Raw genomic sequence first — 142998 nt, 5'->3', positions numbered from 1 at the left:
CCGGGCGAGGTGACTGACAGAACCCGTGTCATCCTTCTCTTGCCCATCATTCTCGGGACTAGAATTACTTAGGTATCAGACAGTGTATGATAGCTGTAGCACACACACTCACAATGTACTTATGATACATTGGAGAACCAGCCCTGCATCTGAGTGAATCCCAGCTGTGCCGTGCTTGGCCCTGTGACCTTGGCTTATCAGTGCCTGTGAACTCAGCCTGTCCAGCTACAGGATGGGGAGCTAATTAGTACCTACTCCTCCTAGAGCCACTGGGGGAGCTAGAGGTAGGAATTACCTGGAAAGCCCTTAGAACGGGGCCTAGTGCATGGTGAGTGCTCAGTAACGAGTACTGTCATCAGTCCAGCGTCAGCGATTGTCGTTGTTACTACCGTTACATCTGGGAGCGTTGCTGTGGGCCGTAGGTGAGACAGTGCTTGGCCCAGAGCAAGTGCTTATTAAGGGGTAGGTACTACTCTCTTTCTGTTACTGTATTTTACTGAATTCTTTTGTCTTCATTTGGTCCTCACTCTAGATCTGAGGGAAAGCTGGAATTCTTTTTCTCACTCGAAAAATGTTGAAACAGATGCAGAGAAACCCAAAATGTCTTGTTCCAGGTTTCCTAAAGAGTAAGGGTCACAGTCACATCTAAAATTCACAGTACTCAGGCTCAGAATCCTTCGTCCCTCCTCCCAACCGCCATGCATTCCTACTTTGGGATAAAGCATTGACGGCTCCTTCGAGGGGCCCTCCTGTTAGGCGGGAAAGAACGTTTTAAACCATATGAGCTACCAACTGCCTATTTGCAAAACGTTTTTCTGTCTGCCGTCTCAGTCTGATTCACTTTTTAGTCCTCTGAAGCCCATTTACTTTAAGACCCATTTCAAAGATGAGAAAACAGGTTCACAGAGGTTGAGCTTCCTGCCTGCAGTCATGTGGCAGGTCGGACTGGGGCCAGGTCTTCTGGTTTCTAGTTCCCTTGTGTGGATTTGAAGGGAGCTCCTTTAAGCCCAGAGGAGGCTTGGGACTTCCCTGGTGGTCCGGAGGTTAAGACTCCACGCTTCCGCTGCAGGGGGCGCGGGTTCGATCCCTGGTCGGGGAACTAAGATCCCACATGCCGCGCAGCATGGCCACAAAAACAAAAGGCTTGCGTGTTCCAAGAAGCTCCTCCCTCCATGGAGCATAGTGCTTCCTTCCCCGTCTTTGCCTCCCTGGCCACCCTGGCCGCTCCGATTGCCCGTGAGGTCACTGCCTCTGATTCTAGCTCTGTCCGCTCTTGTAACTGATGACTCCTGGTGAGCCAGCCATGACCTAGAGCCCAGACTCGCCTCACTTCTCAGGGCACGGACCCCTTTGGACATCCCCAGCCTCGTTTCCTGGTGTCTGACCCCCGACCATCCCTGGGTCCAGCTTCCGTGCTCTCGTCCCGGAGCCCCCAGCTTGCTGTCACCTGTCCACCGTGTGGCTGAGCTCAGACTCGTGCCCATCACGTCCCACTGCCTGTAGATCAAGGCCGGATACCCAGAGATGAAAGAGGAGGGTGCGCAGAGGACAGCTGTCACTTAGAGACAGAATGAGGTCAAGCTGGGCTGCAGAGCCAGTGTGGCGTGGCGCCGGGCAGGTGGCTCCGGGGCTGTGTCTCTTGGTGGGTGCCAGGGGATCTAGATTCTTGCAGGGACAGACCAGATCTGATGATACCAGCATGAAACTCCTTCCAGCTCCAAGCACCTGCTTATTTTTCTCGTTCCTCCAGCTTGTCTCGGAGAGGACTTTCTCAAAGACAGATCCACTGAGCCTGCTTGGCGTTGCCCTGGGGTGTATAGCTGGAGACGCAGCAAATGATCCGTGAAGGGATGGGATCTGTATCGACAGACACATGTTTATCCAGATCAATTAGGGAAAATACGTTTTGCAACACTGCCCAGATAAGGCTTTGCAGCGAATAAGGAGTTTGAGCTGTGCAGCGCGAATGACAGCAACGTGAAATGAGACGAGAAGATAGTTTGCCAGGTTGCCTCCTGAGGAGAGCGCTGTATGGTCAGGAAGACAGGCGTGGTGACCCCTTGGACCAGAGGGCAGGATGCTCTCTAAACTGCTCTGCATGATGAAGGAGGGAGGGGTTTGCAGCTGGGGAGGGAGCGACTGGTTTACAAAGCTGGCCACCAGGTGGAGGAAGGGCAGGAGAGAGGGAGAGAAATAGCGTTGCTGAGGTGAGAGGGGCCTAAGGAACGTAGACTGCCAGGTGGGGAACTTCCCAAGGGAAGCTCAGGGTGTGCTGGCTGACGTGGGCCTTCCCTGTGAACACACACGCTGCCGTTAGAAATTATTAAGAAATCTCCTAATGCTTGGTGGGCAGCATCTCTTCTCTTTGCTCCCCTCGCCCCGGGAGGCCAGCCTGCATGGGCTCCTTGCCCTCTGGCTTCCTTTGGGTTTGGCCAACAGGGAGGTTTGGGTTCGGCCAGTGGGGCGTCCCCATTTACATCTGGTCAGGGCATCAGGGGGAAGGAGGAGAGCGATAAGGGGGGATATTTGTTTTCCTACATCCTCATCACCTTGGGTGGGCTGTTGCTAATGACAGAGAAGCACATGGTCCCTGGGGGTGTCTTTGCACCCTGCCCACACCGTTGTAAAATTTCCCTCAATTAAACATTCCCTAAATGATCCTAATTTGAGCATGCTGGCTGTTTCCTGCCGGGACTCTGGCCAACCCACATGGGGTGAGTGCATTTCTGTTGGAGGTTTGTAAAGGGATGGCTTCTGCATCCCAGGCAAGAGGCTGAAGCAGGAGTTCACTCAGATGAAGGAAGAGCTGACTTGGGTTACAGCAAACACATTCAGAAGCCCTCCGGGGATCTGCTGGCATCCTGGCTGCCCCTTGCGGCCATGGTCACTTGGAAATGTGAGTCACAGAACATCAGAGTGGCTCCGGGAGGTCACCCAGGCTGGGACCCCTTGGGCCATTATGGAGTGGTCCTCCTTTGACGGAGGCTGGGAACAGCCAGGATCTTAAGACACAGAGGGTGGGGAATTGAGATTAGCTGGGTGTGGTCGTTTCACTGATGTGGAAACTGAGGCTCTAAGTGGTTCAAGGTTACATGTCAAGTAGAAGACAGCATTGAAGGAGCTGGAGTGAAAACGGGGCCTGGCCCAAGATCAGAGGAGATGTCAGACGTAAATTCAGAATGGGGCCGCTGGGAGTTCCCCGGGTTTGATCCCTGGTCAGGAAACGAAGATCCCACAAGGTATGGCCAAAAGAACAAAACAAAAAAAAACCAAAATAAAAAACCCACCCAGAATGGAGCCCCCAGGTAAGGGAGGGGCAGAGCCAGGGCGTTTACAGGGCTTGCAGGGCAGGGCAGCTCAGAGGGCTCTGCGGTGCTGAGACTGAAAAGATGTTCCTCCCTTTTTCTGATTATAAAAGCAATTCAGATTCATTACAGGCCGTTTGAAAACCACAGCATAAAACAGAAACCATCCAGGATCTTACCACCTAGGCATACCGTAGTTACTATTTTGGTTTATTTCCTTAGAGGCTTTTTTCTTCCACAAAGTAGTTGTTCTGTTCTTATAACTTTGCATTCTTCTTCTTTCTCCTGGTGTTATGAGCAAACATTATAGATAAACATGATTTTTTAAGCTTTCAAAAATTTTAAATATCATATAAATTGACAAAATTTGTTTATGTAACTTTTCCTGTGACAGGAGGCATCTAATTTTTTTCTTTTCTAATTTTTATTTTTCTGTTATTGTAGATACATATATATATGATATCTATATATGCACATATATTATATATTGTTCAATATATAATATATGTTGAATATAAAATATATATTGAATATATAATATATATTGAATATGTAGTATATATTGTTCAGTACACATATATATGCGCATGGCCTTTGATGCCGTCATTCCACTTTTAAATTCTGAATGAAGGAAATAATCAGATAAACACAAAGTTTGTGTGCAGCACTGTATGTCGTTTTTGAAGTCCCCTGTTGTATGCTGATATCATGCCTTGCAGAGGAGCTGTACTAGCCCCATTTCAACTGCCTGTCAGCCAGGAGGGTGCAGGTCTCCAGGTAGCTTTGCCTGTGGGGAATTTGGTACAACCTCTCCTCAGGGCCTGGCCCCGCCCCCAGGCCCCAGCCCCGCCTCCCCCAGGTCCCACCTCCATAGGTCTTGAAGGGGAGCCAAATGCCTGTCGTGAGGTGCGGTGGGTGAGAGCTGCTCTGCTTCCAAGAGTAATACGTATCCGTTTTCTACTTTCCAGATGTTTCTTCTCTCTGGGGCCAATTCCATGGCTCCCTGGAAAGTGATATGATGACCTTGGGCTTGAGCCCAAAGAACACAGGAGATTTTTGGCAGGTTGAGAGTGGGTTGGTGCCAATCCACTTAGAACAAAAAACACTGTATGTTGTGCTCATGTGGCAGAACGTGTCTGCACCTGCCTCCCATGGGCTCGGGCATACCAGGAGACTGAGGGGGCAGCCAATCCCCATGGAGGAGAAGCAGCGGGATGTGTTGTAGAAAGAATTCATGGGTGGGAGTTTTATGAGAGAGCAGGCACGCACTGGCAGTGGAATCAGGACACCTGGGCTGTAGAGACCATTGGTGCAAAATCAGTGGTCACGTCAAAAGCAGGTATTTGAGACTTTCTGAGTCTCGGTTTCCTCACCTGTGTGGGTTAGTGCTGGAAGGGTTTCTAGGGCCTTTTCCATCGAGTGCACATGTACTCACGCACGCATGTGTGCAAGCACACACGCGTCCAAAATATATGTTCTAAAAAAAAAAGAAAACAAAATATATGTTCTATTGTATAATCCACTTGCTGGATAGTAGCTAGATCCCAGCTCACTCACCTGTAATTTTCAGCTTCCTCCTGCTGCCCTGGTGCTGTAGATGCACTTGGTGGATTCTTAGTAGCCGCTATGGAAACCTAGGGCCACCTTTCCCCTGAACAAAGCCCTCTTCCTGTGAGTGCCCACCGTGGCCCCATCGTTTCTCTTGGCTGGGTAGAGTTCATTTTAATGAACTCTAGAGTTTATTTAATTTTAATCAAATGAGTTTATTTTACTATTTTAACAGTAACTCAAAATACAAGTGAGAAAGTTGATTCTCAGAGCTTGTGTTTGAATTTATCCAGGGTTTATGCAATTACACTCCATTACTTTTCCCTCTGAGCACCGGCAACTTGGAGTTGCTGGATGTGGCCATCTTACAGATGTGGAAACTGAGGCTGAGAGAGGGGACGTGTCTAGCCCAAGAATGCCCACCCAGTGAGTGGTGGAGCCAGGACTAACGTGTAAATCTCTAGGTTCCAGGCTGGCGCTTTACTTATCTTACCTGTGAATGTTTTCTGGGAGTCCTTACAACTCAGAAGCAGATGGGAGTAGTGGGGAGGGGGCTACGTGTGGTTCAGAGCCTCATCCACTAGGGGCTTTTGAAGCAATTCCAAATCGGGCTAAAAACCAATGATGTTCACCAAGCAGCCTGCCCTATTCATTCTCTTATTCTCTCATTCATTTATCCATCCAGCAAACGTGAGATGAGTGCTTATTTTCTCTTTGGCCCCGTGCTTAACAAGTGAGCTACCTCGTGTCTTTCTGATACATTCCCTGCCCTTGCCTTTCTTCCTTTCTTAAATTACCCAGAATCTTTGTATCACTTTCTATCAAGGAGCTGCAATAGGTGCAGGGGGTTTATACCATCTAGTGGTGAAACAGCTTTGGAAGGTTTTAGGCAGGGGAGTCTCTGGGGCAGATTTGAGTGTTATATAGGTCAGGCTGGTGCCGAACAGTGGATGGCTTGGTTCCTGTGGGGATAGGGGTGGGAGATAGGAGGCAGGTAGATTGGTTAGATAGTTTTGATGACCAGAAAAGAAATGCTAAAGGCCTAAGCTAGGTCAGTGATTGATTGCATTAAAGGCAGGAATTTGTCACGGTTAAGAGCTTGGTCTCTGATGGCAAACCTGGGTTCAAATCCTGACTCCACCACTTACTTGGTGTGTAAACATGGGCGAGTCCCTTAACCTCTCCAAGTCTGTTTCATTATCTCTAAGATAGGCTGGATGTGATCATCTCTGCTTGTGGAGTGCTGGGAGGATTTACTGAGATAAGTGCCTGGCTCTTAGGAAGCATTCAGTAGATGCCATCCATTGCTGACGGTGATGCTAGTGAAGAGGTGATGGTGATAATGATGGTGATAACAGGAATGGGGATGGCAAGTGGGGTTTGAAAGAAAAGTCAGGGACGACTCCTGGAGTTGTAGGCCTGGCGACCGAGAAAATAAAACCCAAATAGAATATATTCAGATGGTTCTATGCTTTTGTAGAATTTGAAAAGTTGGCTGTGGGATATCTTAACCCCAGTCAGTGAAGATGCCTTCCCTGTCCTCTCTGATCTCTGCGCACTGTCCCTTGTGTTGGATGGAGGTGGGGCAGCTGCTGGAGGGGCCCGTGCAAACTTCATGAGCTCCATGTTAATTCTGTCTGTTTCTTCACACTTTGCAGAACACCTGAATTATATTTGCTGAACATTTCTTTGCCTTGTCTTACGGTTGTGCATGGGACGCCAGCATCATTTCCATACATGGAAAGCGGCTGCAGAATTAGACATGATGAAAATCAAAGTTGTTCTATCTTAGCTAGATCTTGTTGTCTGCAAGGACCCCAAACCTGAGGTTTGCTCTCTGTTTGTTAAAAGGGAAATTAGCTATTCTTAGAATTAAAGACTTACTGGCAGCAAAGTGAGACTTTTCCTTGCAGTAACCAGCATGATTTGGAGAGAACTGACGACGAGAATGGTAAACCTCCTGCTGTGTGAGCCAGTGTCATTTCATGCTGGGTCTGTGGACCACCCAGAGCCATCCCTGAGCTGCCAGTGGAATTCACCCTACACCAGGGACAGTCCTGTCCTGAAGTCAGGCTGTCCTATCACCACACCACACGGCTGCATGATTCAGGACCTCTGGAAATTGACATTGACAGGTGGATGCAGGTAAAAATAAGCTCAGGATTAATCAGTGTGGCCTGCCGGCCTGGCTTCCTCAAGCAGGCAGAGGGAGGCATCATCACACAAGCCTTCTATTTAGAGAAGGCATCTGAGCAACTGGGTTTGGATGGGCCAGGCTCTGTGGAGGGGTTGCTGGAATCTCCAAATCAGGCTTGCTGGTGACGTCGCTGGAGCCAGGGTACAATAGCTCTGCTCCGAGACCACCACGGAGCGATTAAAGGGACGGGAGACCCGCCACATCTTCTAGGAGCTTCCCCAGAGGTACTCCCTTCCTATGAAGGAGGCTGAAACCAGCACCTTGGTCTCCTGGAAAAGAGAAGTGAGGATGAACGATGCTTTGGCCGTGTCTTTAATTAGCGCTTTTCTCAATTCCGCTCAATCGGAATGTGCTCACATGCCTTCCAGAAAGACTAATAAGCGCTAACATAATCACGGACCCCAAAATTGACCTTTGCATCCTTTACAGATTCTCTTTCTAGGCTGTGACGTTAGCGGTGATGCTCAAAATATTGGCAACATCTCCTTTCTAAATCTTTAATTAGAATAAATTCCAAACATATCCAAGAGTAGAGAGAATGGTAAGTATAATGAGGCCCTTGCACCCGACACCTGATCTCAGCAATTATTAACGCAGGGCCAGTCTCGTTTCATCTCTTAGCACCTCCCTCCTTCTGTTAATCCCACTGGGTTATTTGGAAGGAAATCCTAGAATTGTGTTATTTCATCCACAGATACTTCTGAATGTACAATATTAGACGGAACCATATGCAATCGCTAATCGGCAAACATATTTCTGTATAGTTGGTTTGCTTGAGTGAGGATTTGAACGTGGTCCTTCATGTTGCTGCTTCTCCTCCCACCACGTGTCGTGTCTCCATCCTTTTTCTCATGCCCCCCAGGTTTATAGTCATTCCAAGATGGGAATTTGGGAAGGAGGTAGATTTGTCTTTGGAACCCCCAAGCTCTTCTGGGGGTTATCTGCTCTGCGGGCTTCCCACCCACCTCCTTTACCTGCTTAGGACCTTTGATTCCCAGCAAATTCTGATCCCCTGAAAAAGAAGAGGATCCAGGGATGAGAGAGCCAGTGGATTGCTTGGTAGAAGGGCCTTCTTGGTACTTCTGGGCCTAGTGGGGCTGACAGTTCTGTTTAAGAATTGACTGAGGCCTCGGCACTGCTCTGTGACCCTCGCCAAGTCACTTAACCTCTCTGGGCTTTAGTTGCCTCCAATGCGGCAAGAGAGAATATCTGTTCACTGGTTATTCCTTTCTTTTCCTACTGTTAGACTCGAATCACTGTAGCAGAATGCCTAGCACGTAGGGAGTGCTCACTCATCCGCTGGGTGAGTGGGTCAGATGCCCAAGACGTGCCAGTCCTGCCCCACTTCAGGATGTTTCTCGTCCTACTCCTGGCTGTGGGGCATCTCCCATATCTGACTTTGCTTGGCTGATTGAGGAGAAAACAACTGCATACAACAGTGGAGGGAGAAGAGGTAGGCAGGGATGTTGGAGGCCACGTCCCCAGTGTCCTTGACTGGACGTCCCCTTCCTGGGTGACAGCCTGTATCCCAGCACTCAGCTCTATTTCGGTTACTGTTTGGCATGGGTCGCCTTACAGGGTCCTGGGCTCTCGGGGACAAAAGGCCAAAATCTGCTACAAGAATGGTAATTTGAGGACCCTTGGCGCCCTGCCCCTGGGGCTTCGGTGTTCTTGGGACAAGTCAGTGCTGATATCATGGACTTAATTACTTTCTAGAGCACGTAGGGCCCTTGTCTCTGGTCTCCAGCCGGTGTGAGGCCCCAGGGAGCCTAATTTAGGAAAAGGAATCAGTGGGATGGCAGCTGTTGAAAGTGCTTGGCTCCTGCCTTTAGCCAGGGAATTTAAGGGAAAGGCCTTTGGAGACATGCCGCTCAAGAGAGAGGTCTTCCCTCCTGAGGTCTCCCAGGAAAGGCTCAACTCGGAGATGAAAGGTCCCACAGAGGTCATCTTGGCTGGCCAGTACCCTTCCCAACACCCCTAAGGAGGTGGTCATCCTTCTTGTACTTGATTACTTCCAATGACGGGGAACTCATTCTCTCTGGAGACAACTTGAAGTGCTAGACAGCACCAACCTGACTTCTGACAGGCCAGTTTGCCTTGATGCCACTTCCGTTGCCCTGATTTCACGCTGTGGAGCCACAGGGAACCCACTAAAGTCCCTCTTCATTGTGACAGCCCTTCAGATATTGGAAAGCTGCTCTCCTGTCCCCTCTGAGCTGCTTCTCCAGGCTAAACATAGCTCTTGCTGCCATCGCTCGTATGACATGACTTCAGTCCACCCCACTGTCCTCATCATTTTCCTGTGGATGGGTACCAGCTCTTTGCTGTCCTTTTGAAAGCGTGAGGCCCTGGAGGCGCTGCTCGGAGCAGAGAGAAGCCGGGCACTTCCTTTATTCCGACTCTCGCGTAGCTACAGTCACAGCCCTGCTTGGCAGACACCCCGGCTCTGGACACACAGCGCAACCCCCATGCCTTTCTCACACACGCTGCTGCTGTCAAGTGCTCCGCCCCCTCTGGGATTTGGGCAGCTGTATTTCGGGGCCCAAGTACAGGGCTCCCAAGCATCTGTCCCATTAAAGTTTCGCCTTGTTGGATTCATTCTCTTCAGGCTGTCTGGATATTTTTGGGTCCTAATTCTCTTGAGGTTGGCAGCCCCTCTCAGCTCTGTGCTGTCCACACCGTGGATGAGCACGCGGCTGTGCTCGCCCCGTGGCTGAGAAACACGATCTGTGGGGCTGGGCACGTGCGTCCCTGTCAGGCTCTGGTGAAGCCATCATTCAGCGCCCTTTTGCTGGGTGCTCGTTCAGCACCTTACAGGCCGGACATCACGTAGCTCCCGTTTCTTCACTCACCCACGGGTGCTTGGGGAAGCCGGGCTGTGAACCAGGTAGTCTGTGTGTATGCATAACCCCCACCAAAGTGACTTGTCGTTGTGTTAAAGCAGGGAGGGGGTCGTCCTCTGCACGGTTAGCTGTTTCCCGGTAGCCCTCGCCATCTGTCTGGAGGACCAGGTCTTCAGGTGCCCCTGGAACCCAGAGGGAGGCAAGCCCGACACAGCCGCCGCCTGTGTGGGTCCTGGGGCCTGAGGTCACCAGGAAGGGCTGGGTCGGGGGTGACAGATGCAGGGAAAAGGGAGCCTCCTGCCTACAGGTCTGTTCACGTGTGGAACCTTTTCCAGGGGTTGGACTCAGTGGTTTTATAACTAGAGTGACTGTAGGTCTCACATTTCTCGGGTTTATTTTTTCTTGCTCCTTCCCTCCTTTTCCGCTTTCCCTGACTTCCTTTCCTTTTTCTCCTTTCTTTCAGTGCCCCCATCCCCAGCGCCCCCAGCACAGTTTGTCTCTGTACTCGCCATCACCCAATATGCCTCTGTCCTCCAGGTTGCAGGCCATTGGGTGAGGCACATGTCAGTCACCAGCATCCATGACCCGGTGCGAGGCGGGCCCAAGGTGTCGCAGGATGCTACGGGAACGCGGGGTTCCTGGGTAATCCCAGTGTCTGAAGTTCTGTCCCGTGGTCTTCGTAAACCGTTGAACTCTCCCTGGAAGCATCACACTTTGGTGTCCAAATGACACCTTCCTAGATTGACTGCACACTTGAAGGAGAATAAAATTCATCTGTTAGACTCTGAGCTTGTTTTTTGGTTTGGAAAATGTGTCCCTGTAATAGGTGACCTTAAAGTCAGCCCAGGTCATTTTGGGATTCAGAATGCTTTTGAATTTGGGAACAAAGCCTGATAAACTAGGTCGCTGTGATAAATTGGAACCAGGACCTCCTAGGTTGCTAGGAGCCTGGGAGAGCCAGGAACTCTTAGGACCTTCTGGAAAGAATACAGATTCTCACATCAGTCTTGGGTTTGTATCGTGGCTCTTCCTTTCACTGTCTGTGTGACCTTGAGCCTCTTAACCTCTCTGAGCCTCAGTTTTCCACATCTGTAAAATGGGGGTAGTACTTTGCAGTATTAACTGTGAGGATTAATTGAGTTAGTGCAGTTTCTGGTATATAGCAGACATTGTATTTATAACTTCACTCTTATGCCTCTAATAACACTGTGAGCTCTTTCAGAAAATCTGACTCTTCTAAAAAGAAAACAAAATGTTGGAGAACATGAATAATATAGATCCCATAGGGTGCTTGAATTACGGTTTCAAAGTGATTTGTGTTTTTTATGCAGGTAACTGTAAATTGGCCTTTCTTTGCTCTTAGGTTTTGTTAGAGTCTTTTCAGAGGGGAAAGTACAACTGCCTCTCAAAAGAAAAATGCAGACCTTGCCTTTGTTTGGGACAGCTGGACACCACGGAGCAGAGGTCTGGGAGTTTGTCCTGATGACAGCGACAGGTGGGCCAGGGCTTGCCCTGACCTATGCTATGAGATTGGGGGAAATCAGGGCGCCCCCGGGGTGCTGAGCTAGAAGAGCTTTTGCATGACTAGGACAAGAGGACAGATCAGTGCCACGGAGTGCCACACAGGAGGGACTTGGGGTTTTGCCATTGACTTCTCCTGGGCTCCTGTCTAGGGTTTGGGGTGGAGGAGTATCAAAGTGGGGACATCCTCGTGCTCCTCTGACCTTCACCTCCCTCCCCCATTTTCAAGGCCAAGATCTGAGTTCCATGTTCTCCATCCCAGCCACCATCCCCACTTATCTCCTCCCAGGACTCAGCGCAGCCTGGCTGCCACTTAGCCGGAGGTCAAACGGACCCTTGTCTGAGGGTCATTACTCTCCTGGAGTCACCTCCTTCCTTCCCATTGCTCCTGGGTCCCGGCGTGCACCATTTTATTAGCATTTCCCAACTCCGAATTCCATGACACGGTCAGCCCATGCCATTCCTCACTGGGCCAAGGCAGCAGATTTCATCCTATTTATAGGATGAGGCACTTCAGACCTGGCAGCCACAATGGACTTTGTTTTCTTTCCTCTTTTTTCTTTATTCTCTGAGGTTTTAAAAGTAACTATTCTCACAAGTGATATGCAAATATATTCTCACCAGAAAAGATTTTAAAAATAGAGAGATGCAGAAAGAAAACAGAGTAAAATATTCAGGTTACACTTCCTTCTATTCTGACTGTGCACAGTCTGTAAGTTTCCTTCCAGTCTTTCTTCTAGGCATTTATATATGTATCTGTGTAAGTACCAGCAAATACATGTGTGTATATGTAGTCAAGAGTTTCGCCTTGCCCCTGGGGAGGTCTGACCTTTACCCTCGGCTCCTGGGAGGCGATCTTTGTTTGCCTGGGTCAGCCAGACAGTAACAGTGTGATTTCGGGTGGGGCTGGCCATTCCAGAAAGACCAACAAGGTGATTTAGGGTGGGTAGGTCAGTCTACCAGTTGACCTGAAGATTAGACCAACCACGGGGCAGTCAATCAATTAATCAATCAGATCTAATGGCGCCGCAGTGAGCGTCCTCAACTCTGAGGCTTGGGTGAGCTTCCCTTGCTGGTGACCTCTGCATGTCGTCCCATGTCAACGTCGGGCGAATAAACTGTCCATGACCCTGTGCAAAGGGGGCAGTGGAAGCTCCACGTTTGGCATTTCTCATGGGCTCTGCCTTACGCACTTCCTCTCCCGGCTGATTTCAGTCTGTATCTTCTCCTTGTAGGAAACCGTACCTGTGAGTCTAAGAGCTTTCATGAGTCCTGTGGGTTCTAGCAAAGTGTTGAACCTGAGGGTTTCGGGAACCACTCCGAGTTTGCAGCTGGTGTCAGAAGTGAAGGTGGTCTTGGGGACAGTGCCCTCTAACTCTATATTTGACTTACACTCATCGCGGTGTGTGAATTTACATGTATGTGTGTGTGTTGAAAAGTGCATGATTGGGAATTCTCTTCGTAGTTCTGGGACTTGAATCCTTTCATCTTTCATATGCTAGGAGACCTTCTTTAAGGCTCCTGTGTCTTACTTAATGTGTAAAATGGGGTTAATAGCAGCACAGGCATCCGTAGGGCTGCTCTGATGAGCAGATGAATATTTGTAAAGCTCTTAGGACAGTGACTGCCATGGAGTTAGAGCTACATAAGTGACGATGATGGTGATCATGATGATTTCCACATCAGATCATTGAAATCTAGCTTATTGCTTTTATCAACTGATGAAAGGATATCACTTCTGTTAGTTCCCTCTGGGCTTCCCACAAAGAGAGTAGTAGGTTGGGGGCTGGGCCGCTTTATGGGAAAGTAGTCTTTTTGCATGACAAGGTCGGGTGAATTAGCCAGCGGGTCTCGAGCAAGTATTGATCAAACACCGATCATCTATTGAGCAAACATTAATTTGCCCACTCTGTGTGCAGAGGCCCTGCCCTGATAACTGTGAGGTCATAAGGATAGTGTATTAGGGGAAGAACGAGGAGAAGAGAATGACCCTCCACGGGAACTTTGACTAAGCGTCACACACTGTCAATCCCTGATTTCATTTTATCCTCACGGCACCCTAGGAGGAAAATGTTATGACCCCCATTATCCAGTGAGAGTTTCAGATTAAGAAATGGACCCATGTTGACACAGCCAGAATATGGCAGGGATAGATCTGAAGCCCAGGTATGTCTTGTGTCAAAGCCTGTTCACTTTGAGCTGTGTTTCACTGCTAGATAAGCCATGGACCTGGCCCTGAAAGAGCTCATTGTTTCTTTGGAGGAGGGGTGGGAGAGGGGGGAGACATGAGACAGTTAAAGAATGCCCAAACTTGGGGAAGCAAGGTCCCACTTCTGAAGTTGCCTCGTCACTCAGCATGTCATTGGACTGCTTAGAACACCTCTGACCTAGGCAAGCATTATGATTCCCGTTTACAGATGAGAAGACTGAGGCCCAAAGGGCTAAGCACCTTGCAGCTGAAACATTTCATAAGAACTTGCAGTTGAGTCTGCCTGCTGTGTCATGTGGGGGTAATAATATTGTGAATGACCATCTCTGTGACCGGGAAGGTCATGCTCCTTCAGGCAGGGGGCTCTTGTTCAGCCCCAGGACCTCTCCCGCTGTCCCTGGAAGGCGGTCTGCATCTTCTTTGACTCCCAGCTCCTTTCTCCTCTGGTCTAGCTGCTCAAGCCCTCAGGACCCTGAAAGTAGATTCCTCTGGGCTCTTGGTAATGGAGCATTCCAAAATTGAACCCAAATGAAAAATAAAAGCCTTAATTAGGTTCCTTTGCAGCTTTATCTGACGACAAATAAATGGCTGCCTCTGGAGGGTTTCCTTCGTTTTTTCCAGGCATGATTCATTGTCAGATATACACATCCTCAAGATACAGTAGAAAACTAATGAGAATTTAATCTCTGCTGACCAGAGTAGGAAAAACCCAAGTTGAAAGCAAGGATGGCCACAGGGCAGCCAGTGAGTGAGTTAGAATGCTTCTCTACATGACCTGAGTGTGGGCTTCGAAACAGGGGCTGAGCTCTGAACTGCTAAAATAAGGTCCTGAGTGACATTGGCGTTTAGTTTTCTATGTGAACTTCAGTTCGTGAGGCACCCCATAGACTCTCCCCGCCCTGTGGAGGGGGCCTCCGAGGGCAGGCGGGGTACAAGCGCCACGGCCTTTGCAAGGATACCAACCGTTCCTCCCTCTGGCACAGCTGCTGCCGGCAGAAAGGTGTCCTGATCTCTCCTGGATTTTTCCTCTTTGGAATCACAGGTAGACCTGGGACAGATGTTGTGATCACCCTCTCAGGCTCTTGTCCTGAGAACCACAGGATTGCTGGGATTTGGGGAATTATTCAGGAAACTTCCGCTCTGAGCAAAACAATTAATTTGCCCATTCATCCAGCTTCTTTAAATTGGGTACCTGCTACGTCCCCATCCAAGGTGCCAGCAACTGGGAGCACAATCAGGAACACAACAGATGCAGACCTCCCAGGCAGCTTGCGTTCTCTTTCATCATGACAAAGGATTGCACAGCCACAGTCTCAGCAAGGACGCTGAGGATGCAGGGATCGGTTACTCCCAGCTTCCAGATGAGGAAACAGGCTGGGGAGAAAGCAGAGTGACTTGCTGACAATCACAAACCAGTGTCGGAACCAGGTCCTCCAAGTCACAGCTTTTTCTAAACCCTGAACTTCTCAGCCAATAAACTGTGCAGACTTCGGGGAAGTTTATTTAATGTTTCAAAACCTGAGTTTTCCCTCCGATAAGGGGGATGATAGAATATGTTCTGCAGAGTTGCTGAGATGGGTTTAATGAGGTAGCTGGATATTAATAGATAGACGTCTATCTGTAGAAAGAGAGAAAATAGACAATGATATGCTTAAACCCCTTGACATACTGCTGAGACCGTAAGAATAACCACCAATGGGCTTCCCTGGTGGTGCAGTGGTTGAGAGTCCGCCTGCAGATGCAGGGGACGCGGGATCATGCCCCGGTCCGGGAGGATCCCACATGCCGCGGAGCGGCTGGGCCCGTGAGCCATGGCCGCTGAGCCTGCGCGTCCGGAGCCTGTGCTCCGCAACGAGAGAGGCCACAACAGTGAGAGGCCCGCGTACCGCAAAAAAAAAAAAAAAGAAGAACCACCATTACAGTAATAATACTAGCTAATAGTTATTAAGTGCTTCCTATGTTTCGGTCAAGTTCCACTAGTATCTCCGTTTTACAGCTGAGAAAAACTAAGTGTAAGGAAGTGGGATCACTTGCCTAAAGTTACACGGTTTATAAGGTGATAGAGCAAGGATTTAAGGTTTATAATACAGGTATATTATATATGTATCTCCATCACCTCCTTCCCCTCTTATTTGTCCAGTGGAAAGAAAAGGCAGGGCTTCCCTGTTGGCGCAGTGGTTGAGAGTCCGCCTGCCGATGCAGGGGACACGGGTTCGCGCCCCGGTCCGGGAAGATCGCACATGCCGCGGAGCGGCTGGGCCCGTGAGCCATGGCCGCTGAGCCTGCACGTCCGGAGCCTGTGCTCCACAAGGGGAGCAACGGGAGAGGCCACAACAGTGAGAGGCCCGCGTACCGTAAAAAAAAAAAGAAAAGAAAAGAAAAGGCAGTTATTTTGGAACCACCAGAGGAAAGGATACAAACTTTCCTCAAATAATTTTTAATACCCATAGACTTTCCAGGGCTCGTGTAGGCTCCCGAAGGAAGACTGAGGCCTGTTTTCTTATCTGTTCCATGGGGACTATTGTAATTCTCTCAAGGTGGTTTTGAATATGAAGTGAGAATAGCTGGATTGTATGGTAATTCTATGCTTAGCTGTTTGAGAAACTGGCAAACTCTTTTTCTGCAGTGGCTGTGCTATTATACATTCCTGCCAGCAAAGCACAAGTTTTCTAATTTCTCTGCATCCTTGCCAACACTTGTTATTTTCCTTTTTTTTTTTTTAAGATATGTTTCTTTTAAAATTCTTTGTTCCATCAGAGATGTTAAAATCAACAAGGACTTCCACTTCTGGGATGGCAGAGTAGGCTCCTAACAGGCTGATCCTCCCTCAGAGAACAACTATAAACTGAATAAAATACGTAACCATGGGCTTACCCGGTGGCGCAGTGGTTAAGAATCTGCCTGCCAATGCAGGGGACACAGGTTCGAACCCTGGTCCGGGAAGATCCCACATGCCACGGAGCAACTAAGCCCGTGTGCCACAACTACTGAACCTGTGCTCTAGAGCCCTCAAGCCACAACTCCTGAGGCCCACGTGCCTAGAGCCTGTGCTCCGCAACAAGAGAAGCCACCGCAGTGAGAGGCCCACGCACTGCAACGAGGAGTGGACCCCACTCGCCGCAGCTAGAGAAGGCCCGTGTGCAGCAACAAAGACCCAACGCAGCCAAAAATAAAATAAATAAAATAAATTTATTAAAAAGAAAAAGAAGAAAGGTCAGCCAGAGGAAAGCTGACTGTTTAAAAACAAAACAAAACATAACCAGGACCTCAAGCCTCTGGAAAGTGCACAAAGTAAGTAGATTTTGGAGAAAACTTGAAAGAAGGGACCCAACATTGAGTAGTTTCCAGTTTTTATGGCTTTAGCTTGAAGGTACGGTGCAGTCATGGTGAAATAAACAGTAGCTAAAACTCCAGTAGAAATCCTGCCATATCTCTGGGCTGGGAATCAGAGCTTGGTTCTGTGGGGCTACTGTGGCCACTGGAGAGTGACGGAGTCCTGGGCAGGAGAGAGCTGGAGGGGAGAACCCCTAAATTCTCCATATTCTCCAAAATGTCTCTGGCTGAACCTGAACATACATGTGCAGGGCAGATGTAGGCAGCTTCCAGCTAAGGCTAAACAAGATCACCTGTGTTTTTATGTATTGGCAGTAAACAATTAGAAAATGAAATTTTTAGAAATTACAGTATCACCAACAATTTAGGAATAAATTTAACCAAAGATAGCCAAGACTTTTGTAATGGAAGACATCTGCAATAAGAGAATGAAGGAAGACCTGAATAGATGGAGTGGTATACCATATTCATGGATTGGGGTACTCAGTGTTGTTGAGATAATTTTTCCCAAATTGAGCAACATAGTCCCAATCAAAATCGCAGCAGGTACTTTTGTAGGAATTGATGAGCTGATGCTAAAGTTTATATGGAAATGCCAATGACCTAGCATCAACCAAAACAATTTTGGAAAAGAACAAAGTTGGGAAACTTCCTTTTCCTTGTCTGAAGACTTACTATATCAGGACAATCAAGACAGTGGTGTAGTATTGGTAAAGGGTAGACACATAGATCCGTGGAACAGAAGAGAGTCCAAAATAGACCTACATACATATGATAACTGATTTTCAACAAAGGTGCCTAAGCATTTGGGTTGGGAAAGAATGGTCTTTGCGTTCTGTTGGCCAAGGCAGGTCCCAAGGCTAATCCAGGTTCAAGGAATAGGGAAACAGACTATATCTCTTGGTGGGAGGGCAGCACATTTGCACTGCAAGGAGTGTGGAGACAGGCAGACACAAAGGACTGGAATCCTTCATGATGAAGGATGGATGAAGATCCACCTTTAAGATTCATTGGGAGCACTCAGGAGATAACTCTGCCCATGCAAGTTTCAGGTCAAAGGCCACCTCCTCTGAGAAGCCTTCCCAGATGGCTCTACCTCAAGGTGACCCACAATTACCATTTATCACACTGCCCTGTTCAGCTCTTTCATATCTCTTTTATAATCTTGTTCGTTTGTTTCTTTGTTCATTGTCTGTCTTCCACATTAGGATACGATTACAGTTTAAGATGGCTTTGAAGAAAGCCAGAAGAATTGAGGCTGGAAAAGTAGCCAGAGGCTGGGCCACAGCGGGTTAGGATGCCCCAGTAAGGAGTTTAGATATGAAGTTGTAGAGATACAGAGAATCAGAAGTTCACAGCAAGGGCATGACCTGATACAATTGATATTTTCTAGAAGATTCTTGTGACAAGGGCAATGGTGTAAGATTCTTCTTTGGGGGATGTGTCAAGGGAGGATTAGAGGGGGTGAAAACAGGGGCATCTGAGGCTGTGACAGTCTGAGTGAGGGTGGACAAAGGGTCAGTGGGAATGGGGAGGCGCGTCTCTGAGCTCTGATAAGACCAGACCTTCTGATTTTTCAACAGAATGTGGACATTTAAATGTTTTCTGTGGAATCTCACAATGTTTCATTGTTGGCAGCTAAAAAATGCTTAAACTCTGTTGGTGGGGAGTGGGGCTGGGCTATGGCCTGAGTCCCATTGGACAGCCTCTCTGCCAAGCATAATATAGTCATGATTTCACAGGCGTAATTGTAGTTTAACTTGAACACCCGGAATCCAGGTCATTGCTCCGAATGGCTTGTGTGTGCAGCCCAAGATACGGCACCCAGGAGAGCAGGTCAGGAGGTGGGCGGGCGAGGAGCCGGAGGGGGCTGGGGGCCCTCAGGGGGGTGGAGGCCCAGCTCTTGGCCCTGACTGGGGGAACCTTGGACTCTAATACACGATGAATAGTCAAGGTACAGCTCTGCCACTTCTTCGCTTCAGTGTCTTTCTCTGCAAAATGGGAATAGTAGTCTGTCCTCAGAGCTGGTTGGTGGAGAAAACAAGGACATGTAATTACATATGTGGTGATGCCCACGTGCCACACGCAGCTCTGTACCCCCTGCCTAAACAGGTTCACTTAACAGTCACAGCGGCTCTCTGAGGGCATTATTACCCATCCCTTTTCCCTATGAGGACGCACAGAGAAGTTAAGTAACTTGTCCGAGTCCTCACAGCTAGAACGTGGCAGAACAGGATTCAACCCAGGCTTCGAGATCCGTGCTCCCACCCACCGTGCTATCCTCCCAGATGGGAATGTTCCTGGCACTTAGTCCGCCCTTATTATTCATTTATTCAACTGGTATTTCTCATGTGCCCGCTGTGGGGCGGGCAGTGCGCTAGGCTCTGGAGGTAGAGCGGTGGGCTGGGTGGGCATGGCTTCTGCCCTCGTGTGATCTTGTGGCATGTTTGTTGAGTGCCAGGCTCTGTGTTTGGGGGTAGGAGACTGCATGAAAATGTAGGTTTCATTACTAGTTATGTAGGATGAGGCCAACAGATCAGGAGAGGATGGCCATTGAAAAGAGAGTTGGGGGACTTCCCTGGTGGTCCAGTGATAAAGAATCCGCCTTCCAATGCAGGGGACGCGGGTTCAATCCCTGGTTGGGGAGCTAAGATCCCGCACCCCGTGGGGCGACTAAGCCTGCACGCCACAACTACTGAGCTTGCACACCTCAACTGTAGAGCCTGCGCGCCGCAAACTACAGAGCCCACGCACCGTGGAAACCCACGCGCCACAACTAGAGAGAAGCCTGCGCGCTGCAATGAAAGATCCCACATGCCTCAACGAAGATCCCATGTGCCACAACTAAGACCCGATGCAGCTAAAAATAAATAAATAAATAAATAAGCAAACAAATGATAAATCTTGAAAAAAAAAGAAAAAGAAAATAGAGTTTGTTACTCATTCCCAAGAGGAGGGGGCACACCACGCCATGGGGGGCTAGGCAGGGGAGCGCCACATTCATCAGGCGAAAGGAGCGAGGAGAAGGCGTGGGCAGGGTCCTTTACTGTGGTTTTCATGGGAAGGCACGGGAGGCAGGGTGAGTAAGCTCTGCTGCCGAGGGCTGGGTAGTTTGGATAATTTGGTAGGGCTCTGGGCTACAGGAGGGTTTTGTGAATAGCCAGCATCCTGAATTGGACAAACAGGGTTTTCCTTTAGTTAGTGTAGAGGACTTTTTCCATCCCAGGGAGGGATATGGTGCAGAATGACCAGGGACGGGACTTCCCTGGTGGTCCAGTGGGTAAGACTGTGCTCCCGGGGCCTGGATTCGATTCCTGGTCAGGGAACTAGACTCTGCATGTATGCTGCAACTAAGAATTCACATGCCGCAACTAAGAGTTCACATGCCGCAACTAAGAGTTCACATGCCGCAACTAAGAGTCTGCATGCCGCCACTAAGAAGTCTGCATGTTGCAACTAAAAGATCCCACATGCTGCAACGAAGATCCTGTGTGCCACAACTAAGACACGGAGCAGCCAAAATAAGAAGAAAAAAAAAAAAAAGAATGACTGGGGACGGCCTCTCTGAAGAGCTGGCATCTGAGTCGATGCCCAATGGCAAGATGTGTGTGACGATCTGGGGAAGAAGGAGCATCCCCTTACACAGCAAGTGCAAAGGTCCTGAGGCTGTTACCTCTCAGTGCCATGGAGAGGCCTGTGTGGCTGGAGCGTAGTGAGTAAGGGAGGGAGTGGTGGGAGATGAGATTGGGGAGGTTGGCGGGCACCAGATCATCCAGGCCGTGACACGGGGACTGGACTTGATTCTACGGGAGACACCACAGGGCTGTGAGTAGGGAGGGACTTAGGCGTGTCAATCACCACCTGTGGAGAATGGGTCATGGGGGGACAAGGGTACAGACCAGTTGGGAGGCGACAAGTGCCAGGTGCTACGCCGGACGATGAGGGTGCCCCAGGACAGGTCCTCCGGACTGAGTGGAGAACAGAGCACCAGGGAGCAGACCCGTACAAACCGGGGACAGAGACATCCCCCCACCCCGTGCTGGCTTGGTGAGCTTGCCTTTCTCACTGGGCCATGGGGTTCCCAAAGTGCTCAACTTTCTCTTCAACATTGCTCCCCTGCCGGGAAACCAGCAATGCTTCTTATAAAGTGGCCCCTTGCAGAGCCTTCTTGAGGGCTGGCAAAGCTGGGCTCTTCCCGGAGTGCCAGGGAAGAGCCCATGATGGAACGTCCTGGGCCCCGAGCTTCCCGCTCCACTGCCCTTGGAGTGAACTGTGAACAGAGTCCAGGAACCTGGGCCGGTGCCTTGATCTGGGCGGCTCAGCCGGGGTCGTGAGCCGTTTTTCTTGCCTCCTGTTAACACGTCCTCATTGGAGTACGAGGCTCAGAAGTGTTTGCCGGGCCAGCCAATATTTTAATGTGGATTCTGTGAGAATGGAGGTCATATTTGCCTCTCGGTTCATTGAACTGCAGTCAAAGTGGCTAACACAGGGTTTCTGTGAGCCCCTGGGGACCGGGCCAATGTGGATGAAACTAATTGGGGTGGTGGGATTTTGTTTACTTTTAAATTGAGAGCAGAGGACCAAATTGAACTGCAGGCAGAATATATGGGCAGAATTACAATAAAACAAGAAAAATGTGAGTGTGTTTAGGATCAATTCCTCCTTTGCTTGCCAACCTCAATTAAATTCTCTGAACTTTGGTCAAAAAATTACAAGGAAGACAACAAAAATAGTGGCAAACACATCCTTAATAATTGCTACTTGCTTCGCCGGTTATTAGCACTGCTTTTACAGAGGAGGTGAAAAATCTCAGGACCAGGAACCAGGAAAACGGGCGTCCAGTCCCAGCTCTGCTACGTCCCAGTCGTGTGGTCCTGAGCGAGTCACAGTTGACTTGGGGCTTCAGTTTCCTCATGTATAAAATCCCTACCACCCAAGTTATCACCTCTCCTGCTTTGCCAGCTCTCCACCAAGTGACCCTCGGCTTGTTCCATAACCTGTCTGAGCCAGAGTTTTATCATTTGCAAAAAGGAGATGAGTCACCCCTACTGCGGTGTAGGTAGAACATGTGTGAGGGTCGCCAGAAACAGTGTTTCTAGGCTGCATTACGGTACAGTAATGCCTGCCTACTTGAACTGTCCTTACATTTTCCCCGGTGTAGTCTTCCTCAGCTCCACACTGGATATCTGGCAATGTTCAGTGACACAATCAAGGAAATAAACACCGTTGTTTCGAGCTTGCTTTTGCAAGAGCCACAGGGTGTGTCGGTTTGGGGGAAAACCGGGACTGCGCTAGTAGCCCTTGCTAACTATGTGAGGCCAGGAGCTGTGATCGTGTTTCACGTTTAGGACCCGTCGTCTCCTGATCGAGTGTGAGGTCGGTCAGACAGAAGGGGCGACCCCCAGGGTAGCTCCAGGTCCTTTTCGAGGCTAGCTCGCCTCCTGACGTCAGCATCGTGGGTGGGATGGGGCCCCAGTCCTCTACCTGCAAGACCCTGAAACTGGCCTGGGAACCGGCTACTCCAGGGCCAAAATGCTTCTCCACCTGGTTGGCTGGTTAAGAAAATGGAACACGTGGGAAGTTCCCTCCATTCCCCTCGCGTCCATCACCACGTGGGCTGTCTGGACAGAGCTTGGGTGGTAGTTTTCGCTTGCAGCGTGTGACGAAAGGCTGAGCTTGACAGGACTTGAAGGGGAGTCATGAACCTGACCTTTACAACCTGGGCCCAAGTTGCCAGCCTCGTTTCAGGCCATTGGGCGTTTCGGAGTCCTCGCCCCCAGTGACACCCCTTTCCGCCCCTCTGATTTGAACCATGTGGTCAAATAAATGGTCTGTTCTGCCTTCTCTTCCCTCCCAACGTCCTTCCTTAAGGAACTTCCAGAAGGAGATGGGTCTGGCTTCTGTTCCTGTCTCTCAAGGATGAGCCTTAGGGCACGATCTGGTCTAGAGCCCCCCCCCCCCCCCCCCGGTTCCTGGGAGCCCTGGGGTCTGAGGGGAGGCCTCAGCCGTTGCCGTCAGTTTGATGCATAAGTGGATTGGGTGGGTCTCTGGCTGCCTGCCTGTAGCTCGTGCTACAGCCCTGCTTTAATTGATTTCATATACGAGGAAGCTATATAAATATCATTGACATGAAGAGTTCGAAAAATGTTTGCACGTGCCTGAGTTAGCCCATTAGGGGCTGCTGAAAGAATGTTCATCTCAAACCGGATCGGGAGAAAGCCAGTATTTCTTCTGAGAATGTCAGATAAGCAGACTGTGCGTGAATAGGGCTCTTTACGATTCACACACATCCTTCCTCTCCTGTCTCCCATTTGGTCCACAGCAGTGCTGAGGCGTGGGCGTGAGGGACGCTCAGCCCCACTTTGCAGGTGATACTGAGGTGAGAGAGCTCCCGTGACTTGCCGGGGCGCAGGAGAGCCCAGGGCTGAGCCCAGGCTTTCTGCTTTCTGGGCTGGTTCCCTGTTGTCCCCTATCTAAGAACCCCCAAGAAAGAGGGCCCTGGCTAGAAAAGGTCTAGGTTAAGGATGCTTGTGGGAATGCACCACCCCCAAATGAGCTGAAGGCCATGAAGAAGCAGCAGATGCAGGAAAAGCTGTGAAAACAGGGCGCAGAAGGACGTTTGGATTCACAAAGGAAACTTCTATTTGTAAAGGTAGCTCCCTGTCTCATCGTTTGAAGAGGAGGACTCTTAACAGCTGTGATTAATGGAGAACGCTTGGCCTTAAACCTGCCTAACAAACCCTCCTCAACAGCTCTAGTTCATTGGACTTGTCCTGGTTACCTTCCTGTAACTGCCCTGCCTCCATCCCCCAAAGCCCAAACCCCTTTGTTTTTGTTTTGCGGTACGCGCCCCTGTGGCCTCTCCCGCTGCGGAGCACAGTCTCCGGACGCGCAGGCTCAGCGGCCATGGCTCACGGACCCAGCCGCTCCGCGGCATGTGGGATCCTCCCGGACCGGGGCACGAACCCGCGTCCCCTGCATCGGCAGGCGGACTCCCAACCACTGCGCCACCAGGGAAGCCCCAAACCCCTCTGTTTTGTCTAAGATGCTCCATAAGCCTCATTCATCTGGCTGCCTTCTTGAGCCACAGTTTTCTTTGTGAACTCCTGGGCACAGGTATGAAATTAAAAGATTTTGTCCTCCTATTAATCTTTCTTTCATCAGTTTGATTGGTGGGCCCCAGCCAGTGAACCTAAGATGGGTAGAGGGGAAACGAATTCTTCCCTGCCCTACCCTAGTCTGCCAGCAGGGCCCAGATACCAGGCCAGCAGAGAGATGGGTGTAGAGTGGTGTCCTCGTCATCAGGAACCTCAGAAAGTTCCTCTCTGTATGTAGCAGCTGGGATTCACTCCTCCAATGGGTCATTTGGGGCTGGGGTAATAGTGTGAGTTCTGTTTCCTCTTCCTAAACCTTTTCCTGCAACACTGCAGCTAGAGTGTTTGCAGAAGGGAAGGAGAACCCAGATGTCTGGCCTCCAGATGTTATCTAATGCAAGTTCGTGTGCCTGACACACGTCGAGACCAAACCAACTGAAATGTCGGAGTTTGGAGCAGAGAAAGGTTTATTGCAGGGCCACGCAAGGGGTGGGGGGTGGCTCGTGCCCAGAAAAGCCCAAATCCCTGAAGGGTTTCAGCAAAGCGCTTTTAAAGGCAAGGTAAGGGAGGGGCGTGGTTGTTTGTTGCAGACTTCTTGGTGTTGGAATCCTTTGTTCTTGCAGCTGTCTACCTAGGTCGTAGGTCAGGTCGTGACGTTCCTGTAAATTTCCAATAAGACAAATGTTATCCTCTGCTCTGCAACTTTTTACCTTTATATGAATGGAAAAGTGTTATAACCTTAAAGGTCAGAGCCTTGAGCATGGGTTATCCTATATATTTCAGGCCATTTATATATATATATATATATATATATATATATATATATATAAAGGTTTTTCTATATATTTTATATATTTATATATATATTTTTCTATATATTTCAACATTCTTAACTGAAGCAAAAGCAATAGAGCACAAAGGTTAAAGTAAAAGAAACAGATGTAATAGGGAGTCAAATTTGTTCTTCCCTATTACAAAGTTACCAGGGAGGGGGGATGGCAACCTGTCTTCTACCCCGCCGACAGGAAGCCCAGCGCTGCACGCATTTCTAATAGGGTCCCTGGAATAATCATTCAGGTCACTGCACGGTTGCCCGCAGATGACTTAGCCTTTTGAATAAAAGCCATGTAATTTTAAAGAATTAGAGAAAATATCTGTAGTTCTTCATTATAAATGGAACAGATAAGGTTCACCTTTGCTCTCTTTCTAAAGACTATTCCTTTCCTCTTGGAAAGTTTCCTAGCATGGAGGATGTCACATGGTGTCATAAAACCTTTGGAAGTGGGTTTGCCTTTGGGATAGAAAGAAGTTTCCTAGAGTGAGCAGTGCCCCGACACCAGCGTGAGCTTCATCCCCAAGTCACTCTCCGTATGAAGCCGATGGCCGAGTTTTAGGGCCATGTGTGCATTCTCCTGCAGGATTCTCTCGCCAGACGTTAGAAGGCAGTCACAATTTGGGCAAAATCTGGAAGATCTCACCCTCACTGGCAGATGGACAGTGTCTCAACCACCGAACCGAAACAGACACGTTTACCTATCAGAAGGCACTTGACGCTCTGAATATGGAAGAAGCAATAAGAGTTAGAAGAAAAGCCGGCCTCCAAGGCCGTGGCGGGCTGCCAGGTATTTTCTGACTTCACACCAGTTCAGCGGACGCGTCTCTGGAGCCACGTAAACTGCTGTTCGTCCTTCCAACATGAGGTGTTTTCGCTTTAGGATGTGGGTGTTTCACCTAGAACATTTGGCATTTTCTTCCAGGCCCTTATTTTAACAATCTTTTGATTCTAAAAAATGCTTTCTTAAAAAAATTGTGAATATATAGATGCAATCATGGCCCATTCCCTCAGGCCCACACGCTCATTTGGAGCTTGTGATAATTCAGCCTGTACTGAACTGATTCCTTTTAGAGAAGTTACACCGGTCATATATGGTGGGAAAACCACTTTGGCGGAAGTGGGGCGTTGTGGTGGGTGGTGGCGGGGAGACGTGCAACTTCTGAAAGTCGACGACAATTTTCAGTCTCTGGTTCCACGTGAATCCCGTCCGGTTACCAAAGCCAGCCATGCGGTTTCTCCTAGATGGAAAAGCGCTGGTTGCCCTGACCTAGAACTCCGGCTTGCCACACTCTGTCGTGCTGTGACAGAAGCCAAAGAACACCATGTCTTAGAGCAGCGCCCTTGGAGGAAGATTTCCTTACGCGAGTTGTTTCCGGTTGATGTGATGTCACCTCATCTGTGGATTTCAGCTCACTGCACGTACCATTCACTCAAGTGACAACTTTGTAGGGGGCTGGAGGGCGAAACTCAACCACGGTGAACGTGCATCGTCCCTCCGAGATGAGTCCCCATTCTAGGAATGCCGTGTTTTCATTTCATGTGTACCTTGGAACCAAGGAAACAAGATAGTTAACCTCTGCAGATTCACAGAGGACAGCACTTTACATTCACAACTGTGTGTGTGTGTATGTGGAGCAGGATGCTGAAATGTCTCTCTCCGCGGGCAGGTTGGTCATATTTGGGCACTCGCCAGGTCTCAGAGATGAGAAATAAGAAAAGGAAGTTTGCTGATGAACTTAAAATAAAAATACAAAATTAAAAACAACAGCAGAGAAAGCAAACCACTGTTTCCAAGAGTAGAGGAGATTCCAATTAAGCCATCTTCTTCCAAGGTCCGCTGTTGGGTAATAGAAGCCACAGCGATGATGAAAGCCAGTACTTACTGAGCACTTACTGTGTGCCAGGGGCTGTTCTAGGTCTTTTAACATGCATATGCCCACTTAATCCTCAGAACAGCCCTGTAAAGGAAATGATGTTACTATCCCCATTTTATAAAGGAGAAACTTGGGAACAAAGCGAAATGACTTATCTAAGTGACACAGTGGAGTTGGGTTTAGACTTGAGGTACCTAGCTCCCAAGCCCGTGCCGTCAGTGGCTGTGCTGGCACTACCAGACGTGTAGGATCTATTTGGTGAGCAAGGGAGGTCTGTTACTGGTCGCTCTCCTCTGATAGATGTTGATGCCATGAGTGCAGAAACCATGTCTCCTTTGTTCACTATTGTACTTCCCAGGCCTAGCACAGTGCCTGGGGCATAGGAGGCCCCGGGTAAAAGCATGGTGCATGAGTGAATCAAAGAATGAACCAGTGAATGAGTTTTGCCTGTTGTTCGGAAGACAAACGTGGAGTCTGACATAAGTACAGTCTGGTCAAGGGCCACATCAGGTACACAGTTGGTTGAGACTCTGAACATCTGGAGGAATCAGGAAGGGCTTCCTGGAAGAGGGAGCATTCCTGCTGAGCCTTGAAGTGGAGGCGGCTGAAGGGTGGCTTTTTGGGTAGGAACAAGCACTGAAAGCTCAGTGTTTACAAGCTCTGGCTTAAGATGTCACAGACACCTCCCCTGCAGAGGGGACCACACAGGCCACATATTGAACAAACACCTTCCTCCTTGGCCGGGGGCTCTGGCTGGAGCATATTCTTCTGTCCAGCTTTGGCACAGATGGTCTCTTTGCATTGGCCAAAGATGCCCGCCCACCCGCTGGCTCCTGCTTCCTCTCCCCTTATCAGCTGAAGATGAACTCCACAGAGCTCTCCTGTCAGACGATGCACAAACCATTCCCTTGTAGGGCAAAGGCTTGCAATTCCTTGCAACAATCTTGCATAATTTATATATTTGATTAAAACCCAGAACCCGTGCCAGCAGCCTGCATAATCTGGCATATTGGGATCATTAGCTGCTTGTGTCACTCTTCTATTTTAAAACTTGCCATATTTGAACTCCTGGAAGTACATCCTTCACATTTATTAAACTTTTCCCATAAAGACCGTTTAGTAAGTCTCCATCATCTTTCATGTCATTAAAAAAAAAGGTCCCAATAAAATCCTTTAGGGAATACCATTTTATGCAGACCTTTAAAAACATGTCTTTTCTTGCCAGTAATTTAAAAGAAATCAAGACAAATGAGAGTTTTAGTAGCATGATAATTAGTTCAAGATGAGTGTTGTGACTTGGCTTCTACCCTTGCTGTTTGCTGTGCTCCCCCGGGAGCCTGCATTCCCCAATCCCGGGATGGTCTTATCCTTAGATTCCTTGGCTTGGCTCTCTTCCAACTTCTCGAACTGCTCCTTCTCTGTGCTTTGCTCCTGTAGTTTTATCCATCCTGCCTCTCTTTGCCCAGAAGGATTTCCTTTGCCACCTGCAGTTCTAACAGGGACTCTCTTTTCTACAAGGGGCCTGATTTACGTGATTTGGGGGTGGCTGTCTTTTCTTTTTTTAATTAATTAATTTTTGGCTGCACTGGGTCTTCATTGCTGCGCGCGGGCTTTTCTCTAGTTGCGGTGCGCGGGCTTTTCCTTGCGGTGGCTTCTCTTGTTGAGGAGCACGGGCTCTAGGTGCGTGGGCTTCAATAGTTGTGGCACATGGGCTCAGTAGTTGTGGCTCACGGGCTCTAGAGTGCAGGCTCAGTAGTTGGGGTGCACGGGCTTAGCATGTGGGATCTTCCCGGACCAGGGCTCGAACCTGTGTCCCCTGCAATGGCAAGTGGATTCTTAACCACTGCACCACCAGGGAAGCCCCAAGGCGTGACAGTCTTTTCAAATCCCTTCTCCTCCCCTCAGGGGTTGGCTGGTTGGCACGTGATCAAGGCACTGCCAATCAGGGTACCCCGGCTGTCTGGGCACAATCATTGGTCGAGGGATAGGCACGTGACCCATGTTGGGCCAATCAAAGTCGTTCCCAGAAAGCCCCAGAAAGAGACACTCCCCTTTCATTGGGCTCACTGGCTCCAAGGGTGAATGTGACCTTTATTGGGTTCTGGGGGCTGCCATCTGCTACCGTCTGGGCTGGTCTGCCTGAGGACGAAGCTGACATGGAGGAAAACGGAGGCGAGAGATGGAGAAAGGAAGCAGATTCTCAACGAGAACGTAGATTCTAGAATGTGGATTCCCTCCAGGTTTTTCTTTTCATTGTTGTTGTTTAAACTGGTTTGCATTGGACTTCCTTCCCTTGCAACAAGAGAGGCCTGGATAATATTTCTTCTGTCTGCAAGTCCAAATCCTTTCTACTGTTTAAGAACCAAAGTTGTGGGACTTCCCTGGTGGTCCAGTGGTTGAGACTTCACCTTCCAATGCAGGGGGTGTGGGTTCGGGGAGCTAAGAACCCACATGCCTCGTGGCCAAAAAACCAAAACATAAAACAGAAGCAACATTGTAACAAATTCAATAACGACTTTAAAAATGGTTCACAAAAAAAAAATCTTAAAAAAAAAAAAAGCACCAAAGTTGTCCCAAACTCAGACCAGAGAAACACGATATGCTGATGCGTGCGGATTCTATTATCATAGGACCGGGGGAATCAGTCCAGGAGATCATTTTGCTTCAAACAAGTAGCATCTGAATGAACACAGATCATGGTTGAGAAGGAGCAAACATACTTCTTCCTTCAACATCGTCATCTCCAGGCTCAGCTCGTCAAAGGCATGGGTGGTCTGCACACATGCCGTGGCACCCTCTCCGCTTCCATGGAACTGTCTCGTATTTGAAGCCAAACTTTTGGAGCCAAAGTCTGATAACCCAGTGAGTCAAGCCCTCATGTCACTATCGCCTGTGTCCTCCCCAGACAGATTTGTTGAAACATCCAGATGAAGCAGAGGGTGTAATGGCTTCAGAAATGTTTAATTCACTCGAGCTAAAATGTGAAACATCTTGGGTATTAGTCCCATCGTTTCTGGCTACGATGAATAAAACCTCACTAAAGAGAAACTATATGGTGAAGAAACGTATTACACAAATAATACATGTATAACGCAGCATAAAGAAGAAGGAAATTGTCTCAAGTAACAAGAAAGCCAGAACTAAGTTCACTGGCTTGATGATATAACCAAGGATCTAGACACTGTTTGAGTCCCAGCTCCATCACTCTCAGCTTATTAGCTTGGTTCACTTGTGTCTTCAAGGTTCTAAGATGTTCCAGCCTGACAGCACCCAGCTTAAGAAGACGAGACTCCTTGAGAAATGGCTGAATCCAAAACTGGGGCAGGAGAAGTATAAGATGAACTGAGAGTTCCTTGTGGTGTCACAATGTAAAATTATGTTCAAAGGATGGTGGGGACCTGTTAAAAGGACATAGCAGCCAGCTTGTAAGAGCTTTTCATTGGCCTAATTTGGGACAGTTTGAACATCAAAATAAATAATGATAATAGATTATAAACAATTTAATAAAATAGAAGTCCATCACTCCAAGCTGATACGAAATATGAATAAATACATAAATAGGGAGAAAACAGAGCTTTTCCTTATAGTAGAATGCTAAGTAATAAACATGGAAGGAATGATTGAATTAGAAAAAACATCAACATTTGGCAACTGTCATAGTAATAATTCAGTCAAGAAACCTCAGTGGATTCTGACAACCTATGGGTGGAATTTTGATGAGGAACCAGGAGGTTAGCATAGTCTCAAAGCACCCTCCCACAAACTGCTCGTTAAACACCAAGGGAAAAGGAGTCACTTGACAATGGAAAAGTTCAGTATCATCAAGTGCTGAAAATTAATAGCAACACTAATGGAACAAATAAAAATCTTGTATTATCCGATAGCATCACTTGCATGGCCTTCCTGCTAAAAAAGCATAACCTGCATCTGATTATGAGGATGTCAGACACAGCCAATCTGAGGGACGTTCCACTCACTATGTGGCTTTTAATCTTTTAAGATGTTGAGATCATAACTGTCAAGGAAGGAACTAGAAACACTTCCCAATTGAAGAAAACTAAAGAGACAAGTTAACTAAACGCAGCGCATAATCCTGGAGTGGATCTTTTTTTTTTTTTTATAAAAGACCTTATTGGGACAACTGGTGAAATTATTATAAAAGACCTTATTGGGACAACTGGTGAAATTATTATAAAAGACCTTATTGGGACAACTGGTGACGGGGATCTGAGGATCAGACTGGTAGAATGTTAGTCCCTGATTTTGATGGTGGTTTCATGGTTAGGTAGGAGAATGTCCTTGTTTGTAGGAATCACACACTGAAATATTGATGGGGTGATGGGGCATAGTGTCAGCAACACCCTCAAATGGTTCAAGAAGACAAGTTCTTTGTTGTGGCTTTTTTTCTAAGTTTGAAATAATATCAAAAGAAAAAGAAAGTAGGGCTGTTCCCTCCAGAGCAGCTCTTTTCATCAAGGAAGAGAATATTTCTAAGTAGCTCCCCAAAGGGGAAGCCCCGTTGGCCAGCCTTGAGTCACACGCTGTTTCCCCAGCTGCAGAAGAAGCTGGGAAAGTGAGTTTGTATCGCGGGAAGTGGGCTCTCCCCACAAAGAAGGAAATGGGGCGGAGGACGGCCGCACATAGGCACCCAACGGCGTCTGCCTCATTCTGAAGTTTTCATCGTTGATTTAGGCCCTTTTGGAATCCAGTGCCCTGAGCAACAGTGAATCCTCGAAGGGCCCCCGGCTGTTTATTCTTTGATTTTGTTTCTAGGCATTATTCTAAGGATTGGAGGCTAAAGATGAGAGTATTTTCTCAAGAAGTGCATGGGGGAGCCTTTCTCAAGCTAATACTTATAGCACAGTAGAATCAGTGCAGTTATCGCCGTAAGCCTGGGGTATTCTGAGAGCACAGATGAAGGGCAAGGGCCCCTATGATACCCTTGTAGGGAGGGTGAGGCTGGAGAAGGGGAGTGATGAGAATGGCAGCTGTGCTTCCTGCTGACATGGGGGATAAACCATGCGAGAATTAACGCCGTTACACTGTAGAGCGTATGTCTTTCCAGTTTTGGTGCGGCGTCCCGCTCGGTTATGGCAGCCCCACGGAAGAGGCAGTAATAGGGCACCGTGTGGGGAACTCCAGGCAAAGGGAACAGCCGGGGCGGCGGGCAGAGGTGGGGAAGGCTGGGTCCCAGAGAGGAGCCTGCGTGCTATGCATTTGCTTCTGGAAAGGGAGCAGTAAGCAAGGTGGGTTGGGGCCGGGAACATTAAGAAACTTGATTGCAAACCTAAGAAGCTTTGACTTTCTCCCATGTGCGAACAGGGAGCCCCTGTTCTGTAGAGGAGAGTGCACGGCGAGGATGTGTTTCTGAAGGGTCCACCTGAGTAGTGTGTGGACAGGGTGAGTTCGTGGCAGGGAGACTCACCAGGAGATCGTTGTCAGTCTGGGCCGAAAATGTTCAAGGTGAAATACAACGTTGGGGATGGAAGGAAGAGGTGATGGGAGAGAGGACTGCACTGAGTGACCATCAGAGGGGAAGGGGGGTGTCAGAGAGGATTCAGTGTTCCAAGTGCAAGGTTGGTGTCATTAGTAGACACCAGGAAGGCAGGAGCACGTTCTGGGTGGCATCCACTGGGGTCTGTGGGGGACATTACTCCTGTCCACAGTGGTGTGGACAGAGGCACCAGGACAAAATCGATCAGGCATCACGCTGGGATTTCAACAGAGGAGAGATCATGTATCCCGTAATCTCTCTGTCCCGCCATCACCAACCCCTGCTGAAAACTCTCGGAAGGCTCCCCGTTGCTCGTAGGACAGAAGCAGGTCTTTTCTGTTGCCCACAAAGCTGGTGACCCTCTTGTACCTCAGCATCCGTCCTCCGTCTGTGGACCTGCCACACCCATCTTCTTTCAGTCCCATTCATGGTCACCACTGTATCTCCAACAGCAATAAGTAGATATTGAATAAACTGGTGCTGCTTCAGCCAGAGGGTCTTTGCACATGCCATCCATGCATCCATCTTTAACCATCTTCCTTTCCCTCTTCGGCTACTCGGCGTCTACTGCCCTTTAGATCTCAGTTCAAGTGTCACTTTCCCAGGAGCACCTTTCCTGACATCCCTGATTAGGTCCAATCTCTTTCATTTGCTTTATAGAGACCCGATTCCCCACCCCCACCCCACCTTCATACCATCCATAGAAGCAGTAATTTTACATCAACTTGTGGGAATATTTGCCCGAGGCCCCTCTCCTGCACAGACTGTAAAGTCCAGGGGCGCTGTTCTTTCTGTGAGCACTGTACCCCCTGTACTCAGCATGCGAATTGGAATTCTGTAGAGCTCAGTGAATACTTGTGAATGAGCGCATGAGGGAATGAACAGGTGCCTATTCCATTGGCGCTTCAGGGAGGGCTGCTGAGAAGCAGGTTATGTTTCAGAAGCTCCTTCTAGGACAGGTAGAATTTCTGTAGAAGGAATGGGTCTTCAAGGACCCAGCACAGACCAGGGCAGTGGTGGCAGGGGAGAGGGTCTTGATCAAAAGGAGTTTCTGAATGTTTACGTGAAATAGGGAAGTCGAAATCTAGAGAAAGAAAGGGTTTTAAGACCAGAAGGACAGCTAAGCCAAGTGTTGGAAGGACTCACATGTCAGGACGAGGACTTGGTTGTTAAGTTGAGGGGCAACAGGGATCCTGGAAGGATGGGTCCGAAAGCTCCTCTTGGAGAAGGTGGACATGGCAGAGAAACACGGGGGCTGGAGAGATGAGCTGGAAGCAGAAAAACACCTGCGAAGGGTAGGGCAATAGCTTTCGTCCAGCTTGCAAACCACATGAATGGAGGTATTGTAGACGAGGTAATGCGAGCAGAATGTGGGTGGTGAAATGAAAGAAACTGGGCAATAGATGGGCAGTTTAATAAAGAGAGGCCAGGACTTCCCTGGCGGTCCAGCGGTTAAGACTCCGCACTCCCAATGCAGAGGGCGCGGGTTTGATCCCTGGTCGGGGAACTCATGGCGTGACTGAAAAAAAAAAAAAAAAAGGAAAGAGAGGCCGTGGTGATGAGACTGTGAGCTCCTAAGCCTCAGGTCTTTTTCACCTTTATATCCACAGTAGAAAAAGAAAGGTCTTTTTTTTCTGAAATTGTGGGGAGGAAACGAATTTGGAGACTGTAAGTGCACAGAGAGGCCATAAAAGAGAGACAGCCTCACCCGAAGAGCTATTCTGTTCGGCTTATTCAGTGTTCCGTTGGCAACGTTTAAAAAAGGGAGCGATTTCTCTTAAAAGCCATATTTCTTCAGGTTGGCCTGCACTGGCCACCGTGTCCCATGTGGCGCCCATTGGTTGAGCTTAGGTGGCCCTGTTTGGTTGCTTTGAGTCCCCTGCCTGGTCTTCCACCCAGAGGGGCTCACTCGTCACCTGCCGGGACTTGGAGAACACCTGAGTTGCTGCTCCCCGGTTTTCAAGAGGCTGCTCTTAGGTGTCCCATGAAACACGACACGCTCGTTTCCATCAGTGCTCTGGGGGTACCCGGAACTGGGGGGATGGGAGTTCTGCCCCGAGACCCTTCAGTTCCCAAAGGAGTCTGATGAGACACAATTGATGAAGAGGCACACCTGCATTTCCAGTGCCTTCCGCTAGCACCGGCACTCAGGATCTTGGCGCAAAACAGATGCCGTGAAATGACTGCCAGGTGTAAATAATGAGATCGGGGCATGTGCGAACTTCGTAAAACTTTTATTGATATATTTATCATGCCAACATTTTTTTATTTAAGATTCAAATTCCATTTGAAAGGGAGGCAACAAACGAGATCCCAGGCTGCTCCTGGAGGAGCCCCCAGCTTCACGAGAAAGCACGCACGTCCTCCAGCTGTGTGATTTGATCACTCAGAGTTGCATTCTGGGAAACTCCTCCTAGAGAGCGCGGGCAGGATGTGTTTCGTTGGTAGCTGGGAAACAACAACAGCAGCAAAAACAAAATAACTGCGTCCTAAGACTTCTCAGAACATCTCCGGCTTTGAAACTATTGACCCTCAAGGATCCCTCCCCACCCGATCTAGAATATGTGTGTGTATGTGTATATATCCACTGAAGAAAGATCACTGTTTTTGTTGCTTGTTGGCTGTCTCGCCAGACCCTTAGGATGGCCTTGGCACACGTGGCTGTGCTTCTCGGTGGGATCCTGTGGATTCCAGCCGTGGGTGCACAGCCCTTCAGGAGCGTTTGGACTTGCTGCACGCTGGGCACAGAAGCTGAGCCCTGGAGATGATGTACGCCCGGCCGCCCAGCTGCTGCTCGCAGCCCTCGCAGACAAAGTGCTCTCGGTGCCAGGCCAGGTCTTCCACGCACTGGTAGTCCTCTGAGAATATTATCTGGGGAGGGGAGCAGAAGAATCGTTCAGCTCAGGTTTTGTCCCTAGTAGACAGGGCGTGGGAGACAAGCCGTAAGATGGTGGTCCCTCGTCCCCCATGCTTGTTTTGACCTTTCAATGCCTCAGTGGAGAAATCTGACATAAATCTAAGACAGTAAGTACAGTATTTGGCGAAGGTCACGGTTGCATCTTAGCTTCCAGGATCCAAAAAAAAAAAAAAAAAAATCCTCCGCTATTGACAGGTTTTACGTATCTGACATCTGTGATGCTGTCTGGGCCAAATCCAAAGCCCAGTTGCTTGGGCTTGGAATAAAGGAACATCTGTACAATCTGGTGAGGAACCAGAGAGCAGAACAGCATACTGGTTAAATGTGCTTTCTGATTTTGGGGTCAAACAGGGACCAGATACGTGTTTTCACTTAAATACCAGCTGCATGACTTTGGGCAAATTACTCAACCTCCCTGTGCCTCAGTTTCCACATCTGTAGGATGGGGATATACATACTACCCATCCCATGGGGTTTTATGAGGGCCGCGTGTGTTGCTACAGATGGAGTACTCGGAATGGCAACAGAGACAAAGTCAATGCTTTCTGCTTATCGCTGACCTCTCTGAGCTGCACTTTTCTCAAATGTCAGATGGAGATAATGATCCTCTGTCCCTGAAAGACTGTTGTGAGATGTCACGGCACATCACATACAACGTCTGTAGCACATTAGGATGAGGTGTTGTTACCGCGAGTATACTGTTGATCTTACAGAAATGAGGTGGGTGGGACCAGGCCTGCTGACAGCCCTTTTCCTTCTGTAACATCCTTGCCCACACAGGTATGAGGTAGGACGATTACAGGGTCTTAACTTCACACGGAGACCAACACGTGAAAAGTGGGAGGAGGCAGATATTGGCTTAAAGTGAGGAAGACACTTCTAACCCTCGTATGTGCCACAGATGAAGGTAGTGAGTTTCTCATCACCAAAGGCATGCAGGCGGTAGTTATTATTGTCATAGCCATTACTGTCACTATTCATTCACCTTAGAGTTTCCCTAGTCTAAACCCATGTTGGAGAGCTGAACCCCTTTCACAGCATCTCCTAACTGTCCGATTGTGTTATGTTAATGCTACACGATTTTATTGTATCATCTTGTATTACATTCCCTAAGACTCACAGCGGCTTCCACTTCTTAGTTACCCGGGCCCCATGCCAAGCATTTTCAGGCACGATCTCATTTATCCTCACAGCAATTCCATGGGATGGGCACTGTTACCCTCCCATGTGGTAAGTTATAAAATGGAAGCACAGGGGTTAGGGACACACACGCCTCACAGATGCAGAGCCCAGTTTGAATGTGGGTCATCTGCCTCCTGGCGGCAGCCCATCATGTTCTTCTGAGCCCTTACTTAGTGCCAAGCCTTGTGCCAAGGATGAGACTTGACAGGTCCTCTGTGTCTGACCCATCCCAACAGGCCCGGGGGTGGGAACTAATTTCTGCCCCACTCTGCAGATGGGAAAACAGAGGCCGAGAGTGTGAAGGGGGATCTGAGCCTCAGTTTTCCTATCTGTGGATCACATCATCACGAAGCTACACTCCCCTGGGCCTCTGGGTCCCCTCCTGCAGTCTGGGGGTGCCCATCCCACTGGTCCTCACCTCGTCGCAGCCGGAGCACCGGGGCCGCAGGCTCTCGCAGTAATGACGGCCACACCAGGGCGCCCCGTCCTTCCAGAAGTAGATGAGGTCCACCAGCGGCTCGGAGCACTTGGTGCACACGAAGCAGGCAGGATGCCACTGCTTGCTGTAGCCTGCCCTGTCCGAGTAGACCACAGGGCTGTCGGCGGGGGCCACCCCCTTGCAGAGCTCACAGACCTGGAAGGGTGGGGGAGGAGCCCCAGGACACAAGGTAGTCAGGAGTGCATCGTGACCTGGGTTCGAGTTTCAACTCCAGTCTCTTTACTTCCTGGGTGACCTTGAGCAGTTACTGTACCTCTCTGTTCCTCAGTTTTCTCATCTGCAAAGTGGGATAATAATAATACTGCCTACCTAGTAGGTAGTTGTGAGGACTCCGTAAAGTATCGGTTTGGCCATAAAGTTCATTTGGCTTTTTCTGTAAGATCTTATGGGCAAACCTGAATGAACTTTTTGGCCAACCCAGTATTTGTTTAACACAGTCATTCTCATACTTTTTGTTCTCAAGACCCTTTAGACTCTTAAAAATTTTTGAGAAGCCCAAAGAGTTTTTGTTCATGTGGGTAATAGCTATTGATATTTACCATACAAGAAATGAGAACTGAGGAAAAAAATTAAATAACTATTAATTCATTAAAAAATAGTAAACCAACAGCATGTTAACATAAATATTTGTAATGAAAAATAACTAGATTTTCCAAAACAGAAAAATTGAGTCAGAGTGTGGCATTGGTTACATTTTTGCAAATCTCTCATGACTGGCTCCGTAGAGGATTTCTCGATTCTTATAACTGTTTTAGCTTTTTATCTTTTGCATCATGTGGTTTTCTCTGAAATAGATGAAAAAAAATCTGACCTTACACTGATTAGAAATTGAAAAAGGGAGGCAGGCATTTTAAATAGCCTTTCTAGATAACTGTGGAGTATTTTTCTTTGCTATTGCATCAAAATTAGACAAGTGTTAGTTTCTCAAAGGTTAGTTAGTGTAGCGTATCAACCAACCTTTCATCCCGGTTACATTAAAACCCACCGGTCCACCTGGCACTTTGAATGGCTCTTTTCCCTATGGAGGATTAATTTTTAATAAACTTAAAATTTTAGAACAGTTTTCGACGTACAGAAAAATTGTCGTCATAGTACAGGGAATTCTCGTATACCCCGCACCTGCTTTCCTCTGTTCTTAGCACCTTACGTTAATATGGTGTACTTGTCACAATCAGTTAACCGGTATTGATACGTTGTTATTAACCGAAGTCCAAACTTTATCCAGATGTGCTTAGATTCTACCTACTGTCCTTTTCCTCTTGTAGGATTGGATCCAGGATCCCACATTACAGGTAGCGATCATGTCTCCTTAGGCTCCTCTGGGCTGGGACAGTTTCTCAGACTTGCCTTGTTTTTCATAACCTTGGAGGAGTACCAGTCAGATATTTGGTAGACTGTCCCTCAGTTGGGATTTGCCTGATGTTATTATCATGACTGCACTGGGAGGAAGACCACAGAGCTAAACGGCCGTTCTCATCACGTCCTATCCAGACGACATCCTCCATCTGTAAAATCCAGTCATTTTGGAGTTCTCCCCTCCTCAGAACTCTGATGACGAGGATGATGCTGGCTGGCATCTCCCTGGGGCAGTTGTGTGTCCAGCTCAGGTGTTTTCCCTCCCGACTGACACCCTTACGGAAACCCGAGAGAGTTACTTGCCCTTCTAGACTTATCTCCCTTTTAAGGAGACCTATATTTCCCCCAGACATGGCCAAAGCCAGGTTCACAGAGATTCAGTGACTGCTGAGTAGCAATAGCTGACGAAAGGCAAAGCTGGGATTTGAACACAGGCCAAGCCTGACCCCAAAGCCAAGGTTCTTTCTGCTCCACCGTGCGGCCGTTACATCAGAGTCAGCAAACTACCTGCCTCTGCCTGTTCTTGTAGGAACCATCAGCGTCGAATGGGTTTTACATCTGAACTCTAATTTAGTGAAATGTTTTCTCCCAAAAAAGAATTCCATTCTTCTCACAGTAGACCAGGGTTTTGGACTGAATGGTGCCCCTCCCCCAGTTAACATGTTGAAGCCCTGACCCCCAATGTGACTGTATTTGGAGATGGGGCCTTTAAGGAGTTAACTGAGGTTAAATGAGGTCATTAGGGTGGGGCCCTAATCAAATAGGACTGGCGTCCTTATAAGAAGAGAGACCAGAGATGGATGGCTGTCTCTTTCTCTTTCTGGGTGTACACACAGGGGAGGCCATGTGAGGGTACAGTGAGAAGGTGACCCTCTGCAAGCTAGAAAGAGGGGTCTCACCAGAACCCAACCCTGCCAGCACCTTGATCTTGGACTTCTAGTCTCCAGAACTGGGAAAAAAAATACATTTCTGTTGTTTAAGCCACCTGGCCTGCAATGTTCTTATTGGCAGCCTGAGCTAGCTAATACGGCCTGTGTTGCAGAAACCTGTCTTAATTATACTACTGTATTTTGAATTTCAAAAAAAATTTGTGGATATTTATTTTCTCTCTTGTTACATAAAGTACCTACGTGATATCATCAACTCCAGCTCTTGGTCCACAACACCTGAGAGATAGATCAGCTGGCCCTCTACAGAAAATATTTACCGATCCCTGGCTTGAGATGAACACTCTGTCTTACTAAGCACAAATTATATATCAGCCCAAATAGAGATATTTATTGTTTTGCTGTGTAAAGATGAAGAGGCCTATATTCAGAGCCTAAACACTTAGAATTCTTTACATACTTTAACTGCATACTTAATATACTCTTGTGTACGAAGAGGAAATAAAAATTAAAATGGTGGCAATTGGGGAAAGAAAACCAAATGACAGAATACGTCCACGTACTGAGTGTGGTCCCTAAGCACGGTCGTGGCTGAGCTCGTGTTCAGGTGAGGAGTGTGTTTGGTTAACTGCTCCTGGCCGCCTGATGATGACGTGCCTTAGAACGTGCTGGATTTTTGGTTTCGGTTATGCCCACAAGAATGACGGGTGTGAGTCCTTCACCAAAGTGAACCCTGTCCTTCTGTATGTGACTGAGCCCCAGCTCACCTGGAACTCATCAGAGGGTCTGAACCAAAAATAGGTGATGGGGAATTCCCTGGTGGTCCAGTGGTTAGGACTCCACGCTTCCACACCAGGGGGCACGGGTTCGATCCCTGGTGGGGGAACCAAGATACCGCAAGCCTCACAGTGTGGCAAAAAATTAAAAACAAACAAACAAAACAAACCAAAAATAGGTGATGGATCCGCGTTCACTGACTGTCACATCTCTAGAAGTGTAAACTGTCTGGTGAGGGCTGTTTGAGAAGCAAGTGAATTTTCTGTCTGTTTGTCTTTCTAAATTTCACAGAATGAAATTTCCGGCCCCTTTCCTCCCACACAGAAGGGGCTTACTGTCCATCCACCACACCTGGTCGAGTATCACCAGGATACATCAGCGGGGCGCCTGACTCCAAGTTTCCAGATGTGCCTAACACAGAAGTGGGGAAAGGGAGGGATACAAATGCACCTGGATGTGTCTGGTGGGTACCAGCAGGCGCCCGCGACCCACAGAAGGAAATAGAGGGATGTGAGGTCAGGAAGCAGTTTGGGGGTGATCACGGGTGACTCTGAACTGTGGGTTGGGACTTCGCTTTGGAGATAGTGGGAAGCCATTGCTGGTTCTGGAGTGCTGGGGTGTGGTTTGCACTGTGAGGGGATAACTCTGGGAGCACTGTCTGAATGGGCTTTGTCAGGAGCCTCTCAGAGGAATGTCTCTTCCCTCCTTGTCCCCCAGCATCCCTGGCTGTGCACCCTGTTACCACCAGTAGCCAGTCCTTTTTTAAGCAAACAGTGTCATTGACATTTTATGGAAACATGCTGTCAGAGTAATGAGTCCTGTCAACATGCATCAGGAAGCAATTTCTTCTTCTGGCCTCTGAGCTATTTTCCATGCCCCCTTCCCTGTGGTCTCAAAGGACAAGAGATCTGACAGTGTCTCGGCTCTGTCAGCTGGTGGCCCCTCAGCCACTAGGGGCAGCCTCACAACCAAGAGTCCGACTGCCCAGCCTGCCTGGGGTCCTGTGATCCTGGTCCTGCCCTTCTGTGCACAAACTTATTCTCCTACCATCCTTGGAAGGGAGGTTTACAGTTTCTAAATTGCAGTGGGTGGTTGAGAGGGGGGCTCGCTGTGTGACCTTGGGCAAGTTACCCAACCTCTCTGCACCTTAGTTTTTTCACCTGCCAAATAATACTCGGAACATCACAGGTCTGTTGCATGGATTAAATGAGATAATAGAATTAATGAACTTGACAAGGGTTCAGTAATAATTAGCGAAAATCTCCTGTTATCCCTACGAAGCCCTCCTTATAGAAAGTTGAGGAGCTAAATCCATTTCCTAAGATGACAAAGACGTCGAAGGCAGCATCTGCTTCTGGTTTGGAGGCCTGGGTTCCTTTCAGTAGCACCATGAGCACGTAGCTTGGCAAGAGGTCATTCCTCCCACCCATGAGCTCTGTGTTTTTCCATCTCTGTTCTTTCCCTCTGTGCAAGGCCAGAGAATCACATCATGTGAGTTTCATCTTCTGTCACTACCCCAGACTCAGCTACAATCAGTGCCCGCCTTGGTGGGCCTGCTTTTCTCCCTCTCCCATCCCACCCCCTCCAAGACAGCGTTCTCAGCCTCGAGTCTGCCCCAGCATCCCTAGAGGGCCGCTCAGAGTGCTGCATCTCCCCACCCCGAGTGTCTGATTAGTAGGTCTGGGAGGGGGCAGGGGCATTTTCAGACTCCCAGGGGATGCTGGTATGGTCAGGGGACCGCACTTCGAGACCCACTGTCATAGAGCGTTTGAACATGACCTTATATAAGAACTCAGCAAAAATGACATGACCAATTAGGTTCCATGACAGCAAAAGCCAATTTGAATTCCTGGTATGCTTAAATTCTAGACCATTTTGAAGAAAGCCCAATGTGGTCATTCCCAGGTGACTTCCCCTCTAGAGAAGCCACTTTTGGTCGAGTAGAAGTCCTTTGGAACTAGGCTAAAAGGCACAGAGAAGACCATTGATCATTAGCATGTCAGTGGGTTCTCATTCAGACTCCCAACTGTCTAAAACTAGAGCCTTCTCATGGGAATCTGTCCAGCCTTTGCCTCGTGACCTAGTTTGCAGACTGTGGTCCCTCTGGGGGAAGGAGCTGTAGCACAGACCTGTCGTAGGTAGAACACATGTGACGTTTCTCCTGGTGCCACTGAAGTTCTGTCTTGCCCCGTTCAAATGGTGAGAGATTCTTCATCACAAGCGTCTAAATGAAAGAGTTCGTATATTCTGTACTTCGGGATTTTGTAAACACTTGCACTGAGAAAGCTGAGGAGCATTCTAGATTCAGCTGCCTGCAAAGCTCAGACCCTGCAGGGCTGGGGTTCCCTCCGCCGTGAGGTGTGGAAATGATGCCGGCAACTTCTTGGACCCTCCTCCAACCAATACCCGTATTCCCTTTCTTTGCATATGGTCCCGCCGTAGTGACTCGCTTCTGTAGAACAGAATGTGGTGGAAGGGATGCTGTAGATCCCTGAGGTAGGTCACAAAGGCAACACAGCTTCCACTGGCTCTTTCTTGGGAGTCCTGAGACCCGCATCCTAGGGCAGCCACACGGAGAAAACACAGAGATAGAGGGAGAGGCCGGGGCCCCCGCTGGTCCAGCCCTAGCCGTATCTGTCTTCCAAGCATCAAGCCCAGATGTCAGGGACAGAGACAAGCTCTCCCGCTGAGCCCTGCGCAGGTTGCTGATCTGCGAGAAAACAGACGATTTGGAACAGGTGTTCTAAGCCGCAGCATCTCAGGGTGGTTTGCTGTGCGGCCCCAGGTAACAGCAGCACACGTGGGCACGCAGAGTTATTCAGGCTTCTGAAATGGAAGTAACCAAGACACAGAGTGTTTCAGGAAGCAGCAGATTCAGGACAGTGGCCCCGGGTTCCACGGCCAAAGAGCTGTCTCCAGGGATGAGCCGAGCTGGCCTTCAGGGGCAGATCTGCAGATGCTGAGAGCCCGTTAAACCAGCCGTAATCCGTCTGCCGCGGCTGCCAGCAGTTCTGTTCCAATCATGCGGTTCTTTTCTGGAAGGCCCTTATCCAAAGGCCTCCCCAGTCTAAACCCAGATTGCCTTGTGAAAAGCGCACCATTACAATACAGTAAATATTGACTCAGGGGCCTTGAATTCAGGCACTGGGTTCTTTCCAACACAAATACTCAACAATTTATTTATAAACAGCATCTCTCCATTTCCTCTTATGGCGATTATTCACCATCTTTGCTTTGCAGCCTCGTCTATCGGCAGTTTTTTGGGTTTTTTTTCCCTCTTTTCTGGCCCAGTGTCACGGCTGGCATCTTTAGCCTCTTGCGTTCTCTTGCCCCACACGGGCACCTTCCCGAGCTTCCTTATGGTGCAGAATAGGTGGGTGGCCGCAGGCGCTGCGGTTAGGGTCCCGGCCTTTGCACGAGGTCCCGCCGTAGCTTCATCTGGGGGGATCTGCGAGCCTCAGTTTCCGCATCTGTGACACACGGTGGGCCCTGATCTTGGGGATTGCTTTGCACGTGGGGTCAGTGCTGTGGGCCCACCAGTGCTTTGTCTCCCGCATCTTCTAGGGGCAGGTCCTTGAGGAGGGGCTCTCTCCCAAGCACGGCAGAATGCAGGCATTTCTAACCGCGTCTCCCTCACTGGTTATCTGGTGAAGGGGGAGGATGGGGCCAGGAAGGCTTCCCAAATGCGACACTTGGACGAGAGAAGGTCAGCCTGGGGTGTTCCCGAATCCGGCTTTGACAAGTGTATCCCTACAGCGGGATGCTGATGAGTAGGGACAAGGCTTACGTGCGGTCATCTCTGTTGCAGGGGCCTCGCAAGGTGTCTGGGCCACACGGGGGCTCTGGAAGCGGGAGCTGCCGTCCTTTGGAGTCTGTGCGGGGTTTGAGGTGCGGCAGGCCTGAGTTCCAGTTCTGGCTTCACGGCTCACCAGCTAGACAGCTAGAGAGGGGGATGATATATCTTGCCGGGTAGTTCTTGGGATTGAATGAAACCACCGTGTGAAGCCTCTGGCGTGCTGCGTGGCACAGTGTAGGTCGTCAACGAATGGCAGATGACACTATCCTCAGAATCATCAGCGTCCCCAAGTAACCTCCAGTAGCAAAATAAAAGGGAACAAAGCCCAGGTCATTCATAAATGGTGAAAACCATTTATTATTGTTCTTCTAGTTCCAGGGTCAGCAAAGTACATCCCTGGGGCCAGATCCAGCCTGCTGCCTGGTTTTGCAAATAAAGTTTTATTGGGACACAGCCCTGGTCATCTGTTGAGGTATTGTCTTTGGCTGCGTCAGTGCCACAAGGACAGAGGCCAGTGGGTATGACTGAGACCTCGTGGCTCGTAAAGGCTGAAATATTCACGATCTGCCCTTTATAGGAAAAGTTCGCCAACCCCTGTTTTAGTCAATGGACTATTACGTAGCCCACTTTGCGGGGGCGGAAAAAGATAGTTGTGAAGCCTTATGAGGCAACACGGCAAAGTGTTTACAGTATGGAAAGCAGGATAAAAGGAATTTTCTGTGGCAAATCAAATCTCCTTTAATGTCATTAAAATATCTCCCCTGTGAACAAGGTGGTAGGCAGATGCTGAGAAGCCTGGTAACCATGGCAATTTGCGGGGGTGGGGGCTTCCTTTGATCCTCTGTCCTCCAGCTCAGGCATGGCTTGCAGGCCTGGGGGCGCACAGTGGTTTCAAATTCGCAGAGAGGGGCTGGCAGGAAAGCCAGCCTGCCGGCCCACAAGCCAAACATCTGCTCGGACCAAGCTTTGGAAGTCCCTCGCCCACAAGTATGTCCCTTGTCGGGGCTGGAGTCGGGCTGAGCCGCCAGCGGCTGTTAAGTTTCCATCTGAGAGGCCCACCTCGTGGGAGGGAGGGGACCCACACCTCCGGTCCCTCCTTTGTGCATTCTTGTGGGGAAAGGGGGCAGGGGCGTTACACTGTAACTTGGGACCAAATTAACACATCTTTAGGACTTCCAGCAATGTCTTCACTTCTTTCAGTCTGTTCTCCTCTTAATCACTTTCTCTGGGGCCGCAGCTTGGCCCATGAGGCAGGAGCTGGGGTCTCCCGGCAAGGATGAAAACTACGAAAGGGCGGAGATGACATTAAATGCTATGTCCTGGCTTTCTTTCGTCTTTCTTCGGTTACAAGTTTGGGGTGTAGGGAAGGGCGGAAATTCCTGGGCAGGATGACCATGCCCAGGAAATTGGTATATTTAATTTCGGAGAAAACATCCAGTAAACTTTCTAAACGCAGGGAAATGGTCTGGTAGAGCTGTTCACCGTCCGAGCATTGAGGTCCAGTGTCCGTAGGATCCATCCAGGTGGGAGAGGTCGGGAGTGGGGGCCTGGAAAGCAGATATGGGGCCCCACCGTGCTGCTGTGGAATGGTCTGGGCTGCCGGGGTGGGCAGCTCCACGGCCGCGGAACACTTCGAAGCCCCCAAGACCCCCGAGAACCCATGGTGGCTGGGACTGGGGCGGGGCAGGCACGTCCTTCCCTTGTTCTTGGCTCGCAGACGAGAGGCCCTCAAGTTCTTCACCAGGCTGGGCTGGGAGTAACTCTGCACACTGCCATCCACCCCGACAAACATAAATGCACGTGCCCTTGCTTTGTCCCCACCCTGCTGGGACCCCGCAGGGCTGGTGACGCAGAAGGACCTGGGCTGGAACCTCGCCGGCAAACCTGTTAACCTCTCTGTGCCTCAGGCTCCACGTCTGTGAAATGGGCGTAAGGACCCCAAGCCGTCTTGCCGGTCGTTCGGAGGATTCAAAGAGATGAACGAGCCTGCTGTGAAGTAACAATTCCCCACCACCCTCGCCGCTCCACGCACACACAGAGGGGCAGATCAGGGAAAGAGGCTAAATAGTGGGGTGTCTTTACTTGGCCTCACTGATTTAAAGGGGCTGCTTTGGGAGTGACAGCGCTTGGTTAGTATCTGGGATTTTTGTGCCGTGGCGTTTCCTCATGAAGTGGGATGACTCTCAGGGCATTTGCCATGCCACCGCCTCTCCTGAGCTCAGGGTCAGGATGACACTTGCAGGGACCTGCCCTGAGGCCGGCATGGGCGGCCGCAGCTTTGGGGTTCGTTCCCAGACGTGCCACGGCTGTTTTCAGGTCGCCCGTCCTGACACAGGGCCCGTGGGAAGGCCTGGCGGAGGGCCTTACTCAGATCCGAGTAAGTGAAGAGTCCCGGCCATGAGGACGGGTCGGCTCAGAGGGCGCTGCTCCCATCACCCAGCTGGCCCACCGCCCTCCGGCTTCACCCAGCGCTCAGCCCGTGGGTGGGGATTCCACACAGGCGACTTGGAGAAGCCTTTTGGCGATAATGCTCCTCTGGTCTGGACAGGCTGGTGGAGGGGCCTGGGGTTGGGGGAAGGACTTGGCAGCCAGGGTCTCCGAGGAAGGGCACGACTGCAACAGGCCGCCCAGCAGCAGGACAGAGCCGAGCGAGCTCCTGGGAGAACCGCCGTGGGGTGTAGGCTGCCGGCAGCTCAGAGAAAGCAGGGCGCGTGGCCTCCGGCTGCCAAGTGTAGAGTGTAGTGCGCTCTGGGATGGGGCATTCGGGGCGGGTATAGATCAGGGGGCTACGTTCTGTGCCTGTGTTTCCACCACTCCCTGTGGAGAGTTCAAGGAATTCAAGAGTGCTGTGCAGTGTTCTCAAAGCCGGACACCCTAAGCCCGGGGGCCACATAAATCTAGAAAATGCCCCCGTTAGCATCTCTCGGACCCTCCTGTATACCAGATCGGCAGTATCATTTTGACTGAGCTTAAATGTAAGGTCATTTTTAACCCTCTTTAGCGGCGGTTCTCAAAGTGTGGCCCCCAGCGTTGGCATCAACCTGGAGACTCATTAGGAATTCAGATTCTCCGCCTGCACCAACAAGTCTGGGGTGGGACCCAGGCCTCTGGATTTTAGCCAGCTTCCAGGTGACTTTAGTTTGAGAACCACGGCCGTGGCCTCCTAAAGGCTCTGAGGAGTCCAGCCCTAAAGAAACCCATTTCGTTTTGTTTAGTCTGATGTCCCCTTTACATGGCCACATGGCCCGTTTATAGCTTCATGGCCATGAGCTTTCGAGGAATAAGCTTTGGGAAACAGGAAAGAGGGGTTTGGGGGCTGAGTTGGTTCGAATCCTATAGCCTCCCTTGGGCGGCTGGGAGCTTTACATCAGATACCCTCCTGCTTAGCTCTGTCCTCGGTCCAGAGAACGCCCGCTAAATGGTAGCCGCTAACAACAGTAATAACGTCGCCGTTAGGATGATAAAGTGTGACACGTTACCATCGTAGCTCCAGTGCAATACATTTCCCATGGCCTTCTTTTTGCCGCCTTTTCTTTCATAAATCACTGTTGGATTTGGGGTGTCAGTCCTATGCTTCCTCCCTGTCCCTGGGTTCTCAAGTTGAATGCCCTGACTGCTTCTAGCAAAGTCTGTGGCCCTCGTCAGGGGAGCAAAAGTCAGGCTTCGTGCCTGATGCCTGTCTGTGGTAACTGTCCTACCTGCCCTTTTATGAGAACAGGAGGAGCCCAGCACACAGGACAGCCAGCACCCATGTCCCCTTGATATGCCGCCCCCTGGGGTAGAGCAGAGCGGTTCAGGCAGCGAGCCCACAGCCAGGCCCCAATGGCAGGGCTGCTGGGGACAAGCCATCTATGGCTGGCAGGTTACTTAGCTACCTTAACAGAATTTGCTCCCCGGCTTCAAGGAGATAAACAGGGAGTTAAATACAGATAACAAGCAGGGTTTTATAACTCAGCATCACGCAGTAGAAAGAGTGTGATGATCCAGCTTCTGCCCTTTAGAAACGACGGGGCCTCTGGCAAGCCACCATTCTTCTCTGAATCTCTGACTGCTCACCTGTAAAATGGGGCTGGTGAAATCCACCTACCAGGTAACAGTTCGAATTAATCCAAGACCTGGAAGTACTGAGCACAGCACGTGGCACGTAGCAGGTGCTTCAGGCATGTGAACTTGAAATCTCATCGTCCTTTCAGGCAAAATGGCCACCCTAGTGGTCCCCATCTTTCGAGGATCAATTTAGTTCGAACATGGGACTTCCCTGGTGGTCCAGTGGCTGAGAATCCGTCTTGCACTGCAGGGGACGCCGGTTTGATCCCTGGTTGGGGAACTAAGATCCCACATGCTGTGGGGTAACTAAGCCTGCGTGCCGCAACTACAGAGCCCACGCGCCACAACTAAAGAGAAGCCTGCACGCCACCACGAAGGATCCTGCGTGCTGCAACTGAGACCGGACGCAGACAAAAACGAAAACAAAATTTAGTTTGAACATTCATTCATTCATTCCCTTGTTCAGTCATTCATGGATCGCGTATTTATCAAGCACCTATTCTCTATATTATATAGATGACTGCTGCTGCGGATACAGAGATGGACAAGACAGGACTCAGCATTTAGAGAGGGTGATGGACGTGAGTCTACTAATGACATAATTTGTTATCTAATTAAGATTGGGGTTAGGGTCAGGAAGGAAAAGTCTGTCTTCCCAGCCAGCCCGACCCACCAATATCGGCTTCCTTCGCATTCCCTATTTACTGCCTGGTCTTGTTTAAATGCTTCCAAAGTGTCACAGCCATTTCCTAAAGTTGACTGTTGCCAAGGCCCTGGGATCTCAGGCCGCCTCTGCCCCACTTCCACACTGTCCAAACCCGTGGGCTGAGTCCAGGATAAAGTACGTTCTCAGACCAGCATTTCTCTCTTGGGAATGGCAACTGGGAAACGTCACAGACTTAAAGACGTTGCGTTCCAGCTTGGAATTACACAGTACTAATGTGTTAAAGATCGATGGCTGCTGGAGGGTGGATAGAAGGCAGAGCTGGGGACAAGGCTAGTTTATGAAACGTGGTAACTGGATCTAATGTTTTCAGAAGGTCCTGGCATGTGAATTCTTCCTGAGAAATGGTCTTTTCAAGACCATCACCAATTTGCGCTAGTGAAAATCCATTTCATTCTTTTGTCTTTTTGTCTCCTTGTTCTTTGTGTTGGATGGCAATCCCAAATGAACGGGCCCAGGGGGCGGGGGTGGGAGATGCAGGAGGCAGGTTTTGGATAACAAGTGTGAGTCCCTACAGAGAAGAAAGACCCGCCCCTTCCGGATGTACTGACGGCATCGTTCCGGCTGGCATTTCCCGGGGGTGTCTGGCTCACGCGGGTGACGGCTAGCCTGTTCCCGGCAAGGCAGGTGGTTTGCCTGAGGACCCTATATATTGGGACTTTTATCTCCAAATGTCACGTAGAAGCATGAAGCCTCTTGGCTGACAGGGGTTGGGGGCCCATGAACGTTAGCAAACAGCCCCACGTGGCCCGAATCTCAAGCCCGCCAGCTCTCCCTACGGCCCTTGCAGTAAAGTCCTAAATCTATGGCATCCCAATACGGGGACAGTGTCCTCTGCCTCTTTGATTTCCCGGGGCTCGGAGGACAGTACAGGCCAGTCAATGCTTGAGTGATGGATGGACGGAGGGCATGACCCTTCCGGAAGCGTGCCCCTGCTGACCTCGCCAGCCTTGGGCCCCCCTGCACCCTGGTACCACACTTCCAGCCACCTGGGACTTCATTCAGTCCTCTGACTGTGCTGTGCTGTCTGAGACTTTCACCTTTTTTTGCACTTGATCACCTCTTTAAGGCAACACAGGTCTTCCCCGAAGAGCCCGAAGGCCTGGGGCACTCTTAATTATTCTTCCAAGGCCAGCATGGGCCTCACCTCCTCCCCCAAGCCTACCCTCACCCCCAAGCCAGGACAGATGCCCTTTCTCCACACTGCGACGGTTTGCTTGCCTGTGACCTCTCCTGGATCGTGACCACGAATGAAGGCAGGAATGAGGGAACAGAGCCTGGGGTTGGGGCCCTGACCCTGCAGCCCTGGCCTGGGCGGTTTCAGCCAGACCCGATGGATGGATGGATGGATGGATGGATGGATGGATGGGAGAGACTTACGTGTTCCTTGGACGGGTCGCTGATGCTGCCGTTGGTAGTTGGGGCGGCTGTCTCTGCGCCCTCGGGCTTCTCCTGCTGCTTCCCCTCCTCCTTGGGCAAGCCGCCCTGCCCGGGGAGGGCCACTTCGCCCACACCCAGGGCCTCGCTCTTATACTGCTTCACAAACTCCTCCATCACTTTCAGCTCGTTCTCCAAAAGTCCGCGGCAGCGAGAGGGGTCCTGGTCGTAGATAGGGAGCTGACGCAAGAGCTGGCGCCGGCGGTAGTAGGCGCCCTCGGTGCCCGTCACTGGCTGCTTCTCCTTGGGGATGAGCTCCATGTACTGCAGGCCCTGGGGAAGAGGAGACCCAGCACCATGATTCCCAAGCACTGGGCAGAGATCTGAGCCCTGGCGAGACCTGGGCTTCTGCAGATCTCTGCAGAACCCAAGGATTATCCTCAAGGAAGAAGCGGGGTGAATTTGGGGAACACTGGAAAGAGACCTAAATAAGCTTCCGCTCTCCCCTGAGTCACACTCACAGATTCACAGTCTCGATGAGAATCGGGTAATTTCAGTAGACGTTCCTTTTAGATTTGCTGGCTTTGCAACAAGGATTTTTGTTTCCTTCAAAACTGAATATTTTTACCTCATTTACCTCGTGGCCATGCTTCTCATTTAAAAAAAAAAGTCGATCTAGTTTAAAATCGCTTTTCTTGGCAAAGTATAATTAAATCACTATAGGCAGAAGGTATTTCATAGTTTATTAATTTAAAAATATGCAAAGGCACCTTCTAATAGTAGATCGACAAGGTCTCAGGTCAGTCCCATTTCCACACCAACAGGGCTGGCACAGATGCTAGACCACCTGAATATTCATATGTCCGTGGATGACTGTCCAATGGCCTTCTGTTGGCTGGCTTGCTTGCTTTTGTGAGATGAGCAGAAATCTTACACTTGGGTGGGTCCCAGGGACGGGGAGATTAGGGGAAGGTGAAGGTCGAGGCCACACAGCATGAGAAAGTGTGAAGGGCCAGTTGTTGGTCCTGGACTACTGTTCTCCACCACTGTGCCCGACCTAACCCTGACCCATACCTGCCTCACCCACCAGACGGCCTCATTCCCACGCCCCCGTGGCTGCTGCCGTATTTACCCTCTTAGAATCTGCCTGCCCCATATCTCGTCTTTGAGGCTGGCCTCACCCTGGAGTTGTGTTAACCAACATGGAAAATGCGATTCGTAATGGACAGTCCCAGCTGCGGCCTGTCTGTACGGAACAGGGTATGAGAACCTGGGGGAGGGGGTGCTACTCCAGAGCCTGGTTTGCTGAGTTTCATAATAAATGAATTCCGGGTAAGAGCCTTTTGAGAACAGGGAGAGGCAGGTGTGGGAATGCAGTTGAGGGGGGCTGTGAGCACCCCACCCTCGGCGGCTCAGCCCTGCATCCCGGGGGGCCCGGCTGAGACCTCCCGGCCCTGCGGGCTCACGCATACCCTCTTCGTCCCTGTTCCTCTGCACAGCCCCTCATACTCTCAGGGCACCTTCTAGACGCAGGAAATGGCCTGGGTGGTGCACGGAATCCTGGGGTGCCAGGAAATGTGGGTTTCTAGCTCCGGCCCTGCTGCTGCTCTCCGTGTAAGATCAAGAAAGCACCCAGCCTCTCTGGGCCTCCGTTTCCTCATCTGCAAAGTTCAGGGTAGAAAGCATGCTCGTTAGGGTCTGGGCCATTGTGAGGAGTCAGTGGCCACCTCACTCGATCTGCCTCACAAGTAAGAGGAGAGCAGTGTCACTCAGCCGAGTCCGCAGCCCCGAAAAGGGGCCAGAGTAGGCTGGCTGGCCAGAGTCCCAGGCCCTTCACCCAACACTCAGAAGAACCAGAAGCCCCGGGGGGGCCCCCCAGCTGACGACACGTCTGGCAGGGGCTGATCCCTGCTGTGTCTCGGGAAGCCCGTGGCTTTTCTCTTGATCAGCGTGAAACTGCAGGTGGCCTCCGACGAGAACAGGCCAGACGGGTAGATCTGAAGACCCTTGTCTCAAACTTTGCGGTGCATAGGACTCGCTTGGCGCCCTTGTGGGAGAGCTTCCCAGGCCCGCTCTGTTTTAGGAGCCTGCAGGGGCCTGGAAGTGAGTGCTTGTATAGGTCCTCCTGGGGGAGTCTGAAGTAGGACATCCGAGGGCAGTGGGTGGGGGAAGGGATGGGACCAAAAGAGGACGGGAAGCAGCAGCCCAACAGCCAGCAGGCTGGGGTGGGGCACAGGGCCCTGAGGAGATGGATGAGGGTACGGTAGGGCACAAGACCCTGGGGAGATGCAGCAGGGGCGGGGCAGGGGAAATACCCCCGCCAGCCCTTCCTATTTCTTGCCTGGGGCCTGCCCGGCTCCTAGAATCTCAGGAAGGATTTTGCAGCAGTGGAAACAAGAGCTTTGCTCATGCTGCCAGAATGGGCGTCCAGACCTGGCCAGTATCTCACTGACTCCGAGTGCTGAAGCAGCCCCAGTTGCACGGAGGATTCGGCTGATGGGAGAGCAGCCTCTTCTAGGAAGCCTGCTTTCTTCCCCCATTGGAGTGGTATGAGGAACGGTAGGGACAGCTAACACCTACGTGCTGCTCGCTGCGTTCCAGACCTTCTTCTAAGTGTCTGACCTATGTTAACCCATTTAATTCTCACAACACCCCTAGGAGAAAGGTACTAATATTATCCCTTGGGAAACTGAGGCACAGAGAAGTTAAGTAACCTCCCGAAGGTCACACAGCTAGTATGCGGTAGAGACAGCTTTGAACTCAGCAGCTTGGGTCTCAACTTCTTCTATACTGACTGTCTACAAGTTGGATGATTTGCAAAGATAAAAGAAATGTCCCCCAATCTCTGGGGGAGTTTCCTTTTGTCACCATTTCAGGGTGAGGGGGCTGTGGAAGCATTGCCTGGTGCCAGGAGGCTGTAGTCCCTGGATCTGTGTGTGGCTCTGGTCTTCTAGGGCCTGCACCCCTCCCTGCCCGACTTTGTAAGTCAGCCCTGCGGTCGAGGTTGCGCCTGCACTCACAGTGTCCTCAAAGCCCCAGCCGGGTACCAGCTCTCTGCCTTTGCTCTGGCAAGGCCCCAGCATCTGGCTACCACGGGCATGTGTTTCGTGATGGCTGGCCTTGCCTGGCTGGCCTGAGGCCCCTCCCACACTCCCGAGCCACACGCTGATGGCAGACATTGCTAATCAACCCTGATGAGGGTCTCAGAACCCACCTCAAGGCAGCCCTCAGGCAATCACTATCAGTTGGCATGGACTCGGGAAGGGGAAGACGGGGAGGGAGGCCAGGTCAGAGTGAGCTGCCGGTGGTGCTCAGAGCCTGCAAGAGAAGCTCTCAGGTGTTTCTCCACGAAGCCGACTACGGTCATGTTCCCAAAACCTTTAGCAAGATGCCTTTTCTAGGATCAGTTGGAAAGATTGGTTTAGGTTTTAAGTTTTTCGTGAGAAACTCTCTGAACCATTTGGTGCTCTGCTGTCTGGCACAGCCATACTGGGTGAAGAGGTTCCTGGAACCAGGCTTTTTCAGGACAGAAATCAAAAGATCAGAGAGAAAAGTGGAGGAGAAGGATGCTCTTTTCCCAGGGTTGGGCAGTGGGACACACACAGACTCTGGAATCAGAAAACCCAGTCCTGATTCTGTGCTTTCTGATTCTTCTCCAGCTGTCAGACAAAGAGAGCAAATGGGCTTCACGTTACACGTTAATCCTGGTCAATCATGGCAGCCTGGAGTGCTGTGTTGAGTAGGATTCTGAGGCCCAATGAGGGCTCAGTGGGAGACAGTGCGCTGACTGCCACAGGTAAGGGAGCAGAGGATGGGGTATGAGTGAATGCCAGCCCTGCACGCGCTCCTCAACAGCTTCTGTTTGCTCTCCTGTAAAATGGGGGCAGTAATGCACCCAGCGCACAGGGAGTGGTGAGGTGTTGATATCCTTCATATACAAATACTCCATGGATGCTGGTTCCCTTCATCTTCTCCGTCTTGCCTCCCCACAAATTCCCGGCTAGCTTTCAAAGACCCATTCACCTCCCTGAGCCTCGGTTTCTTCTTCTGTAGATGAGGGTAATAACAGTACAGCCCTAACAGTGTTGGAAAATCAGAGGCGATTGTGCATGTGTGGCTCTTAGCGTAGTGCCTGGCTCATAGTAAGTACTCAATACATACTAGCAATTAGGTTTCTTGTGGCTTTAGTCTTTGAAGACTTTAGTCTTTGAAGCATTTCTCTGGCTTTTATTCTGGTTGGGAAGGGTGACAGAGAGCAAGATTCAGTTCCATTTCCAAAATGTAATCAGTCCTGATCACTTGGTAATTAAAAAAAAAGTCGGAAGGGTGAGTGGGAAGAAAGTCGTCCAATCTCAGAAATGTGATTTGCTCGGGCAGGCCAGACGCAGGGCAGACAGAGCGGCCTTTATCCCATGTGGTTTTATGAGCCGGCATTAATCACGGCCCGACGATGCCTTCCTCTGATTAGTCTGGGGCTGAAGCGTTTGGGGTTTTCACCAGTCAGTTCCTGACGCCCACAGCTGGCTCTTTTATGAGCTGCTTGCTTTAGTTTCCGCTCACATCTTGGAGACCCACTGATGGCTCACCCAGGCCCGGGTGCTGGAGGGCAGACCCGCGTTCGGAACCACCCGGCACTGCCGCTATTCCGTGCCGCCCCCCGTGGCCCCCGACCTGCCCCTGCCTACCCACTGGAGCTGTCGAAGTCCAGCTCAGCATTCTGTGTTTCCTCACACGTAAACTAACCCTCACTTCACAGGGTGGCTGAGCTCATGCAGGCTGACCTGTTCTTTTAAAATATGCTTCTCAAAAAGCAAAGCTTTAAAAAAAAACCCAAGAAAACTTTGCCTCTCTTTGCTTTATCTAGAAGGGATGTTTTTCCCCCTCTTAAGCTCCAGCTTAGCACTGTGCTGCTCGAACCGTCTATGGTGAAGGATCAAGACTTGTTTGGTGTTTTTTCCACGGATTGCAGGATGATTTGTGGGCTCAGTGCACGTGATGAGAATGTAGCTCAGGCCACATGAGATTTCCACGTGAGGCTGACCACGCGGGAGCTCTGCTCAGCCGTCACGCACTTGGATGTCAAGTGCCACAACATTTTCCCAACATTTATTCTCAATTTCTGTGCTTCCGATCGGGGGCCAGTCACAAGGATTTTGTGGAGCAGTGCCAGTCCCCAGACCACACGTGGAATGTCCTTGGCTGGGAGGCGATGTGGCACAAATACGCCTCAAGCCTGCTGCATGCCCTGTGCAGTGGAAGGCGAGGAGTGAGACGGTACACAGGACAGGCATGCGCGTGCTCTCGCGGGCCTGGCTTCACTCCAGTGTAGGGGAGAGGTGATGACGAAGCACAGACACGCATGAGACAATGACGGCTCGAAATAAGAGCTTCTAAAGAAACCATGGAGAACTGGGAGAGAGAAGAAATGTAGCAGAGGGATGGGTGACATCTTCCACAGGTTGGGTAGTGAGGGACGGCCTGTCTGAGATAGGACTGGCAGAAGGAGCCAGCCATGAAGAGAACCGGGAAAGGATGTTTCAAGGAGAGGGAACAGCATGCGCAAAGTCCCCGAGGAGGGCAAGAGCTTAGGGAGCCCAGGCCTGCCGTAGAGTGGTCCAGGGCAGGAAGGTGGAAGGTCATTGCCATGCAAGGTACTCAGTGAGGGGGTGTAGCCCGCAGGGACAGGGACACACGGGTCTCAAAAGGCTCTCCTTTTCTCCCGGGAGAGATGGAATTCAGCGTCAGGCTTGCATCTCTAACACAGTAGGGTTTTGTAATCTCACTAACCTGTAGAAATCATCTGGGTCCTTGCTACTCCAGGTGTGCTCTGGGAGCCAGCAGCGTCGGCATGACCTGGGAGCTTGGCGGGACTGCAGATTCTCAGAACGGCCCTGAGCTTACTCGATGTGTTTCTGCAAGCTCTCCAGATGGCTTTTACGCTTGTGGAAATTTGAGGGGCGCTGGTCCACTGCTCTGGGTCTTGAAGGGGGCCCACGTGGGGTATCACCTGGGGCTTCGTTTAAATACTCGTGACTGATAATTCTGATCCTGCAATCTGCAGCTTCCGATTTAATGGTCTGGGGTGAGGCCTGTGCATGGGGACTTTTCTTGGGTCCTTTTAGTGGGCAGCCACGGGGTGACCTTGTGCAAGTCACCTGCTCTCTCTGGGCCTTGTCCTTCTCTGGGTGCCTCTTCCCTAGGGTTGTGTAAAGCCAATTTACTTCTCTCTTTTAAGCCCAGGAGTTAGGGAGAAGAGAGAAGTGTTCCTGTGCTCTCCCCGAGACTTGCAAAGGGCACATCCCAGGCCACTTTGAGGGAAAATGAAGAATTTACGGATGAACATGAGCACTCTGAGAGTTCTCAACAATAAACCATCCTCTGTTCAGAAGTGGGGAACCTAAAGGGAACCATGAGCAACCCTGTACTAGAGCTGAAAGGGCCCCTTAGAATTCACGTGAACACCTCTACCCATTTCATGGATGAGGAAAACTGAGGCCCAGACAGTTTTCACTTCAAGATCACAGAGCGAGGCAGGAGCAGGTTCGAAACCAAAGCTATGTTCCTACCATTTTTGCAAACTTGCCCACTTCTTACCTCGTCTTTGACATCCAGGAACCTGTGGCACGGCTCCTATTTACAAGGGCAGGGAAACAACCACTTGGTTGCAGGAAGCTCTCTTACCAGTTTCTGGGTGACTCCAGGGGGAGCCCACTCATAGGTGATGGTGTCAAAGGTGGGATCTTTCCCGGTGGCAATGGGGTTGGTCATGATCATTCGGTTCCTCTTGTAAATCCGGATGCCGTCCCCGCCTTTCACTCGGGCCGTGAGGGTGGAATACTTGGAGTCCATCAGCAAGCGGCCAATTTTCCGATCGTCTTCCAGGTCCGAGCTCAGGCAGTGGTCCTCCTGACTGCATTTGCATGACTTGCACATTTTCCTGGGGGGTGGGATGGGGACAAGTGAGATCAACCTCCAGAAAAGAGAGGCAGAATCTCCCGCTGGCAGCGCCTACGCTTTGGAAAGCAAGCTCAAAGTTTAACTTTAGTAACTTGAAAAGGTTAGCAGCAGACAAATGGTAACCGGAGCCCAAAAGGCCTTTGACGTCAGAAACTCACGTCTTCCTATCTATCTGTGGGGAATGTGGGTGTGACTTTCGTGGGTAAAAAGAGCAGCACGTTTTTCCTCTTGGTCACTGGGGTGGCAAAGGCTGGTTCATCACTGGAGATGTTCTACAGCAGGAGTCTTTACAGTCTGTGGGCTAAACTCGGCCCACAACTTGCTTCTGTAAATAAAGTTTTATTGGAACACAGCTATGCCCATCATTTACATATTGTCTTTGGGCGGCAACAGCAGATAAGTAATTGCAGCAGAGATCACGTGGCCCACCAAGACTAAAATATCTACTCTCTGGCCCTTTATTAAAAAAAAGTCTACCAATCCCTGCTCTAAAGAATTATTGAAATTGTCTCCCAAGATTCATGAGCCTCAGAGCTTCAGCAACTTGTAAACTCTTTAGCACTCATCCTGAAGTTAAAATACAGCTGGAAATTTTCTTCAGGAAACGGGTGGACAGGACCTGGGGGGAAGGGAATGAGTTTAGGAAACCCCTCGGGCTGGAGAGATGGATGTCCCTTGCCAAGCCTTTGTCCTGGGGCTGGGAAAAGAAAAAGCGTCCTGGGGAAGCTTCACAGTGACTTGAGGCCTGACACTTCCCTCCGACAATTAAAAACAGAAGCAGTTGGCTGCTTTGTGTCCTGCTGTTAAGGTTTAGATACCCAGGGGGTTCCCAGTGTGAGAGGAAAACCGCTCCCCTCCCTTCCTGGCCGTGTCCCCTCAGGCGTGCTGTGTCTCAGATGCTGGAACACACGCGATTTAGAGCTTGTCAGGTCAAGTGAGCTACATCAAGACCTACCGCGGGATGGGGCAGGCCTAAGCCAGAGACGTGTCAGGGCAGTTGCATGGGTGCTTCACAGCCAGGCCTGCCTGGAGGAACCCTTCTTTTCTCTTCTAAGCTCAGGAGACTGATGCATTTAATCATTTAGCACAAATTTTGACTGTGGGGCTACCAGACGCATGCCTTGATGGTCTGCATCAGTGGTTCCCAGCCAAGGTCAGATCTGTCCCCAGGGGGCATTTGACAATGTCTGGAGACACTTTTTTTAAAAAAACTTTTTATTGGAGCATAGTTGATTTACAATGTTGTGTTAGTTTCTGCTGTAGAGCAAAGTGAATCAGTTATACATACACATATTCCACTCTTTTTTTTTTTTAGATTCTTTTCCCATATAGGCCATTACAGAGTATTGAGTAGAGTTCCCTGTGCTCTACAGCAGGTTCTTATTAGTGATCTATTTTATATATAGTAGTGTGTATATGTCAACCCCAGCCACCCGATTCATCCCTCCACCCCCCATACCCTGGTAACCATAAGATTGTTTTCTACATCCATGACTCTACTTCTGTTTTGTAAGTAAGTTCATTTGTACCCTTTTTTTAGATTCCACATATAAGCAATGTCATATAATATTTGTCTTTCTGGGTCTGACTTACTTCACTCAGTGTGACAATCTCGAGGTCCATCCATGTTGCTGCAAATGGCATTATTTTGTTCTTTTTTAAGGCTGGGCGTGGAGACACTTTCGATAGTCCCAATGGGGTGCTATGACGTCTATAGTGTAGGGGCCAGGATGCTGGTAAACATCCTGCGATGCACAGGACAGCTCCCTCCACAGCAAAGAATTATCCAGTCCCAAATGTCAGTAGTGCTGATGTTGAGAAATCCTAGTCTAATGTGAAAAGAAGGAGACCCTATCACAACCTTCAAGGAGACTGCAGTTGGGGTGGGAGAGGGAGGGAAAATCAGCTGGAAACCATAACATAAGGTAGAATCAGGTTGGGCCACGTGGGAGTCGCAGATGCTCTGGGGGGGGGGGGGCGGTTCTGCTGCCTGGACCCGTTCCCCCAGGAGGTCAGGATGTGGCCCAGGGAAAGGGCTCAGCGGTGATGGAGGTCAGCAGGCTACAGAAGGTTAAACACATTTCTTCATTGCAAGGCTGCTTCTTGTTTTTTTTGTGGTACGCGGGCCTCTCACTGTTGTGGCCTCTCCCGTTGCGGAGCACAGGCTCCGGACGCGCAGGCTCAGCGGCCATGGCTCATGGGCCCAGCCGCTCCGCGACATGTGGGATCTTCCCGGACCGGGGCACGAACCCGTGTCCCCTGCATCGGCAGGCGGACTTTCAACCACTGCGCCACCAGGGAAGCCCTGCTTCTTGTTTTTAACGCACGGGTGTGCAGTGTGACATGAAGGGGAAGAGAAGGCAGCATTTCCAGCGTTATTTGAGGAGAAGCTTCCAGTCCAAGTTCACATTCAGTGGGCTGCCATTTGAGACATGTTAAAATCGCAGATCTCAATGATAATTCCAGAGAAATTATCTCTCAAGATGAATAGGACCCTAAAGACGGTACAGGGCAAACGCAAGAAGGCTTTTCTTTTCGTGCTCGTGAGAACGGGTGGCTTGTTTTATGGAACTGGGGCATTTTATTCATGACCCAATAATATGCTTTATGAGCCAGTCATGGAGGAAACTGATTCTTTAAGAAGACAGGTGAGGGCACTTTTGGTTGATGGGGCCGGGTGAGGGAGGCAGCAGCAGAGCAGGAAGCGGAGAGAGGAAGGCGAGGAAGGAAGTGAAGGAAAGCCCAGTGTCCCACCGGGTCCTCTGACGTCCCCAAACCTTCCATACGTGGAAGTGGGGGAGGAAGCTGCCCTCTGCTCTGTTGGTTCATGTAGACACTCAGGATGCTGTGCGAGGCGTCGGGAACGCAGAACGCTTTGAAATGCAAAATGCTGACAAATAGATGTTCTTTGAGATTGTGTCCACATTATTTTTCCTTTCTTCACGCTCTTCATGTCACCAGACACGTTTCTGAGACTTTACAGATGAGGCGGACACCCCCTTGGTCCCACCCCGCTCTTTCCAGGCACCCAGATTGCAGGGGACACAGACACATCTGGAAAGATCCTCAATGGTGTCACCATGGCCATTTCTGCAACCTGTCATAGTCAACCCGGAATTATGGAAATGGCATGGCCTTGGGCTCTAATCCCAGCCTGAACACTAGCCCACCACAGACCCCTGGCAAGTTTCTTATCTGTAAAATGAGAGGGTTGGTCTATATCAGGGGTTGGCAAACTACAGCCCACTGGCAGAATCCAGTCCATCACCTCTTTTTATATGGCCTATGAACTCTTTTGGGACACATGAAAATGATGAGAAATTTGAATTTCAGTGTCCCTAAATAAAGATTTATGACAACACAGTCACATTCATTCATTTACCTACTGTCTATGGATGATTTCCTGCTACAAGGGCCAAGCTGAATAGGTGTGACAGAGGCCATGTGGCTTGTGAAGCCAAAAACAATTACTATCTGGCTCTTCATTTATTTTTATTTTCTGCGGTACGCGGGCCTCTCACTGTTGCGGCCTCTCCCGTTGCGGAGCACGGGCTCCGGACGCGCAGGCTCAGCGGCCATGGCTCACGGGCCCAGCCGCTCCGCGGCATGTGGGATCTTCCCAGGCCGGGGCACGAACCCGTGTCCCCTGCATCGGCAGGCGGACTCTCAGCCACTGCGCCACCAGGGTAGGCCTATCTGGCTCTTTAAAGAAAGTTTGCTGACCCCTGATCTAGTTGATGAATTTTCAAGCTTTGCTGCACACCCAAATCACCTGGGGAGCTGTGTTACCTTGGGGATGCCCCGCTCGGCCCCCGCCAGTTAGATACACGCGTCTGGAGTGCGATCTGGGCCCGGGCACTCGTGACCCTGTTCCAGAGGGGATTCTCACGCACCCCAAAGCGCGAGAGGCATGAGTATGTCCCTTTCAGGAACTTAGGCACCTCAGGCTGACTTTCTATAGGTTGTCCCTCCAAGAGCACAGGAAGCCCAGCTATTGTATTACTCCACAGCCACCTATGAAGATCCTGACCCTGGGGAGAGGAGCAGAATTAACATCAAAGGGGTGCCGCGATGAGGAGATTGGGGGAATCTATCCAGAGAGACCCCCAAAGGGTGTAAAATTTTGTAATTTGCAGAGCCAGTGGTCTCCCTTCCATTTTTCATAGTATGTCCCCTGCTTCCCTCAGATCAGGGCTTTTCCCTCTGCTCACTGAAATTGGTGTGCCTTTAAAACATAAAGCTATTAGAATGATGACGACGATGATGATGGTAAGTCTCTGCATGCGAGGGAGAAGCCTTGCCCTGGGCTCTCTGGAAAGCTTGGCCTTCTGGAGGCCCGCTTCCCTCCGCCGTGTACGGTAGCTCAGCATCCTGTGAGGTTGGCCCCTGCGGGCAGGGACTCCGGCACGGCCATTTGGAAAGCGGGATGCTGAAGGCTGCTGGGGGGACCTCCCCTTCCGTTTCCATGACATGTTTGTTCTGAAAGTCTGCTTTTGTCTTCACTCTGTACCCTCCTCTCTAAGTAATTCTACTTATTCTGTGCTGCGAATATGAAGACCATTCTAATTCTACCAACCATGTGGATCCGTAATTGGATTCCAGACAGTTTGCCTGAAACTATGGAATTGTAAAGCTGGAAGGGGATCCTTGGGCCCACCAGCTCCAAGCTTCCCATTTTTCAGATGGGCAGTCTGAGGCTTAGAGAAGGGAAGTGTCTTATTCAAGCAGAGTCAGCACATGAATTCTGTCCTGTGATTATTAGTTAGGAAACTTTCCCATGAAACCAGACTGGCTGCCACTCTGACCCTTTAAATATCTTTCAAACTATTGAGAACATGAGAACTGAAGCATAAAAACAGTTTGACACGGTTTCCCTGCTAAGGCTCTGCGACCTCACTGCTCCACGAAGCCTCAAATTTAGGTCCCTATTAAGGTTGTTCCAAGGTGACACTGGATGGGCAGGACCTAAAAGCTGCAGTCTGTGTTTCTCAAGGACAAGTTCGCTTGACGTTCAAAGAACTTGTAGGATGATGAGGAAGTGGGATGAAAACAATGCTGAGAGGCTTCTGCTCCTAGCCGAGAGGAACAGTGTCCAGAACTGCCCTCCTGCCATAAACAACTAGGAAACCAGACAAAATATATCAAACACCCATTTGCAGATGCCAGATAGCAGCGCGGGACTGTGGTCCTTGAGAGAATGGAAACATTACTGCACTGACGCCACGTGTGCATTTAGGGAACATTATCCCTCGGCTCCAAGAACTCTTGAGGGAGGCATCCTTGCTTGTCTTCAGAGAGCTGATGAGGGGCCAGCCTTGTTCTCTGACACCCTGGTGGCAGATTCAGGACCAACGGGGTGAAGTGATAGGGAGGCAGCCTCTTTTCAAGGCCAGAAAGAGCTCAAGTGGCCAAAATAGATGCGTGGGGAGCTCTTCGTCCTGGAAGGACATCCTAGCTGTGGGAGGAATTTGTGCAGGGGACGGGTGTTGGGATTGGATGACCTTGACGGTCCCTGGCGTCCAGAAGACCATATGAGCTCCTCCGAAGTGGGGACTGCCTGGGAATAGCGTCAAGGAACAATCTTGTGCTTGGACCGCAGTACTGCATGCAGAATGGTTGACAGTGTGGGATGGGGCTTCCTACAGACCCGAGTCCGAATTCTGCCCTCTGGTAGCCGTTCCCCCATTACCCACCCTCAGTTTCCTCATCTGTAAAGTGGACATACTAGTACCTCCTGCTTAGGGTTATTTTAGCATTTAAGTAGAAAAGACTTAGCGCAGCTCAGTAAGCATTTTTGGTAACTGCTATCTCACAGCGGAAATCAACTTCTCTGAGACAAACATCTCCCCAATTTTGTTCTTCCACTGAGTGCCCAAGGCAACCCTCTGGCAGTGGAGACAAAAGCTCCTTTTTAGCTCTCGTGCCCTACAGGGCTTAGCCTCTCTCTCCCAGGGCTGCAGGGACGGTCCCCCAGGCTGTGCCCTGCACACCTCCAGGGCATACGGTCCACACAGATGCTGATGTGAATAGTGCCCGGGGACTGTGCAGAGCGGCAGCCCTACCTCTTGTTTTCAGAGTCCTCAATGAAAAAAAAAAGAACAGCGCCGTGAGTCCAAGTCCAGCTGGATCTCACAGCCCTCCTGCCTTGGATGTGAATACCAGGTCCTGGTTTTTAAGTACTGTGGACACAGTGATTTTTATTTCTGTCCCAGGGGCACTCTTTGGTCAGAACCCCAGGGGGATGATGGTGCAGGAGGGGGAGATGAAGCCCATACCCCAAACCCCAGGACAGACAGGTCTACCCAGCGTGGACCAGGCACCAGCTAACGACTGTCCACCGCTTCCCAGAGCATCCTCACCGGGCTGAGCTTGGCAGCCTCCACCTGGAAATGGTTTATAAAGCCCTGAACTCCTCCTTCATCTTGGCCCCTCAAGGGCTTTTCTGTCATTTCTGAATTAAGCCAAGCAAGAAGGCATTCACCCCGGAGCCAGTCCACCAGCAACACATGCATCCTAAGCAGTCCCATCAGAGAATGACCAGGGTTCCCAGAAAGGACAGCCAAGAAATGAAGGCAGGCAGAGCCTCTCCTGACAAGCTCCATTACCTCCATGAATGTGGCTCGAAGCCCGAACACGTCCCCTTGCATCTCAGACAAGGCACACCTCTTGCTGACTGCTGCTGGCCCAGGGACATCTGGAAAAGGAGACAGAAAAGAGGGTGTTTTCCTTCCAAACGTCTTGGACCAGGGATGCTTGACCTCTAAAGACTTGGCATGCCAGCAAAGCGATTGTGTGGGGTTCAAAGGTCTCGAGATGAATAAGCCATCACTTTACTGTTTACCAGGAATGGAGGAGACCAGTCGGGAAAGTGGCCATGGGTTAGGCAAGTGTGGAAGGGTGGAACTTTCCCAGCAGAAATGCCCTGGGGCTCATCGCGCCTTCCCCAACCCTCACCCGCTCCCCTGATCCACTTGTCACTGGAATGGAATCTTCCAGTGAGTGCCTCCTGTCTCTCATTTATTTGTGACTTATTGATAGGGTGTGATTATACCAAAGCTACAGGCACAAACAAAGGTTCATGCGGCCAAACGTTTACAGCTCAAAGCATAGCTTAAATATTTTGCTAAATCACGGGAAATCAGGAGCATTTGGAACCCGGTCGTCTTTTGGGAGAGCGCAACGCACGAGACAGGTTTTAGTGTTCATTACCAGCCCCAGGTGACCAAAGTGCACGGCTGCTGCTTGCTGATGTATTTAGACCCGGCTGGCTCTCAGATGGGGTCTTCGAACCAGCAGCATCACCAGAAGCCTGCAGGAAACGCCCCACCCAGGAGGGTCTCAGCCCTTTCGAATTCGAACCTGCACTTGAACACAATTCCCAGGAGATTCATAGGACATGAAACTTGGAGAAGCGGTGGGTTAGTATGTGGATCTGCCAGCTGAGAAACTGACCTGACTCTCCACTGGGGGGTGGGTGCTGACTTGGGATGGGAACCACATGTACTAGGATTTTATCAGAAGCAGTGTTCCATCAACTTGTGGGATAAAGGGATAAGCTTCTCATTCAACAAACTATTGATTCATTTAACCATTTATTTAGTATCTGCTATGTGCCAGGCACAGGGATACATGGTAAGACTCGCGGTGCCCTAGAGGAATACACAGTCTAGGGGGAGATGGAGAAACACATACTTATCCCCTTTCCTGGGAAGGGATTAGTTTGAGGCAAGGACAGCTGCCTCTTGTGTAGTAGAAAGACATGGACTTTGGAGCCTGAGAGACCTGGATTCCACACCCAGCTTCGTGACTTAACAGCCGTGTGGCCTTGGACAAACTGAGCCTCAGTTTCTTTACCTGTCAAATGGGTACAGAGATAACGCATGCAATGTGCCCAGCCACCTTAGCCACTACAAATGGTAGCTGCTATTATCTTGCACACAGACTTTAGGAGCACAGAGGAAGGTGTTAACCCGAATGGGAATTCCAGAGAGGCTTCTCAGAGGCGGTGACTCAGGATTGGGGCTGTGCATGGTGAGCGGGCAGAAAAGGAGGAGAAGGAGGTCCTAGCAGAAGGAGGAGGTACGCAAGGGCAGAAGGGTACAAAAGGGCTGGGTGGGTAGGGTGTCACGATCTGAGCATGCTCTGTGGGGCATGACACCTCTACTCTCTCTGCTTGTAAGTGGGGAGAAGACAAGTCGTGAGGCCGTCCTCATTGCTAGTGTCAGAATTCAAACAAGGACATAGGAAGAAACAGTTATCCTTCACAGTATTTCTCTTCTCCCGCCCAAGTCTTCCCGCGATAATACCCAGCTCCACACCTCCTGCGTGGTGACTGCTGTTTATACCACGTCCTCAGACACTTCACTGTTCTGTCTAATACACCTTCACAGCCTTGGGAGTAAGAGCCATGTGGCACGTATTTGAAGGGATGCATGTTTCTATTTGTGCCTATTCAGTGCTAGAGTCATGTTAAAATGGAAAACCAAGACGATGCTCACCACCGTCTCGTTGTCTGAGCTGGGGAACTTTCATTCGTGGGTGGAACTTTGCTCCCTAAAGCTGTTGGCGTAGAAAACCTTGCCTGTTGTTCCTGACGCGTTGGATTCTACTAGCTGAAATACAACGATCCCGTAACACTTCATGTTTAAATGATTTGAAGTTTTGCGGGGAGGTGTATGATGTATGAATCAGGCTTCATCACTGGATGGTTTTTGGTTTACCCGGAGGCAGCAAAGCCCGAAACAGAAGAGCTACGCGGGAGAATTTCCTAAGTGGCAAATCACCCCGCCCACTGGAGCACTGTTCTAACGACTGTCGGATTTAACAGCCAGCCTACAAGGGGATTAGTCCTGATGCTTGGCCGGGAGAGCTGAACTGCTGGCTCAGGGTTTGGTTTAGATGCAAGGCGGCCCAGTACAGCCGAGCTCGGGCCCGTGGGTCGGGGGGCTGGCTCTATGGTGTCAACTCTGACATTTATTAGCTGTGCAGCTAGAGGCGAGTCGTTTCCCTGCCCAGCCCAAGGTGGTCCTCTGGGAAATGAGAAAACTGGCCTGGATCGGGGTGGCCCATATCCTGTTGCGTGGAATCCTCGTTCTGTGCGCTCTTACAAAGTGGCTTATGGCGGAGGTGGGAAGGATTATATGATCAAATAAAAATGGTGGACGCTGGATGGACCGGGGCGTCCAGCGCCTTTCAAGAGCTAGCTTATGACAGAGGCAAGAGAGATAGGAGAAGGCAGCTGTTTCAAGTCAAGAGGTCCGGGCTTCGGGGTCAGAGGTGTGCATTTTCGTCCCAGTTCTGTCCCTTTCTTCTGTTGGACTTGGGCCAGTGAGTGATTCGTGGAGTCTGTTTCTTCATCTGTGTCATGGGGCCAGTAAGAACCACCCTGCCCCCTGGAGTCACTGAGAGGGTTCAATGGGCTGCCGCACGGAAAGGGCTTAGCATGCACTTATTATGCACCGAGTGTTTGCTGTTGTCAGTCTACCTCATATAAACATACTCTGAATCAGATGTTCTCAAAAAAAATTTTTTTCCCAGCTTCAGAGTTCTAGGCGACTTCAGAGGAACTACTTTCCTAACTGCACACCCCATATACTTTCTTATTGTCTACTTTGTTTCATGATTATAAATGTTGCCTCTCTCACTGGATGCGGGAAGCAGGGTCGGGCTGAGTCTCTATCCTGCTAGTGGGACAGTTTCCATGACAGCAGAAGTCCATGGGTGAGAAAACTAAATGGCCTTGCGAGGAAGAAACGGAAGAAACCGATTTGGGCCCTCAGGCCACACTTGCTGCGGGTCTCCTGGCTGACAGTTTAACACAATAAACAGACATCTGTCCCCTACGTGCCATTCACCAAGGAGGCAGACAGACCCAGCTCTTCCTGACACAGAAAATGACCATCCTGTTTATCGACGAAGGGAAGACGTCAACCGGAACAGGTGTTTCCAATGAGATATTCCGGTTTGTAAACAGTGGGTCTCTCTGATGTGGATGCCGTCTCAGATGAACGATGGCAAAGTGGCTCACAGCAGCTGAGAAGACAAGCGCTCCTTTTTCCCGAGGGGAGGATAAAGTGTTTGGACAACTTTCTTTGGCTCGGGGTAGTAGGATGTGTGGTTCCTCTAATGCTGTGGAACTGAATGGTGTCGGGGACTTAAAAGGACGTGGATGAGACCAGAAGCCCCTGGGATACAAAGGGTGGGGAGTGGCAAGGTCTTCTCCCTCCTCGAGCATTTACCTTCAGTGAACCCCAAGGGAAGTCTGAAAGGGGAACAGTGCCACCGAGAGCAATGGGGGGCTGAAATGAAGGGGAGCAGAGAAGGGCAAGGGTGAGATGGAGTTTCAGGACAAGCATGAGACTCGGAATTAGAAGACGGGATTCTCCTCCAAGCCCAGCTTCTCTCTCTCCTCGTGTAACTCAGTTTTCTCCTCTGGAAATGAGTTTTCTCTGCCCTTTTTGCCTCAATAGGGCTGTTGTAAGCATCATGTAAGAGAAAGGTTGTTTGTAAAGTGAGGTAAGTATTTACCATTGTTTAAAAAAAAAAAAGTCCAAAACTCGGATGGAAGGCAGAAAGGTGGGTGGCACACCCTTCAATGTCATATGGTGGCAATATGCCATTTTCTCTACCCCACCCCATCCCTGCAGGGATTATCTAGAGAAATTTACTTCTTGCTATCCTTAGACTCGGTGAAGTTCCATGTTAACATGTAGGTTTTTGTCCAGTAGAGATACCAATACGAATAGTTTCTGTCCTTTTGAAAAAGACGACCCCAAGGGTTACGGTTGATGGTCCTGTAGGACATTAACTAGTTATATACCTAACCTATCAATCTTGTCCTAACATTAGATTGCCTAGGAACCCCTAACTCTTCAAATGCTTTCTGAACTGCTCTAAATAGCTTACTGGTTCCTTCATTACATAATGAGTTGAATATAATCTTTGCCAAGTTTCATTTTATAGCTGCACAAGAATCATGCTTTTACCTCTTGAAAACTGTATCTTAACACCATCACATGCCCTCCTGACTACCCGTGGGTTTGCTTTTCGAGCTGGGGCGTTCTGAACTGACGCTAAATTCTCTTCCGAGCCAAGTATTCTGACTTGTCTTTTACAGGTAAACTCTATAAGCATACCTGTGTTACTGGTCAATGTGCTTTGTTACTTAAAAACGTCCCTTTTCCCCCGGGGTCCCAGGAGAGAAGGTGTAGAGACCTCTTCCTTAACAGTGATGACACCCCTGTGAGGTATAGTCATTATTCCCAGTCAGCAGGTGACGTAGGCCCGTGAGTCTGAGGAAGGAGAAGCACCTTGCCTCTTCAGAATGGCCTGGACTGGAGCCCCTCTGGGGAAAGGCGGTCTCCTTAGTCTGTCCTTATTTGTATTATAACTTTAAGCAAAACTGTTTTGTCTTTCCTAAGGGTCATGATTGTAGCTAACATTGATTGAGTACATCTTATGTGCGGGGCGTACACCAAGCATTTTCATAATATTTAATTTAAGCTTCTTGATGAACCCGCCAGAGAGGCACTCTTAGTAACCTCATTTTCAGGCGAGGAAACAGGCCCAGCGAGGTTATGCCTCCGCTTCGAGATCCAATAGCCAGTCAGTGATGGAGCCAGGAAGTGAAACCATGCAGGTGTTACTTCCTTGCTATGCTCTCATCTCCTGTGCTGTGGCACCTTCCACCACAGGTACAGCACTTCAGAGTTTACAGAGTGTATTCACATCCCTTATCTCACTTGGTTTTCACAACAACCCTAGGATGTCAGTATCTTGCATTTGCCTCAGGAGGAAAACAAGCTCACAGAACTGATAGGGTACAACGCTCAGGCCATGATTCACACTCATGTCTTTGGAATCTAGGTCCTGTGACTTATTACCACACTGGGCGTCTCCAGACCCCAGACAGCCTCCCACGAGCCTAGCCTTGACTCGGGCCTCGGGCCACTTGGGTCCAAGGGGATGGGCAGTGTTTCTGGAGGGATGGGAGGTCCTGGAAGGGTTAGGGGCAAGGGCAGTAGGACAAGGTCATGCTCACCTTGGTTCCAGGATTTCTACCAATTAACCCTGTTCTGCTAAATAAAGTGCAGATGTTCAAGGCAACAGACAGGCTTCGGTGGGAGAGGTGGCAGCCAGAGAAGAAGGAGAATCAGAACCACGGGCAGTGCCTATGGGAGAGAAAGCCAGGCCCTGGCTTCACCTAGTTTATCTGCCCTGCACTGGAAGCCTGAAATGACGGCTGGTCACGAATGCATAGGACCAGGCCAGGGAGCTGGCACTCACTGAAACTCTGAAGTTTACATTTTAATTTAACCCATGCACTATAGGCAATGTTAAGAAACCTTTTCTAGATATTTTGGGGCCCGTACACTGACTTCTGTAATAAGTCACATAGATATACAATTACAAATGCAATCCACGCCAGGAAGGAGAAGGATTTGACCTAGTCTGTGTCTGTGTGTCTGTGTGTGTGTGTGTGTGTGTGTGTGTGTGTGTGTGTGTGTGAAGCAGCGCTTCGCAAGTGAATCAGACACTCTGATTAGCATACAGATCACCTGGCATCTGGCTAGTGTGCAGATTCTAGTCTAGCAAGTCCGGGGGGAGCCTGATATTCCGTAGTAGTCCTGACCTCCCAGAAGAAGCCAATGCTGCTGGTCTGGGGACCACACTTTGAGTAGCCAGAGACTCCATCAGTGGTTCCCAGGCTTGTCTGCCCATTAGAATCACCTGGGGACCTTTTCGCACTTCCCAAGCCTAGGCTGAATCCCAGAGCAGTTTCGCTGCAATCTCTGGGGATGGACCACGGGCTGTAGGCGTTTTTGGAAGTTCCCCAGGGGATTTTAAAGTGAAGACAAGTTTGGGAACATCCAGGCCTCACCACTGGGCCCTCAGCTGTCCAGCGTGGACTTGAAGGCTCTCAGATCCTTAGCTTAATGTCTCCCCCTCCCAGACTCCACTCGCAGACCACCACCCCCTCCAATGTGAGTTTTTACAGGCTGCCTGAATTTTATTGTTGTCCTTTCATTTTGGTCCCATCTGCCCTGGCACAGGCCTGCCTCCCAGGCTTCCTTGCCAAATGCAGTAACTTTCTTAACAGCCACGCAGAAAGGAAACCACACCCTTCCTCTTCCTTTAAATTTCACTGGCTGCCTGAAGCCCCTCGGGGGCTCTCACGGATCCTGAGACCCTCTACCAGGCCTGAGGTCAGGGGTGGTCCTCCCCCTGCCCACCCGGGGCCAAAGCAGGGGCTGAGGGGTCGTGCCAGATGGAGGAGCCCAACCTGGCTATGGCTTCAGGTCTTGGCCAAGAGAACCCTGTTTCCCCAAATAGGAGAGGAAAGACTGGGATGTGTAGCCCAGACCCTGGCGGGTTCTGTCTTTTATTCCCTCCGCCTTAAGAGGACTGGCTCAGAACATGGTAGCCACAGACAAGAGTGTGCACAACCGAATGCTGGCAGTCTCTCCCCTTTTCCAAATTTCCATCCTGCGCCGTCTGACCCACGCTCTCTATGATGACGTGTAAGTCACCACGGAGACAGGTTTGGATAAAGTGCCCCCTAAAACCACAGTGAGTCCCAGAAGCAGAAGCAACATCCTCGTCTACATTAGAGGTCATATCTGGGGGCAGAGTGTGTGTGTGTGTGTGTGTGTATGTCCAAATCTACTGTTTCTCCCCACGTTTGCTGCTTGGGAACTTCTCTTCTCTTTCTCTTAGGAAAAGAGACTCTCTTTTCCTAAGTTGTGCAATGAGGATAAAAATGCATAGACTAAACAAATTCAGATGAGCCCTACTGATCTAGTGCTTAGAATTCTGTGCATGGAAAACTTTTTCTTTTTTCTTTCTGGTTTTAAAGACCAATCCTGTTTAAAGTGACAGAAAAGGAAAACATTGGGTGGGTGACGAACTGATTGCAGAAGTGGCTGAGTTGCTAGTATTTTAGGGTAAAGACTCAATTATTTTTCCTATTACATGTGTGTGTTGAAATTTATCCCATGGACTGGCTGTGGTTGGAAGAGTTAGTCTGATGGATTTAGCTCAGGGTGTTAGGAGTGTCTGGTGTCCCAAAGAAAGTTGTTAACAAATGCCCAACAAGAGTACTTTTCACTTTTCACTCCTGTGAGAAATGGTGTTTCATCTGGGTTTTGTTTTGTCCATCAAGATACTTTGTACAGGTTCAGCTCTAGGAGAATTTGGGTTTGGGGTAAGATATACCATGTTCTCCTTTGCTGTCCTTTTTTTTTTTTTTAAGTTGAATATAGTTCCCTGTGCTATACAGTAGGACCTTGTTGTTTATCTACTTTATATACAGTAGTTTGTACCTGCTAATCCCAAACTCCTAATTTATTCCCCCCCACCCCCTTCCCCTTTGGTAATCCCAAGTTTGTTTTCTATATCTGTGACTCTATTTCTGTTTTGTAAATAAGTTCATTTGCATCATTCTTTTTTAGATTCTACACGTAAGTGATACCATATGATTTGTCTTTCTCTTTTGGACTTGCTTCATTTCATATGATAATCTCTAAGTCCATTCATGTTGCCGCACATGGCATTATTTCATTCTTTTTTATGGCTGAGTAGCATTCCATTGTATATATGTACCATGTCTTCTTCATACATTCTTCTGTCGGTGGACACCTAGGTTGCTTCCGTGTCTCGGCTATTGTAAATAGTGCTGTTATAAACATTGGGCTGCATTAATTTTTTGAATTAGAGTTTTCTCTGGATATGTCCCCAGGAACTGTCCCCTTTCTCTCAATACATCCATGTTTAACAGGTACAATTAAGTTAAAATCAGGGTGGCCAGGAAGGAGCATTGAATTCACGGATGCTCTAGAGCACGTGAAGGGTGAACAGGAAGCATGGTGGGCCCAGACCCTTTGTGGGGTGAGAAGCCTGCTGCTTCTGTATCTCCCACATCAGCTGTCCCTGAAGTGGGTCCCAATCATCTACTCAGGCTCCCCGATGAGCATGTCCCAGGAAAGTCGTAGAAACCACCATCCAGTTCCTCTTCTTGCTTCCTTGATTTTCCTAGACTAGGTCCCCTCCCCCCTCCCCCCTTAAGTTCCTGACCACCATATACGACCATTTACAGAATATTTCTGATAGTTGTAATCACTTATTTGGTCTGTTCCCCTCCGGGGGAGGAAATGATCGGAGATCCCCACGGTTCGCATCATGTGTGAACAAAAAGGGTTAATCTGGCTATGAAAACCAAGTAGGAAAACAAATCCATATGTGGACAGGGAGATATAAAATGAAAGCCTCCTCTGTGTAAGACCCTGCTTCAGCCTCCCCTCCCCGAACCCTTGTCAGACAAGCCTCACTGATTTGAGGCTGGTTCCAGAAAGGCACAAATGCCCAGACCCCCTGCCTTTGGGGTGGCTGGTTCTCAAACCGCACTGCACCCCCAGAGCTGACCCCACGCTCAACCGGCTGCCTCCTGGAAGGTTCCCCCCGATGAAAAGCGAATGATTGCCGCCGTGATTGCCTCAGCTATCTGGCCTGCTTGGCTCAGTCTGTTAGTGATGTCTGCCTCGTACCACATCATCACTTGGCAGGACGGTGCGGACACCGAATGCTCAGGCAGCCGCGATAGGGGATTATCTAGCCCTTTTTTCTTTGCCTTCTTTCTGTCTGCCTTTTCGATAACTTGACTCTTCTGTGTTTTTAGCACTTTCATCAAAAAATAATCCAAGAGGCGACCAAGACTCAAATCAGGACATTTTTCAAGGGTTGGCAGCTCATGGAAAGGCCTGACAGGAAGGCTGTTTGGGCTGAATCGCTGTAGCAATTCTGTGAACCAATTGAAGCGGCAGGGCTGGCACCGCCAGAGCCCTTGCAAGGGAGCAGCCTTGAAATATTCGCAGAGGATCTTTTATTTCCTTTCACAGGTGATGGGGCTGGGGCCGCTTCGAAAGAGAGCAGTACTGAGGGGGGCAAAAAAGTCCCATATCCTAAATTCAGTCGCTGACGGCTGGGGGCTGGATCTGTGTGACAGCTATGGAAAATCTAGGGAGTTGTCAGCCCCGGCCCAGGACTCTGACTCCTTTGTTTAACATTCTATTGGCAGGGCAGAAAGCAACCCAGCCTCTTGGGCTGCCAGCTTCTCCCTGACAGCTGATGTTTACGTGTGGTTGTATCCATAGCGGGTCCACAAATCCTCTGTGTGAGGGACCCTGCTGGACTCAGGTGATAGGATTTTTAGGACTGAACTCTTATTTCCCTTTGACTCTAGCTCCCTTTCAACCAACTGCAGACGCTGCCCGGGGTACCGTGCATAGCGCATCGCCAAGCACAGACAGATCAAACCAGCCCAGGGGGCAAAACCCTTCTCTCCCGTTTTTTGAGAATCGCTCGTTTCTAGAAAAGCCCGCCCATGATCTGAACATGTCTCTGGCTGCTTACTTAGTCAATGTGAGGAGAGGTCCTCCTGCCTCGCGCCCCGCCCAACCCCCCAGACTTTTTATGGACCTTTTGAGACACTCAGCTTCCCAGAGCATGCGCACTGTTTCTTCAGCTGTGAAAGGGATTTCCACAGGGCAGGAGCTGACCTGGCATTTCTTGCCTAACTTAAGTGTTTCCAGAGGCTCCGACACGATCTTTTTTTTTCCTTGGAGTTGTCTTTTTTCTTTCTTAGATAGGCCCTGCCAGCTTTGGGGGAGATGGAAGTAAAGCCCCTAGCTCAGAGCCAGAAGTTATCCGGTCCTCCTGGGAATCTTATTTACAGGTTTACGAAGTAGCTCGGGGGAGTTGAGATAAAAGAAAATAAAGTCCTTGCAGGGAGTCTTTACCGCCCCCCCCCACCCCTTTCCCAAACGAGAGCAAGCTTGGTGCCCCCAGGTTACCCTCGGAAGTGAAAACCTCACTGGCTGCGTGGTTCTTAGGTTTGGACCCCTAGTAGACTCTTCCTCAAGTGTAAAACTGTGAGCTTGAGGCTGGCAATATTTACTCATTATCTCTCTCCAGTTTTCCTACGACTCTCCTGATTCTAGAGGCCTGATGTCTCAAGAACGGCTTCCTGTAAGGATGTAATTTGGGGTGTGTGCATCTGAATTCTGAACTTGCAGCATCACTGAGCTTTCCAAGGATAACACACTGTTATTGGGGTTAATTTTGGAAACGGGGGCGGGCACTTAGCAAACCAAGTTGGAGGATTTTTTATCTTGCCTATCTGAATCTTAAAATCTTAAAAGGAAATGTGCGTGTAAATGTACAACACTGTTATTAAATGTCTGAAGGCTTTGCTTATATAAATGATTCCTGCTGGGAGTCTCACGGTTAACGTATAGGACAAGGGAAGCATTGAGACGCACGTTTCCTTCAGCCAACACTGGTGCCTTGATGGAAAGAAAGCACTTGTGTTTTTCATGAGACATTTTCTTGGTTTAAATCAAGTATCCTTCTTATAAATGACTTCTCTCTTCTCTCTTTATTGCTATTAAAACTAACATTAAATACACTTTCAAATATTTCATCCTTTCCTTGATTTTCCCCCTACATAAAGCACTAGTTGTCCATACTCTATAGAGTTGAATTCAGCGTTTATAAAAACCTGACACAAGAAAAGCACTGATTCTTAGAAAGGGAAACACCTTAGAGAGGGTTTAGGCCAAGTTTTTCACTTTTATGAAGCAAAAATTAGCAGATGGTCATTCACTTTGCCACTTTTCAAGGTCCCACCTTTGAAGGTCATGGAACACAATGAATATGTAAAATCAGAGATACTGAAGCTAAGTTCCTTTCCAGAAAATTATCTCTGGAGTAAATTTAGAATTATTCATTTAACCATATGCCCTAGAAAAGATGCCAAATTCCTCTATACCTCTAAGCCAGCCCATATGCAGTTCCCTCTGCTTGGACCATCTTCCTCATCTCTCTCCCTTCACCTAACACACTCCTGTTCGTCCTTTAGCTACCCCTATCACAGGGTCTTAGAAAAGGCTGTATCTTGTACTCCTTTGTGGTACCCATCATGATTGTAATTATTTAATCATGGATATAACTCTTTAATGTCATTCTTTCCTGCTGGGCCGTAAGTTCTATGGGGGCAGGGTCCCTGTGTGTCTAGTTCATTCCTCTATCACCAGTGCCTTTGGCAGTGCCTTGCACGTAGCAGCTCCTCAATAAACATGGGTTTCAATAGCTTCCTTGGTAACGCTTTCAGTTTTGCCTTCGAGCAATGCTTCTTGGTGCAGTAAAAGCTACCACATGATAGAGCTCTTCCATTTGAGGCGGCTGTCTGCAGGACAAGTTGGAAGAAGGTCCACCCTGGTTTCCTGTGGTTTCCAGAATTCTAGCCTTCCCTGGTCACCCAACCCGCCTGGGCGGCCCTTCTCCGCTCCCCTCACTTGCTCCCCTGCCCCCTCCAAGGTTCCAGCACTGGCTCTGGTCTCCCCTTGGTTCTCAGGATGCTTCTCTCTTATGCATCCATCTGCTCAAACGGCTTCAACTCTTCCCTCTGGCTCTTGGCATCATTTCCAGGAGTGTGTTCAGCTCCTGCAAACTCTCTGTGGATAGACTGATGGAACTGCCAACTCACCTCCTTTGCCACCCAAACCCACTGGTTCTCCCACGTTTATGGAATCCCTGCTCATCCAGTCACCTGGACCTGCGGTCTGAACCTTAGTCAACTGCTGGAAGAAATGCTCTTCTTACCGGGCGGAGGCTGGCTTTTCCTCCTTGAGGGGCCCATTTCTAGTTTGTGTCACCCCTTCTGTAGTGGACCCCAGAAGGTAGGAGATGGGAGGACCAGTTTCTGAACCTTCTGGAAGGGAACTCACTAGAAGGAGAGTCAGACTTCTCTAGAGAAACTCAGAATGGAGCAAACGCAGGCTTGTCCATGAAATAGAATATATACAAGCACGGGGAACTTGTGAAAACTCAGGCCAGTCGGGAGAGTCATCAAGTTCTGCAGACTTTCCTTGGCATTTCTGGCCTTGGCCCGTTGCTTCGCAACAGCCCTTCATCTGCTCTTGCCCTTGACGTGATGCGCCGGCGGAGTGCTGGCGGAGCATCGTACATGCTGGAGTTGAACCTGAACTCCGGCTGCTTTCTTCACTGCCTGTGTGACCACGGTGAGCAGTTCCTGCTCTCTGAACCTCGAGTTTTTCAATGCATCATCTTTAGAACGGATAATTCCTACCAGCTTCACGGGGTTGTTGTGAGAATCCAGTGTGGTAATTTATACAAGAGATACTGAAAATTGGAAAGTGCTGCAGAGATCAGGTATTATGAAGTATTAGGTGTTTATGAGGCCCTATTTCCTTCTTCCTGAATCCTATCCTCAGTATACCATCTGTGTGATTGTTTATTTATAATTTTTCTTCATCACTTTTAAAAAACCTACTTCCTAAAAAAAACCTTTATCCCTAAAATGTATAAAAATAGGAATTAAGCCACAGACATAGAAAACAAATTTATGGTTACCAAAGGGGAAGGGCGGGGGGGAGGGATAAATGAGGAGTTTGGGATTAACAGATATATACTATCGTATATAGAAGAGGTAAACAACAAGGACGTACTGTATAGCACTGAAAACTATATTCAATATCTTATAATAACCTATAATAGAAAAGAATCTGAAAAAGAATCTATATCTACACACACGTGTGTGTGTGTGTATAACTGAATCACTTTGCTGTACACCTGAAACTAATACATTACAAATCAACTATGCTTCAATAAAAAGTTGTTTGTTTTGAAAGAATAGGAGGTAGCCATAAAAAATACAATAAATATGAAACAACAACATTCAATTCTAGCTAATACTCTTGCCATTTTAAAGCTCTGAACCTGAGGACCGCTCTCCATCTGTTCAAAGTGACACTGGACAAGTTATCCAGGTGTTAAAGGCATTTTAGCACCAGGTGCAGACTTCCTCCTGGATATAATCCAAAGGATGAAAGAACTGAAAAGGGAGACAAATTCTGACTCATGTGATTCAGCATTGTTAATGCATGTCTGGGTACCAACTCAATTCATCTGTGACCAACAGGTTCATGGCCCATAGTCCTGGAACCCTGTAAACATGTTCGGTATAGATGAGAAATGGTTTAGAGGGAAGACGGGGACCTGAACATTTAATTGATGTTCATCACATTAGCTGTGTCACTGTGGCAATTTACCTCATCCCTCTGAACCTTAGTTTACTCATCCGTAAAATAGGACTTGCGTAAAGATTAGGAAGAAACTATGTAGCACGATGCCTGGCACGTAGCCTGTGCTTGATAAGTGCAGTTAATATGCCAAGCGCAAGGGCAAGGCTTCTGTTTTTGCCCCGCATACCAAGAGCAGGACTGGTTCAAGTTTCTGGTGATTTGGTTCCGAGGAGTATGGAATGACTAATAAAAGTGAGGAGAAAATGTGGGGCCATTTTTCCACTCCCAGAGTAAAGAGGAGAGTTAAAGTGATTAACTGGACCATTCAGGTTTTCAAAAGATGGGAAGAAATAGCAGCTAGCAAAGCAATTTCGCCCAGCGGAGCTTTGAATAGGCTTATCTACTCTTTCAAAAAAGCGCTCACGGTCAGCACAGTGTCAAAGGCTGGGCTGAAGCTGTAAAGTACCGAGAGGTGTTGATATTAAGCATTTTTAAAGAAGGGAATGCCGACGCTGAGCCTTCAGGATGAGAAGAAATATGATGGGTCCAGGGCCCTTCTCAGAATTTCTTGCACTTCAAAGAGCATGTGCTTGGCAGGAATCCTGCCACTTTCCTGAGTTTGTTAACGTGGCTGAGGGAAGGCAAAACTCTTAAAATCCACACAGATGGAACTTTTCCACTGGCTCTATTTTGGTATAAATATTCATTAAGGACTAGAAACTTAAAGTAGATATCGGCCTGAGCTATGAGTGGTTTGGACTAAATTTCAGCCAGTTTTCAGTCGTCCCTCTGGATCTTATCTCTCAGAAGGGCCAACCCTTCTGAGATGCGGCTGGCGTTGTTGAGAGGTCCCAGCCAACTTCCTCCCCAGATCAGAGAAATCACTGGAGTTTGGTCTCAAGAGACTTCCAGCCAGAAAAAGGGGGCCTCAAGGTTCAGACGAAGGTTTCAGTTTGTTGTCTGAAGGAAGGAAACAAATGAAAGCTTGGCTCATCTGCCATCTTAAAGTCCATCCTTTTATAGATGAGTCTGAAGGAGGATAATAAAACTTGGGACCAGACTTCAAAAGTTCCGAGTCTGCTTTGGAACGGTGTCTTCCCCATCCCCCTCAAGAAGGTTTTAGATTAAGCAATGTGTATGGGGCTGTGGAAGAGGTTAATAGTCTCACCTAGTCTATTCCATGTCTGTCTGTCTTTCTTCTTCTCTCTCCCCCTTTCTATCCTCTCAGGATTCCTTGTCTCTGTCAGGAAGGAGAACCAACCTGCTCTCACTTCTTTTGATACCTTTCCTTCTCTCTCCTGTATCCTGATTCCATCCCATTTCCTTTTCTGTCCATAATATTACTGAGCCCTTACTGTATGCCAGCCTTTCCGAGGTGACACAAAGGAGAATTAAGGCACGATCCCTGCCCTCGAGGAGCTTACTAATGGAGGATGTAGGGACAAAAAACATGTTACGGGACAGGAGTTAGGCGGGTGGGACAGTGATAACGTGTTCCAGGACCATTTGGGAAACTAAACGTCCATTCAGTAGGAGAGCAAAATCCATGCTGGGAGAGAGAACTTTGTCTGCACTGCAGGCTTCATGGAGGAAGGAACGGATGGGACTTTGGCCCATGGAGAAGAAGTCCTTTTAGTATGCGAGTGAGGAAGAACAAGTGTTTTCAGGGAAAAATTGACAGATCAGGTTGGGTAAGCAGAATGTTGTAGTGATGGATAAGGCTGAACAGGGCCCCATCACGCAGAAACTTTAATGCCAGACTAAAGTCACTGGAGAGATTCTAAAGTGTCCTAGTGGCAGCTCCCTGGAACAAAGCTGTCCGTTACAGTGGTACCTCCCCGGGGCTGAAGCAAGAACTCAGCCCTCAACCTCTTTGTGCCCACATCCTTCTGCTTGAATATGCAGCCCTTTCCAGTTATTTGTCAGATATTGTCTTGATTATTTTCTAACAGTGCTTCAAGGTAAAATTTACATGCAGTAAAAATTCAGAAATCCCACGTATTCACTTGAGTACTTTATATGTATATCCCCTGGGACCACCAACCAGATAAAGAACACTTCCTGTGCTACAGAAAGTTCCCTCATGCCCCTTTCTGGTCAGTAACAACCTGTTCTTAGCCACTGTTCTGACTTCCGTCACTGTAGATGGGTTGTGCCTGTTTTTGAATCTCACACAAATGGAATTAGACAGTAGGTCGTCTTTTGAGTATGAGTTCTTCTGTCCAACTTATTTAAGATTACCCATGTGGATGCATATATTAGTAGTTTTTTTAATACTAAGTAGTTTTCTGTTGTGTAGATGTAAAATAATGTATTTATTCATTCTCCTGTTGACGAAAGTTTGAATTATTTCCGGAGTTTGGCTATTATGAATAAAACTTCTCCAGCTACTCTTGTCCAGGTTTTTTGGTAGACATCTGTGCTCCTGTCTCATGGATATAGACCCTCCTGGGTCACAGGGTAGGTGTATGTTCAATCTTATTAGAGGTTACCGAACAGCTTTCCCAAGTGGGTGTGTCCTGTACGTTCTCCCTGGCAATGTATGTGAGTTCAGCTGCTCCACGTCCTTATAACGCTCGCTCTTAAATTTATTTTATCTATCTATCTTTGGCTGCGTTGGGTCTTTGTTGCTGCGCACGGGTCTTCTCTAGTTGTGGTGAGCGGGGGCTACTCTTCATCGCAGTGCACAGGCTTCTCATTGTGGTGGCTTCTCTTGCTGCAGAGCACGGGCTCTAGGCGCGCAGGCTCAGTAGTCGTGGCGCACGGGCTTAATTGCTCCGTGGCATGTGGGATCTTCCTGGACCAGGGCTCGAACCCGTGTCCCCTGCACTGGCAGGCGGATTCTTAACCACTGCGCCAGCAGGGAAGTCCCTCAACACTTGCTCCTGTCACTGTTTAATTTCAATCATTCTGTAGGGTGTATAATGCTATCTCATTGTGCCTTTAATTTGTATTTCTCTGATGAGTCATGAGGTTGAGCACCTTTTCCTACATTTATTAGCCATTTAGACATCTTTTTTTGTGACATGCCTGTTGAAGTCTTCACCTATTAAGAAAAATGGATTGCTTTTTCAAAACTATTGATTTATAGAGGTTATTTATCTATTTTGGGTTACAATCCTTTGTCAGATATATGTACTATGAATATTTTCTCTCTCTGGGTTGTCTTTCAATTCTTAGTGGTATCTTTTAATGAAATCGAGTTAATTTTGATGACCAGCTTTCATGTTTATTTACTAAGCATTCTCTCCAGACGCAAGAGTCATAAGGATATAAAACTTAGACTACTTTCTTACTGTTCTAGCGTTCCATAGAGTAATAAGCTATGACAACGTTGCAAATCATCTTTAAAAGCTTTTCAGAAAGATATTACCCTATTTACCAAGGTTTTCTTCTTTTCCTTCATAGCTGCCTCTGATTTCCTATTACCCACCCCCCCGTTACTTTTGACCAGTCAGGTACTGTGCATGTGGAACAGTGTTGATTTTTCATGAGTGTTTATGATATGGGTTTGGAGTTCTTCCCTTAGTGATTTAAAATTTCCTATTTCCTTTCACTTGACATGTCTTTCCACTTAAAAAAAAAAAAAAAACCCTCTTCCAAGGAACAGGATAGTTTGGTGGTACAGAAGTGGCCTTCGCTACTGGGTGAGGATGGAAGTACCTACCTGGAGGAGGTGACACACGTCCCAAAACTGATGCCAAAACAAAAAGTGGGGGCTGTCTGTGGGCCATGTCACTCCGTTAAAAGCATATTCTAGGCTTCCCAGCAAGTAGGAAGTAAGCCAGGAAATAGATGCTCTGACCTCAGTCTTGACCAATGTGTAGGACTTGGTCGGTGAACCAGAACCAGAATGTTAGAAAAACGTGGCCATTGCATCCTTGAACCAAGGAACTGAGAAAACAGAGAGGACCAATGGGGAGTGGTGGGAAGTTGCAGAGAGAGAGAGATTTTAGCTCCACATAAGAAAGAGCTGTCTAATAATTAAAGGGGTTCAAAAAACCAGATCTCTTGACGAAGTTTCAGTGCTTGCCAGTGGTTCTTACAGCATCTGGCACTCTGGTTCATCTCCCAGTTAAGGTTTTGGATAGGCTACTTGGACAAAATAGTTTTGGTTTTTGTTTTTTTTTTTTGCGGTACACGGGCCTCTCACTGTCGTGGCCTCTCCCGTTGCGGAGCACAGGCTCAGGACGCGCAGGCTCAGGGTCCATGGCTCATGAGCCCAGCTGCTCCGCGGCATGTGGGATCTTCCCGGACCGGGGCACGAACCCGCGTCCCCTGCATCGGCAGGCGGATTCGCAACCACTGTGCCACCAGGGAAGCCCAGACAAAATAGATTTTAAGTCTTTCTGAACCCGAGATGCTAAGACACCCTGAATTCTAATCCTAGCTCTTCTACTAATTACCTCTGTGACCTTGAGCACATGACCTAACTTGCTGGATCTCTCTCCTTCTTTGTTAACAAGGAAGTTGACCCAGGGAACCTGTAAGGCCCGTTCTACCTCTTAAAAATTAATTCTAATTGCTGAAATATACAGTATAACAATTATTCAGATAAGGATATGATGATTTCCTTTGTGATGGTCTCAGCCCTGGGCTGGGTCCAAGGAAAGGTACAGGGTGGTGACAAGAGCCGTTCTAATTAGTGTGAATCTTAGTGTAAGGTGTGTTTTCTCCACAGGCTGTTTGGGCCTGTTGGCTGTGAATGAGGACAGACTCGAGGAAACACAACTTTTCTATCAAACCTCACCTCTTTGTCAGATCCTTGCAAACACAGGGATGATCCCCAGAATTTCATTTTCCAGATAACTGGCAGGGAATCAGCTGGGATTTTTATCCCTCCTCTGTTTAACGTACCACAAGCAACTGAAAAAAATCAACTGACAACACTCATCCCAGTGGCGTTTTGATATCCAGACCATATGGTTTTCATTTTGAGGCATCACCTGCTCAAAAACATGGCAAGAAGAGACCCACAGTCTCAGACCAAGTCAGAAATCTGAAGAACGGAGCAAAAGGAATTGTTTTGATGCAAGAGTCTGGATCTCGTTACTCAAGTCTCCGTATTTCGAAAGGCTGATTTTCCTCCTCGCAGTTTATCAAGGAATCCTCTGTAGGATTTCTTTTCCTCTAATTACCATTTAAAGGACTTGAGAATTGGAAGGTGAATAAAACTTGGGGTGGACACACCATCCTACGGTCCTCTGAATTGTGTTTTCACATTCTGCTCACAAGGACCGCGTGCTGAATTTTGCAGAGTGTGCTGTGTGTGTGTGTGTCTCTGTGTGTTCCTTTCTTTCCATATATGTTGCATACCCTCAGTTAACTTTTTTTTCCTTTGATCACAACACAAATCTACATCTTCCTGCAAAAATTCAAACTGACTGGGGGTGAGCTTGCTGGAACTCCTTTGCTGAGCTTAGGAGTCTCAAGCATGCCAGCTGGCAGGCTCTGCTATCCTATCACCCCCAAGGGTTTTGGTTGAGAGGCGAGAGGAACAAGTTCTCATACGAGAAAGTTACAAGACATGCCTGATGGATGGATGGATACGTAGGAATGTATTTCTCTGTAGTTCAAGATGGGTGATATTCCCCAAATTAGAAATCAGATCAGATGGAGAATATGCGTCTCAGACTTGGAACGCATAAAACTGGCCTGTGACCCGATCCCATTACTCATTCATCCTTGTCTTTCAACACGCAGCTCAGATGCCGTCTCCTCGGTAAGCGTTCCCTGACCTCCCCAGGTGAGGTTAAGTACTTCCTCTTCTGATCTCCCTCACTCCCTCGATTGTACCTCTGATCAAGGCCTTTGGCACTGCTTTGGTTCTCTGATGGCCAGACTGGCTGTTCTGTCTCTCAAACCATCAGCCTCTGGGATTTCTTTCCTTTTTACTTCTCCGCTTCCCAGCTCAGTCCCTGGCTTATAATAATTACATGGAATACGTGTTTGCGCAGAATAAATTCTTAAAGTCAGCCAAATCAGAGGTGGGTAATAAGTGTCATCAAAATAATGTTTTCATTCTCTTTACCATTTCACTCTTATTGGCTGTTTCAATAGTGATGATAATTCTTGTGTAACACACATTCATTAGTTGTCAAATACTGTGTTAAGAACTTAATAGATTATTGTTGTGACGACAATTTTTAGGCCCACTTTATAGACGAAGAAACTGAGGCTTACAGGTAATGTGATTTATCCAAATAGGAAACACGTGGCAGAGCTGGGATTTGAACCCAGTTTGTCCATTCTAAGGACCTCAGATCTCAATCCACTATGATTGTGTGTGTACATGTGTGTTTATATATGCATACATGTGTATATTTGTGCACGCATGTGTGTAGAATACTGTTAAAGCTTTATGTCCACAGAAGTCTTAATCTATTTGAGCCCTTTTGACTGTCTGATATGGAAGTGTCCCTTCTCAGAACCATGTTTTAAATGCACAGATTAAAATATGTAGGATTACAAAGGAAATGAATATTACTGAAATAAGACCAATATATAAAAACAAATCTATAATTTAGTAACATACGGGCCTTTGTTAAATTAATTAACAAGACCAGCCGTGGATTTAATTACTGTTATTTCAGAATAAGGACAAGCATGAGCGGTATGCCCGGCATTTCTCTTGGCTGTAACAGGATTATGAAAACATCAGATTTCCATCGGTATGAAGGGAACGGGGTCTATTTCCAGTTATCATTTTCTAACTTAAATGTCATACACAGAAACAAAACAAAAAAAGGCATAGGGGATGCTGAACGGCCAGGGCTTTTGTCTTCATTTATAATGGAAGGAAACGCTATATTTCAGTTAGAGGTTGGGTATACAAGGATGCAACAGTTTTCTTAATTTACGTCCCTCAATTCTATCCACGGATCCCCGGTTAAAAACCTCTCCTCTATCTACTAACAAGATTAAAAACAAAATCTCCCTCCCAGACTTCCTCTAAAATAAGCCTCAAATGCTGACCCCTCCCCCCATCAGAGCCAGCCCCCTTAACAAGGACACTGGTGGCCACAGGGCCAAAGCTGGGGTGGGGAGCACAGGTGTGCCTCGGCAGGTGGGTGGCTCTCTTCCAGGATGAGGGCAGGGCTGGGCTCCACGTTCCCTCCACCTCTTCCAGTCAGAGGATTAGCCAGGTCAGTCACCTTGGTGGGCAGCCTCGTGAATCAGTACGTGGAAATGCCTCTTAGTCATATAGCCCAAATAGACGCTACCTTCTTAAGGCAGGTTTCTTATGGGGCATTAGTCAGCTCAGAGCTCTCACCCCATGCTCCTGCCCTTTGGTGCCTCTGACACCAGCACCAGGAAGGAGAGAGCCCGGGGTGTTGAGCTGCCTGAGAACATGGGCTGAGCACAGACAACCGGTCTACCGCCAGTGGCGAGGGGGCTGACGGGGCCGCTGCTTACCAGTGGTACGTGAGAGCTGCCACTAGCCCCCTTGCCTCAGACGTCTCTTCACTCAGTGCCCTGTTTAAAATGCAACAGCTGGGGGCAGAATTGTACTTATTTCACTGTTACACTGTAGAGATGACTGAGGTTGGGAGTGGCTCAGATGTGTGCAGTGCTGAAATCTGAGGGTAGACAGCAAAAGAGGAGGAAGAGGGGTGTGTGTGTGTGATGGGGGAGGTCAAGGAACACACAGAGTGAAAGAACACTGCCATTATTTGGTTCTTCTCTTACCGTCATGTAAAACACATTGCACTGGACTCAAGTTGACATGCAGGAACCAACACTTTCTTATTCATTGCCCTGTACTGAGTGCTCAGCCCATAATAGGTACTAAATAAATATCTGCTAAATGAAGAAATGGGTGACTGTTACCCTGTCTTATAAGCAAGACATCCGAGGCCTTGGCGAGGGTAAGTGCCTGGGTCAGATCACCCAGCTGGGGCCAGCGAGCGGTCTCAGCAAAGGGGAGGGCTGCTTTTTGCAAGTGTGGCAACCACACTCCCAAGGCAAATTGTTGCCATTGTCATGATTTTTGCAGACGATGTGACCAGAGTCTATTTATGGCAGGTCTAAGTTTAGCTACAAAGAGAAGCTCCTGCAGTCTGATACCTTAGAAGCCACCTGTGACGTCAGTGAGCTGAACTTGGTCTTCCACGTTCTAGCACTTAACTACCTATGGGATTTCTGCACTGGGCTGATGAGAGGGCATACCAATAGCAGGAGGCAGTATTATTTTCAGAACGTACTACGCATCCAGGCCCTTTACCTGCTTTATCTCATTAGACTCCTGCTTAAATATAGCACTGTTATTAATTCTCTTTCTCAAATGAGGAACTAGAGGTCCAGAGAGGACAAGCAACTTGGTTGCAGACCTAGGAAATGTCAGAACTACGTGTCACGTCTAGATCTCCACGCTTGCAAAGGCTGCATGTTTAGCCACTTCTCCAAATGGCCTCTGAACCATGTGGCCAAAGCTACGTTCACAGCCAAAATGTTCACCTGACCTTCTGAGCTTTGAAGGTATGAGGGTGACACGAAATCAGGGTACCATGGCCATGGAAGTGACGGAAGAGAGAAGATACCCTTTTCTCCTTCATTCTTAAAAGATGCTGTGAGTCAGTGCATCTCTGCTGTGTCCCATGTAAATTTTGGATGTGACATTTTCCCCCCATGTCCCATCTGCCACGTGAAGGGACTGACCAAGCAGATCACTAGATCTGTCTCAGCTCTCTTATATAATGATTCCTTCACATTTTCTCCAAAGATTAATTTTAAGGACCCCATGTTTTAAACTAGGAGGAGGAAAAAACAATCAGTCCATGCACACATCATGTGGATTTGAAACAGCCGCCATGGGCTGGACCGTGGCACTAACTTTGTCCTTCAGAAGAGTGACTTGCCAAATACAGCCTTTGGTTTCTTCTCCCTCGGCAATCTTATTTCCTTTTAAAGCATGTCCTGGTGGGGGCTTGGGCTGTTTTGCTTGGTCCTGATTCCCGTGTTATTGGGTAGACCGTGAGTCAGGCTGACCAGGCACGTAGAGATACACATTCCAGAGGCCAAGCTTATCCCCAGGATAGAATTTCCTGGAAGCTCTGGAACTTGGATCTCTAGGATTTTTTTTTGTCAAGTATCATTGCTTCTTCAGTAATTTCTGGATAATATTGTGTGATTCTTTAGATTGTCTCTCTACCAGCTTTCTCTCTAGACAGTTCTATCAGACTTCTAGAAACCCAGGAAGGGAGAAATCTAGAAAGTCCTTCTTCTCTACCTGGGAAGTAGCTTTGCCTTGGCGTGGGTGATGGTATACACCTGGCCGTGGCCGAGAACTAGCAGAGAGGCGCAGATGCCTGGTAACCTTTGGCAAATGCTGGGCCATTCCTGAATCACACTGTCAATGTGTAGGAAGACCTTGATCTCTGTGTGAAGCCTGTAGTAATAATCCTAGTCCTTCACCAGATTTCTGCTTCTGATGAAAGCCTCTGGTTTCCTCCTGTAGCGGAAAGAGCTTCAGTTTTGGAATCAGAGAAGACCGGGTATGAGTTCTTAACTTGTCATCATATGATCTTAGGCAAGTCATTTAAACCCTTAGCGTTCATTTACTCATGTGTAAAAAGGATATTAATATTTTTGCATAGTAGTCCTAAAGGTGAAGAGAGATAGGATGTGAGAAGACGTCAAGCATCCTGAGTGTACTCAAAAGACATCTTTCCTTCCTTTCTTGTGCCCTTCCCCAAACTTGTCCATCCTAACAGAGAACAGATGAGTCTTCCTGCAGATCCTTAGGGGACAAGAGCCCAAATGGATGATGAAAGTAAGACCAGCACATCCTTTCTGAGAAAACATGTAAACACGTCTCATATAAAAGAGCAGACAGTGAGCAACTGGATTTCCACATCAAATATTTAGGCTTGATACGAAATACAAGTTTCTGCCCCTAAGAGAGTCTTGGCCCACATAGAAGACCTTGTTTTACTTCTTGTTTTACTTCTTGTTTTACTCTTTCTAGAAAAGCTATCTAGACAGCATTTCTGGCGCATCTGCAGATGGATATGTGCTCAGCTCCCAGAATGGGTTCAGGATAGCCCCAATGTTGCGTTAAGGAAACGGTTTGATCTTGAGGGTCTCCTGTACAAGTAGCTGGTGGCCCTGCATCTGGTGGGGTCACGGCAGCTGCCAGCCAAATCCTCTTCCTATTAGCAAATGAAAGGGAAGAGGGGGATACTTCCAAACAAAGCCACTTAGAGAGCAGCAGCTGTCTCTTCTTTCTGGAGGTCCCGAAAAGCTGTTCCCCAATTCTGCTTTTAGTGGAACTGAGTTTTAGTCCTGTCTTCCCATAATCATGTGTTATTTGGGAGACAGTGTGGTATCCAGGAGAGGTCAGCAGACTGCAGGGGGAACGAAGCCCAGTTCTCATTCAAGGTCGGCCACTTCCTAGGGAAAGTGACCTACCCAAAGTCACCGGTAAGTGCTTGCGGTTACTGTAATGACTCGACCCCCGCCCCAGCCAGAAAACTTTTCTTATGATACATATTTAAATGGTGTCGGATAAACACTGGGGAGATAAGAACTCCCAGGGTCTGTGCTTATCAGGACAGATTTCCACTTTATTATACAGACACTATTTTGAATGTGCAAGTTGGAAGGAAAGATTCTCCTTGCCACAGTCAAATGGAATACCTCTTGTGGAGCCCAGTTGACCCTAGTGCGGGGGGGGGGGGGGGGTTACAGGAGGAACTATTCCCTGACTTGTCTGCTCCTGACTTACCCTCACCGGAAGTAGCAGGAGCGGGGGTGGGAAAGGAAGATGCACATGTGAGTCTGTGCACCTGTCCCTCCTTCCTGGTCCCCAGGCCTTTGCTGAATGTAGCCCATTCTTTTTCTCCCTCGTCACCTTTAGTCAGTTAACATGGAGAGAAGATCAAACTACGGGAAGATCCGTCAGGGATACCACGGGATCCAGAGGGGAATACCAAAGTCATTTTTCCCCTGTCCTGCCTGTAGAACTGCTGGTAAGCCCTGGGCCGCGAGAAGGCCTTGGAGCTGAGATGGCTTAGAATAAAGCCGAGAGATGATCTGTGAGGTACCTTTCCCTGCCTTCCACCACCTCAGGGGGTGGATGCATTGGTGCAAGTCAGCTGTCAACTGCAACCCCATATATTCAGACGTGTCTGCACAACATGACAAGCATCTGCAACTTACAAGCAGTGGCTTCAGCATCTGTTTGGGGAGATCTTTAAGAAGGACTTGGATAATTTCTTTCTTTCTTTTTCTTTCTTTCTTTTCTTTCTTTCTTTCCTTCTTTCTTTCCTTCCTTCCTTCCTTCTTTCTTTCTTTCCTTCTTTCTTTCTCTCTCTCTTTTTCTTTCTCTCTCTCTTTCTTTCTCTCTCTCATTCTTTCTCTCTCTCTCTCTCTCTTTCTTTGTTTCTCTTTCTTTCTCTTTCTTTTTTTAAATATGGCTCTCTTTGGGCCAAGTTGTTTATACACCTATGGGCATGTATCCAATGGCTTGGCTATTAAAGTCTTTAAGTGACAGCTTAATATATTTCTAAGATGGAGGAAGCCAAGGACAATTCTCGAGGAGCCGTGTTGATGTTGGATTGGCTGGCCCAGGCAGTGTGCCAGCAGTTTTGCACGCGGCAGGAACTGGAGGTGAAAGCAGGAAGGGCTGAATTATGGAGGGGAGGGCAGAGCTGGAGGACAGGAAAGCCAGGAGGGACGTGATGTGGAGAAGCGTGGAGGGGGACGCCCAGCTGAACCTGGCAATGCACTAGGACGAACCATTCTTTCATGCTCCTCTGACATGGTGCTGAGGGGTGAGAAAGAGAACCCTCCGGAGCCGGTCCACTGGTACACTCACAGTCAGCAGTGAACGTGCTCTCTGATCTTTTTGTTCTAGTCCTTTCCAAACTCCTGCAAATGGCTCTTTGGCAGCCAAGGGGCCTGTATTCTTACAGAGCCTACTGGGCCCTGGCCCACCTTCTTAGCAATCTCAGAGAAGGGGCTTGACCTGTATGGGTCTCAGTTTCCTAATCTATAAAGTGAAAAGAGCTCTGTGTCTGCTTCCAGGCCTACCATTCCAGCACTCCAGAGTGAAATGCTCAGTGACTGATGACCTCTGTTGTGTAAGCAGATTTTGTATCTGTTGGGCTAGAATGAAGACAAGGTCATCGGTCATTGCTGTAGGTTATCAAGGCTGAGCAGCTGGCTTTCGCTCAGCCGAATGAAAATTAGTTACTCGTCAGACAGGCCAGTCAGCTGAAGAAAAAAGAGCACGTCCCTCATTCCCCAAAAGACTCCTTTCAGCAATCACACACCCGCTGAAATACACAACCACCACTGACAATAACAATGGCTACATCTATTTGCGCTCCTGTGCTGAGCCCTTTGTAGGCATCAGCTCATTTCACGATCACGGGCCCCTTGGGAGGGAGATGCTTTTAGTGTCTCCCAATTTTCAGATGAGGACGCAGACTCAGAAGCTTACCCAAGAGCACACAGCTAGTAAGTGGTGGAGCTGGGATTTGAACCCAGATCTGGTTACAAGAATACTAACCGCTTAATAAACAAGAGAAGAACACATCCACAGTGGTGGCTGATTCCACCAAGAGAAATGGCATTTGGCCTTCCAGGCTTTTTGTTACCAGGGCATGGTGGCTAGTTCCTGATTCTCAGGGAAACTCTCCATGCTAGGAAACCTCTTTCCCAGTTGAAAAACAAATCATGACTCAAGAGCCGCCAACGGGAGCATTCGACTCAGCACAGATGAGAGGACGTAGGGAACTATTTCTACGCCCTGCCACGAACTATGGATGTGACCCACGGCCAGTCCCCCTGTCTGCCCGGAATTGGATAGATGGTCTCAAAGCCTACTCCAGGTTTGGGATTTTATGTTCTCTCTCTTGAAGACTTTTTTTCTGACTTTCCAGCTGCTAGGGATTCCCTGCAGCGCCCATCCCTTTGGGGGCAGGGCAGTGGAGTCAGCTTGTAGCCCATTTGAAATCATTTCTCATTTTGTAAACAGGTCCCTTGAAGCTCTAAAGGGCTATGAAATTGTTTCAGAATGCCTAAGTGTGATTATGCCTCCTGAAGCCAAATGTTAGAAAACCCCCACTGTTGCAGATTTTGAAAGTAAATTATGCAATAAAAGTTGTGCAGCGTGCTGTTGACGTGACCCAGTGTTTAATCACCGCTGTACAGCTCAGGAAGCACAAGCTTATACAAAAGCAAGTGGCGCTTTCCCCTCGTTCCCTTCCCTTTTCTTGACTTTCTGAGTTGATGACATGGGTTAATCAACCAAGTGGTCATCCTCCTCTGTCACAGTCCCAAAGGGTAAAAAATACCCGCCCTTTCATCTCTACCCACCACATTCTTCCGCTAAGCCTGTAATTGGATCTAAATGGAAAATAAACGCTTTGCAGGCCAAGGAAGTTGGCACTAGAGGGTGACAGGTCGGAGGCTGTGTTCCACCTCTAATCCGGATAATCACACGCTCCCATGCAAAGGAAAGTAAAAGCAAGCCTTCCTCCGAGCGGTGGCCAGGGCTGGTGCTGAGGAGGGGTGTTCCGTGTATCCTGTTTCCCTTCACCCACTAACCGTCCACTAGCTTGTAGTGAAAGCACCCCGAACCATCTGATTTTCCAGTGGACAGTGAGACGCTGCCCCTTTAGCTCTGAACTCTTTTACATTGGCTGAATTTGGGGAGGCAGTTCAGACACACAAATATCCCAGTTGCTGCCACAAGTTAGAAAACAGTAATGCACGAATTGTACTGTCCGAGAACACCACGGTCTTAGCCCGTTCACTTGTAGTTGATTGAGTCCTGCTGTGCATGGCGTGCTGCATCAGGACAGAGATGAGCGAGAAAGGTTTGTCCTCCAGGAGTTTAGAAAGTTGGGTAGAGAAGTGAGAGCAGTGTGTGCCTGACTCACTGGTGGTAGAAATTACTGGGTATCTTACCAAGGTCTAACATGCGGTGAGAATTCCAAAGGAGGAGAGGTGACTGGTTCTGCACACAGTCTGGCAAATGCAATGGGGGCAGGTACATTCCAGAGAGATGCCCTGATGAAGTCTGCCCTGGTGTACACATTCAGAAGGGTCTCATGCACTCTCTGTATGCGAGTCTGGGGCAGGCCAGCCATGCAGTGGCGTAGCTGTAAATCAGATGCGTGAATCCTGCACCTCTAAGTGGCTGGCTTGCATCTCGGTTCTGACATAGGTTTTTTTTTTTTTCCCCCTTCTCATTCTACTCCTGCACGCCCCCCTCCACCCCCCCCCCCAACGCCTCTGGTAATGGCAAATGTCTAAAGAGGAATTTGCCCTGTAAGACCAAGTTCTCTTTGGGAGATGACCCTACAGGGTACCATCGCTGTTACTGCTTCTGTGAGGGAGGTGGGACCTATCATCCCCCTATGGGAAACAAGGGAACTGAGGCTCAGAAAAGGGACTCGGTCATTGTGATGCAGCTAAGGGGTGGCAGGGCTGGGGTTTCGATGCCAAAGGTTTTCCTTAGGCTCTGCTGCCTGCTGGGAGCAACTCTCTGTGACGCTGGGCCTCAGTTTCTCCACTGGTCTAGGCTGTCTCTCAGCTTCCTCCCAGCTCACAGGTCCTCTAAGCCTCTGGCCTGTGCCCCCTCCCAACTGCCTGCAGGTACGTAAGTGGCGGTGGTTGGAGCTAGGGCACAGCTGCAGGCCCCTCAGGCAGTAATTCACCCGTGACCTTCTGGGCTCCCGGCCAGCCCTTCTTGAAAGGGAAACGTGCAGACCCTGGGGACAGAAATTAGTTCCCGTGTGCTGGAATTGCTGCCACTGCCAATATCACCAACTAAAGAAACGTGTGTGTGTGTGTGTGTGTGTGTGTGTGTGTGTGTGTGTCTGAAAAACACAAAACGCTAGGATGACAGCAAAAAGGGAGATTCCTTGTGAGTAAATATAACCCCCTCCCCAAACCTTCACCTCAATCACAGGAGGGGGAAGGTAGGGTCTTTCCCCCCCACTACAGACCAGAGAATTACCATTTCAGAAAAAGTTCTACCTTATTTAAATTTTAATTAGCATCATCAGAGAACTAAGATCCTTGGCAAAAACTTTACACAACGGCCTTTAAGAGTAAAATTTGGAGGGTGTGCCTGTTAGCTCAAACATGTATTCCCAGCTTTTCTATTTTCTGTTAAGTCTCGGAATTTAATGAATTTCCTTCTCCTTACTTCTAGGTAAGCCGCCTCAAACACAGAGGAGAGGGAAACGGGGAAAGAAAGAATCTGGGTAAGTACGGACAGATCGCAGCTCACCTTCTGAACTCCTGGGTTGAGGTCCATGGCCACCTTTGCCATCCTCTTCTGTGGTGGACAAACAGCGCCTGGCTTCTCAGGCAGAGGCGCGAGGGCGCGCAGCGGGGACAGTGGTGGCTGAATGGCCAGGATCGCTGGCCCAGCGCGAGCTCTGCTCGCAGCCCGGCGCGGCGGGGCCCTTTAATTGGAGAGCGGGACTCCCTCTAAAACCTCGCCAGCCAATCGGCGCGGGCGCTCGCGCTTGGCCAGCCAATCCCAGCGCACGGCTCCCCCCTCCCTTCGGTTGGTCTGGGTCCGGCCGGGAGGCTGCAGCTGAGTGAGCGCTGCCCTTACGTCAGTGCGGCCGCGGCCCCTGCCTGCCCGGGCGGCGCACATCTGTCCCTGAGCGGCAGGAATCCGTCCCCACGCCCTTCTCCTTTAAAGGACAATGGGCAGAGGGTGGGGCGGGCGGCCGGCCCCGCGATCCATTCAGGTCAAAAGGGAGAGTGATCAAACAGGAAGGCTCGGGTATTTTTAGTGAGCTGGGTCCAAAAATAAATGCTGAGCTGTGTTCCCCTGCCCACCCTTTCTGCCTTGTGGTAGAGGGGTGGGCAGGTGGCGTGCAGCAGCTTTGACTAAGCTGGCTAGCTTTTCCCAAACCTGGGCAAGTTTTCCAATCAGCGGAGAGGAGGTGAGATTGCAGTGAGTTGTGATTTGTGTTTTAAACTTAATGTTTGTAAAGTATTATTCTGCCTTTTATAACTTGCTTTCGTGTCAGTCCTGCCCGTTCAGGGAGGAAGAGAACACTGTCCTGATTTTATAAGTGGCAGCATGTACATCTTCACTCCTGTAGTCATATTTTCTCATTGTTGTCTAGTAATCATCTCAGGTATTGCTATTGCTACCATGATAATGAGATGATTGTCACTCCCATTTAACAGAGGAGGGAATAGGATCAGAGAGGGTCACTGGGACAAAGGCGAAGTCTTCAGCAAGGCTTTAACCTGAGAGAGGGAGCCTGAGAGCTCATCTGGGGAGAAGGAACACAGGATAACAAGCCATAAACTAGGAAATTCCTATTTTTTTAGATTAATTGAGTCATGCAGGTCTGGACAAGCAAGATTCCATCTGTGGATTTCTCACATCCTTGGGAGGAAGTCTCTTGCAACATCTAACCTCACAAGTCCTAGAAGACAAAATCGGCCAGGTCTCACTGTGTCATGCTGTCTGCCTATAACCCACAGCTGTTAAGCCAGTTCCACAGACCTGGGTTCCCAGAGCCATTTTCCCAGCCTAGACAGAGGATTAAACACAGCCCCTTTTCACCTTTTTCCCAGACAAGAGAGTACTCTGTCATGAGGTTTCCGTCCTGTAACCCACATTGGCAGTGCCCCCCTGCTGGAAACCAGGGCTCAAGTGGGCTAAAATAAAACCCGGCTGCAAGAATGCAGGGTGGTTTCAAAGTACGTCGTGTGGGACTGATGTGAGGGGACAGGGAAGCTGCAGGTCACTTTCTAGGGCTTTTTCTCTTATTGGAGATGCTTTCCTTCTTAAAGCCTCCTCCAGTTTGGTTCTTAACACATCATCATCCTCAGCAATCCCGAACCTTGACCCGTGATCCCAAGTTGTGGTTCTTTTTTCACATTCCTGGAAAGGGCTTTCTATCTGTGACTCCTTTTTTCCGAGACGCGGGATGATCTTTTTCTCCTTTCATGGATTTCCGCTCTGATTAGTGTTTGTCTCGCTTGCTCCCACCTGTAGCCCCGACACCTAGCCCATGACTGATGCTCAGAACACATCTGGGGAATGAATGGAGGTTGCGTTCTGGCTTTGAACCAGCAGTGAGCTGGCAAGGTGGGACTGGGAGAGATGGCTCAGTGCCACCCCTAGTCTGGTTTGTCCAAATTTCCTAGGTGGGCTGCATGATTAAACCAGGGTGTAAATTAACCGTGGCTGACGGACGGAAGCCTGGACTGGGAGAGGTTTCCACGTGAATAGCCCTTTCAGTAGCAAATCCTAGAAACAATGGTGTTGAACTGGGATGTCCTGCCAGAAGCCTTTAGACTTCAGAGCTGTGGGAACAGAAGCCAGGAGAATAACAAAGGCAGGCTTTATCCCTTGCAAACTAGGCAGAAGCCTACCCAGTGAAGTCATTTCCCACTCTCTTCCCAGCCACCCTCCCTGCCCCATTTTGAGAAATTATTGTTCCATGGAATAATTTGACTTTTATGAACTGTAACACTGTTTAGCTCCAAAAAAGACAGTCTTCCCCTCTTCTTATTTTTACCCTTGGCTACAGTTTCAATTAAGGAAGCAGGTATTGTGGCTCTTTCTCAGAATATGAGTATCAGAAGCTACTGCTTGGGGGCCTCCCTGGTGGCACAGTGGTTATGAATCTGCCTGCCAATGCAGGGGACACGGGTCCAAGCCCTGGTCCGGGAAGATCCCACGTGCCACGGAGCACCTGAGCCCTCGTGCCACAACTGCTGAGCCTGTGCTCTGGAGCCCGCGAGCCACAACACTGAAGCCCGCGCGCCGAGAGCCCGTGCTCCACAAGAGAGGCCACCGCAGTGAGAGGCATGTACACCGCAGCGAAGAGTGGCCCCTGCTCACCACAACTAGAGAAAGCCTGCACGTAGCAACGAAGACCCAACACAGCCAAAAATAAATTAATTAATTAAAAAAAGAAAAGAAAAAGAAGCTACTGCTTGGATGGCCTTGTCTCTCCTTTCTGGAAAAGAACCTGTCGCAGGCAGAGAGCTGCTCCCTGCTTCCTGTAGTGCTTAGTCTGTTCTCAGTTGAAGATGCTGACTCTGACTCTTTAAATCCTACTCTCAAGCCAAAGGTTCCAGGGGACCTATAGTCGGAGTTTTGACTGGACACCTGGACAGAGTCTTATAGTCCGGACTGTTCTGGAAAATGGAGGCAATAGGGCCCATTATATCTCAGCCTCACTCCATCTCTGGGGTCCTTTTGCTTCTCTTTGGGAGAAAATGGGGTATCTTTCCAGGTTGGAACAGCAAAGAGATCTGATTTCCCCAAGGTTCATTGCTTGGTGGTGCTGGGGCTTATCAGAAGCTTCATTCATCCATCAAGTAGTTTTGGGGGTGCCTGCCTCAAGCCAAGCCCTGTTTTAAGTGCTGGGGACACCCAGGTAAATAAAAGAATTCTTCCCCTTCAGGAATGTCTTGGTCTGATCAATTTCACTGGGGCTTTTTGATTCACAAAGCTCTTATCTTACTTGACCTTCAAGACAACCGTGGTACAATTCTAATTATTCCATAATAATTCTAATTATATCACTGGGAGAAAATGGAGATTTGGGACAGTCACGGGTTCCATCCAAGGTCATACTCCAGCAGGTGGCAGAGGTGAAATTCAAACTCAGGGCTTTTAGCTCCAGACTGTGTCCTCTGAGTTATCACGCTGCCTCCCATAGTGACTGTCAAGGATTGATTACAGGACAAGAGTCAGCATTCAGAGCAAGGTGATGGTGTCGTTATCCTTGTCATTGGGTTTGTCCTAAGTGGGACTTTTTGACTCTGAGTTTCATGCTCTTTTCACTGTTCATTCATGCATTCAACAAACATTGAGCTGAGAACTCTAATGGGTGAGGCCCTGAGCTGTAGATATGACATAGACTGAATAAGACCGGAAAGGTTCCTGCCCTCATACAGCTTCTATTCCGGTTGGGGGAGACTGGCGTGGAACAGGTGAACAGATCATTAGATGAGGGAACTAAGAATGGCAATGAGGGCCTCAGAGGAAATAAATGGAGGAGTGAGTCACTGGATGTGTGGTCCCTTGAGATCAGGTGGTCCAGGAAGGCCTGACTGAGGAGGTGATGTGTGAGATGAAACCTAAAGAGGGAGTTCGAGTCAGCATGGCGATGAGCAGAGTTGCCACAGAAAGAACATTCCAGAAGGATGGAGTCATGAGTGCTAGGACCCTAAGGTGGGCATGGGCTTGATGTGTCTGAGGGATCATAGGGTCATTACAGTTGGAGAGTAAGGAGGGACAAGGAGAATTTGTGAGGAGACCTTGTGGGAACTGGATCACCTTGGATGCTGTTAAGGAGTTTTAAATTTTTTTTAAAATTTATTTTATTTATTTATTTTTGGCTGCACTGGGTCTTCGTTGCTGCATGCGGGCTTTCTCTACTTGCAGCGAGCGGGGGCTACTCTTCGTTGTGGTGCGCGGGCTTCTCATGGCGGTGGCTTCTCTTGTTGTGGAGCACGGGCTCTAGGCACGAGGGCTTCAGTAGTTGTGGCACGAGGGCTCAGTAGTTGTGGCTTGCAGGCTCTAGAGTGCAGGCTCAGTAGTTGAGGCGCACGGGCTTAGTTGCTCCGTGGCATGTGAGATCCTCCCGGACCAGGGCTTGAACCTGAGTTCCCTGGGTTGGCAGGTGGATTCTTAACCACTGCACCAGCAGCAAAGTCCCAAGGAATTTAAATTTTTTTCTGAGGACAGTAGGAAACCATAGATCAGTGCTTTCCCACTGAGATATAATATGAGCCTCATATATCATTAAAAATTTTCTAATAGCCGCATTAAAAAAGAGTTATAAAAAGGTAAACTATATTTAACCCCATATATCTGAAATGGTGTCATATCCACTTGTGAATGATGTAAAACATTATTGAGATGTTGTATATTCTTTTTCTGTGCTACATCTTTGAAACCTGGTACGTATTTTATACTTACAGGGCGTCCCAGCTAAGGTCAGCTACTTTGCAAACGCTTAATAGCCGTGCGTGGCCAGTGGCTACCATACTGGACAGGGTGTTATAGAGCTTTAAGTAGGGGAGTGGCAGTATCTGATTTGCTAGTTAACTCACAGCAAGGACACCCAGGAGTTTCTAATAGAAACTCAGTTGGTAACTAACAACCTCTGATTATCAGAGTGTGAGGCTGAGAGGCTGGGAACCCACAACTGAGTTTCTGGCCTCCTATGTGTGTTTCAAGCATTGAGCTGGGAGGGAAAAGTGATTTCCTCAAAGTAAGAGAGCTAGAAAGAGGCCAAGCAAAACCTGGAACCCAGATCTTTTAGTTCCATGCCAATTTAGAAAATCCCCAATCATCATGGCTCACAAAGATGATGTTTTTACTGTTATAATGTAGCAAATGTGGCTTAGTTGTTTTAATATGCAAACACGCACGGTGGCTTCTATTTGGTTATGATTTTCGTTAACATATTGTTTTCATTAAAAACACCGAACACTTAAGAGTAGGTAGATATCAATAATCCGTGAACCACATAGTATATTTTAATGTGTATTAATTGATATAAATATACCATGAACTGCATCATATATTTTCATGTGTATCAGCTTGGACCATCATTTGTACCATATATATGTGAGTTGTTCACGACTTGAATTTTTTGGTTTCTTTCCTGCCATGCTTACAGTAACTTTAATTTTAGAATAACTATGTAATCTTCTCCAGATTTTTGGATGGACTGACTCCTAGATCAAGAAAGGCTTTGCCTGTAAGGCCAAAGCATCTGGATGAAAACAAAACATGATTCTTGGACCCAGCTATCCTCCTGCCTTAGAGCCTGTCTTTGACAGGGACAGTGAAACGCACAAGAAGATCTGTCCATTGCAAAGGAGCACTGGGTCACGAGTCCAGAGCCCCGCATTTGATTCTAGCTCTGCTGAAAGCGGTGTAGCTGCTGTCATCCACAAGGCCACTTGCAACTCAAATTTGTCATTAGTTACTGGGAGCACGTGATCAATTTCCTCTGAACATCAGACATGTATTGCGCCTGATGGTGCGATGGAGCCATTCCCTTCTTTGCCAGGTTGACGAGGAAGTGGAAGGAGCACGAGATTGAGACCCAGAAAATCTCCGTGTGTGTTTCAGCTTCATCACGGGCGTGAGCTCAGTGATTTGGGCAATATATTTAAGAGTGTCTGAGTCCTTGAAAAAAATGAGGATAACAATATTTATTCCTCTTGCCGTACAAGGCATATCTGTACGTTCATCTATAACTATCTGTAGTATCAGAATTCTAAGATGCTGTCCAATGACCCAGGCCCTTATATAATCCCTTCCCCGTGAGTGTGGGTGGTACCTCTTAACTTGCTTCTAACGAACAGAATGTGGCAAAGGTGATGGGATTCCACTCCTGTGATGATGTTGAGTCTTATGGCCACAGCGAAGGGATTTTGCAGATGTAATTAAGGTCCCTAATAGGGAGACTATCCTGTGTGGGCCTGACCTAATCAGGTGAGCTGTTCACAGGAGGAGCCAGAAGTCAGAGACAGAGGAAATCTCTACCTCTGTCCTGCTGGCCTTAAAGAAATGCGCTGCCACGAGTTCCACGTCTGTAAGGAGGTGAATTCTGCCAACAACCACGCGGCAGGATGATAAACGAGTACCGTTGTAAGTTGCTAAGTTCGTGGTGTATTGAAAACCAACATACTATCACCCTCTTCGCTCTTGGATATGGTTAAAAGATTTACTTCTCTGCTACTTCCTGGGGAGATGATGTTTGGTACCTATTTTTAAAAGAAATACATCTGCTCCCCTCAATTCTTTTTTTTTTTTTTTTTTTTGTGGTACGCGGGCCTCTCACTGTCGCGGCCTCTCGCGTTGCGGAGCACAGGCTCTGGACGCGCAGGCTCAGCGGCCATGGCTCACAGGCCCAGTCGCTTCGCGGCATATGGGATCTTCCCGGACCGGGGCACGGGCCCGCGTCCCCTGCATCGGCAGGCGGACTCACAACCACTGCGCCACCAGGGAAGCCCACCTCAATTCTTAACGCTTCCTGGGGCAGGAAGTTACATGAGTGTGGCCTTTGGAAAGCAGCATTTACTCTTACCAACGAGAACTTTCTAGGTATGGTCCTGGCGGACTGAACCTTTTCCACATATAATTTCCATAGGTGTAGTATTTACTGCTACCTTCCGTCTATCCATCCTCGCTGTGTGCGCGCGTGCGTGTGCGTGCGCGTGTGCGTGCGCATGCGTACGTTTGTGTGCTCGCACGTGTATTTGCGTGCGCGCGCGCGCATGCGTTTATGTGCGCAGATGCGTTTGCGTGCGCACGCACGCATGTGTCTGCGTGGTAGGAAGGAAGTGAACAGGTGCTCGGTGTTTTTTCTGTGCCCGTCAGCGTTTTATGTGGTTAAGCTTTAAGACCACCCCAGGTGGTAGCTATTGTTAATCCCATTTACAAATGAGAAAATGAAGCTCTGCTGTGTTATGTGAGCTGCTCAAGCCTCAGGGCTAGTTGGGATCCACACCCAACACGGATCATTGAGGAGATGCCCGGCTTCGGGGTAAGGGCTCGGCCTGGACGATGGCGTAGAGATAGGACTCCTGACAGCTGGGGCTCATTTTGGATGTTCCCTGTGACCCCTCCAGAGCCCCTTTTCCTGTCGCCTCCAGCTCTGGGCCTGGGAGGCCGACCCGCGTTCTTCATGCACAGCTCAGCCAGCGCAGGAGGCCCCGGTTCGAGATTAGAGGTGGGTGTCTTAAATCTCCCCGCTTCTTCCCTATTGGCCTGGGTTTTGGAGGTGGTCGTGTTACTCCACCTGCAACCACAGCTCCTGTCAGCCTGGGGACAGCTCTCTCCCTCTGCCCCTTCAGGCTGGGCGTGGTCCCTGCCTCCTGTGGTCGCTGGCCCCGGGATGCTTGCTTCTCCCAAGTGGGTTCATGGAACGGTGCTATTTTCTCCCTCGTTGATTTGCCCTTTCGTTAAACCCCCTTCAGTTCCCCCTTCGAGTGTTTCCAGCTAGCCCCCTGACCCAGAAGCTAAAGTGGGCTTTAGAGAGGACCCCTTCCCTAGGTTGTGGTGATACGGGCTGCCCTGTGGTCTCCCACGTTGTCGTTTTGGCTCTTGGCATGTGAGTTAGTTAAAAGAATCTGAGGCTTAGCGATTAATTAGAATAGGAAAACCAGATAGAGATGCTAGGAAAGGCAAGACAGAAACTTGGCAGCCTTCTCTTGGGCAGCTCTGCCGGCTGCTTGTGAGTCTCGAGGAGAAGACTGACCGTGGAGTGTCTTCGGCTAGTGATGGTGACTTGAGGTCTCTCCCTCCCTTGTGCTTCGGTCCCCTGGTTTCTGAAAATGGCTTGAGGAGTGAATGCGGGGCTGTGTGCAGCAGCTGGGTCTGGGCCCCGATGGCCCTTCCAAACGTGAAGCATTCCCGTGCCAGGCCCCAGCGAACAGGGTGCTCGTCTTGAGTATTTGAGGATGAGGCTTGCGCATGAGACACTGGGGAACCTGGAGCAATTTGCCGAGTTGGACCCTCTTCCTAAACTGGAGTCACTGGAATTTGCTGACCTGCGTGGAGTTGGCAACCAAGCGGTAGGTAGCAAAATATTGATGCTTGTGTGTGGCCTGGCACACTGGCCCAGGGTGTTGATATGACTCACTAAGGATTAAGGGGCAAACGTGCAGCTCTGAGTTCCTAGCCTGAGAATGATTGTGATCTTGGGGGTAGGGGGGTCCTGGGAGGGTGGACGAGCTTGCAGGGGGTGGGGTGGAGGATTTACAGTGGCATATCCAAGGGGGAATTCCCAGCTTCGAGGGATGTGCGCAAGATAATTGGTCCAAGTGCCCTTTCTGAGCTCGCATCAGCACAGCTCTGCCAGGCTCTGTCCCTGAGCGATTTCACTGCATCCTCCCAACACCTTCCTGAGACGGTGGTCTTGTCCCCCTTTTTCAGTAGAGCAAACTGAGCCCTAGGGACGTTACATAATTTTCCTGAGGTCACATAGCTGGTTGCAGAGCCTGAAATTGGACCCACATGTGTCAAACTCCAAAGATGGTATGAATAAAAACTACAGAACAACAGCTAAAGCAACAGCAACCATTTCTTGGGCTGTTCTCCATGTGTCAGGCTAAGTTCATCACATTTAATTCCTACGGTGTAGGGTCTGAATCCCTAGCATAGACATAAAAAGCATTTCAGCCCTCTGTGCCCACAACACACACTTAAAACCTGTGGTCCAGTTGTAGGTAACCCTCAACAAGCTAATTATCGCAACTGTTTAGAATAAAATCTATTTGAGAATAACTTTAACGCCCCAGATAATGGGGAAAATCAGGCCTGTTCGACCCATCGTGAAATCTCTAATGAGCGAGAGGTCGGGGGGAGCCTTGTAGCACCGCGGTTTCCCAGGAGAACTTAAGGAACAGAGAGGAGATAAAAATCAGTATAGTTAAAGTAGTCATTAACATCCTTTCTCATCATCGTGTTTTCCATTCTGTCTGCCATGTTGGCATTTTAATTTTCCAAAGCCTTGTGAACCTGTGTTACCTGGTAACATCTCCTCATGGGATGTTGAAATCATTCTGTACTCTGGAAAAAAATGGTGACGGTGCTTTTATGTTACCTTTGAGGGCAAAGTTGACACATGTGGGTTTCGTTCAGATTGAAATGCCTGACGTCCTGTCTATGAACCTGCATTATTGGCAATTTGGAACCAGTTTTGTAGCTTGGGCTGTAGGCCAAAATTAGACTGAATTGTGAAGGAGGTGATTTCTGGTTTGATCCATTTCGTGTTTCTTGTCTTTCCTCAGTGATTATAAATTAACTTGTCTGAGCAGCCCGTTCTGACCTGCTCCCTGTGTCTTATTCTACGCTGCAGACTTATCATTCCTTTTCTGCCCTTCACAGCCTACCTGTCCTCAGTGCCATGCTCTCAGGGCTCTGCTCAGTCATCCCCTCCCTGGGTTCAGCATGTACTTTGGAGAAAAGAGGGATGGTTTTGAAATCAGGCATATCTGAGTTTGAACCAACTATTAGCGATGCAGCGTGGGCAAATGAACTTCTCTCTTAGATTGTTCTAGCTGTAAGATGGAAATGAGGAGCCCCACTTCAAGAGGGTGGTACCCAGCTTTAGTAAGGGAACGTACCCAATCCATTGCAAACAGTACAATGTACTGTTGTACAATGTACAATCCCAAGATTCCTGTCTCTTCTAACATCCACCCAATTCTTCCTTGTTTATCACAAGTAGGGTCAGCATAATGGTTCCCCATGATTGCTTCCTCTGTCCTGAGACAGATGAAACTACTGCTATGGACCGGTTCTGCAAAGATTGTTTTACTTGCATGCCTGCGGCAGATGGTGGTCGGGCGCACACAAGGGTGACATTGTCAGATGCTTAGTGAGCATTTCCCCAGAGCCAACAGAGGGACTGGGAGTTGGACAGGACCTCCAAGGTACCCCGTCCCCACTTCTGTGGCACCCACGAGGGTGTTTCCTGCTGTGTGCTTGAATGCTTTCCGTGTCCAAGAGCTCATTCGCTGACCAGAGAGTTCCAGCAGTTTTGGACAGCGCTCACTGTTAGGAGGGGCTTGGTTACCTTGGGCTGACATCTGCCTTCCAGGATGTCACCCATCTGTTCTTTCCAGCCTTTGGAATCTCTTTGGAGGGCTCTCCTTTTCTCACGTGTTGACGGTTGATCTAGTAGAAAACTGTGGTCCTGTGTTCAGTTCTTCCCCTTCTCCCCTCCAGATTTTAGGTACCACTTTATCCTGCCTGAGTTTCATCCCACCCTTCTATTCCACTTTGTCGGCGGTCACCCTTCCCTCCTATCTCGGTGGGCTGTGGTGCAGCCTCTAGAGGGGTAGGTGCACCAGCTTTGATATTAGACAGATTCGGGTCAAATCCCTGCTTGGGCACCTACTGGGAGCCTCAGTTTACCTATCTGTAAAATGGAAACAATAATACCAATCTTACAGTACTGCCACGCAGGTTAAATGTGCTGATGTCTAGAAAGCATGCTGTCTAGCGCCTGGCATGGAGAAGGTGTTTGATACCTGGTGGCTATGTAATTATTATTTAATTATTATGCAGTTACTGTTTGCTTAGTTTCAGGTAGGTAGTCATCATGCTTCATTCACTTAAAATCTTCCCAGGGCCCCTTAAGGTTTTGCTCAGCCTGGATGTGGGGGTCCTTTCCTCCATCACAGCAGGAAAATGGCCTTAAGTAAGTGTTTCAGTTATTTCGTTACAATCACAGATTCTCAGGAGGATAGGATAGTCAAAGTACCATCCAATGGTCATTTTCAGTCTGTTAGTTTGAGGCAGGTTATCATTTAAAAACAATTTGCATCTTCTCTGGCTAACTGTGTATGTCCTGAGAGGCCCTCTGGGAATGCAGCACAACGTCCAGACGTCCGTGGGCAGAATTCCAGAGCTTCTGAAAGATGAGCGTGTCCTGTGGCTGATGGACAAGGTGTGAAGACACCAAACCCCCCCGATGGAGTCCAGCAAGGCCTTGCCCCTGAGCTGCCTTTCTGGAAAGACTGGATGAGTTCACCCAGAAGAAGGGGTGGGCGATTTCAGGGAAGATTCTTCGTTTTCAGAAATTAGTCACTGAAAGATCTGGGGCCTGCTTCCTCTTGATTCTCCCAGTTGTTCTCACAGCCCAAGACAACATCGTTTGGCCATGATGTCATCTGACACAGATAGACACGCCGAGGCCAGACGCTGTCAAGCAGATCCCGGGTTATGATGGAGTGGGGGAGGGATGTGCAGTTTGAGGGCCACATGAGTGTGGAGTGAGTAATGTTTTCCAGTAGGGTATTATCACCCGTCCCATCACTGATAGCGGGGAGGAAGAATTGGACTCCTTAAGATACTGAAAACCAACTATTTTATATCCCCCCAAAGATCCTACTTGTCCAAGTTAAAATCCTGTATTTAGTAGTCTTGTGTTTTGTCATGCTAGGAAGTATTTTCAGATCATCCGTTGAATGTAGATGATTAATTTCAGTCATTCATCTGTTCATTCATTCATTCAGTCACTCAGTGGGTCATTCAGTCTTTTGGTCTGCGGTTCATTTGGTCACGTGGTCTCATTCCATGGATCCATTGATTTTGCAGTCTTTCAGTCATTCGACAAACAACCATTGCACATCTCTTTCTGTACCGAAAGCTCTGCTGGGTGTGGGGCATGCAGCAATGATGAAAAAAATTCACAGGATCTACTGTCCTGGGGAAGACAGATGTTAAACAAGCAATTACAGCAAAAGGTGATGAATGGGGATCATGGCGATAGGAAAAACATGGGCCCCGAGGGGAAGAAGATCAGTTTGGCTGGATATTACAGTTCCCTATTACCTAAAACATCAGATTCCAGTGGCTTAACTTCCAGGGTGTCTAAATAAATGACTCCAGACAGTCCTCCGTTAGAAAGAATCAGAGCTCACATTTATGAAACTCTTGGTATGTGGCCAGGTACTGAGCGAAGTCCTTTACAAAGATGGTCATACTTAATCCTCCCAATAACTCTGAGTTAGGAACTCTAATTATCCCCATTTCACAGATGAGGAAGCTGAGGCTCAAAGAGGATTAGCAACTTGTCTGTAGTTGCACAGAGTGAAGTGACAGAGCCAGGATTGAACCTTGTTCTGTCTGCTCCCAGAGCTCATGGTGATAACCATAGATGCTTTTTTCCTCCCTGTGCCCAGGAACTGGGAAACCTGTAACAAAGGCACAGAGAACTCAAGGCAAAGAGAGCCTCTGGACCTTCCTAGCTTACTTCCAAAGAGCCAAGCGGTCTGCAATGAGGCTGGCAGCCCACGGGAACAAGAGCAAGAACTTGGGGTGACCAGGTCAGAGGGCATCTTGGTGTGAGCTGTGTTCCTGCCTCCCAGAAGGCATGAGAACGCTTTGAGGGAAGCTACATGTAAGAGTAGAAAGACCTTAGGCAGTGCACCCCAGAAATAACTCAATGTTATGCTCATACGTGCATTTTAAGTGTAGCTAGAGTAATACAAACTGAGTTAAGAACCTACTGCCCACATGACATCTTTATTTGGTTGTAAAGCACTCCGTTATACGCACTCGCTTTCCTTTTCGATGATCAGAAAAAGAAAATGAGTCAGTCATTTTTGCATAAATAGGTCCTCTATTTCAAAAGAAAATAGTTTTCTTAGAGAACATAGCCTTCTTTCTATTTTTTCTCTCTCCTTATGTCCCCTCGTCCAGTTCAGTAATAAATATCTTCCGTCCAGATGTTAGATGACTGTGAGCTAATTTGGAAATCTTCATGCTTAATTTAGAAGTGATTCATCTGCACATCGAGTAGTACCTAAGTTTGGCCCGGGATGGCGATAGTTGTAGCAGTGGTGGTGATTCAGGCTTGCCAGTGAGTGGTCAGCCTTCTATCACTCGAGATGTGACTGAACTGCTGTGATGACTCAGCTTGAGTCTGTACAGTTGTGAATATGATGGTGAGCGCGCTCAGCAGCTTCTCTTGGTGTCGCCCACGTGGTCTGAGCTGACTCTGTGCTCACAGGGGCATATTCTCAATGGAGGCATGAGTGACTCATGTTTCCTCGTGTCTCCCTGTCCTTTCTGTTCGGTGTCTGCAGTTACCACAGGCTTAGTTCATCCATCATCCCTTCCCCAAAGGGATTCTTTTACCCGATGTCTCATTATCATGAAAGATGGTCCATCATTAGAGAGGGATAAATTTGGAGTCTGAGATTAACAGATACACACTACTGTATATGAAAGAGATAAACAACAAGGACCTACTGTATAGCACAGGGAACTTTATGTAATATCTTGTAATAACCTATAATGCAAAAGAATCAGAAAATGAATATATTCTTTTAGGTATAGATTCAGTTATTATATATTTAACTGAATCACTAATATATATATATATAAACGTGTATATATAAACTGAATCATGTTGCTGTACACCTGAAACTAACACAGCATTTTAAATGAACTATACTTCAATAAAAAAAAAAGACGCCTCCTTCTTTTCCAGATTCACAAACAGTGAGACTCAGAATCCAACTAGTCTGCCTAAATCCCATATAATTATAGTGGTACTGTCTCTTCTTGACAACTAGTCCTGCAGTACTGCAACTGTCACCAGCACTCCTCTTAGTGCCAGCAGGTGATGCTCGGTAACACTGTGTTACAGCCACTGGTTGAGCTCTTTATATGCTGTGTCTAATTTCATCTTTGTACCGATCACATATGGTAGGTGCTATTTGGATCCCTGTTTTGCTGAAGAAGCAAAACCAAGGCTCAGATAAGCAAAGTTACCCACTTGAGGTCTCATCGCGAGTAAATGGAATTATCTGAAGCCAACTTGTTTGGCACTGTCCTTTAAGCACCACAGCAGTGCCTTCCACCTTCATGGTCTGTCTCACCACCTCGTGTCAAATCACCTCTGTGCTGTTACTTATGTAACAGTGATGGCCTGGCACTCAGCACACTCAGGAACAAGGCTGCAGAAGCAGCAGTCATTTCCAGAGTGCATTGCTTTCAATACACTGGTACTTGGACTGCAGTCTGCATCACCCATCGAAGTAAAGCCCATGAAGGAAAACAGAAACCTGGATTAGCGGGGACGCTGCAGGAGGAGCTTGGCAAGTTCCCAGTGTCCTCTCTGTCACCGATACTTTTCTTATCTATCTGCAGGCAAGAGAGCCTTTCTCTAAGAACTTCCTTTTTGCCTCATGACTTTTCCCCTTCATCACACTATAATTTTGTTTCCTGTAGAGAGGACCTTAGTTCCTTCTCTCTAGGAATCATCTAAGGGCATCCAGAAGGTTTTGTGTAAGCTTTATTTCCCGGGGTTGGTCAACTCTGACCTCTGCCCGGGAGGACCTGGTGTGTTTGGACATTGGAAAGTATTCTGTGGTTTCAATTTCAGTGGACCTCCAGGGAGGGATGAGTCCCAAGGGCAAGAGTGGCTCCTGTCCTGGGGACCCCACCCTGGCCCTCTGGTCACCCACTCCTTCCAGGCCAGGCTTAGGTTCCTTAGACCCCAGAATTTCCTGCTTGAAAGACTCTAATGCCGCTTCCAGAGCAGAGCGGTCCTCTCCCCTGGGACCATTCTCCTCCGAGGATGGACCTTGGCACAGTTTACCAGTAGGCCTGATGGCGAACCAAGAGGTGGCCCTTCACGGCACGTGGATGACGTTTGAGAATCTGCGTATGTGTAAGCAAGATCCCTTAGAGTGTGGGACAGCTCTCGGGGTGGATAAAGAAGGTGGAAACAGAAGTCACAGGAAAATCCAAGAGCTTGGGATTCAAACCTAGCCTTCCAGGTAGTTTTAAAGACATTTGTCACGGCCGGAAGATAGACCGTATTTTTATTGAGCAGCGTGTCAGCTTGATTTATAAATTCTGTATATTTGGACATACCGTATATAGGCCTCTGCCTGTACCCTTTTCTCCTGGGTTCCTCAAGTATTAGGGATAGGCCTTCAGCTACCACTAGGGCGACCAGTTTGTCCTGGTTTATCTGGGACTAAGGGGTTTCCCAGGATGCAGGATTGACCCTGCTAATGGAGAAAGACCCAGGCAGATTAGAACAAGGTGAGTTGATACCTTGAGACCACCCACTATCTGTAATATACTGATTGCTGTTGATTTGTATAACTTCACAGAACTCCTTTTTGGGGCAAGGAAAAGCTATTTACATTTTCATCATAATAGCACACTAGAAATTCCATTTAATGAGAGATCTGTTTCTCAGAATCAGGAGAAAATTAAAGGTCATTTTACCACGGGCAGGCCTCCCGTCTCCAGAGCAGGATGCTACCCTTAGCTGTGGCCTTTGCAGAATTCCCACAAAATCAGCAGTGAGTGTTTATTGACCACTAAAAGAAGTTGCGTCATAAAAAGGAAATCAAAAAAGTTTTCTATATCTTGGATGGTCTTTCTCTCAGAACATGGAGCCTGGGCTGGTGCCCCTGGCGTTATCCCTCTCCCAGTTCTGACCTTGCTGTCCACAGTGACTCCGTTCCAGACGGAGTCTACAGGTAACCAAGGGCTGTGGATGTTTTGGGGCATTTGGACCCTGAAGGAAGACTAGGTGGGAGCACCTTTAACCAGGCAATATCGGGAGGTAGGCAACGTTTGTCTCTCCTCATGCTGCTGTTTATCTACTTTTCCTGAGTTCTTGGGAAGAAGACATTCATTCATCCATCAGCTGAGGCCAGGAGTAGTAGTTTTCCAAGCAAAAGGGACTGCGAGAGCCAAGGCCCTTTGGCAGGGACATGCTTACCTGAAAATCTAAAAGCAGACAGAGGGGTGTGCTGGGAGAGGGGGAATATGGAACAAGATGGGGTCTGAGGGTCTGAGAGGTGGGTAGGGGCCAGATCACAAGGGACCGCAGAGCCATGGTAAGGAGTTTGGATTTTAGCAAAAGGGCAGTGGAAACGTAGTGTGGTAGGCTAAGTAGTGATCCTCCCACAGATATCCACACCCTCGTCCCTAGAATCTGTAAATGTCATCTGATAGGACAAAAACAGACTTTGCAGGTGTGATGAAGTTAACGATCTTTCGGTGGAGAGATTAATCCAGGATTATCTGGGTGGGCCCTGAGTGCCACCGCATGTATCCCTGTGAAGAAAGAGCCAGAGGGACCATTGTCACAGAAGAAGAGAAGGCAGTGTGACCGGGGAGGGGGAGATTGGGGTGATGCGGCCACAAGCTGAGGAAAGCCAGCAGCCCCGAAACGCTGGAAGGGGCGAGGAACAGATTGTCTTCTAGAGTCTCCAGAGGGAGCGTGGCCCTGCCAACACGCTAATTTCAACCCAATGACACTGATGTGGACTTGTGTTCCCCAGGACTGTGGGACAGGGCATTTTTATCATAAGCCACCATGTTTGTGGTAATTTGTTACAGCAGCCAAAGGAAGTGGATACAGGCAGTTCTTAACTTCAGGCTGGGATGAGACGTGATGGGACTTGCATCTTTCAGGGACCACCTTGAGTGCTTAGTGGAGCAGAGGCAGGCAGAAGTGGGAGCGGAGAGACCAGCTGGGAAGTTCCTGGCAGGCACACGTGAGCTGTGACGCAGCAGTGGACGTGGAGACAAGTGGAGCTTTCAAGGTTCTCTCTGGAGGTAGGTCGAACGACAAGACTTGCTAACAGATGGCCGTGGGGAGAAGCAGGCTCTGAAAAGGCTCATCACCGACTGGGTCTGAATGTAGATGTGCTTTTTCTTCTGGGGAAAGCTTATAATTTTAAAAAGAAGCACAAAGAGACCACAGTGATGGGCTTTTAGGCTCTTTAATAGCCCATGTGTGGAGAAAGGCACTGAGTGGGTTGTGGGCTTGGGGAATTGCCCCACAGTCCATGGTGTCATGTTGCTTAGCTGGCCTGCTCTGTTTATGAGCTATCACCCGTCCTTTTCCAGAAGTAGGTGGGCTACAAATCAACTGATGATACCTTTCTTGCCATCTCAAAGGAAATTTTTGTGTTGCTCCTGGGTGCAGGAGGTATCTGAAAGATGTGGTTTGAATGCCACAGTGATGGTGTCCTTAGGACATTTCAAAGCTCTCCTGTCCTGGTTTTCAGTCTTCAGCACGTATCTGATTCACCTGGGGAGTTTGTACATCAAGCAGATTCGAAAAGTATAGCTTCAGAGGTTCTGACCCTAGGTTGTGGCACCGTGTAAGGCAGGGCTTCTCAGGCTTTAAAGATGCTGATTCAGCAGATGTGGGTACAGCCTGAGGTTCTGCATCTCTGACGAGTTCCCAGGTGATGCTGTTGTTGCTGGGCTCTGGACCACACTTGGAGTAGCACGATACAGGGATCATTTTCAGATTGTTAAGCCCTGTGTGCCAAGGATGAGCCGAACCCTTAATTTGGGTGCGACGCTACACGTATCAGAAACAAAGGTAGCCGGACACGCTGCCACGCCCTCCCCGTGTGAGGGCCCGGCTGTGATGGGGACGCAGCAGATCCTTTCCTTCTCTAAACCAGGAACACTCGGCATTCTCTCCTGCTTAGCTCATAGATGCCTCCTTGCCAGACCCAACAGGGGCCGGCTTCCCAGACTGGGTTACGAGGCTGAAGTCTACCAGGCTCACCCCTTCCGGGAGAACCGTGGGCCAGACGACTTCCTCGTCCCAGCGGCGTCCATCTTGCTTGGGGCCTCCTGAGGGCTGGCTCGCCATCATCAGCTTGCTGTTTCTAGCACACAGTCCTGGCCACACTCCTTCCCCAATTCAAACCCTGCCCTGGCCCGGATTTGGCCAGGGTCAGGCTCACTGGTCTCCCCACCAAGCTCCACTCCCATCTCCAGCCTCTACAACTCACGCATGTATTAGTTCCTCATTTCATATGGTCGCTTTCTCTTCTCTCTAGGCCTGAGGAGTCACAATTTAACTCAGAAACCATCCTTCATATCCCATAGAAGGGTATCTGTAGTCATGAGAGGGGCAGGATTTGGGCATAAAGAGACAGTGCAAACTGGTGGTTAAGAGTGCAGGTTTATCTCAGTATACATCCCAGCTTGGTTGTACCTCAACTGTGTGACCTTGGGCAAGTGTTGAGACCTCAGTTATCCCATCAATAAAATGGGGAAAGTGAGACCTTTTTCTCAGGGTTGTTGAAAAGAGTCACTGAGCCATTGCACAGTTAAAATTAAAAGGCTTTATTTTGCAAGGGGCACATTTTAAGGGTGGAAATGAGCCGTTCAGATTAGCTGCCGCCGTTTGTCCTTCTCTCTTCTCTGCTAACCTTGCTGTCTTCTCCCCTCCTCTCCTGGCTCTTAGGCTCTTAGGCTCTTGGGGCCTTCATTGAGGTGCAGTCCTCGGCATTTCCTCCAGGTGAAATTCCACAGAGGTGGGAAGAATTGATTGTATTTCAGAGACTGTTTTTGAAAATTGCCCGTAGGCATGGTTTGGGGCTGTCCACTCGGCTGGGCTAAACACAGCCCTTTAAAAGGAAATGAAGGGAAATGCTCCCGATTCCGGCTGTTCGTCCAAACTTGGAGCACACAGGAATCTCTAGGTCCAAACATTTCCCCTGTAAAGCTTTGTTTACCTTGGAGACCAACATCAACACAATTAGGTTTCAATATCAGCTACGTGGAGGTCAAGGGCAGCGGAAGCCTTTTATAAATCTGGTGTCGGGGCCACAGTTAACGCCTTCCTTTCTAGATGGGAAGGAGGAGACATTTCAGGGTTGCCCATCAGATTAAAATAGTCAGGAGCCAACATAAGTTCCAGACGTGGTCATCCCTAGACATTTAGAGGTGACTCTTTGAATCCGTGCAGATAAGGTCCCAGGAGGAGCCCTAGCTGGGGCCCTGCCTCCTCCACGGCCGTCCAGATGAGACATCGTGGTCCATGGGTCACCTTAGGAGAAGAAATAGAGGCTTTGGCTGGCGTTCATTCACCTACATTCATCAGCAGATGTTCCCCAGGTACCTAGCGCGTGTCAGTCACAGGTGGAGATGCCACAGCCGTGCAGGAAAGGCAGAAATCCTTGGCTTCCTGGAGCCCATATTCTACTTAGGGTAGTTGTTTGAGTCTAAGAAAATATCTGCTTGCTTCAGCCTGAATTCAGAGACATAAAGGATTCCAGGACCTGGGGCCTGGTTGGGGGAGGCACCTTAAAGATTATCTGGTCTGTTGGTTCATCATCTTTCTTAGGGTCTCTTGGGCTGCACCCCACAGGCATACAAGCCCTGTACTTGTTCAGCTTTAAGACCAGAAGAGCGAGCCCGGAGTCAGCAACAGAGACATCCATGGTTTAATGAATGGGGGAGCTTGTATGTCTGAAGCAGGGTCCCGGGGCAACACCTCACTGTGTGAGACGGACAGAGGGCAGGACATGGCGGCAGTCTTTGCTCTGGGGTGGGGGAGGGGAAGGTTACCAGTTACAGGGGAATTGATGTCTGGTTGGCTCATCAGTTACCAAGGAAACCAGCAGAGGGGCACACTCCTCACTGCCCCTTTGATAAGCTATGATGGTGGCTAAAGTTAGGCCAGTCATTATATGGTGCCTGGGACAAGTATGTAGGAAGGTCGGTCAGGTGAGTAGGGTGTAGGTGAAGCAGGCCCTGGTCCAGCAGGGGATGTACAGAGAGCAAGAGAACAGCCATCTTGGTCACACGCTTCTTTGAGAATATTGTAGAAGCTGTGAACCTGCATTCCAGCTCTGCAAACTTCTGCCTTTAGTTTCAGAGGGTTTGATTTCATCCTGTCTACCTCTAGCTTCCAGCTTCTGATCTGGTTCTACCAGAACATTCCGCATTCCTCAGCATCCTTGCTAAGAGGGGCTTATCACAAGGTATGGATTTTTTTTTTAAGAGATGGGAACTTGCTACCTCTCCAGGCAGCCCATTCCATTCGAGAACTCTGCGGACCGCAGAACAGTTTCTTCTTCGACCCTGTTCCCTGCCTCTAAGCCCTGAGACTGGGCTCTGGTACAAATACGTCTGCCACCCTATTCACGGGTGTCCTGATTTTTTTCTTGAAGGGGCGGAAAGAAATGCCTGCTTCAGCTACACTCCGGGGCTTGGGGCTTGTTGTGGGCTTGGCTGCCATCCTTTTCCCTGAAAGGGAAAGACTCCAGTAACATTTCTCCTCCTGGTCTCTCGGTAAAGATACTGGCCTAAGGTGGGTCTCCTTCATCTCCTCCACCCCTCTGTTTGCCTTCTTAGCTGAAAATATGACTGGATTTGCAAGTTAGCCACAGGAAACAGAGACATGTTTTTAAGGCTGGCGACTTGCTTTTTGAGCCTGCCAGTATGTGTAAAGCTTAAATGACTTCTCTGTCCCTTGTGTTACGTGGGACGAAAAACTCTACCTGCAGCTGCTGGGAGAGCGGCGTCAACAAGCACCCCGACACACACACACCCCTTTCCTGCTGAAAGCCAGCTTTCTTTTAACCCGAAGTCCAGACCGGGTGAAATCCTTCAAAGGGCAGGGCCAGAGGCTCGCCTGTGAGAGTTCTTTCTGTAGGGAAAGCGCGGGTACATCACGAGCTTTGAAGAGGTTGCTATCCAAAAAAATGTCAGCTGACGATTTTGGAAGTAACCGGGTCTTGTCATCTACTGGACAAGAGCTGGGTGATATTTAAAAGCACGAGGCCCAGGAGAGCAGAAAGGTTGTAATGATTCACAGGATCGGTGCAGCCCTGAGGCCGAGGGAGTCAGAGCGAAAGGAATTTTATTTTCTTTAGCTCACTTGAAGCTGTCTTCCAGCCACATGCAGATTATGGGCGTGTGCCAACCGCCAGCCCGCAGCTGGTGCCTGGGAGCCGGAGCCTCACAGCATCCCGGCCAGAAGGAGTCACTGTTGTCGTTGTCACTGGTCCTCAGCTTCGCAGGATTAAATTAATAACGACTCTAAGTTCACGACATGTGAAAACTTACATATTTTAATAATGCGGTGAGCACTCATGGCCTGGCCTTCAAGTGCAGACACTAACTGCATCTCAGTATATTGGGGTCCCTCCCCCATTTCATCCCTGCCACCGGCTCCGAGGTGGCCATTGTCCTGAATCCCATTCCCACCAGCCTCTGGCTTTTCCTCTTGATACAATTGTATCTCATGTGTGTACATTCATACTACATGTGTATATTTCATTTTAGTTTTTTTAACTTCGTATCAAGGGACTCATAATTAGAGGGCCGTGGCCGAGATCATCTGTATTGTGCCCTTCTCCTGGTATATCTGTAGAGATGGCCTTAGAAGATTCCACTGGGGAATAGCCCACAGTTGATGCAGTCACTGTTCTGCTCCGGGGTTTTGGGTGGTTGCCAGACTTTTGCTCTTGTCAACACTGTGGCCTCAGTTTTCCAAAGCGGCTGCACCAGTTTACACACTTACCAGCAACTTATAAGAGAGCCTTCAGATTACATCCAGTTCAGTGTGTGGAATCGTCACATTTAAATGTGTTTTCCAGGCTAATAGACATAAAAAAGTTGGTCTCCTGTTGTGGTACTGATTTGCATTTCTCGATCGCTAGTGACGTGGAAGATCAATTTATTTATTTTGGGCCTTATGTTTCCTTTCCTGTGAACTGTCTGTTTCTTTTCCCTGCTTTTTCTATTGCATTGGTTGTGTTTTACTTACTGATTTTTGGGGGGTTTCGTTACTAATCCAAACGGAAGAATATCTGCACTTCATCAGTGGAGAAACCGAGTGTCCTAGCGGTGAAGTGACTTGCTTGAGGTCACGTAGCGATCCATGGAGGACCTGTCTGACCCAGTGTATATCCAGGATCTCAGGGCCACACCGTCTTCCTACTACAAAGTCCGTGGGCGTGAAACGCGAGGTCTGGCTCCAGCCCCTGTGGCCCCACCCGTGGGCTGGAGGTCGTTGGATGGGTCCCTCCATCTTTGGGCTTCAGTTTCTCCTCGGAACCACGACAGCTTTTCTTCCAGCAAAGCTTCGGGACCTACCTCAAGCTTCTTTGATTCTTCCGCTTGTAGTACCTGTGTGGCGGATGCGTTGGGAGGGACCATCCCCCGCCAGCCCGCACTCCGGCTTGTCTGGTCCACAGCGTGGGGTGGGTCGTCTTGGAAAATGGTGTCTGGATCGGCAACACCAAGGAATTTCCTTGCTTTGGGGTTTGGGGGTCCCGGGGTGAACAAAGATAGTGCTAACGTCTTTCTTACTCTTCCTTGATTTCATTTGCTGTCTCTCTGTTTTCAGGAAGCCATTGACTACACCTAGCAGAGGGAAAATTAAGGCTAATCATCAGGATAGCTTTCGCTTGTCTTGTGCATCCAAGAGATAACTCATTAAGCACCGAAAATGGCACTGGCGATGGACCAGGCACACTGGGCGCGTAGTATACTTAGGGTGACAGAGACTTGAATTGAATACCTTTTGCTAGTTGTGGGAACCTAGACCAAGTTCTCCCATATTTTGGGTGGCTTCCGTAGTTTGGCTACGGTGAATAATGCTGCCATGAACAATGGTGAGTACTTTTTATAAATAAGAAAATCGGGAGGTAAACTGAGATACGATATGCTCTGGCACATGAGAACTCAGTAAATGGTAGTGGTGATGAAGGTGGATCTTACCAAGGGGAGGCAGTGTCAGTGAGAAAGTTCCAGAACACTGCCTGAGGGGCGAGCTGGAGTCCTGGAGGTCACCCAGGTACACGCACACTTGAAATCACACAGATTGAGAGAAGTGCATCCCCACCTAGTCAGAACTTTTTATTTAGGGCTAGACACTGGAGAGAGAGACTAATGGTAGCAGTAAAGATTTGTACGTGTGCCAGAGCCTGTTCAACTCATTTAACGCTCACAAGAACCTGATGAGACAGGAGACAAATCCCATTTTACAGATGAGGAAACTGAGGCACAGAGAGTTCACTTAACTTGTCCCGGGTCACAAACTATAGTCAGTGTTTGGGCCAGGGTGGAATCCAGGCTGAGTGGCACCAGGGTATCATTACAACACGTAGGAAGCCAAATCCCTGTCCTCGGAATGTCGCATGTCCTAGGACATTTCAACGTAGTGCGATTGAAAGCACCTGGATGGATTCACACTGAGTGTTGATGATGTTTGCCTCTGGGGAGAGACACTGGGTTGAAAGAGAATTTATCTTGCTTTTTATCTCGTTCCCTCGTGTACTGTTAGCATTTTTATTTATTTTTACATTGAATATTTTTACACTGCTAATAAAAAACATCGCCACAGGGGCAGATATGAAGCAAGTATGACAGAGGTGACAACAGAGATGTGGACCCATGCTGTGGGAGCCTGGAGGGGGTGGTGGAGGGTTTTGCAGGATGAGTAGGAGTGCACTGGTTGGAGATGAGCAGAGATTATTCCAGGAAGGACCACTTGAGTAGGAGCAAGTATAGTTGCCCTCAAAGTAAGAAGAGCATTGGCCTAGGGTGTGGGACATAGGACATACCCAGTTAATACTGGATCGCCAGTCCAGCGCCCCAGGATATAGGCTGTTTGTGTCTCTCTCCTGGATTCTACTCATTATTATTCTGTGAGCTAGGATTTTGGGTAGCTGTTGACAAAGAACCAAGCTGTGCATTTCTCACGTTCAAATCTGGCCGTGCAGGGAGAATGTGAGGTTACCCCTCATTTGGCAAAATGAGCTCACGTAGTCAGGAGTCAGTCTCCCCCCATCTCACAGGTTCCCTTCCAGGCAGGGTCCCCCTGACAGTCTCCCGCTGTACCATCCCCTCCTGCAGCTGCCGGCACTGGCAGGGGAGGAGGGGTGCTCTTCCGGGAGCTTCCCCACAAGCCTCGGACTCCCTCTGAGTAGCCCAGACTGAGCTGCCAGCAGGTCCTGAACCAATCCTTGTAGCCGGGACCATGGAATATGCCAACTGGCGAGACCTGGTTACATCAGGCGCCCTTGGGACGGACAGTGGAGTTCTCCCCTCCTGAAACCCGGGAACCCGAGTGGGAGATGGTAGTTCCCCTCCAGGAAAATGAGGGTGATGCTCCCGGAAGAGAGGAGAGATGGTAGGCAGGCAAGGCCCAACCAAACCGCAAAGGCAGCTTTTGAGAGAGAAAAATGGTTCCATCTACTATGGTATGAGCTCAGGTATGGAGCCTCTGATGTGTCCATGTGGAAACCCTACGCGTCTCTTTCCAAGCTCATGGAGACGGGGGTTAACGAGGGGAAAACCATCTTAGAACGTGGCTCTTTCTGTTTCTTCCAATTTATCTCTCTTATCTCCATTTTTGGATATTTTCAGGCTGGGGAACTGTGACCCTTTGGAATACATTTTTAATATTGTTTCTCATCCAAGAAGGGCCTTGCTTTTATAGCCACTCGTTCAGACCTACTGCTCTCATTGTTTTCATTCTTGCTGTTTCCAAAGGTGAGTTCCAAAGGCTGGGTCAGGGCATTTGCGTGAGGGGGTAGAGTTCATTCCCAAAATATTTTTGAAGCTTCAAGGTTGCCATAGATGCAGAAGTTAGCGAGGTCACATGTCTCTAAGAGGTCTGGGGTGTGTCTTGTGGCTTTGAGAAACCTACATTCTTCAGACAGTTCTTTTCCTGACTCATAAGCACTTCTCAACAGGCCGGATTGGGTGGTAATGCACAGACATCCACAACCTAAGGAAAGGGCACCTGATTAGGGATTCAGACTCTGGAATCAGTCTTGTGTTCAAATCCTGACTCTGCCACTTACTAGCTGTGTGGTCTTAGGCAAGTTGCTTAAACCTCTCTGGGCTTTACTTTTTTCATCTGTAAAATGAGGATAACACTAGCCTTGAGAACACTAGATGAGACAGTTTGTGTAGAACCTAGCCCAGGGAGAGAAGAGGCCCAGTCTTTGTCCTCAGGAAGTTAATAGTAAAATGATTATTAATATAGTAGACAAGCGCCTATAGTGTATTACGGCAAGAATGCCAATGGTGGCTTCTAGCTCAGTCTGGATTCCAACCCTGGCTGTCCACTTAACAGCTATGTGACCTTACCTCCCTGAGTTTTAGCCTTCTCGTCTGTAAAATGGGGGTGAGGATACCACCTTGCAGAGTGAAGACGGGAATGAAAGCAATTTATGAAAACCACTTGGCGTGGTGCGTGGCACAAAGCGCGTGCTCAGCCGGCAGTGCTGCCCTTAACCTCCCTTTCTTTCTGAGAAGCTGGGTCAGCTCGCGTCCCTGTGCTGGGGGTCGGGGCGGGGGGGCGTCGGCTGATGTTGTCACGGCACGAACCAGCTGAATTCACTGGGGTAGAGAAGAGAGAGTATTCACAGCCTGTCTCAGACATTGGCAACCCAGTGTGGAAAACCGCCAAGTCCCCGCCTCTGGGTATCCAGGGAGTACTTGTTAAACTGTTTCCCCTTTTGACAGAGTTTGACTTACGGGACAGATGCCGCTGCTGTGCGCAGAGCACGCATCATTCGCCCTGTGGGGAAGTGTGTGCCAATGACCGGGAGGAACCTCAGCTTCTCCCACGTGGCCAGTGGTTGTCCTGTGGCAGCTAGCATGTTATACGTGCTGCCTCTCTCACCATCTCAGTTCCCAGGCAGCTCTGAGAGCCCATGTGGCGTTTTACTGCTGTGACCCCACCTAAGAGAGAACACTTTAGGAACAATTAATTGCGGTCTAAGAATCTGGGTGGGAGTACTTGGCTTCCAGAGTGAATAATTCTCTCAATACAAACAGTGCGCGGCCGCCTCCCACCTAGAGGATGCTGCTTCCCAGCCGGGCACTGCTGCAACAGGGCGTCCTAAGCAAGAGCCAGGTGACAGGGCAGGGTCAGAAGCAGGAATAAATGAAGATGGGTTTGCCTGGAGCTGAGAGACTTACAGATTCCCTTTGGGAGCCCGCAGCAGTGGGACATAGTGAGCATATGAAATGACGCTTGTTGCTGGTCACCTTCTTCTCCCTCTAACCTGCTGTCTCTTTTTCTGTTCAAACTCTTTCCTGTCTTTCCTTCCAGTCTTGTTTCCCATTCTGCCTTATGTATCTGCCTTATGTATCTGCCTTATGTATCTCATCGTCTGACCCAGGAGTGTCTTGCAGGGCAGCCCTGCTCACAGTCTGCTTGAGAGAAGTGGAGAGCTGCCATCGACCAAACGGGTCCTCTTAAAATTTATTCCCTACTGTCCCCTTTCAAGGGCCTGAAAGTCCTACTCTGCCGTAAGACACTGGGATTTCAGGAGGCTCGTGTCGTAGGTGAAATAGATCAACCAGGTGACGAGCACCAAAATCCACTGATGCGCAATGTGCTGGTCAGCTATTGCTGGGTAAGAAATAAACCCAGAATCTTAGGACAAGAAGTGTTTTGCTCATCGGTCTGTGCATTGGCTTCGGTTGTGCTGGGTTGGCTGTGCTCCACATGGCTTCATTCTGGGATCAGGCTGAGGGGGTCACGTGTCCCTGGGGGAGCCCATCTCATGGGGGTGGCAGAGGTGTCAGAGGGTAAGCTCAACTGCACAGGCACATTTCAAGCCCCTAATTGTATCACATCTGCTGACGTCTTGTTGGCCAAAGCAAGTCACATGACAAAGCTCAAAGAAAAGGGAAAGGGTTGTATAACGTGCCTTTGGTGGAGGAATGGCATGGCTTCGTCGCAAATGGCGCCAAGTGCAGGGCGGGGTGAAGACCTGGGGCTGATAATTCAATCTGTGACAACCATTGACACCTGAGTATGAATTAGGTGGCTTATTTGCAGGGGGAGTAGTGATGGGAAGGCCTGGCAGACAGGGCTCATACAATTACGTGAGGGAAGGTGAGAACATAAAGCCCATTTATCCTCTAGATGTGGCATAGATTTGGAACCTGAAGACGACCTGAGGGCACTGGATAACTAAGAGCCGTGGTTCTCAAACTTCGTTTATCAGGATCAGCTGGAGAGCTTGTTAACACAGACTGCTGCACTCTACTCCCGGAATTTCTGGTAGTAGAGAATTTGTCCTTTCAACACATTTCCAGGTATGCTGTTCATGCAGGAACTACACTGTGAGGACCACTTCCCAAGGGACCTGGTTATGACCGAAGGCGAGTGATATTCATTAGAGATGGTCATTGCTCTCCCCTTTGATTTCATGCCAGTCCTATTCCAGCACCTGTGTCCTTCATTCCCGTTCATCTCCCTCTTGATTCTGTGCCCCCTTTCCTTCCCAGAGAGCCCCTCAGTCCTTCTCCCTAACACCTTGACATGTGTTCCCCTTCTCTTTGCCCCTAGAGGATGCTAGGACCGGGGGTGCCTGTGTGGCTGGAGTGTGCCCACCACACACACTAGTCACTGCCTGGCAGCTGAGTCGCGACCTCCTGGAGGGAAACACTCCATGTTTTCGATGCGGATCACTAGTCAGTGTGAAGACAGTGTCCCAGGAAGGTCCCTTGGTTCTAGTTATGATGGTTTGGTTGTTTTTTTGCATTGGGGCTCCGCCATGTATTTGTACTTTCTCTTCAAAACTATGTTTGGTGCCTGGTGTCAGCCATCTCAAGGTGCTGACCGTCATGACTTCTGAGGGATGACGACGATCCCCATGGGACTGTAACACGTGTGTCGTGAAATTTACCCAGGAGTTGGGGAAGTGGTTGGACCTAAAACCCAACTCGTGCTCAGCAGCAGCCCAGCGCCAGTGCTGACCAGCACCATCACTGAACTCCCAGTGAGCCCAGGTCTGCCTCCTGGGCTGGAGTGTGCGGTGAGCAGGAGGATGGGTGCCCCAGCATGTCCTTGAGCTCCTCCCTAAGCAAGTCAGTGATCTGAAGATGCTTCTAGCCGGTTCCCAGAGAGACAGAGAGCTGAAAGAGGGGGCAGCTTCTACCCTGGGGCCCACCAGCGGCTCCCTTATGGTGAAGCACCCCAGTATAATTGGGGCCCATGTTGTGCACAACAAGATGTTTTCTTTCTTCTTTTTCCTGTAGACCGCAGAGTCTCAGTCGGCTATGTTCTTGGCCACAACGTACATCCTCCTTTGGGACTTTCTTGCCCCCAGCCCTGGCTGGGGGGTGTAACAAGTCTCTCTTCTCCCTTCTGCTCCAGAACAGAAGCATAGGGACATTTTTCTTAGTTTAACGCTAACTACCAGAGGACATCACCACCATATTGGCTACTAGTTTACCAGCTTTGTCTCTGAAGTAGTGAATAAGAGCATCATAGTCTTCATGTTCTTGATCGCAGGCTCTGTAAATGCTAATTGCTTCTGATTTGGCCTGAGTGCAGAAGGCACCTTTAGTGAAGGCACCTTTGTTTCTGTAAATGACTGAATGACTTTAATCTCCTTTGTATTAGTTTTCTGTTGGCGTGAAACCATCTACCACAAATTTAGTGACTTAGAACAAGACAAATGTTAATTACCTCAAAGCTTCTGTGGGTTTGGAATCCAGGCACAGCTTAGCTGGGTCCCCCACTCGGTCTTATCAACCAGCACCCCAGGTGCCAGCCAGGGCTGTGGTCTCATAAGAGGCTCAGCTGAGGAAGGAATCACCTCTGAGCTCCCTTGGCTGGCCACTTTGGTTGTAGGACTGAGGTCCCCGTTTCCTCTCTGGCTTTTTTCTGGGGACCCCTCTCAGCTCCTGGAGGGCCCCTTGCCACATGACTCTCCCTGTCTGTTTCACAGCATTGCAGCCAACAACAGAGAGGGAGCTTCAGTCACGCTGGTCGGCTGAGGTGGACACTTCCTCTTTTTAAAGATTAATTAATTAATTTATTTCTGGCTGCGTTGGGTCTTCGTTGCTGTGCACGGGCTTTCTCTAGTTCCGTCGAACGGGGGCTGCTCTTTGTTGCGGTGCACGGGCTTCTCATTGTGGTGGCTTCTCTTGTTGTGGAGCACGGGCTGTAGGCGTGTGGGCTTCAGTAGTTGTGGCACGCGGGCTCTAGAGCGCAGACTCAGTAGCTGTGGCACACGGGCTTAGTTGCTCTGCGGCATGTGGGATCTTCCTGGACCAGGGCTCGAACCCGTGTCCCCTGCATTGGCAGGCGGATTCTTAACCACTGTGCCACCAGAGAAGCCCTGAGGTGGAGCCTTATATGATGCTGTGTAATCGTAGGAGTGGGAGACCATCACCCTTGCATATTTCATTTTCGTCATGTATTGTTAGTTTATTCAACAAATATTGATCACACACCTCTTGGGCACTGTTCCAGGCACTGGGGAGACAGTTGTGAACTTGACAAAGTCTCTGCTCTCATGCAGTTTGCATTCCAGCTAGCGGAGAGAACCAATAAACAATTAAACAAGAAATGCATAAGCAAGTTGACTAGAACATGCCAGAGGAGTGCTTTAAATGGGGGTGATCAAGCAAGGTGCTCTGAGGAAGTGGTGTTTGAGTTGAGCCTTGAACGATGACAAGGAACCAGCCATATCACCATTTGGAGAAAAATTTAAGGTAGGGAAAGAGCAAGTGCAAAGGTCGGTGTTGTGGTTCCTGGAACCAAAAACCTGTTATTATTTCCTAAGGAACCAAAACCCTGTGTTGTGGTTCCAAGGAACTTGTCCTGTTTGAGGAACTGAAAGAAAGCCCATTGGCTGGAGCTGGTGGGAGATGAGGTGTAGGATATCGGCTGCGGGCTGATCTCGTGGGGTCTTACGGGCCGTGGCAAAAGTTTGGATTTGATTCTTGTATGATGGGCAGGCACTGGAGGGCTTCAGTAGGGATGTTATGTAACGTAATTTATACTTTATGAAGCTCACTGTGGTTGCTTTCAAGGGAGCAGAGTTTAGGGCAGCAGGCATGGGAGACTGTAGACCTGTTAGGACTCTGCCTCAGTTTTCCAGGCAGTGAGACCTTCAGCTTGGGCTGAGGTCACAGCAGTGGACCTGGGGAGAAACGATGGGAATTGGAATATATTTGGACTTGCCTCATTTACCTTTGAAATACGTGAGTCGAACATGCTCTGGTTTTTCAGTCGGTAGAGAAATCAGTCTTCGAATTGAAAATGATCCATTTCTTTAGCTTTGTGAATGTTTGAAAAAAATTTTTAATTTTTTTAATTTAATTTTTATATTATAGTTGATTTACAATGTTGTGTTAATTTCAAGTGTACAGCAAAGTGGTTCAGTTATACATATACATATATCCATTCTTTTTTAGATTCCTTTCCATTATAGATTATTATAGATTATTGAGTTCCCTGTGCTATACAGTAGGTCCTTGTTGATTATCTATTTTATATATAGTAGTGCGTATGTGTTAATCCCAAGCTCCTAATTTAGCCCTCCCTCCACCTTTCCCCTTTGTTTGAAAATTTCTATAATAAAAAGTTAAGGACGGACTTCCCTGGTGGTGCAGTGGTTAAGACTCCATGCTCCCAACGCAGGGGGCCTGGGTTTGATCCCTGGTCAGGGAACTAGATCCCGCACACCACAACTAAAGATCCTGCAGGTGGCAGCGAAGATCCCGCATGCTGCAGCTAAGACCCGGCGCAGCCAAATAAATTAAGTAAGTAAGTAAGTTTAGGAGGTGATGGAGATCGTCCCCACGGACTACCTCCGGCTGCCCGCTCAGAGGCTCCAGCCATCCGCTCTCACCAGCATGAGGGCTTGCTCCAAAGTGGAGCCTCAAGAAATAACTAGAACTTCACTGACTGAAGAGTTCCACATGCTAGGCCCTTGTGTAGACTGACTTTTGCCCCCGTGGTGTGGCTGTGGGACATCCATAAATATTTCCTCTCTGCTTCAAGGAGGAAAAAAGAAAGGGCCGCTCAGTTCCCAGGGCAAAGGATTGGAACAGATCTTGTGCTGCAGCTCGAAGCCAATGCGTCTTGTTAACACAGAAGCATAGTCTCCGTCACGGCTAAGGGCACAGATTCTGGAGTTAGAGTATCTGGGTTGAATCCCTGTTCTGCTACATCACTCTGAACAAGTTGCTTAGCTTCTCTCTGCCTCGGTTATCTCATCTGTGAAGTGGGACAATAATAAAACCAACCTCATTGAATTTAATGAATTCACACTATGAAGCACCGTTGCAGAATAAAAGTAAATGCTATAAAGGTGTTTGCTACATTAAAAACAATAAGTCAGATGTTGTAATTGTCTTGAAGACCCTCAGGATGTATAAGGAACCAGTTAAAAATGCAAGTTGATTCGTCTGCCTTTACTTTAAATGTTAGCACATTTATTATGGGGGAAAAATGTGAGATTTGGTGTCAAGTGGAATTGATTTAATCCCCAACTCTTCCATTTACTGGCTGTGTGACCTTGGGTAAGTCACTTAAATTCCCCAGAAGCATTGTTTTCTTTACTGGTAAACAGAAAGCATAATTTGAGTGGGGTGCTGGTAAATGGTTGATGACGAGCTCTCTGAAAATAAAGAGCCCTTATTTGTAGTTTGCTGATTTCTTTGGAGTAAATACACCCACTGTCGCTGACTTCAAGCTATCTATGTGAGGGCACTAAGCACACAGTTGGGAAGAACTGTACACAGTCTGCTCTTGGAGCAGCGTGTTGGCTGCTGTGTGTTTCCTAAGGAAAGCAGCGTCTGCCATTTACCGAATGCTTAACATGCATACACTTATAAGCTGACCTAAGTGCAAGAGAATATTTCACTTTAACTTCAAAGCAACCTTACGAGGAAGGTATCGCTATGATCTTTATTCTACAGTAGAGGCCATCGAGGCACAGATGGGTAATTCACCCAAAGTCACACCTCCCGTAGGGATGCCGGTCACTCAGTTCAGTGTCTGACCCCTGGGAGACACTCAAGAAGAGACAGACATTGATGTTATTGTTTCTGTGACGGAAGGAGAGGTCCTCCTTAATATGCACTCATTTCTACAATGTTCCAGTGGTTTTCATTAAGTCACCCCCAATTGTCATACTTCTAAAGGAACTAAAAATTTTCGTTCTTTCCGTGAAAGATGAGAGTATGAGGTTCAAAGAATTGATCTCTTAATTATTTAGATAACAGCTGAAGATTCGACTTTGCTACACGCTTGGCAGAAGGGTTAGGGATGGAGAGAAGATGTGGATGTTCATTGAGTACCTCCTACCTGCTAGGTGCTTCCTGTGCATTTAGTTGTCCCAGCGGTAGAAAGAATTATCCTTGCTGTGCTTCCCATTCAACAGATGAGGATACTAAGGCTCAGAGAAAGGCAGTGAGCTGTGCGGTTTTTACATTATGATAAGTAGCTATGCTGGGATTTGAACCCAAGAACGTGGGCAAAACTTGCTTCTTTTCACCGTAGCATACTGCTCGTGCTTGGGCTCCCCCGTTGTGCGAACTTCAACACAACTGTTGAAGGCCGTTTTCTAGGACTTAGATGGGAACTCTCTGAAATAAATAGTCTGGCCAGCTCCAGAGCGTCTTCTGGCAGCTGGCCCATCCCTCATCCCTCTGACTGCCATCAGTAAGAGCAGTAGCTCAGCCAGTGTCACCATCGGTGGCTAGAAAAATACAGGGGCTCCGCTGTGGCCCTCTGGTACTGTTTATATGAAACTGCTCAGTCTATGCCCCTGGGATGCCCCGAGCTCTGGCTTACGGTTGAGGGAAAATATTAGCAAGTGCTCCATTTCTGGTCACCATCTGTAACCCATTCCCAAAACAGGCGGTCCGTTTTAGCTTATGACCAAGTTAACTTCGAGACTGCAGAGAGACAGCCCTACTTGTCCCTACTCACGTTCATCTATTTGCTTTAGGTCCCGAGCCAGTGTCCAGAGCAAGCCTGAATTTAACTTCTTATCTTCATGGCCGGAGGGCTAAGTGGATGAGATTACACGAGAAAGTACCATTGGAAACACGGACAAAAATACTACTACTGTGGTATCTGGGATTTCCTGACCCAACAAATTGAATGGAAAGGGTTGTTTTTTTCCAGCGTAAGAGGGAAAGCAAGCCCGTGTATTTTTCAAGCGCTACAAGGAACCCTAGAATATCCACATGGAGAGGGTCTCCACTTCCCGTATTTATTCATTCCTTCACTCATCAGATGTCATTTGAGCATCTTCCATGTTTCAGAAATTGTTGGGTGTCCAGGTTACAAGGTGAATTTGGCATGATTCTCATTAACATGGTCTAGTTGGGGAGGCAGCTTCAGAAAACAATCCTGTAAATACATCTAAAATTGCAACTGTGAAAAATAGTAGGTAAGGGAAGTATATGGTCCAGTGAAAACACTTAATAAAGGTCTATTTGCCAAACGATGGGGGCCATGGGAGGCTTCCCCAAGGAAGTGACATTTGAGTAGCAAGGGGGAGCATGATGGCTGAAGTGGAGCGAGAACCCCAGGTAGAAGGAGCAGCGTACGCGAGGCCTGAAGGTTGAAGACAGCAGGCTTGTCTAAGAGTGGAAAGAAGGGCAGAGTGGCTGGACCAGTGAGATTAAGTAGGAGGGAGGGATAAGCTGAGACTGGGGAGGGGTAAGGAGCCAGGTCATGGAGGGACTTGTCTCCAGGTTCAGGATTTTGCTCTGTCTCCTGAGAATAAGGGGGAGGCGTTGTAGGTTTCCAAGCACCATGGTGACGTGATTGATGCTGTCCTTATAGGATAGCGTGGAAGGAGGGACAGGTGGGTGGAGCGTGGGGCTGGGGAGTTCAGATACATCTTTTCAACAGCCAAGGGGAGAGAATGATGGTGACCTGACCTGAGATGGTGGCATTGCAGATGAAGGGGGACATTGAAGACATTCCATCCCAGGGAGATTTAGGAAGCGTGTTGGCAGGACTTGAAAGGTTTTTTTTGTCGGGGGAGTTGGGGGGAGGGGAGAAGAGGTAGCAGAGATAAATTCCAGGTTTATAGTTTATGTCGCTAGGTGGATGTTAGTCTCTTCTACGGACATGGGAACATGGAAACTTTTTTCCAGGTTTGTGGAGTTCATTAGTCAGTTTAGGCTAAGTTATGCCGAGGTGACAAATGACCCCCAAATCTTCGTGGCTTACAAAAAACGGACTTGCTTGTCCTATTTGGCCACAGTGGTCAGCTGCATCTCTGTTTCACAACTTCTTCACTCTGGGACCCAGAGTGACAGGAGGCAGGCTATTCATAGGACCGAGGGAAAGGAGGGGAAACCATGTGCTGGTCCTTAAAGCTTTTGAGATGACACACCTCACGTCTTAGTTTTCATAGGACAAAGCAGGTCACATACCCCTGCATGAGTGTATAATCCTCTTATATAGGATTATATCAGGGGTGGACAACAGGTATTTTGAACACTATTAAAAATCTGCAATAGGGAAATTTAAAATTTTATCTTTATCATCTGTAAAATGTGGATGATGATAACATTTACTTCATAGGATCATTGTGATGATTGAATGAATTAATGCAGGGAGAGTGCTTAGGGAATGCATTCAGCATACCCCGTGGCTCAGAAAGGAGAAAGAATCTGCCTGGGATTCCTGTTTTTGTACACAGCCACTCCACCTAACTCCCAGCTGTGTGGTGAAAGTAAAATTCCACCTGACACACGTTTACTGAGCACATACTAAGTGCCAGGCACTGTGCTGAGCTGACATTCAGACAGGAAGACTTCTTTTTGAAGGAATTGCTGGCATAATAGGGCAAAAGGGTGTGCCAACAAGTGCAGAACCCAAGGATTGTGTAACGGTGCTAAGTCAGAGTGGTCAGCTCTGGACTTGCGTTTTCTTTCCTTTGGCTGAGGAAGCAAGTCTGAAATCCCCAAGGTGTCTCAGAAGTGGTGATTCTTGTCCTGGGTCTTGAAGCCTTGAATGGTTCATCAGATAGGCAACGTGGGAAGGGCATGCCAGGAAGAGGGAGTGGCGTGTGCACTCACAGAGCCAGAGCTGGCTGGTACGTTTGTAAACTTCACACGGTGAGTGAATGGAGCGTTAGCATGCATGTCTCCACAGCCTGGGACTCACCAGGAATGCTGGGTCGTCGAGGTGCGCCTAATGATCTGTTTTCAACCTCTCAGCCCCTTTTTGTTCCATGGATATTTGAGCTGAGGGCGGAATGAGGAGAAAGAGTTAACTTCAGTTGGAGAGCGGTTTCTGCATCAAGAGAGGAGAGAGACAGTTGACAGTTGTCTTAGGGAAAGGAATTTTGAGAAAATATTTTAGAAGGAATCATTAAAGGACATCGGCCAAATGATGCAGTCTAATCCCCTTCTTCAGTCTTCTCTCCACAGACCGGCAGTAAAATTACGCTTTATGGTCTGAATGCTCTAGGGCGTGGATTTGTGTGTCTCTGTATTTGTGTGTATGTGTGTGTAAGCATGTGTATGCGCGGGAGAAGGTGATATGTTGAACTTGACTGTAGTGCAGTGGTGAGCTGGCCGTGAAAGTCCAGGTACGTTTGGGTCCCAGATAAGCAACTTGGCATGGTTAGCATGTACTGTAAAATGCAGGCACTGTCAGGATATGAAAATACACAAGCAGGCAGGGCCAGTTGTAAATGGTCTTGAAGATCAAGCTAAGATCTTGAACTCTAGCACTCAAAATTGAAACCTACTTACAGGTACACAGGATTAATGTTGTACGGGGGACTAGAGAAAGAACTACAGTCCCTTGGCCGAGATGTGTCCTCACACGCTCTCAGGAGTCTGCCAAGACTGGTGTGATTGTGGAGTGAGAGAAAAAGGGGGAGAATTCAGTTCAGTTTCAAGATAAACAGTATTGCTTAACAGAAACCCAAACCTACCATATCTCTATGCAGTGTTGCCATGGAAAGAGCTATTTTCATCAGATGTGCGAGCAGGAAGCCACATAAAACAGAGGAATGGCCAGAATGGAGGCTTGAAATATCCCTGGGCTGCCCTAACTTAGGAGCGTTTTTAGACAAGGCAGTTTCTTCATGTTTATATGACAGGAATGAGAAAAATGAAAGGTCTCGACCTGTTCCTTCCATTTTCCTATTGAATGAGAAAACATGCCTTAAATCCACGGAACAGATCTTCCAAATAAATGACGACTTGCTGAATGAAGAATGGTTTCTGGATGGCACGTCAGCGATCTCACATCCATCACCACGTTCCCCTCCCAACAGCAGTACCATCTTGGGATGATGTAGCGTATCTCGTTGCTTCCCTGTTAAGTGTACGCATTGCAGATATCAATCCGTGGTGGTTGACTTTTTCAGGGGCATATTATGCTCCGGTGAAAACTGAAAGACTGTAATGAGGGCATACAGATCTTTCCAAGAAAAATATGTTTTAAAAAAGAAGCACATTCATAACGTTGGAGAAAAAGAGGGTGGGGTCAGAACCTGGAGTGGGATGCTGAAGCCATCTTAGGGGTCTGAAAAAATGACTGGTGCCCAGGTGAGTGGGGAAGTTAGGGGCTGGGACAGGAATTTTCAGAGTCTTGGGTCTCCGGGGATTGAAGGCTCCTGTCGAATGCACCAAAAACCAGGGAAGCAAATAATATTTTGTTAGCATGTCTGGCTCCTCTGTGGCCCTGTAGTCAGGATCTTAAAGTTGACACAACCCTTGAGGCTGGAGAACAGAAGCGTTTGCCATTTGAGGCAGCAAAAGTCTAGGGCATTAGGTCTTGTGTTTTCTGGGCGGTTTTGGTGGGTGGGGGGGAGCAGACCTCTGCTTGAGAAGTGGATGTGAAGATGCATCCAGTTCAGAGAGAGATGAGAGGCCCAGGTACCAGCCAGACGTTATTTCCTGCTCGTTCTGTGCGATCACCCTAATAAACATGGGTTTGGAGGGCAGAGCGCACAGACTAGACGTTTGACTGCAAACAATTCTGTTTGACGTGGGGAATGCAGGGCAAGCTTACTTTCTCATGGCTGGCAGCCTTTCTTCTTAAAGTTTTGCTACAGACGTGAGCTGTATGTGTTTGCCTTCTCTGGACAGCTGAAGGTCAAGGAGTACGGAAGCCACTAGAATGCCTGGGTCGTGTTGCAATGGCACCCAGTTTAATTCGAAAAACGTTCACTGAGCACCTACTGTGTTTGAGGCAAAATGCAAGACTTGAGAATACAAAGAGGAACTGCATGTCCTTCCCTCCTTGAAGAATTCACAGCCTGTCGGTACGCACACAGACAGATAGCTGTGGTTAATGCTAGAATCCCAAAACAGTGGTGTGAGGTGCTAGGGCTGGACCTTTCATCTTCTGTGTACTTGACCCCGTTCAGCCCTCCCAGAAATTCTGTTAGCTGATGCTATTCTGACCACCATTGTTCAGATGAGGAAACTGAGGCCCAGAAAAATGAACCCTTTTCATGAGTACCCATAGCTAGTAAAGCATGGGAGCCAAGATTCATGAGGTTGTCCAAGGACGTGAGAGTGGGCAGGACGTGCCCACCCCGTAGGGAACAGCATAGGCGAGGGTGAAAAGGCAGAGAGGACAGAGGAGCAATGAGTCAGCCATGACCCCTGTCTGGGCTAAGTGTCAGGGGGACAGGGCCAGAGATAATTCATTCATCTTCTCAACACATATTTTGAGTGCTAGTCGCTGGTCGGGATACTGGCCACGTAATGATGACCAAGACTGGACAGGGCTCTGCCCGTATGGGACCATCCTTCAGCCAGGACATACACAAGTCTGTGAACATGCCAGTAGACCACATACATATCAGCTGCTGGGATGCTGGGGATTCACGTAGCACCATGGGAAACTGGTCCTGTGGTCAGGCCTCCACGACAGCGTGACATTTAAGTTGAGATCTGAAGACCAAGTATGAGCCAGCAATGCCGAGATCACGGGGAAGGGCATCTGGGGAGGAGGTCAGCAAGGGCAAAGGCCTCTCGGTGGGAAAATTGGGGCAAAGAATGTGTCCCAACCAAACCTACATTGCCCTGTGTTCTTACGTTTGTCACGTGATCACCGTGACACTTGATGCCTCTTACAGGCTCATGCAGGACGGCCTCATTTTGGAAATTCTCCTGAAATTAGTGCACTGATTGTGGGTTCTGAGTTGCATAAAACCCACTGACATGTTAACCTGTTCAGTCCAACTCCTTTTCCAAGACAGGCAGCTTGGATTATTCCTTAGGCCGTGCACTGTTCAGATGTGCCTGCTGGGTTTGTTCTGCTCTGGCCCTGTCCCCACCCTTTCCCCTCTGAACAACTCTGCCAGCGATTCAATTGCCACATTTTAACCAAATGGCATCAATTATACTTCCTCCTCTGTTTTCACTGGGGCCATGAAAAACAAGCTTCATTAATAATCTCCCAAGTGTTCCCTTTCTAAACCTCGGCTAAATGAGGTTTTTACCACTGAGATCATTTGAAGACTGTCAGTTTCTATTAATTAAACATGAACTTCTTTTCCCAACCACCTATCCGGCTCTTGGTTTGGAATGATTCTTGGAAGTAATTTTTGTTGTTCAGCTTGAAGTGGAGACTATTGAAATGCACAGACTGGTCACTTGTTTCCTACCTGCCAGAGAAAACTTAGGTGGAAGCTGTGAGGAACGTTGGAAAATGCCAAAGAGAGCCAGTCACCTGACCCAGATCTGACGGCCATGTGACTGGAGCTGACCGGTCAGCCCCCTCTGGCCACAGGGTTTGGGTCAGGGTTGACGCATGGCCTGAGCCAGGCCATTGAATGTCAGATCAGGGACTTGGGCTGGAAGATTGGGGAAGATGGTCCCCTTTCTCTTGGGGTTGTTGAACGAGGGGTACTTGGGCCTGAAGCTACATGTGGTGAAAAGCAGAGTCCAGAGACGAGGTGAGACAGCTTCCTAAAAATATTATTTGAATACCTGGAGCCAGCGATGTCTTGAAGCCAGTACAGTCTCAGACTTCTCAATTATGAGCACCAATACATATAATTAACGTTCTCTGAGACTTCTTTGGATTGGGTTCCTGTCGCTTTCAACTCACAGGGTTGTGTTGAAGACGCGTCCGCAGCTGCTCTGTTGCTCCCCCTCTGGTAACCATGTCGATTTGCTTGTTCCTTGCCCTCATTCAGGAGACATTTGTGGAGCTCCTGCTGTATGCCAGGGGCATGGCCACTGCAGCAGACTGTGACCCTTATCCATTTCTCACCCACCCCCACCTTTCCTGGCTGGCAGGGTCCCTAATAATTCACTCTTGCCCTTCTCCGTAGAGCTGCGTGCCAGGCATGGTGACACTTTCTCCATTCCCTGTGATGGATGTAGTCCAAGCAAATCTTTCTTTCTATTTTTTTTTTTAACCAACTTTTGCTGAATTATAAGGGGCATGTGACCAATTTCTGGTCAGTGAAATATGAAGGGAAATCATCTGGGGAGGGGGCACTTTGGGGAGTAACAGTAGGGCAGGAAAAGTCCCTTTTCTTCTGATGAATATTATTTCCATGTCAGACAGTAAGAGCTATAGCGAGACAATGGCAGAGCAAAAATAGGGGGGTGAAAATCTGCCACGGAATGACATCACCGTGCTACTGAATTAACTCTGGGTCCTCTGAACTTCCCGATTGGTGAAATAATAAGTGGCCTTATTGTTGAAGACGTTGGATTGGGTTTTCTGTTGCTCACAATCAAAAGGATTCTAGGGGCTTGCCTGGTGGCGCAGTTGTTGAGAGTCCGCCTGCCGATGCAGGGGACGCGGGTTCGTGCTCCGGTCCGTGAAGGTCCCCCATGCCGCAGAGCGGCTGGGCCCGTGAGCCATGGCCGCTGAGCCTGCGCGTCCGGAGCCTGTGCTCCGCGGCGGGAGAGGCCACAGCGGTGAGAGGCCCGCGTACCGCAAAAAAAAAAAAAAAAAAAGGATTCTAACAGGTGCAGATGCTCCATAAACAGTGATGCAGAATTGACAGCAGTGTGCCCAACCAGGAGGGCCCGTGGAGAGTGAGGGCGCCATGTTCTTTTTTTAAAAAAAATTCTATTGAAATATAGTTGATTTACAATGTTGTGTTAGTTTCAGGTCTCTAGCCAACTAACTCAGTTATACGTGTATATATCCTTTTTTTGTATGTTTGTTTGTTTTTTTTTTTGCGGTATGCGGGCCTCTCACCGCCGTGGCCTCTCCCGTCGCGGAGCCCAGGCTCCGGACGCGCAGGCTCAGCGGCCATGGCTCACGGGCCCAGCCGCTCCGCGGCACGTGGGATCCTCCCGGACCGGGGCACGAGCTTGCGTCCCCTGCATCGGCAGGCGGACTCTCAACCACTGCGCCACCAGGGAAGCCCTGTATATATCCTTTTTAAAAGTCCTTTGTATTACAGGTTATCACAAGACTGAGTATCATTCCCAGCACTATACAGTAGGTCCTTATTGGTTATCTATTCCATATATAGTTGTGTGTATATTTTAATGCCAAACTCCCAGTTTATCCCTGCCCCGCTTTCCCCTTTGGTAACCATAAGTTTGTTTTGTATGTCTGTGAGTCTATTTCTGTTTTGTAAATAATTTCACTTGTATCATTTTTGTTTAGATTCCACGTCTAAGTGATATCATATGATATTTGTCTTTGGCTTACTTCACATAGAATGATAATCTCTAGATCCATCCATGTTGCTGCAAATGGAGTTATTTCGTTCTTTTTTATGGCTAATATTTCATTGTATGTATATATACCACATCTTCTTAATCCATTCCTCTGTCAGTGGACACTTAGGTTGTCTCCATGTCTTGGCTGTTGTAAATAGTGCTGCTGTGAACATAGGGGTGCATGTATCTTTTTGAATTATAGTTTCCTCCAGATATATGCTCAGGAGTGGGATTGCTGGGTCATATGGTAATTCTATTTTTAGTTTTTTAAGGACCCTCCATACTGCTCTCCATAGTGGCTGTATCAATTTACATTCACACCAACAGTGTAGGAGGGTTCCTTTTAGTCCACACCCTCTCCAGCGTTTATTGTTTGTAGACTTTTTGATGATGGCCATTCTGACCAGTGTGAGGTAATATCTCATTGTGATTTTGATTTACATTTCCCTAATGATTAGTGATGTTGAGCATCTTTACATGTGCCTGTTTGCCATCTGTGTGTCTTTTTTGGAGAAATGTCTATTTAGGTCTTCTGGAGGGCACCATGTTCTACGTCTGGGTTTTCACTATGTGATCTTGGACACTCGGGAGACTGGGCCCGGGGGACTGACTTCCTGGTGATGACCAGATTTGCTTGAGACCCATAAGTAAGAATTGCAGAGTCAGTTTATCAGTTTGCGTTTGAAATGTAGCTCCTGTTTGGACATTCTCTCTCTACAGACAAACCTACATGGGAAGCCAATGATAACAAGAGAGTAGCTGGCTGAGCTTGGAGTTGGAACCACAACTAGGAGACTTAGTTCTCTGTTTCGTGATTTTACTGGCTCTTATCACCCAGCCCCCAAGACCAAGGCCTCTGTTGCCACCGTCCATCCACCCGGTCTGCAGTTCCCCATTCTCGCCTCCCTCTCTGTTTCCTCCAGGCTTGCCATCCTCTCTGCCTAGGACACAGTTTCCATAGCCAGCCTCACTCACCTGGCGGCCTTCTGTTTGTCCTTCAAATAGCAGTTTGGTGTCACCTCCTCCAGGAAGCCTTCCTTGACTGTACCCTCCCTCCTCATAGTCTGTATCAGGTCCCCTCCCAGATTGCTGTAGTCCCTTTGTGTTAACCTAAGTGTTTCATTTCTGCCGTTGAGTTGTAATTGATTTGTGTCTCCCACTGAACTTGGTTCCCCCTATATCCCTAGTTCCTAGGGCTTTGCTTGGGCAAAAGGTGATCAGTACATGTTTGTTGAATAAACAATGAATGAGTGAATAATTGTGAAGATATTCCCAGAGCCAGCCCCATCCCCAGTCTTACTTTGTGGTTACTGGCAGTGGCCTCTGATGACTGTTTTTTGGTGGGTTAGTCCTCCTGTAGTTACTTAAATTCCCTTAGCTGGTTAATTTCAGCTACTCCTAGTCAGTCTGGGAGTCCTGCTTTGGATTCAAACAGACCTGTGCCCTCCTCTATCACTTACTTGTGATCTTGGGAGATGTTCTTAATGCTTGAGAACTTCAGTTTCACCATCTGTAAAATGGGGCTGATGGCAATACTCTATCTCATAAGTTACGGTGAAAATTAAATTTAAAAAAGCATATGAAATGTTTTCCACAGCATCTGAATTACACTAAATGCTCAATTTACATTCTCTGTTATCATTATGAAGCTTTGTTTCCTTCCTTCAAACCGGGGCTGGAGAGGGCGTGTTCCTCCTAGGATTATTGACGGCTGACATTCTCTGCCCTTCATCACAGAGTAAGAGAGAACTCGGGGCTTCCACCTAGCGTTTCCAACTATTATGTTTGTCCATAAATAGTTAAAAAAAAAAAAAAACACACCAGAATGTAAGAATGTTTGAGTCCAGCCCAAGAATGTATGTTATGTTCTTTAAAAAGGAAATGTCAACAGAGTGTTGGGTGACAACCAGTCTCATGCAGATCCTTCCAACAACACGAAGAGGGCATTCCATGGAAAATAGCTCTAAAGGGCCTTCTCTGAGGGAAGTTAGTTCTGAGTTTCCCTCTAATTCAGAGGGCAAGGGGGCCAGATCATGAGACAGAGCAAAACTTTTGGAATGAGCATCGTAACAGCCGAAGGGGCCCAGCCACTCCCTCTGGAGCACTGTGTGTGTGGGGGGGCCTTAGGGAGGGAGCCTGGCCTGGCGGGGGCGCTTGGGTGACAGGACACACATCAGACTGAACAACCCAAACTCTCCCACCTTGCACAGGCTGACGTCTCCAAATCTCACTTTTCCCGTCTGTAAAATGGGCATAAGGATAGGTAGCTACCTAAGGAGAGATGTTAGGAGTGAGTGTCCGAGACACACAGTGCCTGGTGCAGAGGAGGTTGCCAGTCAGTGTCGGTAGGTTTACTCCTTTTATTACTACTGTTACTTCTGTCGCTACTGTTACTTCTTTCATTACTACTACTACTATCAGTTCTTCTATTACTACCACTATTCCTTTTACTACTAATCTGTCACCACTACTGCTACAACCTCTGTTGCTATGATTGCTACTGTTACGATTTCTTCCATTAGTACTACTTCCTTTATCACTACTATTTATCTTTTTCTTGTCCTCCTCCTTCATCTGTTACTGCCATAACTTCTACTACCACTTCTATTACCACTACGTATTTTTCCTAATTATGCTACTGCTTCTCTCAGTAGTACTTCTAGTACTATTGTGTTTACTGTTCCCTCTTCTGTTACTGCACCTCTGCTTCTACTACGATGTACTTAAAAAAATTGATGTATAGTTGATTTACAGTGTTGTGTTACTACTGTGTACTTTTAATATTACTACTAGTGATACTTGTACTACTTCTTCTATTACTATTACCACAATAGCTCATCATTTAAGTCAATCCTTTCATTTTATACATGGGGACACATAGGCTGAGAGAGAGGAAGGAACCTGCCCGAGATGCGAATTTGCTAGGGGCAGAAATGGGACGGAAACCAGGCCTCCTGACACACAGGGCTGTGTTCCTTTCATCCCTCCGTGGGTCGGCACTGCTGGACTCCGTGCTACATGGAGATTCAGTCATGAACACTGAAGATAGTTAACTAATTAGAGATGAGACTCAAGGGAACACTTACCGGCTCTGTGACTGTCAGGGAATCAGTTAACCCTTCTATGCCTCACTTTTCTCACCTGCGAAATGGGGATTATAAAGCGTCTATGTCGTGGGGCCGTTGGGGTCGGGTGAGTCACTATAAGTCTGAAGTGCATATACCAGGGCCTAGCGCCCTCCTAACCATCGGGAAACTCATGTATCCTTGTCCTCCAGTCCCAGCCCTCTGCCCGCCATCTCTCTCTTCAGTTCTCTCCCTTCTCTGCAAAAGTAGCGGATAACTCAGCCATTGCCTGGGCAGGTGTCAGAGTGGAGAAGCAGCTGGTGTAGCTCCTTCCTGTGGGCACCGCGGGCTGAGAAGTCCAGCCATCTGTCTGTCTCTCCCTCCCTGTCTCCTTCCTTTTCCCCTCTCCCTCTCCCCGCTTCCCTCCTTCTCTCTCCTTTAACCCCCCCCCCCCCCCCGTTAGTCTCCTGCTTCTTTGCAGGAGTCCGGGTGTGTCTGGGGCTGGGGTGCGGTTTGGGGATGGCATCTTTCCTTTGAATAAACACCACTGGGGGTCCTGAGACCTCTGCCTCAGCAGAGACCAAAAGCATTGGTGCCGGACGCTGCTTGGGTGTAAATCCTCCGTCTGACCCTTGCCCGCTTTGTGCCCTTGGGAAAGTGATTTCCCCTCTCTGAGGCGCCGTGTCCACCTCTGTAAAGACCTGAACAGATGAAAAGCTTGTAGTATAGTGCCTGGCGCATCTTAGGTGCTGAGTTGGAGAAAGTCCCGCTTCACGTTGCGTGCGTGTGTGCGTGCGTGTGAGAGAGAGGGGAAGAGAGAGACCCCGACACAGCAGACTTTCCCTACCCGTTTACCTGTTCTACCTTGCGATGCTGGGAGAGGAGACATGGCACGTGGGCGGGCTGGGGTTTCTGCAGCAGCTTCTCGTGCCCTGAAGGAGCAGGGAGCAGGGTCTGAGCCGTTCTCCTGTCCTCCTCTAGCTCGCTTTCTCTGGAGGCAGACCAGAGAGGCGCCAAGAGCGTCGGGGTGGAGGCAGCAGTGGCCTTTGGGTGCCGGGCCCGACTCCGCGTCTGGCCTTGGGCGACCGTGGACATGGTGAGAAGGGGACCCAGCACCAGGAGCTCATCGTGGCCAAGTATCATGAAACAAGCATCACAAAACAAGAAAGTGAAGCCCAGGGAGGCCAGTGACTTAAGACCAGTAGTAAGAGTAATGATGACAAGCTGCCGCTTGGGGGCACATACTCTGGAGCCCGCCTGCCTGGGCGCGGACCCTGCCGGCTTCCTTCCCGGCCGCGGGCTTTCTCTGAACCTCAGTTTCCTGATCTGTGACAATGGCACCTAATCCGCTGGGTCGTGATGAGCGTGGAATAGTGCCTGGCGCTTGGTTAGTGCCCCATAGCCGCTAGCTGTTACAGTTGTTATTTATTGGCGTTATGATCTCACCGAACCTCACGGAATTCCGTTCATTCAACTTGTCTGACTTGGCCTCGCCACGCACACTGTTCCGTTTGACACAGGGTGGGGTTTTCCGGCAGCAGGCTCGGACATATTTATGAGTGCACATGACCTTTCTTTGGGGCCAACACCAGGGAGAGGATGGGCAGGAAGTGGGAATGGGCAGAGGGAAAGCTGAATGACTCTGGAGGTCCCCCAAGCCGCCTCGACTCTCTGGGGGCTCAGGAGGTGTCCCCTGTGGTGGAGAAAGGGCCAGGCCTTTAAACCCCACCTCTCTCAGTCATGGGCTGCTCCCAGGAGGCTAGAGCTTGGGGGGACAGTGCTCTGCAGCTGAGGCAGACCCCCAAGAGCCAGGAGCCAGAGAAAGCAAATTCCTCCCCGAGGTGGATCTGGGCAGCACAGTTGTGGGTCCGCGGGGCCATGTGCTGCTTGGACTTGTAGGTTTCCATGATCTACTGATCACCTAATATGGGGCTTCTCCTGAGTTCTCCCAAGGCAGACCCAGAGCAGAGAGCACCGCAACTGGAGGAGGTCCCGCAGCCTTCTCATCAGCTCCCCTTTATTTTCTGATGGGGCCCCCGAGGTGCGGGGATGGGAGTTGCCTAAACCAAGTTCCCTGAGCTGGGATTAGAAGCCAGTGGAACGGAAGACCTGGATTTTAAACTTAATTTGATTTTAAATAATACATATTTCATAGCCACATGTGGCGAGTGGCTGCTGTATCAGACAGTGCCCGTAGCCCTAGCAGAAGGCATCCTGTTAATCTCACGAGAGAGCCCTTAATGTCATTACCAGACAGGCTGCGAAGAAGGCAGACACACGAGGGTTTTGAGAACTCTCTTCCCTTCCCGCACTGAGACCAGTTTTCTGCCCGTCTTCTCAGTCTCTCTTAACATCCTTTGTTTGATTTCAGTCCACTGGAAGGGCTTTGTTTGCAGATCATGAAGATTGCTTCCTCTGCTTTGCTCATCTCTGCTTCTGCTGCTTGCAGATACCTAATTTTCTGACCTGCGGACTAGTGATCTCTTATATTCCATTCATAAGGCATCCATGCAACCTTACCCCTCAGGTGCCCTGATTTACACGGGGACCTGGCAACTCAGCTCCTCAGGGGTCCACACTGGGGTTTCTGCCGTGCCTTCCCCCACCTCATTTCTGTGATTACGCGTCATCATTCTCCCTCTACATAATCTTCTCTTCCCGCCTGGACGCGCTGGCTGCCTCTTCAGCCATCCGCAGGGATGATGCCCGGTGCCTTGCGGCAGCGGTGATTTTGCTGTATGTACCAGTAACGATCAGAAAGTGGCAACCTGCTATTCATTGTTAGAAAGTGTCATGGAACCTTAAGTCTCTGGTTCTGCTCGTGAAGATGAAGATGTAATTCTAGGTAACAGATGGCCTGCAACCCACCCGTTGGAATTCCATCAAGGTTGGGTCAGTTTCTGGGCAATGCTTCTTAGCTAATTTAGATTCTGAGACCTTTTTTCCCTCATTCCCTCCTTCCCTCCCTCCCTCCCTTCCCCCCTTCCCCCCTCCTCTCTGTTTCTCTTTCTCTCTCTCTCTAAACTATTACTGACTGTGAAAAGGCTACCGTGTACCTTATAAATAAAACCAGTAAGATAAAGGAACTCATTACTTCATAAATTGTAAGGGTCTCGCTTACCTTCCTACAAATCCCCACTTTCTGGATTCCCATTCAAAGGTGAATTTCTTTAGCTGTAATTAATTTAAAGGAATAGCTTTCATTGTTCCGTAAATTAAAGATTCTTGATCTGATTATTAGTAACCATAGCTGCTGCCTTTAATGAGTATTCATAAAGGATTCCATGTCAGAATAAACACTACTTCTTCCTTTTAATCCTCAAGACCACCCTGTGAGTAGGTGTTAACATTATGCCCGTTTTACAGATGAAAAGGGAAAAATTGAGGAAACGACTCGTTTCAAGCCACACAGTAGGAAAATCAGGGTTTGAACCCAGGTTTGACTGCAAAGCTCACGCACTTAACCCCTGGCCACCCAGTAACCTGTCACGTAGGAAACCTGTCAGAGCTGGAAACCTCTGCAGGAGGGCTCCTAGTAGATTGCTGTTGTTTTTGACTGTCCGGCAGTCTTTCCCGCCCTTTTTTTGGTAACGCATCTTGTCTTAGGCCAGGTTCCCTGAAAGCAAACCCTGAGAGGGGATTTGGGTACAAATGAGTTGTTAAGAAAGTGTTCCCAGGAGACCCTGGAAGGCAGTGGGGAAGTAGCAAGTACCAAGCAAGTGAGGTCCCAGCCTCGCCTGATCCTGTGGGTGCTCTGGGGTGTAAATTGCACCTGACTTGAGGTAAGAGAGCTGGGTTTTCCTACCTCTCCCACCCCAGCTAAGGGTCCTCGTGGGAGACGGAAATTCCCAGGCACTCTCAGCTTCCTGAGCCTACAGGTGACTCCAGCAATCCAAGGACTGTCCTTTGAAGAAGGTTGCAGGTGGGAGTTGGAAGCAGCCATGCTGGGCAAGGGGAAAAGAGAAATGGCGGAAGGGACTCAGGGAATCTGGGTGGAGCAGATGGTGGATGTGGCCACTACACCCTCAACTCTCCATTAAGGAAATGTCCCTTTTGCATTCCTGTTGGACCAGTCAGTCAAGATCAGGGTTTCTCAACCTCGACACTACTGGTATTTGGGGAGGGGGGTTCTTTGCTGTAGGGGGCTGTCCTGTGCATTGTAGGTTATTTAGCAGATCCCTAGGGTGACAGCCCACGGATGCCTCGGAATGTCTCCAGACAGTGTCAGACGTCTCGGGGGAGACGGGGGTGGGTGGGTGTGCAAAATCCGCTGGTCAGGATGGTCTGCCATCCCCTGGCTGGGGGATGCACGTTGGACCCTGACTCTCCCTCCCAGGAGTTTTGCTGGATGAAACAAGAGCATATGTGTTTGGGGTTGATTAATCAAGAATGCCGTGTCCTGAAGAGACTGGGCCTGGCTTCTTTCTTGCTACCTAGATGCTCATAGATGCCCTGGTTTCTGGCTTTTTGAGGGCTCTTTCTTTCCTCCCAGTTTTTCTCTGAATTTATGAGTCACCCCACATCCTTTAATATATTTCTTCTCTGACGAAGTTAACCTGAATCAGTTTCTGTAGCTTCTGATGAAAGACTCTTGATGGACGCAGTGATGAAGCGGTTAAATTTTATGACATGATACCACTGAACCAAGACATAGAAAGAGTCCGTAGACTCAGAATGGGGTAGAAGACTCTGCTAGACAAGATCACTTCTCCTTGTTTCTAAACCTCCACTTTTTCCCTCTTTCAAACCTTCGCATAGATCTGTTTCACAGTTTCCTGTCATTCCAGCGTTTCTCGGGTTCGTTAACTGGAAGAGTCAGCAATCCCCTTGAGGAGAGCCTCTTTCTTTACTTCACTGGGCGTTGGCTACAGAACAATCTATTGCTTCAGGAGAGATCGTCTTCCTAGGAGACATAGACCTGGAATTTTTTCCCAGGATTTGTCTCTTCCGTGCCTCAGATAAAGTTCGTCCTCTCCAAAAAAGAGGGTGTTCTTTGTTTTTTGCATGGGACCTAGGAACCTGCATTTTAAACAGTCGCCTCCATTAATCCTGGTTCAGGGGATTAGGAGACCACATTCTGAAAAACACTGCTCCAGACAGCTCTTTGAGGACAGATGACAGCTTTTTTTAAATATAAAATGTTTTTTATTAAAAAAGGTTTTTTAAATTTGTTATACAAATTTTAAAAGTTACTTTACATTTAGTTAGTGCAAAATATTGGCCACATTCCTTGTGTTTTACAATACATCCCTGAGTGGCTCTTACACCTAATAGTTTGTACCGCCTACTCTCCCACCCCTGTATTGCCCCTCCCCGCTCCCCACTAGTATCCACAGTTTGTTCTCTATAACAGATGACAGCTTTTAAGTGATCTTCTTGGGCTAGAGCTTTGGCCTCAGTCTAATAAATGGGATTAACTGGGATGGTTGACAAGTCCAGGACTTGAATCCGAATCTTCAGTTCTATCAGTAGAAAATGCAGGACATGTGGCTGAGCTGCAGTTGATGTAAAACAAATAAAAAGGAAAAGAAATCACTTTGTGCTTTTATTCAGTGGTAGGTACTGAGAAAGCTAAGGCAGCTTGAGGCTTCCTTAAGAGAAATATTGTTTCTAAAGTGAGGGAAGTGATAATCCTATACTTAATATAGTGTGCAGACAATACAGAGACTGTCTTTAGTTCCAGATGCCACACATTATATGGATACACTGGAGTGGGAAGTGAAGCTAACATTTATTATTAAGCACCTACTATATGCCAACTACACATTTTTCTCATTTATTAGCCTATTTCGTCTCCACGCATGCCGCCAGTGATCCTGTGATACGTAGATTATACCCATTTTACAGGTAAGCATAATTGAGTCTGCCAGAAAGGGGAAGTAACTTGCCCACTGATTTTCTCCTTCTGTATAGAATACCTTGGCATCTCTCTTGCCATCAGTACCTCTAGCCTGGGACGGCTACATGCTACAAGATACTCACTATAACTATAGTAAGTTGTCAAGATGCCCCATCGCCAGCCACGTTGTATTGGAAGATAGTCCTTCGTAGCCTGGGAACCAGGCCACACGGCTTCTAAGTTCAACATTTCTTCCTGGAACTCTTCCAGCACAGCGTTGGGATGACTTACTGTTTGCTTTGGGTCTCTGGTATGTGCCTGGTGTAATATTTACCAACTAGTCGGCTCTGTGGACACAGCAGGTCGTGAGACTGTCTGTGTTTGCTCCACTGGGCTTCCTGGCTGGGCCTGTTTCCATGGTAACGGCCTTTCCTCTCAGCAGCCTTGAGGGGAGGTATAAAAGAGCACACTGTTAGGCGTTGCTCTCTGGGGACTGATGGGGTCGCAGTTTTCTCCTGGATCCTTAGCAAGGAAAGTGGGTTAGGTCCTGCTCTTAAGCATCCGGCTGTGTTTTCCTGTGCCCTGAAAACTGTCTTCTCAGCTTTGTGTTCTATATCGGCCAGGGAGGTTTGATGATGTGATTGGCTGATGAGAAAGGATTTCCCTCCGGAGGACCGTCATTGGATCGTGTGTCTTTTCACAGTGCAGTCATCTGAAGTTCACCTGCCAGGGATTTTCTCTTCTCCTGAATAGCTCTCCCAAGTTTCCCTTCTCTGCTTTCTTCAGATCTAAGCATTCCTGATTTAGGAAACTGTAATGGCCCCCAGAGAGCCCTCCCAGACCACAGCTTTCCCCCTCCGGTCTACAGCCACGCACGGTGTTTCTAAACCCTCAGTGTATTGAATCGCTCCTCTGCTGCAAACCTCTGGGGACTCCCTTTTGCTACTAGATAAGCCCCGACCCCTTTATGATGGCATTGGATGCCCTCATGCTCGAATGAGCCCAGCACTGTCCAGGGGAGCTACAAGGCAAGCTGCCTTTGCCACCTCGAATTTTCTAGTAGCCACATTAAAATAGTAAAAATAAGCAGGCAAAATTAATTTCCGTAATACATTTTATTTATTTAACTCAGTACATCCCAAATAGTATAATTCAGCAGGCAAACTATATAAAAATATTAATGGGGTCTTTGCTTTCTCTGTTTCCACCGAATCTTCAAACTCTGCTCTGGATTTTACGCACAGCACATCTCAATGTGGACCAGTCACGCTTCAGGTTCTCAGCAACTACTGGCACCAGTCTAGTGCCCCTGCCCCCCCCCCCCGCCGCCAGTCTCCTCGTGGTCCACCTTCCCAATTTCCTCACATTTCCCAGGCCCCCAGGCCCCCCCAGACTTTTGCCATCCTGTGAACTTGTCGTGCCCTTGACCTTCTGTGCCTTTGCACCTGCCCTTTCCTGTTGATAAGCATCCCCCTCTGTACCTGAACTTCTATTCATCTTTTAAACCCAGATCCCATGGTTTCTAATGTCATTCCCTGCAAGCCT

At 48.7% G+C, this 142998-nt stretch overlaps 1 protein-coding gene across 3 annotated transcripts; it reads right to left on the bottom strand.

The window, feature by feature from the left end:
• Positions 1-34468: 34468 nt before the first annotated feature.
• On the bottom strand, positions 34469-92740 carry LMCD1 (LIM and cysteine rich domains 1). 3 transcript variants are annotated; one of them, XM_079934532.1, is made up of 6 exons: positions 92119-92740; positions 63378-63466; positions 56497-56752; positions 49819-50148; positions 36771-36986; positions 34469-35124 (listed from the first exon to the last, which is right to left on the bottom strand). In XM_079934532.1, the coding sequence occupies exons 1-6, from the start codon at positions 92158-92160 to the stop codon at positions 34966-34968; spliced, it is 1092 nt and encodes a 363-aa protein (XP_079790658.1). In that variant the 5' UTR covers positions 92161-92740; the 3' UTR covers positions 34469-34965. The 3 variants fall into 3 exon arrangements, with proteins under 3 accessions (XP_079790658.1, XP_079790659.1, XP_079790660.1); XM_079934533.1 differs by lacking the exon at positions 92119-92740 and adding an exon at positions 63982-64095; XM_079934534.1 differs by lacking the exons at positions 56497-56752; positions 63378-63466; positions 92119-92740 and adding an exon at positions 52836-52974.
• Between the last annotated feature and the right edge of the window lie 50258 nt (positions 92741-142998).

The sequence above is a fragment of the Stenella coeruleoalba genome (genome assembly GCF_951394435.1).
Source record: "Stenella coeruleoalba genome assembly, chromosome: 10".
NCBI lineage: Eukaryota > Metazoa > Chordata > Mammalia > Artiodactyla > Delphinidae > Stenella > Stenella coeruleoalba.
The sequence above is the reverse complement of the archived record's forward strand: the minus strand, read 5'-3'. Positions and strand labels throughout refer to the sequence as shown.

What these genes read in the sequence shown, in the direction of transcription:
- LMCD1 (XM_079934532.1), bottom strand. Translation starts at nt 92,160, where the DNA reads ATGGCAAAGGTGGCCATGGACCTCAACCCAGGAGTTCAGAAG. An exon ending in TTCGAGCCACATTCATGGAG is followed by an intron (nt 56,753 to 63,377) that starts GTAATGGAGCTT and finishes CCCACCCCCCAG; the next exon opens with GAAAATGTGCAAGTCATGCA. An exon ending in GGTGCTCCGGCTGCGACGAG is followed by an intron (nt 35,125 to 36,770) that starts GTGAGGACCAGT and finishes TCCCCTCCCCAG; the next exon opens with ATAATATTCTCAGAGGACTA.